The sequence below is a fragment of the Trachurus trachurus genome, assembly GCF_905171665.1.
Source record: "Trachurus trachurus genome assembly, chromosome: 4".
In the NCBI taxonomy this organism is placed as follows: domain Eukaryota; kingdom Metazoa; phylum Chordata; class Actinopteri; order Carangiformes; family Carangidae; genus Trachurus; species Trachurus trachurus.
In genome coordinates, this window is record NC_139898.1 from 15,844,728 (window position 1) to 15,985,286 (window position 140,559).

General features: G+C 41.9%; 12 protein-coding genes across 18 annotated transcripts in view; 6 read left to right on the forward strand and 6 right to left on the reverse strand.

Annotated features, from left to right (window-relative positions):
* Positions 1-12,000: 12,000 nt before the first annotated feature.
* Positions 12,001-13,257, reverse strand: LOC310984513 (C2 calcium-dependent domain-containing protein 4C; the record flags this gene model as incomplete). The annotated part of the gene is made up of 1 exon (XM_083969733.1): positions 12,001-13,257. The coding sequence occupies one exon, from the start codon at positions 13,255-13,257 to the stop codon at positions 12,001-12,003; it is 1,257 nt and encodes a 418-aa protein (XP_083825859.1).
* Positions 13,258-20,891: 7,634 nt separating this feature from the next.
* cdc34a (cell division cycle 34 homolog a) lies at positions 20,892-35,442 on the reverse strand. Its single transcript, XM_083970387.1, has 5 exons — positions 34,930-35,442; positions 25,895-25,981; positions 25,532-25,629; positions 24,202-24,336; positions 20,892-24,065 (listed from the first exon to the last, which is right to left on the reverse strand). Exons 1-5 carry the CDS (start codon positions 35,110-35,112, stop codon positions 23,843-23,845), a joined length of 726 nt encoding a protein of 241 aa, XP_083826513.1. The 5' UTR covers positions 35,113-35,442; the 3' UTR covers positions 20,892-23,842.
* Positions 35,443-36,236: 794 nt separating this feature from the next.
* Positions 36,237-61,773, reverse strand: ap3d1 (adaptor related protein complex 3 subunit delta 1). 5 transcript variants are annotated; one of them, XM_083970778.1, is made up of 35 exons: positions 61,410-61,773; positions 58,292-58,387; positions 57,325-57,405; positions 56,961-57,041; positions 56,762-56,869; positions 56,438-56,567; positions 55,024-55,163; positions 54,720-54,793; positions 54,559-54,608; positions 54,159-54,208; positions 53,735-53,783; positions 51,920-52,065; positions 51,361-51,509; positions 51,025-51,255; positions 49,673-49,904; positions 49,387-49,532; positions 49,031-49,172; positions 48,606-48,677; positions 48,386-48,461; positions 48,005-48,204; positions 47,560-47,633; positions 47,166-47,189; positions 45,500-45,668; positions 45,102-45,248; positions 44,602-44,655; positions 43,035-43,145; positions 42,610-42,765; positions 41,576-41,623; positions 41,236-41,256; positions 40,484-40,673; positions 40,210-40,298; positions 39,816-39,901; positions 39,595-39,716; positions 39,354-39,433; positions 36,237-39,222 (listed from the first exon to the last, which is right to left on the reverse strand). In XM_083970778.1, exons 1-35 carry the CDS (start codon positions 61,503-61,505, stop codon positions 39,127-39,129), a joined length of 3,816 nt encoding a protein of 1,271 aa, XP_083826904.1. In that variant the 5' UTR covers positions 61,506-61,773; the 3' UTR covers positions 36,237-39,126. The 5 variants fall into 5 exon arrangements, with proteins under 5 accessions (XP_083826904.1, XP_083826906.1, XP_083826907.1 ...); XM_083970780.1 differs by lacking the exon at positions 47,166-47,189; XM_083970781.1 differs by lacking the exon at positions 44,602-44,655.
* A 476-nt stretch (positions 61,774-62,249) lies between these two features.
* Positions 62,250-68,716, reverse strand: hdgfl2 (HDGF like 2). Its single transcript, XM_083970532.1, has 16 exons — positions 68,476-68,716; positions 67,899-67,975; positions 67,107-67,248; positions 66,559-66,759; positions 66,013-66,135; positions 65,857-65,925; positions 65,552-65,732; positions 65,333-65,417; positions 64,905-65,202; positions 64,672-64,805; positions 64,492-64,559; positions 64,275-64,345; positions 64,082-64,183; positions 63,737-63,893; positions 63,527-63,644; positions 62,250-63,364 (listed from the first exon to the last, which is right to left on the reverse strand). The coding sequence occupies exons 1-16, from the start codon at positions 68,545-68,547 to the stop codon at positions 63,265-63,267; spliced, it is 1,998 nt and encodes a 665-aa protein (XP_083826658.1). The 5' UTR covers positions 68,548-68,716; the 3' UTR covers positions 62,250-63,264.
* Positions 68,717-69,653: 937 nt separating this feature from the next.
* On the forward strand, positions 69,654-71,854 carry fh (fumarate hydratase). The gene has a single exon (XM_083969481.1). The coding sequence runs from the start codon at positions 69,705-69,707 to the stop codon at positions 71,202-71,204; it is 1,500 nt and encodes a 499-aa protein (XP_083825607.1). The 5' UTR covers positions 69,654-69,704; the 3' UTR covers positions 71,205-71,854.
* Positions 71,855-71,952: 98 nt separating this feature from the next.
* Positions 71,953-74,201, reverse strand: fam32a (family with sequence similarity 32 member A). Its single transcript, XM_083969737.1, has 4 exons — positions 74,009-74,201; positions 73,271-73,415; positions 72,324-72,377; positions 71,953-72,186 (listed from the first exon to the last, which is right to left on the reverse strand). Exons 1-4 carry the CDS (start codon positions 74,080-74,082, stop codon positions 72,118-72,120), a joined length of 342 nt encoding a protein of 113 aa, XP_083825863.1. The 5' UTR covers positions 74,083-74,201; the 3' UTR covers positions 71,953-72,117.
* Positions 74,202-75,409: 1,208 nt separating this feature from the next.
* mrpl54 (mitochondrial ribosomal protein L54) lies at positions 75,410-77,130 on the forward strand. The gene is made up of 3 exons (XM_083969512.1): positions 75,410-75,612; positions 75,923-76,076; positions 76,714-77,130. Exons 1-3 carry the CDS (start codon positions 75,486-75,488, stop codon positions 76,844-76,846), a joined length of 414 nt encoding a protein of 137 aa, XP_083825638.1. The 5' UTR covers positions 75,410-75,485; the 3' UTR covers positions 76,847-77,130.
* A 1,093-nt stretch (positions 77,131-78,223) lies between these two features.
* Positions 78,224-85,628, forward strand: malt2 (MALT paracaspase 2). Of its 2 annotated transcripts, none has more exons than XM_083969981.1 (17): positions 78,224-78,323; positions 78,899-79,069; positions 79,312-79,478; positions 80,129-80,259; positions 80,402-80,558; positions 80,657-80,844; positions 81,217-81,313; positions 81,519-81,563; positions 81,827-81,919; positions 82,008-82,211; positions 82,532-82,709; positions 82,819-82,893; positions 83,049-83,176; positions 84,025-84,174; positions 84,321-84,478; positions 84,559-84,696; positions 84,980-85,628. In XM_083969981.1, exons 2-17 carry the CDS (start codon positions 78,933-78,935, stop codon positions 85,415-85,417), a joined length of 2,484 nt encoding a protein of 827 aa, XP_083826107.1. In that variant the 5' UTR covers positions 78,224-78,323; positions 78,899-78,932; the 3' UTR covers positions 85,418-85,628. The 2 variants fall into 2 exon arrangements, with proteins under 2 accessions (XP_083826107.1, XP_083826106.1); XM_083969980.1 differs by having other exon boundaries at positions 78,269-78,431.
* Positions 85,629-85,816: 188 nt separating this feature from the next.
* Positions 85,817-93,795, forward strand: safb (scaffold attachment factor B). 2 transcript variants are annotated; one of them, XM_083969638.1, is made up of 21 exons: positions 85,817-86,074; positions 86,385-86,481; positions 86,970-87,034; positions 87,153-87,359; positions 87,453-87,515; positions 87,621-87,660; positions 88,477-88,885; positions 89,245-89,288; positions 89,373-89,482; positions 89,576-89,725; positions 90,127-90,215; positions 90,485-90,534; positions 90,637-90,716; positions 90,860-91,002; positions 91,282-91,393; positions 91,551-91,777; positions 91,866-92,043; positions 92,155-92,237; positions 92,359-92,417; positions 92,632-92,686; positions 92,800-93,795. In XM_083969638.1, exons 1-21 carry the CDS (start codon positions 85,922-85,924, stop codon positions 92,918-92,920), a joined length of 2,535 nt encoding a protein of 844 aa, XP_083825764.1. In that variant the 5' UTR covers positions 85,817-85,921; the 3' UTR covers positions 92,921-93,795. The 2 variants fall into 2 exon arrangements, with proteins under 2 accessions (XP_083825764.1, XP_083825765.1); XM_083969639.1 differs by having other exon boundaries at positions 91,581-91,777.
* Positions 93,796-102,791: 8,996 nt separating this feature from the next.
* lpla (lipoprotein lipase a) lies at positions 102,792-110,240 on the forward strand. The gene is made up of 10 exons (XM_083970268.1): positions 102,792-103,067; positions 104,005-104,192; positions 104,669-104,848; positions 105,358-105,469; positions 106,028-106,270; positions 106,943-107,185; positions 107,994-108,114; positions 108,339-108,521; positions 108,626-108,733; positions 108,846-110,240. Exons 1-10 carry the CDS (start codon positions 102,959-102,961, stop codon positions 108,895-108,897), a joined length of 1,539 nt encoding a protein of 512 aa, XP_083826394.1. The 5' UTR covers positions 102,792-102,958; the 3' UTR covers positions 108,898-110,240.
* A 4,977-nt stretch (positions 110,241-115,217) lies between these two features.
* lpl2a (lipoprotein lipase 2 a) lies at positions 115,218-120,820 on the forward strand. Its single transcript, XM_083969983.1, has 10 exons — positions 115,218-115,479; positions 116,351-116,547; positions 116,879-117,058; positions 117,261-117,372; positions 117,511-117,744; positions 118,309-118,551; positions 118,796-118,916; positions 119,109-119,327; positions 119,417-119,524; positions 119,620-120,820. The coding sequence occupies exons 1-10, from the start codon at positions 115,380-115,382 to the stop codon at positions 119,639-119,641; spliced, it is 1,536 nt and encodes a 511-aa protein (XP_083826109.1). The 5' UTR covers positions 115,218-115,379; the 3' UTR covers positions 119,642-120,820.
* Positions 120,821-121,906: 1,086 nt separating this feature from the next.
* The window catches only part of LOC310984493 (disintegrin and metalloproteinase domain-containing protein 10), a 31,501-nt gene continuing 12,848 nt past the window's right edge, over positions 121,907-140,559 (reverse strand). The window contains exons 6-15 of the mRNA XM_083969712.1: positions 139,918-140,040; positions 137,696-137,788; positions 137,219-137,387; positions 131,099-131,262; positions 127,037-127,208; positions 126,707-126,851; positions 126,354-126,537; positions 124,903-125,002; positions 124,355-124,575; positions 121,907-122,186 (exon numbers count right to left, since the gene is read on the reverse strand). Of these exons, the coding sequence (XP_083825838.1) occupies positions 122,082-122,186; positions 124,355-124,575; positions 124,903-125,002; positions 126,354-126,537; positions 126,707-126,851; positions 127,037-127,208; positions 131,099-131,262; positions 137,219-137,387; positions 137,696-137,788; positions 139,918-140,040 (1,476 nt within the window). The 3' untranslated portion in view covers positions 121,907-122,081. The remainder of the gene's footprint in view (positions 122,187-124,354; positions 124,576-124,902; positions 125,003-126,353; positions 126,538-126,706; positions 126,852-127,036; positions 127,209-131,098; positions 131,263-137,218; positions 137,388-137,695; positions 137,789-139,917; positions 140,041-140,559) is intronic.

Here is a 140,559-nt window from a genome sequence, read left to right on the forward strand (position 1 = left end):
TTTCGGCAACGCAATAGTGCTCTTTAGGGCCCGACCGATATGGATTTTTTGGGGCCGATGCCGATGCCGATTATTAGGGGGAAAAAAATCCGATAACCGATTAATCGGCCGATTTTTTTTTTTTTTATAAAGTTTTAAAATTTTATTAATTTAAGTAATATATCTACATTATATAATATATAAATCAGGGCTGCCAAAATTTCATTGGTCAATTGGTTGCAGGAAAAAACAACAACATTTGGAGCCCTGTCTTGTCAAAATTAAGTCAAAATCAATATGACTGAACTGTGAAAGGCTTTAGGGCTTTTAATTTGAAGGGCCAGATACAGGAAGTCATGACACGTGACATTTTTTTTGTTGTTGTTGTTTTTTACACCGCACGGCGGTCTCTCTCTGTCTCAATGTTGTTCCAGACGTTTCTGGTTTGTTGACTCCGACGTGGAGCCCGTATCACCGCTGTTTTCAACGATTAGCGGATGCTGCCGTGAGCCCCTGTCCCACAGCGCTCAGTGTGTCACGGAGCAGAGACATGATAGTCCCGCTGCAGTCAGAGACCCGCACCGCGATCTGAGAAGATCGCCCAACACTAGTGGAGTCTCCTCCAAACGATGCCCTAACCATTTGCACCTGATGTAGTGCACCTGAATCTAACTGTAGCATTTCAAGTAACAGTGAATTAATTTCTTTCGTTAAATTAGTTACATTTTGTTGTAATGCAATTGAATCACCCTCATCTATATCTAGAAGATCTAATGTGGAAAAGCTAATAAGGTAACAACTGCACGGGCATAAGTACTCCTACTCATAGTCATAAAATTGCCACCGATACCACAACATTGATACCAGTTTACTGCAGCACGCAGTTTACAGCACTTGACTGCAAGGCGGTCAGTCTCAGTGTCACGGAGCGGATCCATGATAGTCCCCGCTGCAGTCAGAGACCCGCACCCATAGACACATGTCTATGTCGTTTATGCCCGCACCGCTCCACGCGGATTAGTCGACTAATCGCCATAAGTGACGACTACTGGTCGACCAACAAAATCTTTGGTCGGGGGCAGCCCTAGGAAATATTTTCAGGTGAATGAGAGCGACAAAAACAAAGCAGAATGCAAATTACCATGTCCAGAAAAACTCTCGAAAGGAGGAACTAAATCTACAACACAAGCAACTTAAAAGAGGTACTAAGCAGGATTTCTCCCGTGGCTATGATACATTTAATTAAAAAGCTCCAGAGTAATTGTGATGGTTAACTACATGACTTGTGACTTGTTACAAGTGAGAATGGAGGCTCTCTGCCTTCCACCTGTTGTCACGGCTGAAAACCAACCTTCCATGTATTGATTTTTCGCCAGCTTCGTCGTAAACAAATGCACATGGCCATGTATTGATTTTTCGCTGGCTTCACTGTAAACAAATGCACACGGCCAGGCGGACGGCTATAGACCCTTTCAGAGAGTATAAACAAAGACAGGTGTTACCAAGGATACTAATTAAGGCTCCATTCAATTTAGTGTACCAGAGTGTTTTCTAATGAGCCACACCTGTCTTTGTTTATACTCTCTGAAAGGGTCTATAGCAAAACAGCGGAAAAGCGACCAGACTTGCATAGTTCCTCTTTGATTAAATATTGAAATCTCAGCACGACGCAGAATATAAGGAGTTCACTTTTGTTTTGTTAAATTTCAGAAAGTATGTGTGGCAGTGCGATGTTTATAAAAGCACTAATGTTGAATGTCAGTAGGCTGTATGACAATTTTCTTAAATTTGTGTTTGTACTGCAGTGAAACTTGTGACAGTCACCCACAAGAAACACATACTGAGGAATGTTGTTCAAATAACAGACGATAGGCTATCTGTGGAAAAATTAAAAAAAATTAAAAGTAACTTTATGTGCAATGGCGTAAGTACTCGGTATCGGTGAGTACTCAAATGTTGTACTCATACACTACTCGTTTTGGAAAAAAGTGGTGCATCCCTAGAACTAAGTATAAAGTACAGCACAGATTAGTAAACATCAAATGCCTAACCCATGAGATTTCAATTGTGTTTTTCAGGTTGACATTGAATGTAGCTGGATTATCGGGGCCTCTTGTTTGATAGTTTCTAGTGAAACATCTCTACGCTTAATAATCTGGCATACAAAACAATCTAATTTGTGATTGGACACACACATTGTAATCAATGTGAAGGGTGACCACTAATTAAAGATCTCACCAAATTTTGTCTTTTCTTTGAGGGTTAGCTTTGAAAGGAAAAACACAGCGTGTTACAATCACACTGGATGCCACTTTAAACAGCGATACTCAACCCCCCACTACACATACACACACTCATCTCATTCCTTCACTCGGAGAGCACTCTGCTCTGTGGTTGCCATAGTGATCCCAAAGCCAATAACAGCCCTAAACCTTTCCTCCCTGAAGTCAAGGAAGCCGGGGATGAAAATTGCCCCAATCAAATTTGCCCTCCAGAATAAAGGTTTAAACATTGTGGCCGCCACATCACACCCAGTCCCTGCACCCCTTCCCAGACCCCCCAGCCTCTAGCGTGTTTACCACCCCCTACCCTACTCAGGAGAAGACAGCTTTATAAATCAATTTACAAGCTGGGAGAGACATCCGACACAAGATGGAAATGAACAATGGCAGATGAAGGATATCGGAAAACATCTCACTGCTGCCACAGTGAACAGGGCGCAGGCAGTGGCACAACCTCATGTGCAGCTGGCACAAGAAACCCAATAGTCCTGTTGCAAGCACTCCTGTGTGTGTGGATGATGAATTAAGGACGTCAGGGGATGAACAGAGAGGATTACAGTGAGTCTGTTGCTTTTGTGGGATCCTGAATAATAAATGGTGGAAATGTTCAATCATAGCAGCCAAAGTTGTTTTAGGTAACTCATTTATTTCAAACCATCAGTCAGATGAGCCTGAGCTGTCATGACTGAGTATATAGATGTAGTGCTGTGGCCCCTGTACAGCCACCGAGCTGACTGACTTGGAGGCTATCACCTATTTTGACCACATAAAACTCAAAAGCTGAATTAATACATTAGTGAGTTTGTGTATAGGGTTTCAGGCTTGTTTCTGTTTTACAGGGTCAGACCTGTCTGTGAGCACCGTGACCTGACTTGAATATGAGCTTCAGTGGCATTGCCTGTGTAAAAGACTTTTTAAAGCCACACTTACAGAAAATATCTGCAGAATGGGGAAATGCCCATTGTTCTGCCTTAGAAGTGCTCTGGCATTACGCAAAGGTGGTAGGCAGCCCATTCCTAGTGTTGATAGATTATGTGTGTAATGGTCCAGATAAATAGTCAATCTCACTTAGTTCCGGCCAGACTCAAAGCCTCAGGTGTATTAGGCCTGCAAGAGGGAACGAACATGTTGCCCAGGTATTCACCAGAATAAAATAAATCACCAGACATCTGGTCCACACCCCCAGTGTCACAGAGGCTGACAGGTTGGAAACACAAACACACAGGAATCATTTAGGCTAACCATCAAGATTTGTGACCTCGGATGAAAATACTGTCACGGCACCAGATCAAAATAAAGCATCCAATAAAACAGCTGTGCCTTTCAGACAAAACCCACCGAAGCTGCTTGAGAGGGCACATTAAAAAAAACAAAAACAAACTCATACCGCTGTTTTCTGACGGCTTTTTAACAAATAAAAGTAAGTGCAGCCTTCCAGCAGTTAAGACATAGGCTAAGTGAAGAGAAACTTAACCTGTAATTAGCATACTTAGTTCAAGTTGTTTGTTTTGTACTGATGTGAGGTAAACCATTAAAGGACCATTTCAGGCAAATTCACCCTGGGGCTATAGCTAGTTTCCTAATATTTTAGGTCTAAAGAATGAATCTGAAGATTTTATTTTTAATTGCTCCTGTTCTGCAGTAGTTATTTCTGTCTCCACATTGACAAAGCATTTGACGTTGTCTGAGAAATAAAAAATTGGTTTTGTATGATATAGCCTAAATGCCTAAAGAGCAGATCCATCCGCTCCCATTATGCTGCTGATGCGGCGACAGACAGAACTACTGCAAGCAATTAAAAGAAAATCTTCAGATCAGAACGCTAAAAAAAATTGTAGCCCCAGGTTGAATTTGCCTGGAATTGTCCTTTAACATTGTTTTAGCACCAACTTCATTTTGTCCTCTTCACTTTAACCTCGACCGGAAGCTGTGAACCTGAAGCCAACTTCGGCCTGGTTTGAAACACACACTGCTAAAGTGTCAACTACCACCAGGCACGGGCAGCATCACTTTGTACAACACACAAAAACAATAAATTGTCCTATAAGTAAACATCTCCATCCTTACCGATTAGTAGGTCAACTTCGTCCTTTCCCAGCGTAGACCACATGAGGCAGTTGGCTACTCTCCCTCGCTCCCACCGATGGATCCAGAGCGGCTCCACCTCGATGCTCGGAGCTGCGGCGGGCTGGAGGTCCTCCTTCAGCCTCATAAAGTTCACACACTCTTCTGTAAATCCTCTCCAACTGTTGAAACGCTTCTGTAACTCAACTTTTGCAGGTTTGTTTGGTATTTCATGATCTATTACTGACCGCTACCTTGCTAACTCATTAATTAGGCTAATTTTTTGTTGTTGACGTAGCCTACTCTGATGTTTCCCAGCGCGCACTGCGCGGCGGCTCACGTTGCCAGATCTGGCGTTGTTCCGTCCAATTGGGCGGGCCAACTTAACACACAAGGACTTGATGATGCCTAATAAACCAAATTGTTCATAACAACTACATTGAAACGTTCTCCTATTCTTTCTTTCTTTCCTATTCAACTAATTCAGATGACCAGTTATCATAAAATACAGTAGGCCTAAGTCAATTGTTTTAATAGGCTATTCTGTTTGGTTTTCCACCAGCACTTGAAATAGGTATTTGCTGGTTTACTTTGGCTTGAACTTGTTTTTTTCTTTCTTTCTTTTTCAAAACAAAATAAGCTTGAAATCACTTAAACTTTGTGTTGAACTTGAAGGAACTGCAGCATCTATAATTCTCTGTGGGATATGCGCATCCAATTTCACGTAGTAATAGCCTATAGGCCTATTTGAGCTATTGTTTACATAACGTCAATAAGTAGCCTCAAGCTTTACATTTTCATATGAACATAATAGGAACATAACAGTAATGTGACATTGGCAGCAGTTATTAGAAATGCTTCCTTGGTGTGTTTCAGCTCCTGTGTCCCCCCACACACTTCCTCCCTAAACTGCAACTCCTGACTCCTTCCTGAGGCTAATGGTGATGCTGCAGTATTACCCAGCCAATTAGAGACAGCAAGGCAGAGTTGAAATGGTTATTGTTGATGTTTGCGCATGCTGTTAATTCATGTGAGACAGGGGGATAGGTGGTGAGAAGGAGAGGAGGCTTGAAAACTCGGCTGGATATGTGGCAGGACATCATTAACAAGACTGGGGGTTAGTCCAAGAGAGCAAGAGTGTCACATTACTGCCGTGAATAAAATAATTAAGACAGAAAGGACACAGGAACAGCAGGGAGGGGAAATTTACACGGAGGCACCAGCGAGTCTCACAAAAAGTGGATTTTGTCTTGTGCAACTCACAAGCACCAGATTAAAACAGATATGATATGTAAAAACAAAATAACCAGAACTGTGTTTGTTTTAAGTCGTTCTAACCTTTGGTTTCAAAGCATGGTGCAATAAGATAAAAGTCAGTTGTCAAATTTCTGTGAAGGAGGTCTTTGAGCCACACTTCACATAAATTGACATTGACATTTATGGCACTTATAGTGTTGATGACGACTCCAAGCACTTCACACTATTAGTTATATTCTTCACGGAGTGCTTTCTCACCATAAACACACATTCATGCACTATACATCAGGTAAGGGGGCAGTTTTGGTATCTTGCCCACAGACAATGTAACGTGTGAACCAAAGGAAGCGGGAATCGAGCTACCAACCCTCTGGTTAGTGGATGAGCCATGAAAGCAAATAGAAAAATAAAGAGTCATAATTTTCACCTCTTGAATAGCTGATTTCTATTGAGAAGAGCCTTTGTTGTTATCAGCAACATAATTCCTGCTCATTATTTCTTATGCTTTGATTAGGTTTTACCATTCGCTGTCTCTGTTTTACTGATAGTGTGTATATCAGTGTTTTTCCTCTCTCTCTTAAGGAGGGTTTTGATCTGTAAGGGTTTGGACAAAACTGAAAAGTCATTTGTTGAATGAAGGACGAAAAACAAAACTGAGCCAGTAGACAGAGACTAGCAGAGGCAGTTTCATCAAAACATGATTCACTGTAATGCAGATTTTATTTCACACCATTTTTGATTGGATCATATAGGCCTACTGTCGATTCATAGTTATGTGCTGTACTTGCCACAAAAGTTTTAAAAGCTACTCTCTTTTCTCTCTCAGAGCATCCTATAATTTACATGAGTTGCCCTTTTAAAGATAATGTTTGTGACATTTACGGTATACATTGTTAGACAGTTTCTTGTGGAGAGGTGGAAAATCTGAGGAAAGGAGGTAGACCAAGTGCAGCAATAAAAGCCAATATTTTTTATTTTTTACCAATGAAGTTGTTTTTTTGTTGTTGTTTTTTTAGGAGTACTTGGTTATACAATTTATTTACTGATACATATAGAAATAAACACCATTGTTAGGTGTTTTCTTGAAATCTTCATTTGAACAGTTTCCTTAATTTCAGTTTATACAATTACATAGCCTACTGTTTTTGCAAAGTTGGCGATGTCTGCTCCAGATTTTATCTTGTATTTGCAATTACAAATGCTTTTGGAAGTGTAAATAATAATTTTAATTTTTTTTGAAAACTAAACATGCAGGACTCTTACCAGACTTGTTGACTTATCTAAAATAATAATTCATAAGTGAATGAAAACATCCTCATTTATGTATTTGTGGCATTGCATTTTTCAAACTGTCAAGTTTTTAAATAGTTTATAGCCTATAGCATATTAGTAGGAGAATGATCTATAGGCTACCTGTAATACAATTCATAAAGCTTTAGTTCAAAAGATAAAAATGTAAAATGTGTTTTCATCTACTGGATAGCACAACAAATAAACAAAAGAATAATAATAATAAAAAAAAGAACAATATGGACCAATATATCAGATTTTATATTAGGTCCAAGATTTCTGTATCAGACTGGCTCTCCTTGTAATCAGCCCAGACCTTGAGCTCTGACCGCCTCAGTCTGTGTACACCACCAGTGGACGTGCAATCTTTATACCTTTTAATATTTAACTTCATCGGCACAAATTTCATAGACCTAAAATATAAGTGCGCTGATTAATTGTAAATCAATAATGACAATAATGCCAAAATGCTGTGGAACTTCTCCTTTAATTACAGTATTTCACACCCATTTACACAATAAGTACCCACAGAACAACTGTTAGTGGTTGTATCATGACAGTATAAAATGTATCTACCTGCACAGGCCAGAAACACACAAACGGCAACAGCACATGGAAATCCACCTCCATTGTTTTACCTAAGACTAGAGAGGAATTAAAAGATTTAATTGTCAAGTAACGGACTGGCACTTTTCAGTTTCATTTTTCAGAGAGAACCTGTCAAGACAGGAAGACTTGAGAGACACTTCAGCGTATACACAGTATATTAAAAAAAAAAAAAATTACAATATCCAACAGACCCACGCCCTTTCACATACACAGACACTGAAGCTCTCTTCAATGCTCATTTTAAATGTCATCAATCATACCATCCCACCCTGTCTAATTAAACAGATGCTGAGTGCATGACTGTAAGGATTGATTTTCACCAAAACAACAGGCTGGAATAAAGTTCATTCTGATAATTTCTCTGTGGATCAGAATAATAATAAAAATAAAAATAAATTAATTAGCATTCAAAACTGAAAAGTGGGAATACTCATGGGATTCAACATCTTGCTCTATAATGAATCTTGATTAAAAAAAATGTGTACACATTCATAAACCCTGATTACTTCATTTTATCTTAAACCACCAAAAACACAAAGTTTATACCTGTTGAACACTTCAGTTGCAAAAGTCTGAACACAAATAATCATCCCTTCTGGAAATACGTTTGGTCGATGAGCTGGTGACCAATAGTTACACCACCTAAATCCACAACTTGTTTAAAAAAACAAAAACAATTACAATGTGATGTAGTAATTAGTCTGCTTCAGGTAGCTGTTTCCCTCATTTTTCAGGCTCTGCACTAAGCTGCGCTAATCTCCTCCAGCTGCAGCTCAATATTTAGCGATCAAACAAGACAGAGGTATCAATCCTCTCATGTAGCTCTCATTGCTCTCCTAAAATAACAAACTCTCCCTTTTGGTCAATAATACAGTAATATACTAATGAGAGCTGGAGACTGAACAAGCTGTCCTATTAGAAAAAACAACAACCAGATATGTCATCTGTGCCAACAGGACCAATAGGACTGATATGACTGTTCAAATGTGTCCTTTCATTTTTAATCCTTCCAAATTATTTGACTCGACCTTATAAACAAACTGTATCCAGAATACTTCTGTCATAAACCCCTTGCACTATTGCCCACAATGAATTTCCCCCAGGGGACAATAATGTATATCTTATCTGGTCTTATCTTAAACCAACCTCCAGCTTTAAATGAGCTCAAATGGGAGCGAATAAAAAATGCACATGTCAAAAAACTCAATAAATCCCAAGCAAAAAGTGATGTAACTTTGTGCTCCCATTTTGTAAAACCAGGAATATGGTGGTATCTTTTCAGATATGGTGAAAAAGAAGAAAAACTATTTTTAAAAAAGTCAACAGTGAATCAATGATTTCTCATGTCTGATTAACTTAAGAGTAAAGAACAACTTTAAAAACAGAGTGGCATTTTATGTCTTCCAGCTGTGATATTTCTTCAGATAAGTTGTCCTGTCCAGATGTGACGACACAGGCAGAGGCGGCTCATTCTTCTCTGCCCTGCATTTCAGTTTAATTAAATGAAAACAGTCAAAACAATTAGCTATAAAAACAGGACTCCATCAGACAACGCCACCTCTATGCAAGGTGTATTGTTATAAACAATTGGGTCGGCAGCAAATCCTCAGCTAGAATAGGAGCACAAGGTGACCCACCACTGCACAATAAGAATCCACTTAAACGTTGCACTGACGCTACTGAAGTCATGCTAGAAGAAACCTCAGAGAAGGTCTGATAACAACAGGACTGAATACCACTGTGAGTAGGAAAATACAACAACTCTATGATCAGGCACTGTATGACTGCACACAAGTATGCAACGGGGATAACAACAGATCACTGACTTTCACACGAAGCCAACCAGCAGTGTCACTGTATATAAAGTTGTATAGAGCAGATATCAACAGCAGTGCTACAGGTGAGCTACAAACACAGAGAGTAGTCCTCCCAGAATTATTAGCATGAAGCTTTGGGGCAGTGTAAAGAAACCTCAGTCATTTGCATCACTCTGATGTCTCTGACTTCTGTAGTCGCTCCACTCTGCCGAGCACTCGAGGCTGCAATCACATGCAATTTCTTCTAATTCCTCAGAAGGACAGCAGAGAGCTGTCCGTGTCAAAGCGCAAACCATCGTTTTCTTTGTTGCCTTGTTTTTTTTGTTTTACGCATGTCTTTCTTCGACATCTCTGCTTGGCACCCGGGGCTTCATTAGAGTTGACAGACATAATTAAAATGCCTCTCATCAGCATCTCTCAGTCGCTGGTGCATAATTGGCACTTCACTGTCAGTAGTAGAAACTAGTATATATGTACCGTAGTTAGATAGTACAAACCCAACACGTGTTTACAGTCATTTCAACCATTCCAGGCATTTTTACAAAATACTACATAGAAAATGAACAACTTTGGACAAAATATCATGCTAGTCAGAAAACACGCCCCTCTTTTCTCTCTCTCTCTGTCTCTCTCTTACACACACACACACACACACACACACACACACACACACACACACACACACACACACAAGCAGTAAGGCTTTAGGGTTTCATCACGCTTTGAGCATGTCATGCAAACACCAGTGTGTTATTGACATATTCATGCAATGCAACTGGTATTCTGCACTTTGACTATGTGCTCTATTCTTCTTGTCAACATTTAATACATTTACATGCACACAGGTACTGTCTTTGTCCACTGCAAGTACTGTGACTAAGGCAATAGCCCGGTTGCATAAACTGCAGTGTTAATTTCTGTTTACATGACTGGTGTATTTCATTTGATTACACAGTAAAAAATAGTGACTTTTATTAACCTTGGTCCTTATTCAAAAGCAGTGAAAGCACTTTGGCACAGCTGCAGACTTGCTTACTTAAATTAAAATGATGCTTCAAAATAAGATGTTAAAAAGAATTTGACATGTTGGACTGAAGCATAATTTTCTTCATTTTTTTTTAGCCATCTTTTAAGCATTGAGGGAGTCAGTCATCCTGAGGGACTTCTGTGGACCAGAGTGGAAAGAAATGTTAAAATGTCACAAAGATCTTTCATGTGGCTGTGTTTCCGACTGCAAAATTGAATCCCCTCTGCTCCTGTATTCTCGGTGTTGAGCAACTCTGGGGTTATGCCAACTGGTCTGAATGCAGAGTGAAAATGTTGGCGCACCTATTTGGCAAGAGCCTGTTGCCTAGTTGCACAAGATTTAATCAAAGTGTATGAGGCATGCATGACAGGCTGCAGCTGGAAAGTCCACACAGATCCAGGAGATTTCATCAAATGTATAAAATATATGATGGAACTTCTTCACTCTTCTTGCAAACACATTTTGTCCTGCTTTCCTCTACTCTTATTAACGTTTCGTGCAGTCAATGACATAACAGGTGGTCATTTAAGACATAAAAATCCATGTATACCAAACTGCATCAAATCTCATCTTATTAAATCATTTCTGACTCTTCATGTAAGAAAATAAATCTACTTATAATTAATATTTCAACATGTTTGAAAGTTTGATCTGGTGATTACAGTAAAAGAAAAAACAATTAATGGTAAATTTAATGAATTTTACAACTAAATTGATTTGTTTTGAAAACAGGCTCAAAGTGGAGTTAGGGCCATGGAGCAGATGATCTCAACATGTTTGACCTCGTGGATACACATGTTGTGATGTGTGTTGTGATGGAGATTTGTAATCATAACTTTTGTTTGTCCACAAGGAAACCCAGCAGGGCACCTTCAGTTTTGACACACAACCTTTTTGCAGTGCATGTATGTTAATCAGCGTCACTTTCTTTCAACGGGAGCATAAGTACAACAACAGAATCAGATTATGGCAATCGTCGGCTTTAGTCATACTTGCAATTATCAATCACATTATACTTGTATTTTTTGATGTGTATGTAAATGTAATTATCGTGACTGATCTGTTTGCCCCCCCCCCCACTCCCACCCCACCCAGAGAAGGTGGGCCATGGCAACTGGGATCAAAGGGTCATTTGCACATCAGGATGTAGTGCCACTTCAAAGCTCGCACTGATTCACAAAGGCATCTTTGTGCCTAACGCACGGTGTCGCTCACGTAGGATCCCATCCACCGCTGCTGTGGATTTTTGTCACATTATACAAAACTACCACCGCCACCATGTGATGAAAACAGTACTACAGGTGTGACAGGCTGATGCGCAAGTGTCGTCCAACCTTTGAACCAGACCGGACTAAGGAAGTTGACACATGTCCAGAGAAAAAAAACAACTTTGATCTTTGAAATTCATCTGTTGCCGTTGAGTCCAGCTTGGTTTAATAAACAGGGAGAAGGAACCAGAAAAAACCTGAACCACCATTAATCCAGCAAGTCACTCTTCTTTCTAGAATCTACTTTCTAAAAATGCTTCAATTTCCCTCCCATTTCGTTGTTACGTTCACTGAATTTAATTAAAAAAAAAAGAGCAGGTTGTACAGAACCCAGTGCAAACATCTAATTTAAAGATTTATCAGTATCCTTGGTTTTTTGCCTCCTTTGACCTCCAGGTCGTGAGGCTTTAAAGCCCTGAGAGCAGCTTTGTGAGTGGCACCTCTCGCTCTCCCAGCAGCGTGTCCCTCTTGAGGCTGGTGCCTTTATTCACCACCTTGAACTTCACCGAGAGGTTCTTCACCTGAACAGAGCTTATTGAGTCGAAGAAGAAGTCCTCGTTGAAGACCGGATTGCGGCTGTTCTTGATGATGTTGCTCCTTTGCTTCTGCAGCTTGCCCGGGTTCAGGTAGACCGACACGCAGCAGTTGATGCTCTTGATGTCAAAGTGCTTGTCGTAAAGACTCTCCGCCGCCAGGACACGGATCAGCAGGCGCGAGGTGCCGGAGTCGTAGTTGGCGCTGATCCTCACCGTGCCGCCTTTGTGCAGGTTGATGGTGTGCTCTCTCTGGAGGCCGTGGTCAGATGCCCCAGCGCCGCCGTGGAAGGAGGGGACGTGGAGCCGGCGCTGGATGTTGGGGCTGGGCTCGGCCGAGCTGCACTCGTCGGTGGAGAGGGAGCTGTGGCGGGCGAACGTTCGCTTGGCTTTCACCACTTTGGCCTGTGTCTCATGGGTGAAGATCTTGAGCAGAGACGCCGAGCGGGAGAGCAGCGGAGAGCTGAAGGGGGAGGACTCGGCCGAGGAGCATGTGTCACTTTCCCCACCGCTGAAGTATCGATACGGGTTCATGTGAGAGGAGCTGAAGTCGGCTGGATTCAGATGGTTCCCTCCCTCGCTCTTTCCTGGGGTCTTCCTCTGGGTGTTTGGGGAGGTGATGGGACTGGTAAGTTCACAGTGGAACAGTGACTCTTTCCGGCGAGTGTGGGGGCTTTCCTTCAACGTTGCAAAGCCGTAAGATGTCTGAGTCTTGGGAACATAAGGCAGGGACATGGCCGTCTGTGACTGGGGGTCTGCATTCGTGTCTCCAGCCACGACGTCGTCAGCGCTCTCTATCTGTATGATGTGGCGGTTTGCTGCTCTCAGTAAGTTCTTAGTGTCTCCTGCGATCTTGGCCACCAGACGTGGACTTCTTGGGCTGCTGATCTTCTTCCCACAGCCGATGGTTTGCTCCGACGTGGATGGCTGCAGCCCCTCTTTGGGCTTCACATTAGAAGTCTCAGGCTCTGGGGGGCAACTGACCAGCTTTGGAGGAATGAAAAAGTCTGGGATCTTGTCAGGGGTGAGGACGTTGCTGTAGGCTGGAGTGACACCTTTTTTGTCTCCGTTTTCCCCCTGTCGCAGCACACCGGTCTCCACCGACCCACGGATCTTATCCAGAACCCACATGGTCCCACCAGTCAGTGGGAGGTGTGGGTGCGTGGACTGAGTGCAGTCAGGTGACTCTGCAGTTAATGAAACAAAAGAGGTGGAGACGTAAATGATCAGAGGAGGGAACAGGGAGGATAAAAATAACACCTGTGTGTTAGTGTTGCAGCTCTGAGCAGCAAACAGCCTATGATTAAACCTTGCGTGTCTAAAGGATCAACACTGAATAAACAAGAGGCACTACAGACACAACGGATGTTCTTTAAAGAACTGTGGTGAATTTACGCGGCTCACTACATGTTAAGAAAGAGGAAGGGACAGGTCTCAGCAGCATCAAGTGGTTAAACTGACTAATTTATATAAAATGTACCAGATACCAAGAAGTCAGCATCACAACATTTACAATAAATGATAATTAATGGTTTTTAGACTTCAGGCTTTATTGTTTGGTAGAGACGAGAGAATAGAGTTAGTGCAGGAATAGATAAAAGTGGATATGCTCTTAGAGAGATTTTAAAAGGGTAAATTTGAAGTTGCATTCTTTATTTTACAAATGATCCACATTGTATGTTCTTGAAAATGCTCCAACCTCTCTTAATGTAACTCAACATTTTATTCTTTAAACTACATTTTATTTCACTGAATATAGCGTCAGGAGGAAAAAACGTCTTACTGTTGGTTTTCTTTTAAATTGATAAATATAATATTTCTCGTGTAATTAATCTAACTTCTTAACAAGTGCATTTTTTAGTTTTACACGAAAACGTCGAGTAAAAATAATGGAGGATAAAAGTTACAAAGTGAAATTGACTCCAGCGGGTGCGAGCAGGCTTCCTGCTTTTTGCGCACCAATCCGCTCCCCAAAACCTCTAAAATGTAACGTCGCCTTAAAGCCTGAGACAACACACCGCACTTATCTACAGATATGCATTGATAATATACTTACCTTACAGTAAGAAAGCGACACACTTCTCTTTCTTCGTCTGTTTGCTCAGTAACAGGTGTTTTCTCCTCGGGTAAGCTCGTGCGCTCCGCGACGCAGCTCTGCGCCCTCAGACGGATCTCAGCTCCGGAGCTCCTGTCGTGCGCTTTATAGCCTGGCACACGGCTGCGGCTGACCAATAAGATCAAACTGTGCGTTTCCGTGTTCCCCAGCAGAACCAGCTAGAAACGCACTGGTTACATATCAGAGGAAGAGGGATCTTACAGGTGGCTTCACCCCTGTGAGTGTGGTACAGTCAGTCTGCACCACGCTGAGGAAATCTGATATTTTACGTTTGATTTGTATTTGTATTAGTGTTGAGTTTTCTTTTTTAATCAAAGATATAAGTATTGTGTTGTCATATCACATGGTTGTAAGAATAAATGCACCACAGTCACTACTTATGTTTGTCCTGTTTTTAAACTCAAATCAAACTTTCATCCAAGGATTTGAACATCATGACAATTAGAGAATATTAATACTCAATACATTATCACATTTTTTTATAGGCCTACAACATGGCACTTGCACCTCCATGTGCTGTGTGTCAGTAAATCATCACATCTAATAAGACTGTGCTCATTTGAATTTGACCAGGAGAAGCGCATGCAGGTGAGCAGACAATGCTCAATGGAGAACCTGCACCCGTGTGCATATTAAATTTACAGCAGCAGCTTTTTTTAATTTATTTTTTTATACAGTGCCTTCTTCTTTTTCTGTATGCCATTGCCTGTCTTTGGGGTTTCAACCGACCCCGGAAACTTTGCTATGGCAACAAATACATTTGTCTTTCTAAAATAGGAAGGGCCCCACTGACTTCATTGATCTGCCAGACAAAAAAGCACTTTGTTTGTCCAGATTGCCATGTATTGCCATGAAGTGCCATGTATCTCATGAACAGAGAGGGGGGAAACAGATGCTTTATCAGACACCAGAGCAACGCTGCATTGGCTTGACAAGAAGACATTTTGGAGACATTTGAGCTACTGTGAGAATCAATAAGTGGTGACAGTGAGTGAAAGTGGCAGCAACAGCTTTTACAAACAGCAGATTAACAAACATTTAGCGTGAATAGCCCTGGAATGGGTGTCAGCTCTGCCTGTCTCTGCCTCACTCGGATGGAAAATAAGATGAGCCTGATTGTTGTAGATGGAGTTGCCCTTCTTGTCACAGCTAATTGGGATCTTGCAGGGCAAAACAACCAGGGCATTATTGTACATGAGTTGTAGGATCAAATCCCTATTTTAATTCAAGCCTCTATTTAAAAAAAAAATAGTATGAGTAACATAAAGTAGTTTTTTTTTATGTCATGAACATTTTTTTTGACTCTTTGCTCAACAATCAAAGATAAAGTCAGTCCAGATAAACCTGCTTCAGTGTTGGCTTTTACATTTGTATAACACTGATATTTAGCAGAGGTGCCTGTTGGTATATAGAAGCACCTGTAGTGTCTCTACTCGCATATGCACACCACACATGACAAAAATGTGGATCCACACAGGAGGAGGGACTTGCTACACGGCATTCTTCACCCGGTGGTGGAGCTGGACCTGATAGTGACAGGGACGCTCAGGGGGACAGCCTCAGTGTGGCATGTAAACTGTGTGAGCTATTTGAGCTCTGAGTGGGGATAATTACACATTTTTGCAGGCTGAGGTCCTCCCAGAGGTCACGTTGTGATGTAATCAGCCAATGGAGAGAGCCACTTACCATATAGATTGCAGAGGCACATTTGAACCTTCACCCACTGCTGTCAAGCTCCGGCTCAGCCCCCTATAGACACTCGACCTACAATGCTCATCAAACATAACACATTTTTAAAGTTAAGCTGTTTATTGAGAAGCAAAACAATACGTTTTTTTATCAGCGAAAAGTGACAAATTTGGAGCATTGTTGCTTTAATATCTTTTTTACGTTATGTTCCTTTCTTTGCCCCAACCAAACCTCATGGAAAAATAAAATAAAAACAAAGCAGTAACCAAAAAGTAACACAACTTTAGGCCTTCAGCAGTAGAATTGGGTTTATTTGTTTTCTGGCTCCCCCTACAGTTGCAGAGTGTAGTTACCTTTTACAGCACTGTCGTGAGTACAGGTCGCGAACTCAGAGACAGTGGTACACCTGCATTTGTTGACAAGCTGGAAAAAACATAACCAGCAAATAAATTACCTATGAGTCCAGCAACAAGATGGCGAGTTTGACGTTTGTTGTAAAGTGATACGTGTTCTTGCGAGCTGACCCTGGGCAGGCCACCAATTTTATATAGTGCAATAAAAGGCCAACTGGGAGTGAGGTGTTCATGAATGGGCCATTCTTCCTGTTGCAAGTAAATGAAATGTTAAAAATTATTGAAACCTCATAAGGTAAAAATAGTCACACAGTGTTACTTTAGATGAGTTTCAAAACTGGTTATTGCTCTTATCAAGTCATTGATTAATCAATTCAACACTGCAGTTCACAGCTTCTCCCTTTTTAAGGGAAAAACAATATAGAGTCTACACCTAAATCCAACAAATTGGGTTATGTTTATCAAAATAAAGCAGAAACGATATCTCCTGTGCAGCATTTGATTGTCATAGCACTCTGCGAACAACTCCCAGGTCCGCACTGTTAACAGCTTCCTTTACAAAATAATGAGATCGATACACAAGCGTCTGAGAATCTCCAGTGTTGAGACAAAGATGGGCTGCAGCCTGGGAAAAGGTTAATGTGTCTGTTCTGCTCTCATTAAGGGGCTGGACCCTACATCTCTGTCCAAAAAAAAAAAAAAAAAGGAACACAGGTTCTCACAAACTCAAAAGTACAAACATTAGTGAACTTGGTCATTGACCAGCACAGATCTGACTCACTGCTTGCTTGTTCTCTCCTGTCATCTGGATAGATGGACCTACAGATAGCCAGTGATGGGGGGCAAATATGAATTATAAAACACAAAAACAAAAACAAAAACAAGCTGAAGGACTTGATTCACCACAGTGTCGTGACATCCTCCCTGTTGACGTCCAATTGGCTTCCTGGAAGGACAGGAAGGAGGAATAGAGACTGGTACGCAGAAACAAGGCCGCCAGTCTGAACAGCAGCTGCACAAAAGCTCTGCAGGACGTCTAGTGCTTCTCCAGGTTTGCTCATTGTGCCTTTACACTGTGTGTGTGTGTGTGTGTGTGTGTGTGTGTGTGTGTGTGTGTGTGTGTGTGTGTGTGTGTGTCTGCTTTGACTCCTAGCATGTACGGTCACTCATTATGATCGAGCAAGAGAAAAAGGAAGAAAAAAAAAAGGGAAGCGGCCTAACACGTCATAGGGTCCATTTTTACCCCACGGCCTCTTATTGTTGCCATCCATCTCTCTTTCTTCCTGCCAACCCGCTCCCACCTTCCACACAACTTCTGTTGCCTTGGAGACATCTCATATCCTGACATATGGATCAATCCTCCACCCCACCCTCCTTCATTAACCAACTCTCTCACATTTCTTCACCTCTCCGGTCTGTTACAGTTCACCCAGTCCGTTCGTTTCCTTTGCCAGTGCAGCTATCCCCGGGTCATCTACGGCTCTGACTCAGCTGGCCTCTACTTGCTTGAGTCTGAGAGGAGATCAGTGCTGAACTACCAGCTGGAGCAGAAGGACGCAGGGACGCATGTGACTCACGGTCACAGTGTGAAACACACCGAGGGAGGATCAGGGGTTGTAACATCTGGCTCTAATCCAGCAGTCGGGTTTATAACCTGCAGTTTAAGCAGAGTGTTATCCTTTCAGGACAAAAGAAAAACACAGCAGTGCCAAGTATGAAAGAAAACACAGAGGGAGAGGAGCAATTGTGCAAATGCCAGAACCATTTGAGTGTCTTGATTTTTCTGGTCTGCTGAACTGGCATTTGGATTGGACACACGCAGGGCAAAAGGTCAGACCTTTCACAGGAGACATATTTGATGGACTTGGTAGCAAAGGTGGTATATCTGTGTGTGTGTTATAGCCTGTGTGTGTGTGTGTGTGTGGGCGGCAGGTAAAAGGATGCAAGAAAACAACAAACAATTGATTGGAGAAAATTGCTGTCGGTGTTGACCTGACCTGATAATGTGAATCTTCCTCTGTGAAGTCTTGCAGATTGATTTCCGTCATTTTCAAGCGTCAGATAACAGGCAGCCGAAGGAGGCTCAACTTTAGCAGGAAGAAAGAATATTATGGGCACTTGTATGTGGGAAGGTAAATTCTATATATAATACCTGTATTACTCTTGTTTTTTTTTTTTTTTTACTGAAGATGGCAACAACCCCGACTGGAGGATAAAGGCAGGGAAACACGGCAGACTTCAGATTGTAGTGTTGATGCAGAATAACCAAAGTTTGAACTGAGAAAACTAAATAAACACACACTTTAACGAGCAACGGTTGACAAAAATACACCAATGTAGTTATGCCAGATACTTAGCTTTGATGCTTACATGTTTTTATCTCTCCTCTTTGTGCTCACTAGGGTACGAACCACTGTCAAACAGCTCCAGTGTAAACAGAGACAAGCTCTTGCTGCCACCTAGAGGTGTAAAGCATGAGGTTCATTATACATGTGTTAGTATGAATAGAGCCCAGGGAGAAAACCTATAGAAAAAATGGGTTTTTTTCAGAGTTGATGATGAACTTTAGTGCAAAAATGTGAACACGACATGACATGAGCTTGTTTGTCTCCACTAAGAAAAGCTTATTGCATTCTGGTGTTGGTGCATTTGCTGAAAAACAAAAAACAAACTCTCACCTGTATTTTCTTGCAGGATAATACACATGCCTTCAAAAAACCTGTAAGACAAGACACAGCGACAGCAACTTCATTACTTTCTTAAAACTGGCTGTTGTGTTGTGCAGGATCAAAACTCTGTCTACAGTAAAGCTGAGCAGACACAGGAGCTGTTCCACTCTGACAGGCTCTTTGAAACTTTAATGTCAACAGGTTTTAAGTGTGTTATGCTTGTTTCTGATTAGTTAGGAAACTTTACATGGGAAAAGTGAAAATGAAGATGGGCGGAAAAGGCAGCCAAATGAGAAAAGTGGAAGCAGAGTGTGAGAATCTCCACATCATCAGCCACCAGAGGATGAAGTGTTTTAAAAATGTCCCCACCAGCAGCATACTGTCAGTTCCCATTTTGTTCTTTTTTTCTTTTCTTAATGACTTGTTTGATTTTATTATTTGTTTTTTTCCCCTTATTCCATACTTGAGTGCTGTAAGTATATGCTTTATTTTTGATATGACTGTAAATGATACATGTATTAATTGTTTTTTTATTAACAAGGTATACTTTTTCTATTTTCAATATGGGAGGTTATATTATTGTTAAGATTTGTATTATGTCAAATGCAGCGCTGCTACATTACAATTTCCTGTGAGGGATTGATAAAGGATTTCTGTTTCTGATTTGACAAGACTTGCTGGAGAAGTAGCTAAAAAGTTCTCGGTAATATAACCTCCTTGGCACTGTGATCAATCAGTAAGATATGTATGGCTGTGTCCAACTCAGACACAAATTACACTTACTTCAGTCGTACCACTTCAAATTCTAGACACACCATCACATTTATGCTTTGTTATCCAGTAACGTTGAATAACCCTGGTTCAGGCTGTCACTGCAACAGAGCATTCTGCATTTACAGAGCAGTGAAGCAGAGCAGACACTTTACACTGTGTGGTGTCTTTTATTAAATCCTCCCTGCCTGCAGCCTTCCAGTTATCTGTCAGACTTTTTGTTGGTTCTGTTTTCACAGGCTGAGTTACACTCCAGGTGATGAGTAAACTCAACTGACTTGTAAACTCAGTGGCATGTCCACGAACAGCACATGAACTATCATAGTACAGATAGACAGTGCAAAGCAAAGCAAAGTGTAGCAACTGCAGGTTATTTTCATTATCGATTCATCTCTTGATTGATTTCGCAGCTCATCTTTTGGTCTATTATGATGTTGTGAAATTCACAAGTTCATACAATCCTGTTTAGTTGTCAGTACAAAACTCAAATCTACTCAGTTTATAACAAGATCAACTGATTGTTTCAGCACTAGTTGGACGGTTTGTAAATGTAGGATCCCATGCCATTTTTGACAGCATGCCAAAAAGGAGATGGCATTTACATCATGCAAAGCAGGACTACGACAGAGCTGACAAAACACACAGGAGATCTCTTACCAAAGTTTCTTGGTCTTCAGATTAGCTGAAGAACAACCAGGAAGGAAACAGGAGACAAGAAAAATAAAAACCAAGGACATTTAGATAAGGCTTTTCTTATACTTTTAACTGATAAAACACAGAAAGCCTCAGAAAATCCTTTAAAAGTCTCCACCACCCTCTGAATAGCAGGGTGACTACTGAGTACACATCTCATCATGCGCTTTCCTTTCAGCTTAACTCAGCCATCAAGTGAAAGTGAACAGAAGAGACATGAGTCTTACCTCTCAGAGCTAGCTCTGACTTTCACTCATTTCATTCACTCACGCCATTTCAGTGTCTATAAGAGAACACAGAAAAGGGAAAAGCCGGTGAGACTTTTTAATTTCTCACCAACGACCCAACCCCACAGTGAATCAAATCTAGGCGATATCTAATAAAGATCTTTATTTCAGATTTTAAATAGATTTACAAACCATAAGAAAAAAAGAAAATATAAACAAGAGAAAAAAAAAAAAAAAAAACGTCAAGTGATCGTCAAAATATCCACATGTGCATATCAAGGGATTGTAAACAGTCCTTTGAAGCCAAAAAGTGAGACTCCCCGGGGTCAGGTTCACTCAGCTGGAAAAGGATTTGTTTGTTTGTTGGTTGTTTCTTTTTATTTTTACCTGAGGTTGTTTTCTGTATTTAACTGCTGGGTTTTTTTTTCCCTCAGTGATGCTGCCACCAATCAGAGCTCGGAGAACTTAGGGGTGGGGAAGTAAAAATAACAGTGGTTTGACCAAAAAAAGAAAAAAGAAAATCCCATTCACCCTAAAAACATTGAAACTGAGGGGGGGGGGGGATCATTCATAGGCGGTGTAACGGACATCAGTCAATTGTTGAGTATTGATAAATTATTTGTGAGCATTCAGGGCTGAGAAAGGCTGGACAGAATTAATATATGGTGCGCTTTGTAAGTTTGGTTCGAGGTTACTTTTCTGTTTTGATTTCATGTAAATCACTTGGTACATTTGATAACTTGTCCGTGGACAGTCCTGTTTTTTTTTAACAATCAGATCAATATTCTTAGCACTTAATACATATCAGACAGAAAACATTGCAGCTCACACCACAATTTGGAAATTAAAAAAGAAAAAAAAAAAAGAAAAAAAAAAAGATTACATCAAAAACAGTCAAAAAAAGCCCAAAAATAAATGGACGACCCTCAGCCCATTCCCAATGCAATAGTTTTAGATAAAATTGAGAACCTTTGTCTCTGGACACAATCCTGACCCTTATAGCAGATCTAAAACCACAAACACGTCATTAACAGCATGCTAGTGAAGAACCACATTCTCCTGTTCATGCTCAAAGATCAACCTTACCCCCCCCCACCCCACCTACACACACACACACACACAATGCCTTTGCATTTTCTGCACTTCTTCTCCATGACATTTCAGCACATCTTATGAACGATCGGTGAATATTCAAACGCACACGCGCTCGCACACACACATACATACATACATACACACGGAAACATGGTTACAGCGATGTTGAGAGATTCACTGGAAATACTGCTGGATGGTGGTAATGTTGTCATTTTTGAGTGTGTGCAACAGAGTACTCCTGGCAGTTCAAAAAAAAAAAAAAAAAAAAAAAAATACAGACTGAACACAAAACCCCATCAGGCCATTTTTTATTCTTCTGACTCACTCACACTGCTACCTGGGTCCTTGATTCAGGTGAGTCAAGATGGCTGAGGCTCAGTGGAACATTTCAGAGCAAGAGGAAAAAAAATAGAAAAGGAAAAAACACTTGCTTGTACACGCAGCGCCCACTAGGGGGATGTGCTCTGTGGAGGCTGTTGTACAATCTCGCTCTTGTTTCTTCTGCTCTTGGAGAACTTGTGCTACTCTGGTTTAGATAAACAAACCACTGATAAAACAGACACAACTACACATTGTCCATCTGTAACCAGGGACACAGTCAGTCCAAAGGTTTAGGACAGGTGTGTAGCTGGCTTGTAAAAAAAAACAAACTCAAAGCTGAAGATCAGGTCAGACTGTTGAAAGGCTCAGCTTCACTGCCACGTTTAAAGCACTGCATAATAAGTGAGATCAAGCACTGACTGCATAGGTTTTTTTTTTTTTTTTTTTTTTTTAAATACAGTACATTGGATTTCATGAGCAGCAGCAGGCTCAGCTAGCTGTTTTAACGCATCCAGGCCACTAGTAGCACGTGCTTGTGTGATGAAGGCTGCGTGGCAGTCGGTAGAGGACGTCTGGTCTGTGGGATCCTGATTTACATTCCGCTCTCTCGCTCAGCTGCTGGATCTTTACCTTTCTCACTCGCAGCCCGGGAAAAATCTGACAGGTGCTGCTATTAATAACCTGTTCCATCAGGAGGGAGCTGTTTGTACAGTTATAACCCCCTCCTCCTCCTCATCCCCCTCCACCTGAGACCTTGTGAGTCTGAATATCTCCCGCTGCCACATTTTGTTTGTTTGTCTGGCTGCTCGGGGGTTTTTCTTTTTTGAGCTTTGAGCGGTCTGTCCCACGAGTCGTTCAGATCTGTGGTATCACGAAGCGAGGGGAAGGCACAAGGGAGTGTGAGCAGCTTCCCTGTACGGAGCAGCACAAGCCCTGGGGCTCCAGAAATGTCAGAGGTGAAGCATGGCAGGGCTTCAAAAAAAAACAGCCTGGTAACTGGAGGTCACACACACATGGCTCAGAGGCGCACACACGCAAGCACGCGCACACACAGACACACACACACACACACACACACAATGTATAATTTTTCTAAATGAGCTTCCTTTGTAAATGCTCTCTGCGTGTTTTACTCTGATCTGACCTGTGACGTTACATTCCTCCCTGCTGCTGATGATGTTAATAAAAGGCGCGACCATTCCTTGGCCAAAGTTATTAGAGAAAGAAAAAAAAAACAACCAAAAAACATAAATTGGCTTTGTTCCTCTCAAAGCCAGAGGAAGAAATTGGTGTTGGAGCTAAAAACACTTCTGTGGGAATTTAAACCAGGTACCAGTGCAGACAAGCAGAAGCAGATGAGGAAGTACTGTTGCTAGAAGTTCTCCTACCCTGTGTGTATCATGTGTGTAAACCTCTATTCCAAAAAAAAAAGAAGAAAAAAGATAGAAGGATAAAAGAAAACGTGAGAAACCAACAAAAACAACTCTGTAGCTTTCTTTTCTTCGATGCTTCAGGTTTTAGTGTGCATACAGTGACTGCACAAGTGACAGGAAGTGGACAGGGAGGCCTGTGCTAAGTGAGGATGATGAGGGGTTGAGGGAGGAAGAAGAAGAAGGGGTGGGGGGTGGGGGGCAGGGAATTAAAAGTTCAGTCCATGACAGAAGAGGGAGGTGTGTGTATGAGTGGGGAGTGGATTTTTTTTTTTTGAGGGGGGTGGGGGTGGGACTGGTGAAGGGTGGGAAGGAAAGTGGGGGGCGGAGTGACGTCATTGGGGCGGCGAGGTCAGGAATCCTCCGTGCCCGAGTCGTCCTCGTCATAACAACAGTCCTCGTTGTCGTCCTCGTCGTCGTCCTCCAGCTCCTCGTCGTCGTAGTAGTCGTCGTATAGGAGGTTGGAGCCGTCGTCTGTGGGTGGGACCTGGGTGCGGACGCAGTACTCGTCCAACGTGATGGGGACCTTGACGCCGTCCCGTTCCGCGTCGGCTTTGGTAGCCAGCACTTGCTTCCTGCGAGAGGAGAAAGAAGAAATAAAAAAGGAGGTCAAACAAGGTCAGGCAGACTCTTATTGATTGTGCTACTCGTACATCCTGAACTGTCAAAACTCTGAAGTGGGGGGAAGAGTGTCGTGTGTCCTCTAGGTACCTGATGATATCGATGTACTCTCTGTCCTTGCCCTTGCTGTCCCTCCATTTGCGGTACATGACGGACGCGTCCACATTGGCCGGGGAGAAGGTGTTGGGCTCGTTCAGCAGGGAGATCACGCTGAGCAGAATGGTCCTGAGAGGAGACAAAACAGGGGGGAATTAAAATAGAAGAGGAAGAGGAAAGCAATACAGGGTGGGAGGGAGGGGGGGGGGCAAAGACGGAGGTAAGACGAGAGTGTAGGACAAAGACGCCCACAGAGATGGAACAAAGAGACAGAGAGGGGCGACAGACAAGCAGCCTGCTAAACCTCCATTTGTCTCTCCTGTCATCTGTTGATTTGAGCTGCTGCCCAACACACAGCTCTGTCATAAGGATGAATCTACTAGTCGACCTAGTTGATCTGGCAAAGCCATCGATCACTATATAGGGGGAGTAAAAAAAAAAGCTCGCAAGTTCCTAAAACTGTGTCCACGCTGGTGATTTATCCACCAGTTCACTCAATGTTGTTTTTGGTTGCTGTTGTTTTTGGATCACCAGCTTGGGGGCTACAAAAGGACCCGTTATTGTGGTACACACACACACACCTCTATTCAGCTGAGAGAGTTTGTGCAAAAACCTAAAGCATAAAAGGAGAAGCTAGTGAAAGAGAGAGAGAGGGAATGTGGAAGCTGCAGGGGTTGAACGAATGTGTGTCTGGTAGAAATAAAGGGGTATGAATTATACATCATGTTTGTAAGTTTGCTGCATTTACACTGCAGCAAGATGGTTGGCAGTCGAGGAAAGATCTCGAACCGTTTACCTTCATGAACCGCCCCATGAGCACGAGTCAGAACTTGACTGTGACTCTTGTGAGTTCCTGATCAAACTAAGCTGGAAATTTCGTGTGTAACTTGACAGATTAGTCAGCTCGGAACAATAACAGCGGCACTTTAACAACCACAGTGCACATCCGCTACGCACGCACTTTATTAGTGCACAGTAACATAACTCGGCAGATCTAGCCGCCTTGACCGTCATACCATAACAAGGTGGTTCCAGGTGAATCAGGAATGTAGGAAACAATCTAGAAACTTATGGTTTAAAAAACCTGTAAGTTCAAACTATAATAAAGGGGTTAAACCTCCTATACACACACACACACACACACACTTCTTTGATGCATTCCAGTGTATTTCAAACTCATGTTGTGGAGCTCAGAGCCAGGAGGACAAAAAGATTTAGATAACAGATTGACAGATAATTCAAATGCTGGCATTTAAGGAGGCAGTTGTTCTGTTGATCTGGTTGTGAGTGTAGGACGAGACACGGGGCAACATCTTGTGTATACCTGACGTTCTGTGTGGGATTCCACCTCTCGGACGGCAGCTCGCCGCTCTGTGGGTCGTCCACTGGTGGGTGCAGGATAGAAATACACACATCCCCGTTCTAGGGACGCAAGAGAACAAACACCAAAAAGCTGAGGCACCAGTTTGATTACTGCTACATAGATTCAAGATGAAAATGTTCTACAGTTTTGCGAACACGCCTTATCATTTAATTAGTGCTTACAAAAAAAGAAAAGAAAGAAAAAATCAAAAGGATGTAGTGTTTCTCCTATTTTTAGTCTAAAGACGAAATGCACCGTTATATTATCAAAGCCTATGCGGCGCTATAGCAAGACGTAACCGACATTTACACCGGTCAAAGTTACCTCATAAATGTTGGGGTGCCACATTTTGGTGAGGAAGCGGAAAGCAGGTGGAGAGTACGGGTAGTCCACAGGAAACTTGATCCGAGCCTGAGGGTGAAAGAAGACACATAATAGCAATGTGAGAGGAGAGCGGTGCATCTAGGCTTCTGCCTTGCCAACAGACAAGTCATGACTACTTCCCTCTAAACTGTTAACACTTGGGGAGAAGCTCCTCAACCAAAGAGACCAGCAGAGACCTACTCAAAATATTCCTTTTCACAGTTGTGTATAATTGTTGGACACAGCCTCCCAGGGACAACTGAATTAAAGTGTGTACAATGCTGCAGATGAGAAACACAGACACACACACAGAAGCAGCTGCTGTGGAGACTGGAGAGAGAGGGGCTTCACTCTTGGGGCTTTTCTTCATTCAGATGTATGCTGTACAGCCCTGGTGTCTGTCAACAAGCAGCGGCTAAGTTAACATATTGATGATTGTGCCGATCAGCTTCAATAGTGACTTAAAGAAATCTATAAATAGCAGCTGTAGACTCAGGGCAAACCCTCCTGAAGTGGCTGAGTGTGGAGGAGCTAATGACAGTGTAATGTAATATGGAAGAGAGAGAGGGAGAGGGAGAGGGAGAGAGGTTTGCAGTGGCTTCAGCTGCTGTGTGCATGGAGCTTAAAGATGCACCAGTGGGTGGGGTGGGGTTGCTGTTTTTTTAAAAGACATTATTGTGGGGGGTTTGTCCTCTCTCCAGCTGTCATCGCAACCCAAGACAATCCGCTGCTCACACACACCCGTGTTCTGTTCAGCCATTATAGCTAGGTCCTCACGTCGAAACCACGCCCACAACACACACGCAATATATAAATCCTACTATGTGTAGAGAGGACCCCAACTCCACTGATTACACACACGCATGTCACTCACAGCATGAAACCTTCTGTTGACCCACCTCCCCTCCACCACACACACACACACACACAAGCTCACACTTGCTGATTCGGCATGGTCAGCTGGTCCTCGCCACAGTGAACCATTGAGTGGGATATGGGGTCGGGGGGCAGGGGGGGGGGGGTACCGGCTGCATGGGAACAGGGACGTGGTAGAGTGGTAGTGGGGTGGGGTGGTGGGGGGGGATTCCTCTTGGAATAAGGGGGGTTTTGCTCTATATAATGATATAAGCCCTCTTAGACTGCATTGTGGCATTTAAGCCAGGCTGTATGGAGCAGGAACATTTACTGCTGTATATTAATGCTCAGGCCAAAACGCTACATGTGATCCGTCTGTCAGCGCTGTATTTAAAGCTCAGTGGTCTTTAAAGTGTGTGTCAGGATGCCCCCCCCCCCCCCATCTACAGTGCAAGATCAGCGTTTGTCTTGTCTATGTCTATGTCTTGATCCTGATTTGCAACTAACAGAATAAACCTGGTCCTGACTCCATAAAAAAAACAGACTGGGAAGGAAACTCTGACTCAGCCTTGAGAGAGAGTGTGTGTGTGTGTGTGTGTGTGCAGGGGGGCAAAACAAAACAAAACAAAATCCCAGGGTATGACTGACCCTGCCAAAAAACTGGCAGCCCTTCAGAGTGCAGGGTTCAAGCCAACATTGTACACATTACAGGCTGGCAGGAGTGCAACACATAGCAGCCAGCCGGAGGGGGGGGGGTGTGTGTGCTTCAACAGTGCAAGAGCTCGGTTTTGTCTTCACAAACAATATAAAACATCAAGATCTTATCTGTCCACTGGCTGAGAACTGTGGCCCCCGAAGAAAGTCCTAGCTTTGTGCATTTGGGGAAAAGGCACTCTTCGCATCACGTCCAACTGACTGTCAAACGTCTGTTATGATCTACAATGCCAGGCCTGTTTTCTGTTGACCCCAATAAGAACGAGCTGACAGCTACAGCATCGGCCAGTGATGTTTTAAATACGCCACAGTGGCTTCCATCACTATCCATTCTGTGTTACTTTCAGAAACCATTTGGTCGAATTCAAATGGGAATGGAAATAGTACAAAAAAAAGGAACTTGAGGGCATTTGGCAGGGCTAAAACTTAAGGGGGCAAATTGGTTTATGTTTGTCTGTTTACTTGGAAAGAATACCTGGAAGACAGAGTGTGAATCAAAAGCTCTCCAGCAGCTTCGAATCTGAAAAAACAAAAAACTAAACAACAAAAAAAACACTCCACCAAAAATCAAAATCACTCATCCTTTGGCAAGGAGTTGTGTGTCTACGTACTTTCTTCCAAAACTCTCTGAGCTATCTTGGAAACAAAAAGGCGATCAGACATGGAGGAAAACCTACACTCGATTCCAACAGTGGAAAGTAAACCAGAGCCTCCCCATCTCATGATACACGCCCACAGCCATTCATTATATAGGAACAGTATATTTGAATTTAAAGCCATTCGCTGCAGCCTGTAGCTGGGAGATCTCTGCATCAACGCTTCCCATGAAATAGCTTCATTCTTTGTGATGCTGCAGGTCTGAATGCAAGTAAAGCAGGAAGGTGGGGATTGCATGAGCATTGATCCCTGTAAGGAAGTAATGCAGCTTATCAGGAGGCTTTCCTGGTGACACAATACCACAAACCGTACTATGAAATTATAAGTGGGGTTGGTGAAGAAGGGAACAAATTTAATTTGTCTCAATATTTTGGAGGCCATGGGTGTGTTTTAACATTGGGTTGAGAGTGAGACCACGAAACACAAAGGCTGCGATCCCTGATTCCGATTTGTTGCCTATATCTGATTTTATTGACTGTCTATTTACATGTTCAGAGGAAATAAAGATGGGAGATTTGTTAGGTCACATAATTCCATTATAATTTTAAACGAAGGTGAGTCTGGTGCTCAGAGTTTATATCCAATCAAGTGAACATCTAGTCTGTCCTTACAAAATGAAGTTAGTGAAGTACCTGCGTGGAGCGGAGCTGTTGTGAGATGAGCAGCTGACACTGACGGTGACAGTTGTGCCACTGTCCGATCCTCTGTTACTAACATAGTGAGGACGGGACAAATTTGGACAAATTTGTGTAGGTTGTTTGTTTTTTCTCCCTTGATTTCCAATCGGCTCGTTTCAGTTTCTGCCGGTAGGAAAACGTGAAATCTGGTTTTTCTTGCGCGTTTTTCTCCCTCGCTTGTCCTCGGTCCGAATAGAAATGAATGTTACTGTACGTGAAAGTAAGAACTAGTGAGGGGAAAAAAAAACAGATGCGCAGACACCACGAAAATGTAACACTGTAATAATTCCTGTGACAGTGACCATAGTAGTCCAGGTCAGCCCCACCTGTCAATCCTGAGCTACAGAGGTTCAGCAAAACATGTGGGCACGGGAATTAATATTATCATTGACGACATATGACACGCATTGCCAGGAAAGATCTGATCCGTCTGTTTAGACTGCAGACATATTGGCAGATATCCGATTTGTATGATCCAATTTATTTCCTCATATAACGGGGCCTGAATCTGATCTGACAATATCCGATTCCATGCATATTTGTCCTGTTTACATGTTCATGTTACATCTGATCTGTGCCACTTGAGAGGAAAGAATCATAATTGGGCCACCTGAACCATGCAGCCTAATAATGTGGTGAAAAACTTAACTGAGGCGAAGACTGGGGTGTTTTAAGTTTTGACCTGCACACCCAACAGCAAGCTGACACTTACGCCTTAGTGGAAGGAAGGATAGAGGGAGGAGAGGAGGATGGAAGGATGGATGGATGGTTTCAGAGAAGAGTGACAGAGCTGGCCTAAACACAGACAGGCTGCTTGGTTGGCTCATTTGCTCTGCAGCAGCGAGCAGCTTGTCTCCTCTCTCATCAGCACCGAGCAGACGGAAGTGAAGAACAGTGAGGAAGAGGAGGATGGAGAAAGGGGATAGTGCAGTATGGTCTTAGGAGGACAACCCCCCCCCCCCCCGATCAGTCTCTCTCTGTGAGTTCTGGTTAAATCTTAGCGTATTCTGCACAACGCTTTCAGGAACTGAACAGTAGCGGGTATCAAAAATGTGACTTTGCATCACACACACAGCAGCTCAACAGAGATCTCTGCCTGTAACAAAGTGCTAGCCACACCTAGCCTATGGTATATTTGTTGCAACATGCCACCGCTGGCTTGCCTGTCATGCCTCATAATTGGATGGGGCACAGACTTGACAGCATCCACGGTCAGAAGGTGATTTCACTCTGAAGAGCTCAGTTGAGCAGCAGACATGAAGTGCAGTCAATTTCCTGCCATGCACGCAAAAAAAAAAAGAAGAAAAAAGACAAACGAGGGGCTCGTTACTCAGAATACAGAATACTAGATCCATTTGCTCTTTCTACTAAACTCTCTCTTGGATTGTGACCTAAAAAGAAAAGTTGCCTTGAAACGATAATGGGAATGAGAATGAACGTGGCCCACCCTGTGGAAAATGACAGCAAGACGAAGTAAACCAGGTCAATCCAAAGACCCTGAACAGACAAGAAAATATCATTCTGTTCTCCCTGTGCACCTCATCGACCTTCTCCACAGACCTTCTCCTCTCCCCTCCCTTTCACACACACACACACACACACTCAAATGACAAGGAAAAAAAAAAGGTCCTTGTTTAGAGCAAATTCCGTGGCGTGCACAAACACAAATTCAAGTCTCAGAGATTATCATGTTTGAACCCGACAGAGCCCCCCCTCCAATCTCATTAAAGAAAGGGATCAAAAGCCGGGTTTGTGTTACAAACTGATTCCTCTGTGACTGTAACACGTGGAAAATTAAAACAAGTATTTGTAGCTATAGGTTTGAAAAGGTGCGATTACAACACTGGAGGAGGGGGCCCATACAGGAAGAGAGAAGACCACATGGCCAGGGCTTCAGGGGTTATAACCGTCTTCTGGGGCCTCGCTCTTACCTCTGCTCACAGCAGGCTCTCCTTTCAAAGGGGCACCACTGCAAGGAAGGCCTCTGCCTTGCTCTTGATCTGCCCGTTTCTGTATTCCCTCTTCTTTTTTCCCTCCTCTACCCTGCTCTCGTTTCTCTGTGACACAGCCAGAGGGGGGGGGAAACATGACTCCCAACAGCTCAGCCAGGCCCGGCCCGGCCCAGCCAAGCCCTCTGCGGCCCAGTTGGGTCCTCTTGCCTCGTACCCTCCCCTCCTCTGCTACTGCACACGGCTAACAGAAGTCTGTGCAAATCATGCAGCATGCATCCGAGGAGGAAGGAAAGCAAAGCGCAAACACAGAGTCAGCTGCTCGGCACAACTCCGGTCTGTCAAGAGGCTAAAAAAGAAAGAGAGGCCCAGGCCAAAAAACTGAAGGGCAACACCTCCCACTTTCACATTTTGCTATGAAGTGGTCCGTCACTCGATTACACCACTTGACTGCGCTACGGGAGGTTTTGTTTCACTACGTGTAGGTCAGAGTTACATGCGACAAAAAATTATTAACTAAAGCTATACCGAGTGCTGACACAGCAACACTTCAAACATGGTCATCCATCCAATTTCACAGGCACCTCCACAGCAGTGTGGTTCAGATTTGTGTCACCACCCACAGAGCACGATTTCTGCTGTATGTCGCCACCAGAAAAAGTCTCTGTTAAACACAACAAAGTCCTTGTTGTTTTATTAACCCAATAAGCTGTTGAAAATGGAGCACGCAGAACCATAGAAAATGTGGTGGGTTTTATGCTTATGTTAATAAACCATGGTAGTAGCAAGAATATAAAGTATTTATAGAAACAACCAATGCTGAAAACTTAAAGTTTAAACAAAAACAAGAAAGTTAATTATCTAATTAGTGCCAGCAAAAATTAAATTTGTAGGTTTTTATAGGTCAGTGTCCTTGACTTGTGTACATATTAAACTGCTGCTTGACAAAGTAAAGGGCACAAATAAGTAAATGAAAGCTTCAAACCAGCTAATGGAGATATGCTTCTGTACTTCACACCATGCAAGGTAAAGCTTGTTGTTGCAGTTACACTGTCTAGGCTCAGTGATTACTTTGGACTTGAAGAGTTTGATTTCAACTGTGGTCCTACCAACATTTCACAAACATTATAGTAAGCAGAAGAACTGCTGTGATTCACCAATACTCTTCCACTGCAATTCCACTAATCCAATGTGGATACTGGAACAAACTGCAAGAACCATTAATTGTGAGACTGCAAATTCCTAGACCAGAAAGTGCATCCATATCACAAATAAGAAGCTCTGCAGCCAGTAAGGATGTAGACAAGACCCAAATGTTAAAAAAACATCAACAACCAACCACAATAAGTCTTGAATACATGAGCGTGAGCCGTTGTGGTTGTGATCTTAACAGGAGTGTGAGTGTGTTGTTTAAATAAATTCTTAAAATAACAACATCTTAAAATGTTCCTGGGGCCAAGAAAATGTGCAAAGAAGATTAAAGAAAAGAGCGGAGAGACAGATAGAGAGTCAAACACTCATGAAACAAATATCTACTTGGAAAAAAATGTTGAGCTACTGTAGATTAAAACATAAAAAACTACAGCGGCCATTTTCTGTCATGATTATATGACACAATCAGCATAGAGTTAAAGCAAACCATGAAACTAGACAACCTCCCATTAATCTTCTGGTGGAGTTGGATAAAAAAAAAAATCTAATGGTGTCCCCATTTCAAGGTTTTTGTATTAAAGGCCCAGATTAACATTGCATTAGACTAAAGTAAAGATTAATCTCAGTCACTGTATCATTTGGACAGTCAAACTTAACTCGTACAGTAACAACACAGTCAATGTCCACAAACCCTTTCAATTAATTCTGGGGTAGTTTGCGTATTTCATATGTGACCCAGAACTGTGGCTGGCTATGGGACCAACTGGCCCTCAGACCCTGGAGGCTTACCTCACATGACAAGGCAGAATGTAATACACACTAAGGATCTTAAGCTTGAAAATGTCCCAGAGACCCAGTGAGTGTCAGCAGCATCGGGGCCCACTGCGAGACCTTTGGGTCAATGGTCAATATGTCACAATAATGTAATGTAGTGTTTGCTTGTGTATCCAGGACAGTTATCTAATGCCGACTAATTGACATTTCAACACGTCTCAATCGGCAGTGTTCCTGCAGTTGTGATGTAGCTATTCGTCATGGTGTGCGTCTATCAGAGCAACACCCATGTGAAATAAATACCTGACTCAGCCAGGTTTCATATGACGTCATTACCTGCCCAGTTTCTAATGATTTTTTTTGTTTTCTTTTCCTTTTTGTCAGAATATGGCAAACTGGTTGGATGGAAACCCAGCACAGAACAATGAGTCACAACCATGCGGTGGATTTCACAGCCAGGCTGTGCATTCCTGGCCGACAAAGGAATCCTGTACACAGCACCCACACGGATACACTGAGCACCGTCTACGGTAGCCTTGTCGGGGCCCTCTGCCTGTGCTCAAAGGCTTGAAAAAGACCAGAGGCAAAGTGAAGAGGCTCCTCAAGAACTGGACTCATAAAAACACTGAATGGCTTTAGTGATACAATACGCCGGATAGTCTGAACACAGTGGCAGACATTACTGATACATTTACAATTTAGTATAGTGAGGAGACAACTAATGTGGGACACAGCATTATGAAGCAATGACAAAAAGCCTTAGAATATGTTATTTTGCAATAATTTAAGTGTTGTTTTAAGGCTGTGACCTATATTTTCTTGTTTTCCAAAGGCAGGACTATTATACCGCCTTAATAAGAGCCCATTATCTTTTTTGTTATGTACAATAAATTAACTATGTAGGGCAAGCCTGAAGCAGATCTACCAGGTGTGTTGTTGACATTGCAAGACAAACCAATAAATCAAAATGGATTACTAGGGGAATACCCACAATAGTATAGGACTTGAAATTTGGGTGAAAAACAATCCTCTCAGTGTTTTGCAATATATGATTTTCACACAGTCATTTGGGTTTGAGACCAATTAACAACAGTCTCTGTGCTAACAAACCCAAAGGCTTCTCGGTATTTACAATGTAGGTGTGTGTAGCTCACAGTGGGACTTGAAGTGTGTCTGTTTCTGTGGCTTCAACCTTTGAGGCAAAAACAGTATGAACAGCCAGTAGTTAACAGGTCAAGGGTCACAGCCATGGGTGATATGTGAAAAAAAAGTAAAGCTGTTGTTCCAAACAGAGGCTTGAACTCTTGAAATAATTTGGCACATAACTGTTACCGTCCAAAATATATCTCTCTCCCTTTGTTTTTTTTTTATATCGTTATAGTATGTTTGTTTCATATTTAGCATATTTTTCTACTTTGTATGCTACAAATCTACTATAACAACCAAGTCTCCCATGTGAGAGATAAATAAACAGTCTTCTGTCTTATGTTATGTGCCCCAATTGCACAAAAGCTCTCAAAGGGGAACAAGATGTGTGAAACCAACACATCCTTCACTCTCAAGGGAGGAAGTTTGTCAGAAAACAAATTAAATGACAGATGAGTTTTGTCTAAGTTTCACACGATGGACGGCTCCACTTCAAAAAGCAATTCAACGCTTTTCATACACAAACAAAATGCTTGGGTCAAACCTGATGACTGCTGGTGATTTGTACTATAAAACCCCCACAAAGGCATTGTCGGGATTAGTTATTAGATAAGGTTTTCTAATCAAAGCAACGTTAATTAAAGCTTAAGACGGTTGTGCCAACAAACCTTTTGTTTCATGTTAACATGTTAAACGTGAACATGCGCTGACCGCCACCATAAGGACCTCGGTTAACTAGTGTTTTATTTATTTGAAACAAAAAAAATCGCGCAGCCAAAAAAGTTTTAGTTTCCAGTGGGCCGCTTCACTCCAGTCTAATAATGTTGATTGAGTGGAGTTGATGTAAAGTTGAACAAAGAAGGGGAGAGTGTTTTATCACAGTAAAAGGGAACAACTGTCAGGGTTTAGCCAAGTTAACGTTATTAACTGTTACCTGACGTTGGTGAAGACGGTTACCTAAAGGCTGAGGGTAACCGTCGGGCTGTCCTCCATCAGGAAATTACTTAAATGTAGGCTAAATCAAGCAGCTGAAGAACAATAGATCGACTGCTAGCTAACATTAGCTACTCACCTTAAAATAACCACCCTCGTAGTGAGTGTTTGGGGGTCCGAATATCGCTACTTCCCAGTTGTACATGTCCGACTCGTCCACCAAAGTTATTTTGAAGCCTTCGACCGGCTCATCTTGAAGACTTTTCATCTCCAGCATTAGTGCTTTTTGGGAACTGGCTACATGATGTCCATGCTGAGCCATATTCCACAACGATTTGTGTAAATATAACAGCAACACACACGCACACACACGCGCACACACCACCACTACCACCACCACCAGAGCTGTGACTACGAAGAAGGAGGACAAAGCTAGCTCGGTACAAACAATTGGGCTTTTCAGTGAAAACAACGAACGAAGCCCCGTCCGTCACACGCGTCCGTCGAACGCGTGAACGTTAGTTTCCGTTGGTGTGGTTCCGAGACAGGAGCTATAAAAAAAATCGCGTCTGTGCTTTATTTGGTCAGAGCTGGTGCGCTTTCCTCTGTTGTTGTGAACAATTCCTCGTAGCCTGCCTCTGTTAACAACCATCTGAACCCCACTGTTATCAAGCCACACGCTGACACATCTCCTCGACTTCCGGCTTTAGCTTTCGAAATTTTTATCCATTTTGTTCAACAGCGAAGAACTTCGGTCTGTTTATTTTTGAATTTCATAATTATATACGTCCCAAATTATTAAAGTACATTTTATTATAGTCAGTCTTGTTTTGAATGAACCGATACTTTGGCACCTATTGGTACTGGGTTTTTAGCTAGGCCCAAATGCTAACAGTCAATATTATATACCTGTTCTCAAAATCTGTGAAGAGCCGACATGTTTTAAGTGCTAAGTATTTTTTTTATTGCTTAGCCAGCGTGCTAATGGCCTTTTACGGCCCATTTCGTACAAGCTTTACAGAATACAGTTAAGCCGTTCAGCGAGGAATTTTATTTTGAAAGTGCACACAGGAAACTCAAACGTATCCTGGTTAGCTTTGCGGTCATGCTAAAGAAAGCTAGCCCGTCTCTTCTCTGGATGTCTTGCTATCTTAAGTAAATGTAAGTAGGCCAAGCGACCTTTAATTTCAAACAAACTAGTCATACAACAACAAAACAAAAACCAGTGGCTCTGTTGGTTGAACTTCACTCAACTCAGCTGCTCGCTGTCACTCAGTGGGGTCTCGATTTCCTCTGCTGTCATGCAAGGCTTTCTGGGAATTGAAGTTCAACGCCATAAATACATCAAAATGTCAATGAATCACCAACTGTCTCTCTATTAACAATAATTATACAAATAAATATGTACACACCTCCACACAAACTTTTTTTTCACTTGTTTCTCTTAATTTTGGCATACGTACGTGTTTATTGGTTCACTGTAACGCACACACACAAAAAAGACTACACCAGCCTCTTACAGCCTTTATTTTTAATCTGGGTGGATTTTGTTTAAAGGGAATGTAGATAATTTATGTTGCCCCCTTTAAAACATATATTACATTATACAGCTGGAGAACTGAGTATGGATAAATAAAAAGACAGGACCTTCAAAAACAGAGTCATATAGGAGTATATTCCAATGTCACAAGCCAAACTCGGTAAAATAACTCACTACAACTGAACCAATAGAGAATTAAGACAGAGTGGGTTACCTCTCAGTACACTGCTTTATGCGACCCGTTCTATTCAATTTATTATTCGGAGCCCTAAGCCCTGTGTGTCATGACAGCAAATAGAACCCCCTTCCTTCCCCTGTGTTTAATAATTTAAAACATTCAACAATATCACTTTTTTTTTTTAATTGTCTGATCTTAGAATAGATAAAAACACAATACCATCAAAAAGGAGAGAATGGTGAAGTAAACTTTAAAAAAAGACTATAAAGAAAAAGGACAAGATGGAATGACAAGTTTTTGTTGTGTAAGCATGTCCATGGAACAGAAAAAAAGGAAAATAAAAAGTGTACATTCCTAATCATGCAATACACAAATTTTAATCAAATATTATGCACAGGAACTTGAAGAATGATTAGAATTAGGACAATGTATGATTGGGGGTGTTGTTTTCTTCAGTTTTACTGATTTCAGTCAGTTCAGGAGCAGGGAATACATACATACTCATTTTCTATTGACATTCTTGATATACAGCTGATCACCTCTGTATTCAGACTACTACTGGACAGAAGATCTAATGGAATGGCTGACCTGATCTTCAGGTCACAGACATCATTATCATAGTTGTTATCTACAATAGCAGACAGATGTGAAGGGGTCTTATCAGTATATATGAGCAAAAGACACTACCATGTCAGTTTTTATCTTGCTAGTACTAGGTTAAGTCGTGCTGGACCAGGTAGTGACATGAATGACGCAAACTAAAACATCTCATACTTCAGAGTTTTAGGAGGCCATTTCTGCTTTTTAAAAAAAGGGCTTTTTATGTTCATCATTACATGTCGATGGACAAAAAAGTGGCAAGGCAATTTCCAAAAGGGAGAACAAACATTGGGGGTCCGTCTGGACGCACATCAGCTGGGTGTCAGTCAGCCTGGGTGCAGCTACTGTGATGGAAATGTTAAAAGTGGTGCACGTTCGCACATGAAGACGAAACTCCATTCTGCTGTTGACAGAATGTGGAAGCTACGCTGCCAAATACTGATCGAGAGGGAACCTAAAAATCATTGACCACTTCACAGTCTCTGCTTACAGAGAGAACAACTTCAGTAACCTGATATGCCAAGCAGCTGGTTTTAAAAACAGAGAAAGGCTGATAGTGTAACTTTGTTGTCCTTCAGCTAATCATAGTATGACGTCAGAAGAACAATGACGCAACATAAGCAGCTCTCTTCGTGTCAGGTTATTCTGTCTTTAATTTGACCATGTGGCGACACAAATGAGGGCCGTCAGCACCATAGCGGCTTCATTAGAATAACAGTATGTTTTCTGTATAATTACAACATAGCATCTTCTATACAACTAACAACTCCAGCCACGAGTTGACAAGCAGGCTGACAAAGATGGCGTTTGCCTGACAGCAAAATGTCCTGTGCTGAACCAGATATCTCACATTACCCCTTCTACTCTGGCAAAGAGTTTCGTCAAATCCATCAATGATTGGTGACAGGTATGATATGCTGGATGTTCATGTTTGGGAAATGGTGAGGACGGGGCTCAAGTGTGTGTGTATGGGGGGAGGGGGTGTTAAACTGCAGCTTATCACAGTTGGATCACGGAGCAAACATACTGGGGAGGGAGGTGGATCACTACGAGACGCATGAAGCGCTGGAGTAGGTTGGACTGCAGGGCTAAAGGCACAGAGCAAAACCACTGATCTTCTGTTCAAATCATCCGTACTGCCACACAGGGATTCTGCTAAACTAACACTAGCAGATCTGCTCTGAGCCTTGCCAAAAAGGCAAGTAGGGCAACAGCTCTTAAACTAGTTAAAGACCCTTGCCTTATATGTAGCTTTGGTTTCATCTCTGCACTATCCTCACTACAGAGTCCCAATTTTATTCCAGCTAGGATCAGTCTGAGAAAGAGTCAATCACATGGTTTTTCCAGGCCTATACAGATGAGCGGCACGCACACAGATGTTAAGTGAGCAGAAGGAAGGGGGCGAGACAAAGGCGCAGATAGGCTTTAGACAAAAAAAGAAGAAAAGAAAAATAGACAGATACAGCAAACGAAAACAAACCAAAGACAAAAAAAACTTCAAAACAGTAAAAACACAATTCAACCATCAACAGCAAAAGTCCAGTTGTCAACATTAACGTTACATGACTGTCATAGACTGAATTGCCGACAGAGTAGAGGGCGGAAAAGATACACAGGAAAGAGCAGAGGAGAGCCGAGCATCCAGAAACAGGAGCTCAGGACAGAGTCAGAGTCGGGGGTGGAAGAGGGTGGCTGTTAGGGTTCGAAAAACCGGGAGGTAAAAATGAAAGTGCGTTACAAAGAAGACGGAGCATGTGCACAGTGAGTCTGTAAAACAACATCAAGTGTTGGGGGAGTGACCACAGAGCTCCGAGTGCAGGAGAACAACAGAGTGTGGGAAACTGAAGAAGAAGGTAAGGGGACAGAAGAAGAAGAATCTTGCGAACCTCAGGACTAATAAATAGGGCCATAATTGAAGTGCCAGCCGCAGTGTTTCGTAACATGATTATGTTGTGTTACAGCGAGGGAGGGGTGGTGATGTGGCCTGGTGGGGGGCACCCTGGAGCTGTCAGACACAATCAGCACTGAGAGAAGGTCTGCTTGATCTCATCCAGCACATTCCCAAGCAGCGTCGGCTCGTCACATTTAGCGTCAATGGACACTGTCTGACCAGACTGGGAGAAAGAGAGCAGAAGAAAGGCCAGGCCAAGGTGACTATCAGGAAAAAAATCTTGGGCAACAACAATAATTTGGTTGTGAATATCTCCAAGTACTGTTGGACAGAGCATGAGGAAGATTCACTTACAGTTTTGACCAGCACACAGACATGGTGACCCTGGATAGACCTGCTGTACATGGAGGCACAGGAGTCGATCCTCTCCACAACTGGTCAAACGAAACAAACAAAAACGCATTAGTTAGCAATGCTCAGAGGAATTTCATGGGGCATTATATGCCAGAGAAAACTAAGAGGTGATGTGAACTCATGTTTTAAGACAAAAGGCTGTCGCTTGAGACAAATAGTACACGTCCCGATCAATACGAACCAGAGAAGTGGTGATGGAAGCAGATCCTGGCCAGTAGATGGTGGAAGGGCATGTTGACCCCCTCCAGTTTGACGGAGCTGCTTTTCAGGTCCCCTGATTCCAGCAGCTTTGCAAACGCATCACTAAACAAAGAGAAACGACCAGAAAAAATTGTTTTTATTAGATTTATCAGAGGACAAATCATGCAGTTTTACTGATTCAGTGACTTTGTAATCACCAACCTGTAGCAAGGAGTAGTGATTAGGTAGGAGGTGCAGGTAAAGTGCAGTTTAAAGTCCAGTTTCTCGTGAGTAGAGGAGTCCTCGTTCTGGAAAACAGCACAACAACAAATAAACAAACATTACCTGTGACAATTTCATGGTGCAGTGTCAGCAACCATGATGCTAACCTCCAACTAAATGGAAACAATTACATTTACACACCCAAGTCATTAAAATCCAACCCGACATAATAGATGGGTTGCAGCAAAATATTTAAAAAATGTATACAGTATGTGAGAGCAATTAAAAGGTAACAGCTGAACACAGCACTGTGGAAAAACCATGACCGGTATCAAACATGACCAAAATAACTAACAATGATCTGTCAATAATACTCATTTGGGTGCCACCTTACCTTGACTATGAAGGTGAGTGTTCCCTTCAGTTTCTGTGGCATCACAATGCTCTGCACGGTGAAGACAAATCGCGCCTCATTGGACACGCCTGTCCACAACAGAAATGCACAAAGTTACGTAATCAGACCGAACACTTGTGAAAGTAAGGTTTTAAATATGCACCACTATAGTTGATGCACTGACTCTACAAAAAGCACCAAAATCGGAATGATGCCATTTTGTACTGTTTTGGAAAACATCTTGTGTATTAAAAATGTGCATTCATTCACCGACCTGGTGGAAGTTGAAAGGGGACGGTGAGGCCATCATGTGGACCCGAGCCCTCTGGCCTCTGCAGCTTAGAGTTGAGAGAGTCCAGGACGTTGAACTCCATGGATTTGAGGAAGCTGTCACATTTGTTTTCAAATATGACAGACACTACAACCTGACTGCCATCCTGCAGGTTCCCCTGGATATCATACACCTGAGAGAGGGGGAGGAGAGAAAATGATTTTTATTTTAAAAATTGTCTCCAGGTAGAATTACTGCTGTGTAGTCTTTCTTTTTCTTTTCATTTTTTGTTTTAAGCCGGTGCATATTCTCATTTGCCCAGGTCATAGTATTTCAAAGGAGGTTAAATCGAAAGCAACTGTCTTCCTAGACAAATAACTAAGTCCAGTTTCCTAGACACAAATAACTAAGTCCAGTTGCTTTCGATTTAACCTCCTTTGAAACATTTTTTGTTTTAAAACACCAATAATTAATTAAGAGGACGTTCAGAAAACACAGCAAATCCAGTTAACCCAAGTCCATTAAGTCCATTAACCCAACACCAAAGCACACATCACTGTTTCCAAGAAACCAGTCTGATCACAAGGAGAAAATCAAGAAGGACAGAAACATTCTCAGACATTGATACGATAACGCTGCCCTGTGGACACATTAAGGTAGTTTGCCCCAGTCAGTCTGTGAAAAGCAGCAAGAACACACAGAAACACATCCAAGAGTTTGAATAATATTCTGTCCGACAGAACTTCAACCAATACCTGATCAGCATCTTCCATCATCTTTGAAGAGAGGGAGAGAAATTAGAGATCTGCTACTGTTGCCTAAGACAACTTTTGCATTAATATCAACGCCCTAAACATGAACATGAATTACGAATTTGTAAGTGACATTGTCATGGTTACAATGTCACCTAACCTGGATCTAATTATTAATTTTACTTAATTATATTATTATTTTACCTAATTATAGCAATCAAACCAACTGTTAATGCAAACTTCTTTACCATCCCTCACCCTCAGTACTAGTGAATTAAAGTGTATCAATATGACTAAATTAGGCAAATAAGCAATGTATGTGATCTGATCCACCATCACTCACCATCTTGATGTAGGAGTTCTCAGCCAGCAGGCAGTAATTGGACATGGGCTGAAAGGAGAGACAAGTTCAGGTCAGATCAGACATTCTCCGTCAGTCAAATGCTAACTAGGCAACAGTAAGCCGGTGCATATTCTCATTTGTCCAGGTCATAGTATTTCAAAGGAGGTTAAATCGAAAGCAACTGGACTTAGTTATTTGTCTAGGAAGACGTTTCACCTCTCATCCAAGAGGCTTCATCAGTTCATGTACGCAGCTGACCAGGCTGGGACTGGTCCAACTATCTGGTGTGGAGACTCACTATTTAACCTCTTGTGTGGGCGTTTCACAAGGGTGATGATGTCACTGGTTCCCTTTTCCCTTTTCTGTGACTCCAACGACTGTCGTTAGAACACAATAGGGCACTAACGAAGTCGAAACCAACTTCCCACCAACGACTGTCACTCCAACTACTGTCGTTGGCACTTGGAGCACAAAAGGGAACCAGTGACATCATCACCCTTGTGAAACGCCCACACAAGAGGTTAAATAGTGAGTCTCCACACCAGATAGTTGGACCAGTCCCAGCCTGGTCAGCTGCGTACATGAACTGATGAAGCCTCTTGGATGAGAGGTGAAACGTCTTCCTAGACAAATAACTAAGTCCAGTTGCTTTCGATTTAACCTCCTTTGAAATAGGCAACAGTAGCTTTGACCTGGCTGATGCAGTGTGTGTGTCTGCAGTGGTAAGTAGGTTTACACAGTAGGAGGTAGAAAGATCATGAAGCCTACGTATAGCATGAACTTAACTGTGGCTTTGAGGTGAGTGTCCTTTTTCTACCAAAGCAACAGAACAACATCTACTTTTTACCTCACTAATTCAGAAATTATTATTTCCTGCAATGATGAATCCACATGATGTAATCCTAATCCTAAAAAAATGACTCTTTACACTCAATGCAGCAGAAAAAAGAAACATTCAGAGTTATGTTCCGTTTCATTCATGCTGGAGGGGGTTAGAGGGTTAAATGCTAATAAAAATAAATAAATAAACTGACCGGCAGAGGCTCTTCCTCCTCCACAGTGCCATTTTGCACCGACTCCTCTCCACCGCCATCACTGTGGTGGTGATGGTGATGATGCTTCTTCTTCTTTTTCTTCTCCTTCTCCTCCTTCTCCTTTTTCTGCTTCTTCTTCTTGTGTTTGGAGGATTTCTTATCATGAAAACCCACAAGAAAGACAGAGACACTTTATAAGAAACTCTGGACACTGAAAACTGTGATAATGACACTTTGTTACTGGTATTTCCCCTTGAGACCACATTCAAAATGGCAGGCCACTGGTGCATCATTTACACAGACTTGTGAGAAGAAGAAGTGCTGCCAATGTGCTGCATCCTGTCAGGTCACTGTGAACTGGATTCTCTAGCACCACAGCCAAAACTTTCTACAGTGTAATTATCGCTTCATCAGTGGTGACTCACAGGCTCCTCCATTTCAGTGTCTTTGGATTCATCGGGCTCCGAGTTTGGCGCCGTGCCTGGGGCCACCTTGGGCTCAGGGGCTGCTTCTGCTGCTGCTACTGTAGCTGCTTCCTGTTCAAACAAAGACACACACACAAACACATACAGGCATTAGCAAGAGCCAATGTAGCATGTAACACCTACAGCAGTGTGCCACTTCTGTGTTCATAGAGGAACTGTAAGTGAAGTTAGTGAGTTCTCCCATTCATAAAAATGTCATTTATAATTAGTTGCAACCCAGTGTGCTCTGTGAGTCAAACACAAACCTGACTTTCTTAATTATAAGTGTTGCATGCAACAAAACTATCCAGCCAAACGAGCTAAACCATGGACTAAACCTGCCAGACACAACCAATATGTTTGTGCATGATTGATTGTATGACAAAACTGACTGCAAACAAGATGCTGAGGACCTGTAACCTCACTATATCTTATTTTTATGTGATTTCAGAGTGGCAGCCATATGAAAACAAGTCTTCCACATCGACATGTTGAGGCATGTCTTTAAAAAGTCCTGTTTCTAGGTTAGCTGTAACTCTGGGGCTAATGGCTGTCATGATTAAAAACACAACTCCTCACAACAAAATACCTGCAAGACCTGATTTTACTGGACTTGACCTAAATGTAAAGATAACACAATATTGGAGGTGCAAAGCCTGCAAAATCAGCGTGGTGCAGTTTAAACATGTTGAGTGCATTCCCATCCATGCAAAACATTAGCAAAGTCACATCTGTCAATATTTTCAGTGCTGAATTGTTAACATTCTTCTCTACTAGTGGCTCTCTTCCTCACTCTGTTGTTGGCACATCGGCCCATTTCCTGGTGCCTCATTGCAGCCATGTGTTGCGAGTGTGCATACGCCTCACAAACTCACTCATAAACTACTGCTTCAAAGAGGCCTTAACCTTGAGGTACCTTCACCTTGACCCGACTTCAAACAATGTTTTTCATTAATTTTCTGAAAGGAAGTTTTCTTTTTTTTTAATATATATGTGTACAACTGTGGGACTAAAAACGTCAACAAAAGGCAGGCACCATGGAGGAAGCAGTCGGAGCACACATGTGGTGACACAGTGGTGACGGTGACAAAACGGGAACTGACTCCAGGTCAGATTCCAGAAAACCTCAGACGACCCGCACTTACTTATCACCACCACCAACACACAACAACCACTTTGACTTCAAGACCGACATGACATCCAGCGAGCAAACAAAAGCTGAGGGAGAGAACCACTGGGCGTTGTGAGACAAACACACACACATGCTAGAAAACAGAGAGGCTGGAGAATGGGAGAGGAAAAGTGTTATGTGACCTGTGAAAGAGAGAGGAAGTCGTGTCAAAAAGCTGAGGTGTGAAAGATGGAAGAAAAAATAACTGACCGATACCAAGAGGCAATAGAGGGAGAATGCATGGCCAAAATGAACGTCTGAGGCACATTAATTTGATATTGAGTTATGAATGAGGGATGTGGTGACTGAGGAGATGGGGAGGAGGAGGAGGTGGGGGGGGGGGTGAGGTGACTCAACCTGGGTGTTAGAGGGCACTGGAGCGTTTGAGAGCCAGAAATCCAGATCCGAAACCTAGAAGAGGAAGGGAGGGAAAGGAATGCGAGGAGGTGAGAGGGTTGAGGGCCAAACAGGTTTCGTATCTTACTACTATTCATGAAAAAAGATACAGAGATTACACCGTTCTGTTTCATGAATAAATCAAGTATTTGGCAAGAGACTGCACATTTGGCTTTAAGGAAACTGATACTTGATCTCTAAAGCTGACTGAAAGAGAGGCTGGAAAGAGGCAATGGAAGTGCTGAGTCAATGAAAATGATCAAAAGGTATCTGTTTGCATGTAACCTTTTAGCAGAAAGTACAGACTATTTTTAATGTTATCTTTTGGTCATGTAGAATAATGAATTTTTTTAATCAAATTATTTGATTCAATTAGGTTTTTGCATTAAGTAAAACATTAGATACAAACTGTTGCTAGGAAGAAATCAGTCCCTGCTCCACCCTTTTATATAAGTGTATACCTCAGCACTGGTGGAAGTGGGCGGTGCCGCCACCTCACTAGTTTCTTCTGATTGGACCACAGGCTCATCGTCTGCCTGACCCCCGAGAAGATCCTCCTCCTTTTCTTCACGTTTGTGTTTTTTCTTCTTCTTCTCTTCTTTGCTCTTCTGCAAAAAAACAGGAGGTTGAACTCAGCTCTGCGTCACATTAAGGTTGAGAAACACAACCGCTGAGTCATCATGTCAAAGCGGTAGACAGCCCCTTGGTTGTTGTTCCCTCACTCGCCCCATAAATGTGATTTACTGGTTTTAAGGAGCTATTTCGTCAGCTAGACAGAATGAGGCAAGCGCGGTTTCCAGCAAGAAGGGGGATAATCCTTTAAGATTAAAAATAAATAAATAAAAAATGTCAACCTTACCTTCCTATCACCGTCTTTATCCTTCTTCTTATCCCTCTTTTCTTTGCTGCTCTTTTTCTTGGTCACCTGTGTAGCAGCGCTCTCAGCATCACCATCTTCTGCTGGGCTTTTTGGAGCCTCCGCTGCACGATGGGCCCTGACTGGTAGCTTCTCACTGTCTGCAAGAGGCCTAGACAAACAAAAGAGAACAGATGCACATTTGAACTTCGCCTGAATGTGGATCCGTGAGGTTATTACCGCCCATCTGGAGTTAGTGCTATCCTCTAAAAAAAAATAACTTCAGTCTTTAAGTGAGAGTTAATTTGTGAGAAGGTGAACAAGGCTTGTAGGGTGCAGCAACCCACAGTAATCAGGCACATATTCTGCATTGTGCGGTAGCCATGTTTCATTCAAAGCGCTGAGTTAAGCCATTCGTCCGGCAGAGCTGGAGGTCCTGGACATTCCCAGACAGCAACAAACTGCACTAATAAATTCCTCCATATTGAACTGATATGAGTTTAGTTTCCCCAAAGCCCGGCCCTTGCATGCTGTAAACAGATCCACTGCAGCCCCCTGCTGGCTCCACTCTATAAAAGGTATACTACTGCTCTGTCATTAGCCCTGGCTGTATAACATAACAATAACACATATTGTACATAGAATGCATGAAGCCGTTTCTGAGATTGTTCTTAAAATAGAGAGACATCAGAGACATGTCCCAGGGACTGACCGCAAAGGTTTACACTTACAGTAACAGAAAAATGTTGTAGTCATAAATGACAAAAGCCCAAGTCATTACTTCTGAGGCCAATTTTCAATAAAATAAAGTCACAGATGTGGATTTAAATGTAGGGCACATAGTCATCTCCTCCAGATGTTTCCAATTACTCCTGCACAATTGCTACTCTTCTTCATTGCTCTACAACTTGGGTTTAACTCAGTATTCTTACTCAGTACTTATTTTCAATAATTTACAATTACAGCACTGGTCTAAGGACACATGTGCTTGTCATTCCCACCAAGGGCAGACAAGGAGGATGTTTGTTTGAGAAAACAGCTGCTGAGAATTTGGAGGCATCACTACCCTAATACGCTCAACTGAGGAGGATCTGGGAACTTTGAGCAAAGGAATGATGGGACCTTACCCCATGGAAGGGTTATCTAAAAGCATGTTGACACAGATCTTTTCCTAGAAAAATAATTGCCAAAATGCTTTTAGAAGCCCATTCCAAGAGGACAGGTGGTGGAAGATTAAGTCCTGAGAAGATCAGCAGTTGCCATTTCAAAAAAATTGCCCTTTTCTATGAAACTATGTAAGTTTTATTAAAAAATATGTTTTGTTTGAATAAAACACATTTTATTTTGTCGGTAGAGCAATTAGAGTCATTTGTTTAGAGACTGCTGCTGATTTTGTCAAGCTTATACAAATTTAAAATAAAATGGAAGCGAAAAGGCATACTAGATAGTATACTTGGTCAAAAGCTACAATGAAACAATAGCTAGTGAAAATACAAGGAAAGAAGAGCAAGGGGAAGCAGGTACTGCAAAATTCCAAATGAGTAAAGAAAAGACGGCGATGTTAGCAAGAACAACAAGACATCTATTTGTAAAGAGAAGGAGAGAAAGGACAGAGACAGAGTCGATGTACATGTCGGAGCCCAGGTCCTGTGGCTGGAGTGCTACTCACCTGCGCCCAGCCGATTCCACCAAGCTACCCACACAGAGGGGCAGTAATGGGTGTGTGTAGGCATAGGAAAGAGGAAGCAGAAAGCAGAACGCCGTGAGAGGGAGTCAGAGGAGGGAAAGGGCCAAGGCACATCAGCTGTGATGCTTTGGCCGGGAAGCGCCAGAAATAATCAGGACTCGAAATCATTTAAGACGAAAACATCCAATTTATCCAAGCTCCAGTGTTGCTCAGCTTTTTCAGCTTTGGGGCTGAAAGTCAAAGTTTCAACGACTGGTTGATTGGCTTAGTTAAAGACATATTAATGACAACTTAATTATTCACTGGAATGAACTTTGAAATTGACACAAAACTCTGTGTATATGTAAAATTAGGATCTACAATAGTGTTGACTCACTTGTCCAGGTCGATGTCCAGGGCTTTGTGAGGGTCGTTGGGGTCTTTATCGTCATCATCACTAGGTAAGGCATTCTGTAGCAACAACAAAGTGGAATCAATTAAAGACTTAACATCTTTCTGAATCTAAAGACATATTGAGATACTGCCTTCTAGTGTCAGAGCTGAGGAACCAATACATGAAGCAGTTAGATCACAGTGGTGTAATCTTATTGTTTCAGCATTATCATTTAGGGAGGATTATTATTATTGATATATTAATCAATGTGGGAAAACTGATAAGTTGCTCAATATTTGAATCCATTTAATTAACAAACAAGAACTGGCAAGACAAAGAAAATAGTTTGCATCACTATTTCCAATTTTTTTGACTCATTCTGAGAACTTCAAGTGTGTCTGACTATTCATAACATTAATTCTAATGTTTTCTTATCGACTTATTGTACCTCTGGCATCTCCTCAGTAACTATGTCAACCATGTGCGCAGGCGTGATGTCCTCCTCGCTCTCAGGACCAGAATCATGCCTCTTCCCTCGTCCACTGCGCTTTTCTTTCCTCTTCTTCTTCTCTTTCTTCTTCTTCTCTGCCCTCTCTTTCTGCCGCCGTTCCTCCTCCAGTTTGACGTACTGGTCAGACATAGGTAGACCTGTGGGACAGTGACAAGCCATGGTTGTGTCATAAAAACAACAACTATATTTATAGTGATCCAAAAAGAAACAACACCCGAGATGGAACTATTGAAGAAGAAAACTAGTTGGGTAACCCTGAACAATTACAACACAGTGAGGTCATGAATGTGACATTAGTGTTTTGTAGTCGTGTCTAACCTGGGACTTTGAGAGGCACACTGAGGTCAATCTGCACGACTGGGATGTGCTCGACTCCTGGGTTGTCCTGGTAAACCTGCACCGGAGAAAAAAAAACAAAAAAAACATCGACAGCGTGCGTTCAGTTTTAAATCAACAAACGTCAGCCAAACTACAACAAACATCCAAGGTTTAAACAAACTAGGACACATGCAGAGTGTTTTAGAATACTACTAACTACCTTTTGAGATGATGGGGAGGCCTTGATGTAGAATGGGTTGTTGGCTTGCTCCTGCTTTCTGGCTTCTCTCCTCTGGGATTCAAGAAAAAACAGCAACATGGTTAAAATCAATAAAGACAAGTCTACATCAGTTATAGCGTGAGAGCGGAACCACATGGGAAACTAGATTAACTGACAGCAGAGCTCTGAGAAGGTCAAAATTGCTCATATGGTTTATTTTAGAGGAGGGATATGCATGGTTACAGCCACATTTTGTCTTAACTTGAGTGACACAATATTTGCAAGATTAAAATCAGAACAAAAAGAATTCAAAGTTTGAAATTAGCTTTTAAAAAAATAAACCACGCAGTAGTGTAGCTCTGAACTGCTCATAAAACAATAATCCTTATTGGGTTCTCCAAAACTACAATCACTAACGAGCTTACCCTTGCCAACTCCTTCTCGTCCACCTCTGTGTGACGGGGGCGGGAGTGTTTGGGCTCCTCCTTGGCAAAAATAGCCTTGGGCTGCTCATCCTCAGACTCGCTCTCAGATGGAGGCTCGTTGATCCAGGCATCCAGGTCCAGACTGGAGAAACAAACTCAGTTACTTCTCACGGATCAAGACTCATAACGAACAAAGATTTGTATCAATATTTCACTTGTTCTTGCTGGTACACCATAAAAAATGCCATGGATTGAACACTGAACATTGAACACAAGCTTTAAAATATAATCATGTGTCACCACAATATTGCACTTCTAATGCGTGACTGTGTTCCTCGTGTAAAGAGTAAACATACCCTTCAGGAACTGGCACTTTCTTCTGTGCCTTGGGGGCCACAGGGTTGAGTTCTCCAGCAAACAGAGCGTTGACCTCCTCCGATACCTCGACATCTTTCTGCTGCAGTTTCTGGATGTACTTGACAAGCTGCAGGATGCAAGATGCCTGCAGACAAGGACAGTATGTCGGGCATGTAAATTAGCACAGGTACTCATCAGATTTGTATGCAGACAGGAACCTTGCGGGGTACGGTTTAGGAAAAAGAACAATCAAACATGTGACTTGTGCTTCTCTTCCTCTCTTACCCTCTCTTGCACCTCCAGGTTGGCGCTCTGGACAAACAATGGTAACCTCTCTATCATCAGCTGGCTGGTTTCATGTGCGGCTGTGCTTTCCGTGTTTCCCTCCTGGCTCTTCAGCACGGTGGCAAATAGCTTGGCTGCGTTCTGCACATACACTGCCTGTATGTGGCCAGGTAGGGTGGCCACCTTTGGCCGTAGCATGGCCTCCAGGGTCTGCATTGGGTTCTCTAGGTGTCTAAGAAGAGGGGAAGGACATCCGTTATTCTCGATTTATTAATCACTAGACTCAGAAGCTTACAACCATACATAGCTTTAGTATAAATAGGACTATACAGTTGGGTTTGCTGTAGACCAAAGCTACAGCAAACAGTCCATTACTCTCTAGCTACAAGTGCATACCATGATATTCCAGGCATTTTTCACAAGGAAGGAATAAAAAAGGAATAAAATTTGAGGTCCAAGTTGTATGTGCAAAGACAATAGGTTGGGTTAAGGCGTCATGGCTTGGTTAGTTTGTACTAGGGATGCAACGATACTCGGTAAAATACCGAATACCGCGGCCTGCACGGTACAATACGCCCTCGGATCGCGTTTTTTTCAGATTCAGGCTGCATCAGTGCTTACTGCTTTACAGACTGCTGTGTGTGTGCCTGCCTGTCTGGGCAGGCGAAAACCCTCCCCCGTGAGTTGAGCGGTCAGAGACTGTGGCGGCCGCCAGCATAGTGATGGTCTTCCATGACGGCAATATAGCACGATCTCTGTTTGAAAGGGGCTTCAGAGTGTGCAGCACAGACTGAAAGACTAAAGGAGTGTGCAGAGGGAGGAGGGGCTGTTCACAGACAGATCAGTTGTCTATGTGTTTGTGTGTGAGAGACAGGAGAGCTCTACAAGGAGATACTACAAATAATAACAATATTAGAAATAATATAAATTTTAAATATTATTTTGGGAGAAAAAGAAATGTTCTCTGCACAAAACAGGTACCGAAACCGTACCGAGAACCGTGGCCAAAAAACCGAGGTACGGACCGTACCATGGGCTACTTGTACCATTGCACCCCTTGCTTGTACTAGTATGACAACACAGTTAGGAAAAACAAGAGTGGAAAGCACTGGGCATAGAATCTGAACAAAACTGTCAGTCATTTCCCTACAGACTCATTGTCACAGGCAACTGGGGTAATGGGAGATCTTATTACTGTCATTTTACACTCATGAAATCTTTATGCAGGTCTGCCGCTGTACTACTGTGTACAAAAGGAGAAATAACAGCCCTTAAGAGTAGTTTTAAAGTCTTGCTCAATTATATCATCTTGAACCAGTGTTGATGCATCCCAATGGGAGAAATCAACATACTCTGAGAACTCTCCACAGATCCAGGCCGCAGCGTACAACACTTCACAGATGCCGTTTCGTTGCATGTTGCCAGTCAGCAGGTGGGCGTTGTCCAGCAGAGTGGCCATCTGGGCAACAGCAAAGACTCGGATGGCTTTAACGCGAATGGCAACATCCAGCATCTGAGAGGCGATGAGATGGCCATGCCGCGTGCCCTCTAGTCGGGTGAGCTCCACCAGGATACTGATGTACCTGTCAAACAGACACAGATAGGTGCAGTTCAGTGACATGTACCCAAGTAGAAAATTGAAGGTGAACCAAGACAAAGTTGGACTTATTTGGAGCGACGAGACTTACCATTCAAAGTTGGTGATGTACTGGTAGTTGCTCTGGCTGCAGATGTCGATGATCTTGGTAAGAAGTTCATCTCTGTAAGTGGTTCCTTCCGCTTTGTCCACGTGCAGCATCAGCTTCTTAACAATCTCCATCAAGTTCTTTTTGGATACCTGGAGAGAGGAGACACCAGTTTCTAGTTTATCAGTGAGCATTAATGATCAATCCAGAAAAAGTCAGGCAAAAATAACTAAATAACCCAAGAACTCCATTTTGATATTGAACAGCATGGCTAGTTTAAGTAATTATTCATCACTTTAATTTGTCCATTGGTTTAACTGGCAAACAGGAGATGGTTGGTTTGTTTTGTTTCCATGTCTCTTTTGCTGGCTGCTGTGTCACCGCTTGGTCTGCATGTGACAGGCAACAGGCAGCAGCACCATTTATTTACTGCTACAGAGATATCGTATAAAAACTGACAAACAATCAAAAATAATGTGCCTCTAAATATATTTAACAATACAACTGAACATCAGCTAAACAAATAACAAGTGATGTGAAAGTTCAAACTTGGGTTCCATACCATGCCATAGAGCAGGTCCAGAGCTCTAAGGCGGATGGACTCATCCTTGTCGTCCAGACACTGAAGGATGAGGTCCTTATGAGACTGCACTGACTTGGGGTGGGTCTTCAGGATCTTTGACATGGCCAACAGGCCAAGGTACTTCACTACAAAGACACGTACACACACATCCTTAGCGTATTTAAAAACAGCTATATGCTTAGTTCTCTGTGTTCTACGAAAATAAGGTCAGTTTGTTTTTAACTTTAATCACCTGACATTATTCTCTGCATTAAGAACAAACTTGTTTTTTTTTAAAATTACTTTCTTATATTAGAAGCTATCATCTATATGTGACTCTTACCTGAATGTCATTGGAATACTTAGTCAAAAGTCTCACTTTATTTTTTTATCTATTTATATCTTGATAGTCTCAAAATAAGCCTTAGCTGGCTGTATATAGATATACATATAAATACAGTATGAACTAGTTACTCTTGTGTTACCCTCAAGTGATAATCTACTAAAAAATTATATGGAAATGACAAAAGGAAAGAAACACACAGAACAATGGAAAGGGACATACAAACACAAACACGCAGGACAACACACACACTTGACACAGTAGCTTTGTTTTGCTTTATCCTCCGTTTTATCTCTGGCAGATTTTCCTACTCACCCATAAGATGTTTAAAATTCAGAAATCTGCTGAATCATGGCACTCTGTCGATCATCTAATCTGGCTGAGACAAATGCCTCTCAGGTTCTCGGATCAATAAGTGCATGTGTGGTAGTGACCTTGGGGTGACGCAGGGCGAGGCTGGTCGCTGCAGTGAATACATCGCAGAAATGACCAGTGACATGGACTGCATGAAGCAGTTCAGAAAACCGTCTTGGGAAAAATCCAGACTGGGAGCAACTTTGTGTCAGTGACAAAGGCAGTGAAAAATATTTCAAATATCGTTAACTATGCTGCTGCTTTCAATCAATTCTCTGGGTTTTGCTCATTAAAAAAACCTTTGGACATAACTACAAAACATCAACAATAAGTCTAATGCTAATGTATCTGGTGTTTGCAGAAACCCTTAATGCATCCAAAACACTTGCAAGATAATGCATTTAGTGATTAGAGCATGATGCCGCAAGTATGCCAGTGCACTCTCTTTCAGCCATCTCAGTTAGACTTAAACATGTAATGGTTGTACTTTGACTCCAACGTGACCTCTTCTTTTGTTACTCAGGGGTATTTAAATGGGCTCTGACAACTATAAGTTTGTTACTTGACCTTTTTGACTTTATCGGTAAAATACGATCAAAACCCAGGGAACATCTGCTCTCATCATCATTCTCAAGGCATTTAAGTGGATAAAGAAAACGTTAAACCACAGGTTCAAAGTCTGTTCTATTAACACCAGACGTCTACATCTACTCCACACACAACTATCTATGTGTAGGGGTTCCAGATAACTCGAAATTACTGGATGCAACAAACCCAGCTAGCCAGCTGATAGTGGACAACCTATTTATAGAGCCAAACCTTAGGTATGACAAAAGCAAACTAGCAACTTTTACTCCTTTTTTTTTTAAGATTGTCAAACTGAGAAACAACTCCCGCTGTATGTTGTTGACTTTCACTGTCATACATAATTTTGGTGACTTAAGTGAAATGGTATTCCAAGTAGGCCGTCTAATTGAGAGTGGGAATGTGAAAATGTTCGAGTTATCCAGAGTCAGGGGGTCTAGTTTGTCGTCGTCTAAAAGGGTGGACTATTCCATAGTCAGAAACACGCAGACAATGAGAAAATGACACACTGCAGGCATTGACAGAGGGCTCACAGTTCTGGTCCGAGTCTTCTATCAGGATTCGCAGTTTCTGCACACAGAGCTGAGGGAGAGAGGGAGGGGGAGAGAGAGAGAGAGAGAGAGAGAGAAGGAAAAACAACAGAGGGGGAGAAGTTAACATCACTGTGAACCTTTCCACACCAGTTTCAGTCTCATTATAAGGGGTACAATTCAAAGAACATAAAAGAGACAAACAAAAGTGGGTGAAATGGAGCCTATATTTGATGGTGCAAAATGGCTTTTTCATGCATTTCTGAAAATGAAAACAGCTTTGCTTGCCTGTCTGACACTATGATAGGACAGATAGATGGGTGATCATGGAGGATCATGCATTGTGATTCAACTGGAGTGGAAAGGGTTAAAAATCAACATATAACCACATTAAACCGCAGATGGAGGTTTGGGACCTCAGGCTTACCTGGATACTAGCACTGTGGTTAGGCATCCCAGAGGACAAGGAAATCAACACTGTAATGCAGGGAAAAGATGACTTTAGATCTGAATGTGAACTGAACATTTTGTGAGATGAAAAAAGAAAACGTTTAAAGACAGGGATTTTTCTGTGTTTGTAGAAGTAAAAGTATCCCAGCCTAGTTTGAGGTAATTTATGTCGTGAATTATTAAATTGACTAAAAAAAACAGTTAATTTTATAAACCAAACAGCATTGGTTTAAATTTTTGTATAGGTTTGTATCTCATGAATTGAAAGAATTCCTAAGATCATTCCTAAACATAAACCAACTCATTTGAAAGAGTCATGTTTATACTGAGCACACACCAAGCTACCACTACCGGCGTAACAGATTAACAGCACTGACCTGCAATCACAGTGTTGACACATTCATACAGCAGAGACATGGCAGAGGTACTGCGTGATAGAAGGGTGAGGTAAGAAACAGAGAGAGAGAGAGCAGATTATTATCGCTGTATTCATCACATGGACAACTTTAACAATCTGTGGAAATGTTAAGAATCTCACCTGTGGATTAGGTTTGTCAGAGGTTCGATTAGCTTCTTCCCCAATCGTGGCTCAAGTGGCGTGAGGGCACCAAACTGCAAATTGCCATGACATTTAAATTAGTAACATCGGGGGAAAAAGAATAAACTGGTTACTTAAGTTGGTTCTTTTGACAACTACACTACAATTAGGTCTATAGAGGAGAGCACTGGTAGAGGAACTAGAATCAATTCCTCTTTTCTAATGGATTTATCCCTGGTTTTACAGTATTGATGCAATACTGTGAGTGTCAGCAACATTTGAACACTGTGTCCTGTTGACTAACCAGCTTGATGATCTTAATGAGAACCCAGTTATTAGTAGAGGAGGTCATGAGTTTGAAGAAGAGTGGGGCCAGAGACAAGTAGTTCTTGGGATTTCTTCGGGCGAGCTCACAGATAACGTTCACTGCTGCTGACTGGACGCCTTCAGAGAGGAAAGACATTAGACAGAAACAAAGATGATTAAAATCTGATACGTGTGTGTATTGGATTGTGGTAAATTAAGTATGGCAAGAAGACTGATAACACTGTACAAATTATTAAATGTGTGCAATTGCAAAACATTTCTAAACTATTCAAATGTATCACTCTTTTTCATGAATTTTTGAAGCCATTGTATGTTGTCACAACTGATGAACTTCTTCAGATTGAAAATAGTGGAGAGTAGGGATGGGCATGATTAATCGATGATCGATTATTGATCGTTAAGAATTTTATCGATCACGGAAATTTTTTTATCGATTTATTATAAGGGATCATGTAGAGGGCAGAGGTTGTCATGGAGAAATAAACCCCGGGTTTATTTTTTCATAACAACCAATAAACTCTATAAAAGTATTATTATACAGGCCTATCATTATTATTAGCCTACATGGTGTAAGAGTGAAATAATTCATTAAATATGACGGGACGCGCTTGTGTCGCGGACTCAGTGCAACAGAGACGAGAGCTGTGACCCCGCGGCTCCGCCCGCTCTGATCAGCAGGTTTGGTTGGCCAGGCAGCGCAACGGTGCTTTTTTTTTTTTTTTTTACTGTAAATGATGCCGGCACTGTCCCTACAGGTGAAGCACAAGCACACAGACGTCCGTGTACGTTGTTGTCTGACCTTCTTCCTTCACGGGGACTGCCCCGGATTACTGGCACACGCATTTTGTTTTTAATTTAATTTTCCCGAAGATCGATCAAAAAGATTTCTTCAAATGCCCATCCCTAGTGGAGAGGGTAGATTTGTTTTGACCTTACAAATTTTGACAATAGTTGAAGGCTACTTTTTTTAGATTCAGAATTTCAGACAAATAAAAACTGATTCACTAACAAAGAATATATATAAGACACCACTGGCATAGTTGTATAGAGTATAAAGAAATAAATCCAAATAACTGTCCTGTAAGATGTTTTTGGCTGTGCAACAAAAATAGTTCTGTGAACCTCTATTCCCAGACAGCCCTAACAGAATCACAAATGAGCTTCTTTCATCTTATATTCTTGGCTGCTGAATAATTCACAAGGTTCAGGTGACAGAGAACGCCCGTCACCAGCCGTGCCAGCAGTGTCTATGATTTAACTACATGGAAGGAGAAGACATTTATTTCACCCAAATCAAGGGGGGGGCCTAATAACGACTTTCTTTTCCTTCAGCGGTAACTTGTGGGGAAAAACCTTTGGGATTATGTATAATATGGTGCATTTCCTGATACCTGGGTCTGGATCCTCCAGTTTCTCCTTAAGTCTGGGAAAAGCAGGACGCAGGGACTCTGGGTACTTAAGAAACACCTTGTACATGATCAACACTGCTTTCTTTCTGATGTAAGGTTTGGTGTGGGACATCTAGGGTGGAAAAAGAGCAAAAACAGTAGAGACAGTTTCAACCAGTTCAAACAAGTGCAAAAATGAGTACCACCTCATCTCAACTGCAACACCCTAAAAAGGTAAATAAAGATGGAGTCTTCAGCTAGAAAAATGAAAACCCCAAAAGGGTAAAGTCTGAGGCTTAACCTCTTCACATAATCTCCATGACTCACCAATGTCATGATGTCATTGGCCAGGTCCCGAGCCAGGTCAGGGGTGACAAAACAGGAGAGGCCAGTGAGGGCAACACCTGTGTCATACTGGTTGGGACTGCTGAGATCCTGCATGTCCATAAAACAGAAGAGGTTGTCTAAGGGACGAATAACAGTGAAGGCATATTCATAGGGCAAACAAATCATGAGTATAACTGACCTTTCGGATCTGATTGGTTGTCAGCATGATGACGTCAGTGCTCTCATGAAAGCACTGTGAAGCCGCCAGGTAGCCTATTCTCTGCAGGAAAGACAGCAACCAGAGAGATTTATACTGTGCATCATTTTAACTATGTAACTGCATACTATAACAATAATGCTATTACTGACATTATATCCTATTATAGTGATTAACTTTACAGTGCAAAGAATTTACTGTGACTACTCCTTGTGTTATTTCTTTGAGATGGATTATGGACCTTCTTTGCTAAAGATCCTCAGTATCCCGACAGCAGCTTTCTGACATATCTACACTTTGGTGTGTTGTGATCAAATCTGTGACTAGTTTGGTATTTCAGTTGTACCTTGTATGTAAACTTTGAGGAGCTCATGACTTCAACGATGTTGAAAGCGGCCCAGCTGACATCGTAGCCGAGCATCTGAAGCTGTAATACAGGAAAGAGAAGAGGGTGAGTGAATAAAAGGAAGAGAGGGGCTCTAAGCTGTCCCCTAAATCATTTGGGACCAAAAGCTCTAAAAGACCACACTGATGCCAATCACAACAAGCCATCTAAACCTAAATGCAGGCCTAGGCTATAAATAGAAAGTACTTTCCATTTAACCACCAATTGCACACTATTCTCAATAAGTGCTGGCCTCTGGCTATGTGGCACTGTGGTGACTAATTTTGCCTATAAAACAAAACATTTACATGCAGCTCTGTACAGAATTTCTACAAATACATGAGGTGGTTTCTAACTAGTCCCTCCTTTAGCCCCAATGAAAGCCTGCTCCGAAACAAAAGGCTTTGATTCAGCATGACACCGTTTGAATAGAAAAGATAATTATTAATATACAAAGTCTGAAGTCTGTGTGTGGTTCCCCTTTCACAGTCGTCACAGCTTAACACAATTTTCCATTGTGTGTCGCAACACGCTATGCCACACCTGCAGAGTATAAAACAGTTCAACCATATTGGAACGCATGTTTATCAAAAATAAATGATTTGAATTAATGGTTTTTAAGACAGAAGTTCAAGAACATATTTCTTCACTACTACTTTAGTCTCAAATACCAAACCACATAATCATAAACTACATATGAATCAAACCTCATCTGTTTTGTTTGTTGTTCATCTTGGGTGCTGTGCATTGAACTGATTAGAACCTGCTAGTGCAATAGGAATATAGAGACTCCGGCATCATTTTATACCTCAAAGAGCACAGATGAGGTTACACCGAGAGCCACACACAGACTGTAAGTCAGAGGCTTTTCAGTGCCTGCTTGTGTACCAAGCAGAAAGAGTCAGTGAATCAGAGGAAGGTATCTTACATAGGTGAGCTTGCACACAGCATTGGCTTTGACAGCGATGTTGTCCTGCTTGAGCTCCTGTTTGATCTCGTCGATGCATGTGGAGATGTACTTGGCCTGAGGGCAGACAAAGAAAAGGACAAACAGCAGACATCAAATTAGATTATGTGGAGTGATATATACGGAGTTGGAGGCTGGTTACCAAGCACGACAGACCAGCTGGAAAAAAAAACAGGTTTGCCCTTTATTGCTACCGAAGTCTCATAGCATAGCACAGATTTCATTTCTTGATACGCATCCGAGCACTGGCCAAAATTGTTCCACTCTGTAGTTAGGGAAAGCACCAGGTTTTTAAGTCATAAGTAAAACTCAAGTCACAAGGTTAACGGCATTCAAAATGATGCCAAACCTATCCTGTTGACAAATACAGGACTTGTGTTAGAGTATGACCCACAGCTGTGCCACACAGTGTCACTGATAAAGTACATTATTTTTTTTCCTGGTCAAAGTTGAGATCTGGGATGTAGCTGTGAGTTGTAGACCACAAACATTTCCTCTCCTCAAAGCAATGACTGACAAACATAAAGCAGTAACACTTGTGTATGAGATTAATTGTGACCACACAATACACTTGAAACCCTTATACATTTACTCCAGCAGTTTCGATCTGAGAACCGACTGTCCATGCTTTCAATCCAACAAATATTACACAAGCTCTTGTGCTAAAAAAAATAATCTGTATCTCTTTAATTACACCGTAGCTAAACACTTGTTTTACGTGGGTCTAAAATGTAATGGGTGACTTAACAGTGCTCCCATCCACCAAAGCATTTTAACAAATGAGTGTTTTCCAGGAGCCTCGTGTCTGAATGAATGAGTGAAAAAAACAGCTGCTCTTTTAAACCTGTCCTATGCTATAATACACATGATTTCCAAAAATAGTGAAGGGAGGGGGGTAAATTTCACTTTAACAGCAGACATGCTCAGATAGTGCAATCAGTCAGCCATTGTTGAGGGAAGCACCCATGCAAACAAACACACACATATAGCTGTGTGGACTGCAAGAGTGTGCTGGTCATGTGTGTGCAGTCATGAGACATCACAGTGACAAGAGGGGGGGCTGAGTCCTGCTGCTCTGAGAGGAACTATGGCTAACAGGGCTGGAGGGCAGGCGGGGAGGGTTTCAACACACTATCACCAGACACACACGGTACTACTTCTCCATCTCACGCTTCTTCAATGACCAATTCAGAACCAATGGAAATAATTGAAATAGCTGTCATAGGGCTGCCACAAACAGCCTTTCTCCCTTAAAGGCAAGCTGAACTAGAGATGTACTGGAGGGCGTTTTCTTTCTAAGGCCGAGCAGACTCGGTGATAGCTGATGCTTACACTCTTACACAACAACGACTACAAGGAGGCCTACAATTCTTACAACTTAACTCATTGAATTACACTTTGGACATCCACAGCCTGTTTTTCTCGCCTTGTTGTTCCAAAGGTGTAGGAGAGAGTCAATGAATGAACTGTGCAAAAGCCCAGCACGTATGTGGAAAACAAATAGAGACTATGAGAAAATGTGGGCTGGCCTGGAAAAAGTCAACACACACTCAGGTGTAGACACACACGCACAGCGTATGAATATTTCAGCAAACTGTCCACTGTTGACTGGGCAACCAGCACCTTATCTATCCTGTGCGGGTTGGGTTACTACTGGGGAACTGCTTAGAGACCATGCTAAATCAAGAGATCAAGCACTGAAGGCTTGGTATAGAATAGCCTATCTGAAAACTTTTCTTTTATTATTATTATTACAACCAACACCATGGAGACACAACACAGATGACACCCCCATGGTAAAATCCATACATAACTAATTTTCCCTGCTGGTTTTATCCCTTGCACTTGAATTTCTTCCTTTATTAAAGGTGTGAAGCAGGGCAAATGTGTCACAAGAAAGAAATCACATCTAAAAGTTACCCTCGGGTTAGACACGCTACCTCTACATTTCACACCTGACCTACAGCATGAGACAGGTGTGCACAGCTCTGCAGCTCTGTGTAGCAAGCAACACCCCAGGGATCCTGCTCTAGTCTATACCCACCTTATGTTACTACCTGACATAGCATTTTTACAGCAGGAAGAGGGTTAGACACAGTCAACTCAAAAGCTTTTATTGGGTGGAGGCTGTTGTGAGAGATGGAAACGTGGCTGCCCCCCAAACAGTGCCCTCTAATGGCCCATCTCACCCGACTCCCACTCAGTCAGGTCTGGCTCTGTGATGGAGCCAGGAGCCTGTCCTCACCCACCAGGCAGAGCCATATGACAGGGATGACATCACCTTCAGTCACTGATGGGGTCGTTCAAAACGACATGCTTGCTGCTGACTCATTTCACATGATTTCCGTGTGTATGTAAGATACATATCTCATGCACATATCCGCATTTTGATAAAGCGAAACGATCCACAAGTTGAAGGCCTTTTTTTTTTTTTTTTTTTTTTTTAAACCACTCACTGTTATCAAGAGCATCACCTTAACCAACCACCAACACTCAAGTGACTCTGGTGTCCTCAATTTTAAAAAAAATGTCACTGACAAAGCGAATACCCTATCCCGCGCATGAAGCAGTCAATAAAAAAGCCAAGGAGCTGCACCATCAGGTGTGGTGATGATGGTGCGGGGGTTTAATCTCGTTTATCACAGTGGTAAACCAGCGAGCTCCTTCCTCTTAACGTTACTGCCTCTCACTTAGCTGCGTTAGCTAGCTTACTGCAAGCCCTGTTTATCTGCTTAAAAACATGACATGCAACGTTACCATTAAGTTAGTAATCGTGTGCATACATTAACCTGTTATTTGGCAAATGTTAAACCAGCTAGCAGTCGGCTCCACTAGCTGCGGGGCACGACTTTTGTGAGTAGCTGCGAGCGGCTAGCGGATGAAATGACTGAGCGGACGCTAACGTTAGCTGTTAACGTCAGTCTACGTTAGCCGTTAACGTTAGCTGGCTGGTCAACGGTAACGGTAACAGCGGTGTGTGTACACTGTCTGACTTGAAACCATTTATGAATGTGATGTTGAATGTCCGGGGTTGACAGCAAATAAATAATGCGCTTTCGTCTTCTTTTTTTCTTCTTACCTCATCTTCCTTGTGATTCCTAATGCCACGTACTAAATCCTGAAGATTTTTATCGAACATCCGATCGATGCTCCCTTTGACAATCTTCAGAGCCATGTCTGTCTGTGGCTTGTACCGCTTCTAGCTACGTGTCCTGCTGCTGCTGCTGCTGCTGCTGCTGCTGCTGCTGCCGCGGCCCAGCGCCTTGCAGAGGGTCCAGTGGGTGCCTGCCGACCGACCCGCTAGACTGTCTCTCATCCACCCGGGTACCGTGTACGCAGGGGTCCGCTGCTGCTTTTACCAAGCCCGGGCAGATGAAGCTGAGGCCAGACGGGGCGTCCCGTGCCGTGCGGTGCCGTGCAGAGACGCTGGCAATGGATCAGTGTAGGAAATGGCTGACAAAATGGCGTCTAAAGTCAGCTGACTTCAGTATTATGCGAGATTCTCATATGGGAATCAGGGGAATTAAAGGTCTAGTCCACCCCGGCCAAAGCGGCGAACTGTTGTACCTAACGGTTCATTTAGAGATACGGTAATAATAAACATAAAAAAAATAAATAAAAAACAAACAAACTTGCAGACAGTAAGGCAGGCAAGGCAACTACTTTGAATGAGCAATTAAATTTGTATTTGTCATTCACAAGCCTGAAGTAATGCAGTCGCCTGTATTCTGGCTATATTGCACACAAGCAGGCTGTCAACTACATTACAAAGAAAGCAACACCATCAACTATATATTGATGCTGTTGAAATAAAAGCACATTTTACACACCAAGAAATTAGATAGAAACAAAACCATGCTGAGATTTTTATTCAAGTCTCAACTAAGTGATAGAAATGCTTTACCAATTTACAGAGCACTAAAAACACCTGTTGTATGCATATGACGGGAAAATGTCAAAATAGGCTGCAGCTACATGAGATCTCAATTGCTTGTGAGGGCATTTTTCGATCTTTACATTTATTCAATTTATGATGCAATACTGAATGCAGACACTACAGGGAGATGAGAGTGCAAGGTGTGAAACTCCACAGCAATTATTAATTCAGACAAAATTGTAGATGCAAATATCTGAAAACAAGGCTATAAAAAAGTAGGTGGACCTCAGTTGGAAAACAGTTTTAAGTGACTCAACTCATTGCTTTATATGTCAGACTGTATTAACTGGATCAAAGCCAGATAATTAAAAAAATACTAAACATAAAAGACTCACAAATAGTACTTTACCACTCTCACAATGTCATACACACAGACAAGAGGCCTTTGTGATGTTTTGTAGTTTATATATATAAAAAAAAAAAAAAAAATTGAAGAAGCCAACAGGATGTGAGGGCTGCACAAAACCTTCAAAGCGAAAAATTAACAGCATGGCTCCATTTCCAGCCAGTTTTCCCCACAATAATCATTAAAGTTTGATCTCTTACTACTCCAGCCTAGACTCTGGTTAGAAGTGCTAAAATGTAATCATTTAATATACATATGGTGCAGAAAGACCAAAGTAAGAGTTCATGTGGTAGAAAGAACACGTAGCCGGGAACAGAGTTTTGGGTTGAGAATCCAGGACGGGCTGAGTGTTGTATAAAAGAAAAGGTACATTTCAGAAACAAAAGGGGTTCGCGCAGCGCCACAAACTATCACACTAATAAGCTTTCCTTTTTTGCTGGGATAAGTAATGGACCAAAGAGTGTGATCAACAGGGCCTTCTGGCTTGATATCTTTATAGTACAAAATGTCCAAAACGTCAAGTGATGTAACAGATACTGTAGGAAATGCTGGGTGTGTGTTGCAATGTTGCTGGGCGAGGAGCACTGTGTGATGTCAGAGAGGCCTCCATCTTTTAGTACTTGGTCCACTGCATTGGTGGTTAAGGGTCTTTTAGGTTTCAATAGCAGGTGGTTCCGCCTCTGCAGAGATGGAGTTGTCTGCTTCTTCATAGGTGTGTGTCTGTTGTTCAGCAGGACTTTCTGGGCTCCGTCTAAAGACAAACGTACAGTCAGTCACAACTACTGCTGTTCAGGGACAGGGAGGTTATTCACACAAGCTTTTTCTGCCGTCTTCATATTCTTTCAGCTGCACATGCCATGACAACTGAAAATAGAGCATAAATAATGCATATTGCTTCAAATGGGATGTTCACCTGTTTGGACTTGAAGGGGTATCGTCATTATTTTCCTCGTGGGCAGGGGATTTGGGGTTTTCCTCTGTCTCCATATCATCTTTCTTCTGCTCTGATTCCCCGTTCACTGGAGTGGAGTCTGGAAAAAGCATAATTTAGATCAATATAGGCATACAGGGCCAAACAAACCAAGCCTGATGGGGGGAAAAGGATACAAATGTGGCTTTTTACCTGTCTCTTGTGTTTCTTTTTCATCATCTTCTGGTTCCTTGTTCTCTGTTTGAGGTTTAGCTGCCACCTCTCCCTTGCCCACAAAGCGAAGTTTTAACTTGTTGTAAACGTCACTAGCTTTTTCCATGACTGCGTTGCTGGCCTTATACCGCCGGATCTAAATTGTTGGAACCAAATAACAAATAGGGATTAAAATGGGGAGGACAATTCAAATAAAAACCATGCCACATTAGGCAGTGTACAACAACCATTAACATCCAAGGAAACCCCTATTACAAACATGAATAACGTTATGTTTTGTTAGAGAAGTTTGCAAATATACAATGTAATGAAAGCCAAATGCACCTTCTTTAATGTGGCGATAACTTCAGCGTTCTTATGGAGGATCTGGCTGGTGACTGGCACAGCCTCAAGCTCTGCCAGGGCTTGTAAACACCGCTCTATGTCCTAGAAAACACATAAATACACCAACATTCAGTTTTCCAGTCAACATAAAACCGTATGATAAAACTGTATGATACCAAAACCACAGACTTACTGGGTTGTCCACTTTGAGTGCAAACTTTATATCTGTGTGGAGTTTCTGTAGCCTTTCCTCTGGTGATGGCTCTGCATGTGGACACACAATATAACAGTCAGTATACTGTGCTGAATTACTTTCTTTCCTCCCATTGAGTAACTAACATACCTGACTGTTCAGTCAGCTGCAGTAAACAAAAGTGGTATGTGAGAGTGTTAATGTCTGAGACACTGACCCTTTTTCTTTTCCACTTTCTTCTCAGGTGGCCTCTCTGGTTTGCGTTTGGGTTTTTCAGGCTTGGACCTAAGAGGAAGGAAGGAAGGAAAGAGACTCAGTGATCTGTGTATATTAAGTTTTAATGACATTATTCTAATGAGGTTCGCAAACTGTTGCCTGTTGTTCATGGTGCACTCACCTCGCTCTGGACTTTTCCTCTAACCGCCTGGCTTTCTTCTCTTTTAACTCCTTCTCCTTTCTTTCTTTTCTCTCCTTTTCTTTCTTTATTCTTGCTTTTTTCTGGTTATCTGGCTTTTTGGGTGGTTTCCTCGCCTGTGGATGAGAAAGGATAATGCCTAGTTAATAACATCAAGACTCATCTGCACTCATAATCCTAATTTAGATAATTAACATGCACTTTATTTCCAGTACCTCAGATGGTGGTGGAGAGTCAGAGTCTGAAGGTGCGGGGATCGGAGGTGGAGGGGGTTTCTTGGACTTCTTCAATGGGTGATCATCTACACCTTCGTCCGAGCTACTGCTACTGTCACTGTCGCTCCCTTTTTTACCCTTGTCTTTGTCTTTTTTCTTCTTCTCCTCTTCCTCTTTCTCTCTCTCACGTAGCCGACGTAGCTCGTCTGCTTCCTCCTTTTTCCGGCGCTCCTCTAGCTCTCGCCTGCGTTCCTCATCGCGTTTCTTCCATTCACTGATGCGGTCAGGTTCACTGTCACTGCGACAACACAGGGAAACATTTATGGTACCTTTTTCTGCTAAGCAGCTAAAATGCACATTAGCATTAATACTGGTGTAATAATCTGTTATGCATGAATGGACAGAGAGAACCCTGAAGGCATCCTGACCTGTCGCTGTCGGAGGATGACGAAGGTGCTCGTTTGGCCGGGGTGGGTTTAGGTTTCTTGGCACGAGGCTTAGGTGCAGGCTTCTCTGTGGAAGAGAAAAACATTGTACACATGAGGACAAAGGATGGCATTAAACCTTATCTTCAATATGAAATAAAATACATGTGTACAATTTTGCATGACATTCTAAACATAAATAAACCACACTGGAGGTTGTACCTTTCTTGCGTGCTTGTGGGCCCTTCCGAGGAGGCGGCTCTGAGTCCGATTCAGACTTTGAACCAGACTGCGATTCGGAGCCAGACAGAGCTGGTCGAGGCTTCTCATCCTCTGAGTCGCTGTCCGCTACTTTCTTCTCTGATCCTGAGCCCGAGTCTGAATCCGAGACTGATGAAGCCTTCTGCAACATCACAGAAAAAAGGGGATAGAGGAAGAGATGAGGCAAAGAACTCAAAAATGGTCAATGAAATAAAAATAAAAAGTATTTTAAATGCTTTTAGTATATAAGGGATCAAATGGTTTACTTTTTTCTTCCCTCTGCCTCCTGCTTTCTTTCCACCTTTTCCGCCTGCTTTCTTCTCTGGAGTGAAGTCCTATTCAACGATCAAATACAAGATGTTTTTAGTTTTGGTAGTTAAGTTTCACAGCACCCAAAACCATACCATGTTTAGTGTGTTTACCTGGTCGCTATTCTTCCCAGAGTCAGATTCTGAAGGTGTGGGTTCTGATTCAGAGGGGGAGCCACTCTCCTCTTCATCTCTGTCACTAGACGAACCTCGTGCCTTCTTTGGAGGAGGAGGCCGCTAAAACAGAAAACACAAGCAATAAAAATATATAATTAGACAAACTATATCATTGCTGTTATCTGTCTTTCTAGTCAGTTGTTTGCACTCGACGCATTCAAAATGAGTTCCATTAATCAAGGCTCATTATGTTTTTTCCTGCTATGACATCCCTTGATTTAAAAAAGGAAGCTAATTAGTGGTGTTTTTTGCTTGCATCCTTTTTCCATTCTTAAAAAAAGAAAGAGAAATTCTCAGTAAGTATCCAAGCACTGCTAATTGTTATGACAACACTGCCACGGCTGGTAGGATTCGGTGGTCCATTATGCAGAGTGAATCTCTGAAGTGCCATTAACCATGACCAAGGATGGCTTTTTCCTATTCACATGAATAACGCAGTTATATTGTCTTCAAAGGCATGAATATTAATTATGTCTGAACTACCTTAGCTGGAGCTGGTGGCTTTCGCTTCACTCCACCTCCCCTTCCACGGTCTTCACTCCCAGAATCTGAGTCAACCTCACTTCCTGAGTCCGCTTTCTGAGGAACTGCAGCCTCTTCATCATCCTCATCCTCATCACTTCCTCCTCCTCCTCCTCCTCCTCCTCCTGCATTGTTGCCTTCACTGTCAGATGAGCTGGCTGGCTGCAAATGCACCACAATAAGAAGATTAACACAATTTCAAGTGTTTTACAGAATAAATAGGACATTTTAGCTTTTACAACACAACATTATAAACGGTTGTACACTAGTATATACATGACTTTAACTGGAAGAAACTGATAAGATCCCATCAAGCAGTGACGAACAAACAATGCACTTAATGGTTTCTAGAGTTCACTGAAATTAGGATCACAAACAGTAAATAGTCGGAGTAAAAACTAAATGAGAGGCAGAGTAAGACACCTGCAGTTGAGTCAACATTGGAAGTATATTTTTGTGAACAAGGTACCAGCAAATTATCAATGCTTCAGAGTATAAATGTGACTTACAACAGGTGGGGCACTGTAGGAGGCATGTGGATTGTTTTGGATCTCCCATAAACCTTCATTGAATCCCTTCCTTTTGTTGGGCTTCCCGTAGCGCTCTCTGTACTTTTCATAGGCAAAAAGGTCCTTTGGTGCAAGGAATGCTCTGTGTCACAAAAATAAAAGAGAAAAGTTCACATTTCTATACTGAAACAAATCGGGTCAACTAAAACCGTACCAGTATTGTCTTGAAATTAAAGGTTGTACTCCTTACACTGTAGTTAAGCAAGTTTTACACTGTGGTGACACTCAAGACGGGTACACTCTGCCATCTAGTGACGGATTTATATACTGCAGGTGCCATCTTGTCAAACAGATGGTGTTTGATGCTGGATCAAACATATCAACACATCTCTGAGAAACATACTGCATACTGAATCTCACACAAGTTAATGCTCAACTGTGAACTGTCAGAAAAGAATAAAATTACCAAATGAGCCTAACACGCAGTTGCATGGCACAAAAGTAGTAATTTTTTGTTTCGACACAGACCATTACCACCATCTCACAAAGAGGGCATCAGGTTGAAAAACAGTGATTTGGGGCCTTAATCTAAAATTGGCAACACCGGTTCAACCATGCATGGCAAAAGGAGAAATGTACTACAGTTGATGGATTTATGCCATTTGTGTGATTTGATTCCCTCCCTTTCAGACAGATAAAAAAAAATCAATAGAAGTTATGCTAACTTTTTAACATCTCTGCAAGTGCAATGAAGTTTTACCTCTAAGTGAGTTATGACAGTGTTGTACTCACGTTTCATGTGTCCCAAAGAAAAATATTGGGATTTTATTAGGAGGTGGTTTCACAGCCCCATCAGCCACATCTTCAATCTGAAAACAACCACAAATCAAGTGTAAAACAAAAGCACACATTCCCCCTGGACACTGGGACTACACACTACGATGGTACCACGTATTTGTATTGGTTGGCTCTGCACAAAAACCCAGTATCGACTAATTTGGTTTTGTTTGGATAGATTAGCTATGCAATGCATAATCATCTTATTTAAACATGGAGAAGGGATCTCTCAGTCTGGGAAAATAAACGGTTGTCTCAAACGTCATTTCTTAAATAACACAGCGTTGGCTTTGTTGGTGTGCGTATCAAAATAGATAAGGCCGACAACATCTCATGCAAATTGTGCTTGTGGTGTACTGGCTGGGGGCCTCTAACGCAGCTCCACAGCCTGGTAAACATTAACTTATGCATTTGTATGATAGGTATCCATGTCAGACATAACCGAAGATACACAGAGAAGCTTCTCCAGCGTCCCATGCAGAGCAGCCCACCCCCTCCGCCCCTCCGGCTGCTGTTAACGTTACTTGCTTACCCTGGCTGGCCAGTGGGGGTATCCCTTCATTTTAGCGAAGACCAGGTCTCCGGGCTGGAAGTTGTGTGGCATCGCCCCGCTCCTTGTTGCAGCCTGGATTTAAACAATATTCAGCTGCGTAGCCTTTCTGTGTCTCTCTTCGTGTGCCGTTTTCAGGTCGACACGAAACCTGGAAACGATGGGGTTAGCTAGCAAGCTAACAGTGTACTAACGTTACCGCGAGAAGAGATGGCGTAGGGAAGATAGCAACAACGCTCCACACACTTCCGGTAAGAGCTCCTTCTCATGCTTCAAAATAAAGGCCCGTCTACCCGGAACCAAACTATTGTAATGAAATGAAAATCGTTTTTGCAAGTCAGTGCCGATGGAATAAAATGTTTTTTTTAGCAACAGCTATTGTCTAAAATACACTAAATTTATTAAACACTCCATCTGTATATCTTTTCAGTGCCTATGGGTGCAGCATCTTATGGCATGGATCAATAAAACAACTGCCATGCAAATACCAATCAATCTTAATTATCATTGATTTAAATTGTGTCTGAATTAAATAGACAGTGGGATTAAAAACACTGACATGTGTAGGCAAATCTTGCTGTGTGTCAGAGTTGAATTATAATTAGCTGCCTCTCTTCATTAAGAAGATCAACTTTCGGTGTCTGAATTATTTATACATTAAAAAAGGACACATTAATATAGACACCAAAAAAAGAAATGCTTACAGTGGTGTATGTTTGCTTTCTTTGTGACCGCGTACACTTAGGCCTATTGAATATAAAACTTGGCTTTTAAGACAGTAAAAAATTATCTGATAATCCTCACAATCTGATGTTGAACATCAGTCCAAATCCCACATTGATTGATCAGAGCTAGCCTGATGTCTCTGTACCGATATATAAGAAAATCCATGTTTGTTATTTGTTAGATATATCAAATTTGTGCATTTTTAGAATTGCAAAATTATGTAATGTTACTGAGTTTTATTCTACAGGGTAAATTTAGCTTGTTTGTCAAGGCGGAAATAGTATCGTGTAATGTAGTGAGACGCTTCACTGATCCGGATGTAGCAGCCTGGTGGTTTCCATCCGATAGGACGAGCCGAGCGGAAATCCCGCCTTTGGTGCTTCCCTATTGGCTGACTTGCGATCAATTTCCTCCTCATCCAATGACATATTACAATGTGGAAGGATGCACTGACCTCCCCCCGGATTCACCTCTAATGCGAAGCCATGTTTCGGTCTCTGTGCCGCGTTCCGCAGTTTAACTGCAACCTCCTGACTCTGCAAAGACTCAGCGTCAACTCCAAACTCCCCATCTGCACGTCCAGAATGGCCTGTTCAGAGTACAGGGTCGAGCGGGACACGTTTGGCGAGCTCAAGGTCCCAGCTGACAAGTACTACGGCGCCCAGACTGTCAGATCCACCATGAACTTCAAGATAGGGGGACCGAGTGAGAGAATGCCCATCCAAGTGATCAAGGCCTTCGGTATCCTGAAGAGAGCGGCCGCCGAGGTGAACAAGGACTACGGCCTCAACCCAAAGGTAGCAGATGCAATCATTCAGGCTGCGGATGAGGTGTCAGCAGGTAAACTGGATGATCATTTCCCTCTGGTGGTGTGGCAGACCGGATCAGGCACGCAGTCCAACATGAACGTGAATGAGGTGATAAGCAACAGAGCCATTGAGATAATGGGGGGGAAACTAGGGTCCAAAGATCCCGTCCACCCCAACGACCATGTCAACAAGAGTCAGAGCTCCAATGACACCTTCCCCACTGCCATGCACATTGCTGCGGCCACAGAGGTCCACCAGGTCCTGCTGCCCGGCCTGCAGACTCTGCACGATGCTCTGGCTGCTAAAGCTGAAGAGTTCAAAGACATCATCAAAATTGGGCGCACTCACACTCAGGATGCTGTGCCACTCTCACTTGGACAGGAGTTCAGTGGTTACGTCCAGCAGGTGAAGTACAGCATTGAGAGAATCAAGTCTGCCATGCCCAGGGTGTATGAGCTGGCAGCAGGAGGCACCGCAGTAGGAACAGGACTCAACACCCGCATTGGCTTTGCTGAGAAAGTAGCTTCCACCGTATCCTCTCTCACCGGCCTGCCATTTGTGACGGCTCCCAACAAGTTTGAAGCTCTGGCAGCCCACGATGCCCTGGTGGAGCTGAGCGGAGCGCTGAACACAGTGGCCGTCAGCATGATGAAGATCGCCAACGATATTCGCTTCTTGGGATCCGGGCCCAGGTCTGGCCTTGGGGAGCTCATCTTACCAGAGAACGAGCCGGGAAGCAGCATCATGCCAGGCAAGGTGAACCCCACCCAATGCGAGGCCATGACCATGGTTGCAGCCCAGGTGATGGGAAACCATGTGGCTGTCACCATTGGAGGCAGCAATGGACACTTTGAACTCAATGTGTTCAAACCTATGATGATCAAGAACGTCCTGAACTCTGCACAGCTACTGGGCGACGCATCTGTCTCCTTCACCAACAACTGTGTGGTGGGCATCGAGGCCAACACGGAGAGAATCAACAAGCTCATGAATGAGTCTCTCATGTTGGTCACTGCACTCAACCCACACATCGGTTATGACAAAGCTGCCCTCATCGCCAAGACCGCCCATAAGAAAGGCTCTACGCTGAAGGCCGTGGCTGTGGAGCTGGGCTTCCTGACCGAGGAGCAGTTCGACCAGTGGGTGAAACCAAGTGACATGCTGGGGCCAAAGTAAACTCTTGACAGCACAACAAACACTACAATGGAAAGAAAATGCATTCTCTACTGGAATAAAATTGTATTTCCGTTAAATCAGAGAATAACTGTACGAACAAAACTTCGTCCTGAACATCTCTTACCTCTTGAAAAAAAGCTTTGAGAATCCTTTCCTATTGTTTGATGCAGCCTCTTACTGATGTTATTATGGTAGAAAAAAATTGTCATGTCCAAATAACACCCAGATGATATCTAAATTTTAGTTTGGGGAAAGATTCACAAAAATGCTGATCATCAATACAACTGTAAATCCCACATTTGCGAATATTACTTAAACTGGGGTTGTCGCACATACACCTTTGTCTTAAATGTCTGTTTTATCAGGCAATGTAGTGTTGTCAGAAGATACACCTGTTGCTTAACATCATCAGTAAGAAGTTTCACCATCAATACAACTTTTTCTGAAGTAAAATGTTCATTTGTACACAAACTTGTTGGTTTTGGTTATCAAAGTCTTTCACACAATCTTTTGACTATGTTCAGGTTTTAGTTTGTACCTTCAGGTGCTCTGTACCTACTACACCTTGTGTATTCTGGTTTACAGCATGTGTGCCATTTGTGCAGCGTTTTGGTTATAATATATATTGATTAAAAAGCAAATATATTCTGGGTTTTGTGACATTTATTATTACACACACAGTTTAACTCTTTTTTATGCTCATCTGTCAAATTACATTAAGAATATACACCATTTAAGACAAAGACAATTTATTTTCACTCAACTCCTTTATTGTTTACACCAAGAACTACAACAAAAGATTAAATGAATGCCAGTTGAACCAATTTCAATTATGTATATAGATATAAAACAACAAAATAAGTAATGTGTGAGATTTAAAAACAAAGCAACAAAGTGAGTATTTGCTCCTCTTCTATTTGGTCCAGCTGACCTTGGGAATATCATAATGCTCTGTCAGGGTGTCCAGGTGGCGATTGAAATCCTGTAAACAATGTATGACGCATTAGTTTTTCCACAAATACAAGAGCACAAATGAATGCTTCACATTTAAAGTTTAAACCCACTGACCTGCTTGAATACAATTAGAAAGTGCTTTGCGAGCTTTGATACACAACTTACCTCAACTCTGTGCTTGTGTGTCTTTGAAGCTTTGTTCAATATCCTCTCCATTTTCTGTGAGAAAAGATACAGATGATAAATGTACACGATCAATGTAAGTTTAGGCAAACTAAACACATCACAACCAGTATAATACTGAATGACAACAAATAGAAAACAGGGGTACATATGCCATCTGTGACTCTCAGTGACCATTAAATGAAGAGACCATGTAACCATGTTCCCCTTACAATGCTGCACTACGTGTATTTTCGACAACACATTATGTTGCAATGCTGATGCTTTAAAAAATGAACTTTGTCCTAAACCATAAATAAACCAAGACTTAGAAACATTAACTGTGCTGCTGAACTAGAAGTTATTTTAGAACGGATTCACTCTGGGATGACTCTGCTATGGTTAGATTTATATTGAACACAGCAGATTTTCTTTCACTGGTATTTTCAACATAACTGACACTTTGGCAGCACAGGAGAGTTCAAGACAGCAAGTAATAATCTACTATTACTATATGCATAATCTGTTCCACTGCAGCATTATTGGTTGTTAAGATAAATGTGCAACCTATATTAAATATGACCGGAAGATATCCTATCTGAACAATTTGGGGGGATTTCTGTTTATGTGCTGTTTCAGACTTTTTTTTTTTTTTTTCGGTTTTACATAAACTATTTTATGTGCAACTGTCAAACAATACAAAATGTTTGCTTACTGCTAGGTTGTGTCCAAGTATGGACCTAATATGGCACTGAGGCTGAAGAGTTATGGTGGTTGTCACAAAGCAGTCACAAATAAGGTTTACTCACCTCTGCTAAATTTACATCTACATCATTAGGCAGGAGTAAAGTTACATGATTTGACCTCCATGGCCCCATTGCTACTTTCACACACAAGGCCTCTGATTTAAATTTAGACCAGTAATTGGAGGATGAGGAACAGTTACTTACCCTTTTCTCCTGCATCTTGTCAAAGGCCATTTGTGCTGGCGTCCTTTTGTCAATGTAAGCTTTCTTGGAATTCCCCTCCTCCTCGTTTTGACTCGTCGCGACCTGGTCCAAGCGATGCTTACTCTCTTTATCCTTCTTCTTCTTCCTAAAACAGACACATAGAAACAGTTGGACCATAAGTGGTGCAGAGTCGGACCCCAAGTCAACCACAACAAGACACAAAGAAACACCGATGTTTGTCGCTCGTGAATATTCTTAAAAAATCTTAATTATGTTATCGAGGATTCACTTTAAACGATTTATTGTGTGAAAATACTGTCTCAAGCCAACTTTATACTATGTATTTTGCTGTTAGTTTGGCATGTTGGGACCATGTTTATCTTCTTACCTTACTACGCAGTTTGTTATTTTATGTTGAGCGAAACTAGCTAATGTTTTCGGGACACTCCGTCGTTTATACGACGAACAATGCAGGTTATAAATAGGACCAGGGTTACCATTATAACAACAAACTATGATTTCCAGTGAATTGGGCCAGTATTTTTCCACTTTATTGGCGAAATCCAGTAAATGTTCAGGAAATATCGACATTTGTTTTGCTATTAGCAAACATGCTAACATTAGCATTGCCTGAATAGCAGGGGGTTTTAAACAGCCTTTAGAGGGTATCTCGGGTATTTTTTGGGGGCTATTTTTTGTCGTCTATCAAAATACAATACCAAATGCGACAACACTTACTTTTTCCCAGCTGAGATGCTTCCCAGGCCTTTGATTTTCAGCGCACTCTTCTGAGTTGCAGCGTACTCAGACATTTTCGAGAAGCTGGCTTCTTCTTCTTCTTCTCTTTTATTATTACACTAGCAGCCACTGGCTCGTGTAGGCCATGGATGTAGGCTGCCACCGGTCGGCCGGAAGTGGGAACGACACGAGCGCCTCGCGAATGAAGTGATGAAACCATTAAACCTTGGTCACATTCAGATCTGCATGAAATGAGATGATGAACCTTTTATGAAGTTTGGTTTATAAATAAAACATTTTGAAATGGGCAGAGACATGTTTATATGCAGTTATTTAGCCTACCTTTTGATTTTCCATAATAAAGCTGGGTCTAAAGAAAATACTCTTTGCTACAATAAAACCCAGACAGTTTAGTCCAGTATCCACCTGGAAAACAGTTCAAATTTACTGTTGTAAATATATGTTACCAATACTGAAAGTAAAGCGAACATCTCTACTCTGTTTTGCCATGCAATTTGAATGTAGAGACACCTCCTAAATCAGTCAAAAAAATATATCTGCGGCAGCCAGTAGGCCTATCCCCCATGTAATTCATAACACTGGTTACAGAGAACACACAAACCCCTTATTCTCAAAATCAAAAATACTGAAACTCACTGATCTGGTACACCTCCAAACAGCACAAATCATGTACAGGGCAACAAACGACATACTACCAGTAAATATTCAAGCATGTTGAGAGAAGATGGATATAATCTGAGGGGGGAACTGAATCATATGCACGCATAACTTTAAAAACCTTTTGCATTTCAATATGTGGAGTGAAATTGTGGAACAGACTATAGCGGAGGAGCTCAGACAATGTTCAACCATGAGCAAATTCAAACAGCGGTACAAACAGATGGTAGGCTATTTACAAGGTACAGGGAATAAGAGGGGTATGACAAACACTAGGGTTTTCACATTTTTGCCATACTTGTCATTTATTTTATTTATTTTGACACAAGCAGTTATGGTGTTGTTGTTTGTTGGTGATTGTTTGTTTTTGTTGAGAGTATAAAAAAAACAAAAAACAAAACAGGATACACAGGGAGTAAGATAACCTATAAGTGGCCAAGGGGTAGGGATTTATAAGATAATGCTTCTTCCTACTCCTTTTCAAACATACAATGGATTTTAGTGTTTCAAGTGTAATATATTATTCACATGTTTGAAATAAAGTATTCATTCATTTATATCCCATGATGGATCTATTATGAGTTTTAGATAGATCCATGGGATCCCCTCTCTGACAATGGCGAGACCGTGCAGTGATACCGACACCGGCCGGTGGGAGGCAGCAGTGTGCCGCAAGGGGCCTAGACCACCGGGCAATCCCCGGAAGAAGAAGAACAAAGCGGAAAGCGGAAGTCAAAGGGAGCCATGAATGTCAAACCATAGTATGGTGGACTATAGTTTTAATTAACCTAAAATAAAGATGTTGGGATACGGTTTATTTAGGATAGCGCCGTCAACAAAATGCATCACAGCCAACGTGTCAGCTGCGCTCTGCAGGACGAGCGTGTTGAACACAGTACAGACTCGTGGCTACGCGAAGAAAGTTGGTGAGTAACTTACAGACTGAGAGCATGTTTATAGTGTCACTCCACATCTCAGAGGTCTTTGGTGCCAGTTTTAAATTGGCTCTGGTGATGAAACACATGTGTCAGACGTAGTTGACATTTATTATCTTTTCACCTCTGTGCCGTCAACCAAAAATAACATTCCTGTGTCGGTAATAGCTGTTGCTGTCTAGCAATGGTATACATTTGTCAACATGCTTTCCTTAGTTCTCTGTTAGAGCTGGTTGGTTTGGTAAATTTGCAGTACATTATGTTATTGATGTTCACATGTGAGCACTTGTGTGTTTTCCAGCAACCAAAGGAAAAAAAGGCATGGTGAAAGAAGAACTGAAAGGTCCAGAAGTGTGTAAAGACGCCGCCAGACTTACCTCTTATGCTGTAGGGGTCAACATCTTCAAGCAAGGAGAAGACCCCAAACTGAAACCTCCAGAGGAATATCCAGAGTGGTGAGGAAATATTTCTTATGTTTTCTTTTGTACTTAGAACTAACTGTTCCTGTTTATCTAATTTCATTTCCTCCTTTCAAAAAAAAATCTGTTAAGAAAATTGTTTTTAGTTTTAGTAAGTTAATATTAAAAAAGGAAATCATTAATGTGTCCCTTTGCGATGAAGAAATCATATACTCCACATATTTACTTGGATCTACACATTTTCAAATATATAATATATTCCCTCTTACTATTTTCTTGGCTCTTTCCAAGTATTCATAGTGAATATACTTCAAGCATGTTCGATGGTAATCATTGTTGGAAGGCATACATGTCAGAAATGTCCATACAGAAACAGGTAGAGGCGAGTGCTTATAGAAAGTAGGTGATCCATCTATCCATTAGCTAGCTAGACCACTTATGTGTGCAGCTGACATAGGTGAGGGCAGGATACACTCTGGACAGGTCATATTCGGTTGATGATCCAGTGAAAGAAAATGATGTATACTATTCTTGGGACGGACCAAATATACAGACACATTTTAGTTTATTTCTTTTATTCTGTTATCTCTGTCTGCCCATTATAACTCAAAATTTCTGAACAGTGATATAAGTTTGTGTGTCATCAATGACCTGATTCTCATATCTTTCTCAGGTTGTTCCAGCTGAACCTGGGAGAGCCCCAAAAGCTGCATGAGCTGGAGTCAGACAGCTGGGAGTACTGGAAGCGTCTGAGGAAGGAAAACATATGGCGCTTCAACAGATTACATAAAGGGAAGAAGTTTTGAGCCATCACTGGACTGGCAGGGACATCTCCTAACTTGTGCAGCGATGTGCTCCAGACTGAATGAACTGAATTACCATCACACTGACATGTGCAGATCCCATTTCAAGAGTGAAACATTATCAGACCAACTCTACAACTCTATGTAACAGTATTTGGAAGCTTAAAGAAACTGTTCCTGATTAAGGCTTCTGAGCATAATATATGACTCCATTTATGTTGATTACAAGGGTAGAATATAGTTGAATTAAATACACCGTCAGTTTCATCAAACAGTGAACACAAGGAGCAGGAAAGTAAAATATAATGCCATTTAAACTCTCTCAGCAAAGCCCTCGTCATACAGTCATATGCTCCAAAAACGGCTAAGGTTCAGAGAGGCAGTACTTCCTCTATTTGACATTGTACTGGATTGAACGCCTAATGACCTGATGACATTTCTCTGAATCACTTTCACCTTTTCTTTTTGTTATAATAAATAAATATCCAACACAATATATCCTCTGTTCTTGCAGAATTGCAGGAGTTTTAATCCATTGTATGAATATAAATCTGGTTTCACTTCATAAAAGGTTTATAAACTGAAATTAACACCTCTCAGACAAAGCAGTCCTCTATTCCGAAGCAACATTTGTTGGAGGTTAAGACACAAAATTGGGGACTTTGAAAGATACTCGACAAAACACCTAGAGTTAAGACAGGTGACTGATTTTTGTGTGTGAATATTTCACTTTTTAGATTTTTAGATCCTTGAAATTTGATTGGATGATTTCTAGTGCCAAACAGCTCTTTAAATTGCAGGAGGAACTTGTGACAATGAGTTCCACATAGAGATATTGTATGGCACTCAGTAGAGCACCAAAGCCTAAACAACCCTACGTATTGAGGAAGGCGACAAAAGAAACTTTCACCCCTTTAACCAGATCTACAAAAAAGTGTAGTGTAAAAGTGTAAAAATAGGTCGGTACTTTCTGCTGACAGACATGGGTGAAAACCAGAGACTGTAAAAAATATAAAACACAATAGGTTATGGACTAATAATAGTAATGCAGTTGATTGAAGTCACAAATCCAGATGTACAAAATGTCAATAATAAGTAGATTTCTTAGGCAGCCTACAAGTAATTGAAAATAAGAAAAACCCTGTCTTTTATCTGACTTAAAGGTGGAAACAACTTCGCCTGTGACTTGATCAGTGAGCATTTGCAGCAGGGACTGGTCTTGACCTGCTTTGATTCTCACCATGGTAACTTGGGACTTGTTTTACTTTCAGGTTAAAACTTGAAACTTGCTTGTTGTTGTAGCTGTCACTCATTTCCCTTACACCCACCCCTGCTTGCCAGGTTGTAAATCTTAATACTTCTTTTCCCCTTTAGCTCTGATAGATTGGTTGCTGTGGCAACCCCTCATGCAAATGACCGAGCCTGTTGGCAGAAATGAGGAACCGAAATGAGAAGCAAATAATCTGGGGAACAAAATCATGTAAGAGTGGAAGAGTAATGGGTGTAAAATGCGTCACAGATCTCCTCTCAGTTAACAGCCTCTCTTTCTCTCTCTACTACCACTACTCCTGGTTCTGATCTGAGGGCGGTGAGTCTTTCGTGTTTTGTTTTTTTTAATAACTGATAGTTGCGGAAGTGTAAAAATTGCTTAGGGTTTCAATCGATCTCTACTTGTTTAGCTTAATCTGAATACAATTTATAGTTTCATTTTCAAGCTTGGCAGCTGCGTGAACTTGTTTCCTCAGCGGGGCTCATTGACCCGGGCCGTACGTGTGTGTGTGTGTGTGAGAGGGAGAGTGTGTGTACAGTTGACCACAAGCGGATTTTCCTCCTCCTGCAAGCATTTTCATCAAAGCTGACCACGGGAAAACCCGGAGCTGTGTTTATTTGTCGTCTACCAGCCGTGTGGGAGACCGAGAGGAAGATCCTTCCACCATTACAACAACTCACTGTCGCCGGTCACACCCTGAGGACACACGGGGTTCAGATCAGAGACAGGACGTGAAGTTATAAGTTTACAAAATAGTTTAATGTCCCCCGTTTGTCCGCCGGCAGCTCCCGGGGTTCGTTAGAGGGGACGAGAGAGAAGATGGACGAGTGGAAAATGGGCATCGGTACTCTGAGTGAAGAAGTCCTGAACAGGTTGGCGAAGATGCTGGACAACTCCACCTGCGGGTGGAGGCAGCTGGCCGGGTCGATGTCCAAGCATCCGGAATTCCACTGCAGGTGAGACATTGAAGGCATCACAGCAAGGAGGCAGCTATATGCATGAACACTCTTCCTATTTTTTTCTTTCTTTTTTTGACGCAATAACTTATTTTAACACTTGTCACATAGGCCTACTACAAAGGCTCTCTTGACATCATCGCCACCTATGCTCAAATATTACTGCGCATTTCCCCCCATGTTTGAGCCCTGGTAGCTACTGTCACCAGCTGCCCACTGACTCCCTCCCTCCCTCCCTGCAGTGAACCAGAGCTGACCAGCTGGAGCCTCCAGGTGCTGAGCGCTGCGGGCAGCCCAGCACGCACCCTGCTGGCTCGGCTGGCTGATCGCTCCTGCTCCCTGGACTTCCTGCTCCAATGCCTGAGGAAGGTGAACCACCAAGAAGCTGTGCAATACATCATCACCACAGGTAGAATAGAGGAGGAAATGTGCAAATGTGTGGAAATGTTAATCAGGAAATCCCTTTTTAAATCCTAAAATGGGTTTAACATAGGCTAACACTTTGGGCATCTTGATCTCAGCTGTTAATTCTGATCTCTTTTGAATTTGTCTGTAGAGCACAGTTTGTGGCAATCAACTTGGTGATAATGCCACCTGTGGATATAGGGACTAATAACATGCTAGGAATCATCTTTGTGGACCTTATTACGTTTTATAGCTGTATAATGGCATGTGTAATGACATAAATGAAGATGCCTCTGTCACATAAGACAAAAAGTCATAGGCCGCACACATATAGCATGATCTGGAACATTTGTTGAATTATTTTTTCTCAGACTTGTCACAAGGGCCACAATGCCAAACAAGGAAGTTAAACTCAATTTGAAATTTATTTTATACAGCTTCCCATATTTTCTATAAACATCATTTTAAAAAAAAGTCAAAGCAGAAGAAATACTATTAGAGGAAACAGTACTACATCCCTTCACAAGTTAGTGTCAATCAAAACTGTGGTAAACCTCACATCTAAATGGAAATACTTTTGCGGCTGACTGGGCATATTCATCTGGTTTATTCTTATTGTGTGTGTGTGTGTGTGTGTGTGTCTGTGTTTGATAGTGGAAAAGACAATTCGGATCACAATGCAACCACAGTCCCAGCCAGCCACAGGGGGGAGCAGGGTGGTACTGACCTGCAGCGCCACTGGCCCCCCTGGACTCAGCTACCAGTGGTTCAGAGGCAAAGAGGAGGTCTGTCCAACATCTTATCATTATTTGATTATAAAAAGAAAACCAAGATTTCAGGTCATTCACGAAGTTATATGGAGTTATATGGAGTTATATGGTTTATTTATGAAACTTTTCAAGTTGTCATATCATTTTTTTGTGTTAGGTTTTGGATGAGACAGGGTGTACGCCTGAGCTGGTTCTGTGTCCGTTAACCCCGGACCACCAGGGTTACTACATCTGTAGGATCAACCACGGAGAAACCTGCATCTTCTCTGCCTGGGCTCAAGTTCGCTTGGTTCACTCTGCAGGCTCCAGTCCAGGTGCCTCTTCTCCCTTCTTCCTCTTCTCCTTATTTCCATTCATATGTCTCTATCTCACAGCATGTGATGTAACGTTGTGGTAAATTTTGACATCTCAGACTGTAGCAGCAGTCTGTTTCCAGTGTCAGCGAGTGGGCTGTGCATCATCCACCAGCCTAAGTCCCAGACATTGTCTGAGGGTGACTCTCTGATCCTGGAGTGCAAAGCTGAGGCCAATCCTCCCGCCCAGTACGAATGGTACCACGACACGAAGCCCATGCCACAACACAAGACACGTTCGCTCAAAGTAAGTGTATTCACAATCTGCTGTGAACTGCTTATACTGCATGTGAGGGTCATCATTTCAAAAAACCTTTCCAGATTAAAACTTCAAATAAAAGTTTTCAATGAAGATAAGAACCATTAGTCTGTATTATAGTCATGAAAAGGGTATCAGAGATGAAAATGTTCTTAGTGACTTGGGGCATTCAAGGATTTGTTTTTGATTTGTATTTTAGAGACCAAATGTTAAAATTAAGTACAGTATATGTGCTTAAAATGCAAATTTTACAATTAGCTATCTGTATATGGGTCATCTGAAAGAAGAATTATTGAGCCTTCATCCAGTCTCTGTATCATTGTACCGTGTGTAGCTAGTGTTGTGTATTTCTGTCCATAGATCCCATGTGTGACCACTGCAAACAGAGGAGAGTACAAATGTAAGGTGTTCAATATCTATCATGAGGCGTGGAGCAACACAGCAACAGTCAGCATTGGTGAGACGCACAGGCATCATTTCAGTTTTATATATTCAGAATGCAAATGCATAGATGAGAAAAATCAAAAAGCAATCAAGTAAAATGCCTGTGAGCATGCGCAGACCAACAAAACATGAAGTCTGAAATTGCAAATCAGTGTCACACAGCAGCTAAACTGCAGGATTGTGCAGTGAATAACTTATTGTTTTGGATTTTTGTGTAGGTCCCGGCTCCGTTGCTGATGCATCCTGGGTAGAACTTGGTCGAGGTATTGTTTTGTTTTTGTCTTTTTGTCAGTGATTTGAAGGAAATAAAGGAAAGGTCATAACGAGCAGTATTTTAGTTCCTCTGTTATTTTCTGGAACTTTTCATTACCTGTTTTTTGTTTGCACACCTGTGTGTGTGTGTGTGTGTGTGTGTGTGTGTGTGTGTGTGTGTGTTTTTTTGTGTCAAAGCAGTTAAGCCAGTTAAGGGCTGTGTTACATGGTGATGTAATTTCAAACATTTTTTATTTTTATATTGTGTTACCAGACTCACAGGGTGGGACAAGGTCAACTTTTCACACAGGAATTAATCCGCTACAACACCAGACAGCACCACCCCCATTAGCCAAGGACTTTTATGGTGTGTATCTGTAGAATTAACTATACACAATGAATAAGTGCATGATATTAGGTTTGTCTTTCATTATGTTTTATCTTCCCCTCCACAGCAACAGACAAAGTAGCTCTGCTGATTGGCAACATGAACTACGTCTACCACACTCAGCTATGTGCTCCCATATCTGACGTCCACGAGCTGACCAATCTCCTCAGACAAATGGACTTCAAGGTGGTTTCCCTCCTCGACCTCAACTGGCAGGAGATGCACAGCGCAGTCACAGAGTTCCTTATGCTGCTTGACGAGGGAGTCTACGGTTTGTCTCATCTATCTAGAAATTCTCTTTGTCTATCATCTTCTATCAAAAAATGTTTTGTCTGTTCCTGCATTTTACCAATGAAATACTTTTTTCATCTTCTTAACATTGCTGAATATAATCTAATTTTTTCGCGTCATGAAATAAGTAAAGTAGCGTTGCCCAATTATAACACAGTACAAAAATGAATCTATAAAAACAGATAATTTAAGAATAAAAACAAATGAGGCTACTTTTAGTTTTAAGTGTTTGATTCGCTGTGACCATTGACACAGGGGATCAAGTTGTAATCAAACACCTCCTTGTCCCTCCTTCTGCAGGCTTGCTATACTTTGCTGGTCATGGTTATGAGAATTACGGCAACAGTTTTATGGTTCCCATCGATGCCCCATCCACCTACACATCAGAGCACTGCTTGTGTGTACAGAACATACTCACCAGGATGCAGCAGAAAAAGACTTGCCTCAACGTATTCCTGCTGGACATGTGTCGCAAAAGGTTTCAGCGTTTATTCAAAAATAATTAAATGATGTGCCAGTTTGTTTGTTTTTCTGTCATCAGACCATCTGCTGTATGTATTTTGCATCATATGTTTTCTTGTTTGCAGAAACCCATATGATGATGTCCGTGTAGAGCCAGGACTGCTCAGAGTCACAGCAAACATAGTGTATGGTTATGCCACGTAAGTTGCCCCTCCTCTGACACAATTGTTTCAAACTATATCGGTTCCTGTTGTCTTGAGTGAGAGTAGAGATGTATATTTAATACATGTATTATTTATGTAGTAGTCATTTTGCTTTACCTTGCAAGGTGTCATGTGTACTTGGTTGTGTTCAGATGTGTAGATGCAGAGGCATATGAAGTAAAGAGAGAAGACGTGTCCAATGGCATTTTCATAAACTTCCTCAAGAAACGAGTTTGTGACGATGAGAAGGTGACATTCATGCTCGACAAAGTAGCTGAAGGTACGTAGAGCCCAGCATGAGACCTCTGCTGTTGTCTTACAGCTGATTTGCACTGATTCCTTTGAGCCTTACTTCCTTTGACCTGAAGGTGGCTAACCTGCATCTCCTACATACAAATGTATTTGAATATAATATGTCTCCATTCGTGTTATTATGTATTGTACTGTCACGTCTCACATAATGCATGAGCATGACTTAAACAACTATTGTGATGTTCCTCTTAAGTCTTTCACTTTCAGGGCTTGTTATAATACTGTTGCATTCAATTTGCAGCAAATTAACAGCTTATTTCCTCTGGTGCATCAGAATCAGAAACCTTTATTGTTCCTTGCAAAAAGCAGTGGGAATTTGTCTTTGACATGCTCACAGATGTGCATAAAATAAAAAACACAAATTAACAACAACACAGAATAAATACAGTACATACAATACAGAATGAGGACATGACAAGATTTCATGGTGATGAATGCAATAAATAAAGAAATCTTATAAGATGTTTTCACATTGAATGCATCTCAAATGTTGTAGCTTCTGTGCTGGGACATTGTATAAACTTGGAGTATTGAAAACGTTGGTAGCATTCAAAAGAACACAGAGGGCAAAAAATGACTGCTGCATCCCTGTCAGCTGTGTCAGAAATGTGAACATGTTGCAGCTTTGGCTAGATGCCAGTCATGTCGTGTGCTGACAGCTGCTATGGCAGCCCTCTTGGCTTCTAGCCATATAGCGACACTCTTGAAAATCTAAACCCACCAGTTTCTTTTTTTCTTCTCAATAATTCAATGCTGAAGTATTCTTTAACACTTGCAGTGAGTGCACTGTCATTAAAAGTTCTTTACTCTCACCAGACATGGGCCGCTGTGTAATCACAAGAGGGAGGCAGGCTCTGGAGCTGCGCAGTAATCTGTCTGAACGACGCTCCCTCACCGACAGGATACAGTCTGCTGAATGTTCTGAGTCCCATTCAGCTCGCAACCTGCAGTGGGCCGTTGCTCACGGTACTTAGTTTCCATACAAACATTAACTGAAGTGATGACATGTAGCTTTATTTCTATGTCTGTAGGCTGCTATATTTAAATGTTGGCATGAAATCCTGATATTTTTAAATGAAGCGGCATACAATTAACACGGCTTCTCTTCACAGTCCTACCTAAGAGCCTTTACCTGCAGTTTGACTGTGGCGTGACAGTTCAGCTCGGCTTTGCTGCAGAGTTCTCCAACATCATGCTCATCTACACTCGGATACTTGATAAGCCCAAAGAAATTGTTTCCTGCTCTGCTCAGCTGACCGACTTCCCCCAGGTTTGTTGGGTTTCTTGTGGATACTTGAAGCACACAGAAATGTTAAATTTAACTGACTTTAACACTGTGTGTGTTTGCAGGACGTGGACATTGATCTGAAGAAGAGTAACCAGGAGACTCTGCTCGAAGCGGGCAGTTTGTTATTGATCAAGGAAGATCTTCCATCACCAGAGGTCCCCAGTCTCTACACCCGCATCAGCAGCCTTCAGAGACTCAGGGTCAGACACTGGTCATTGTTTTTTATCAATGCTTCTCTTATTTCTGTTCAAGGTAAACCTGTATGTGCCCCGGAAATGATTCATTCATACAGGGCAGGGTCAGAAATAAGGCTTAAACTTTCTTTATAGAGATTTTAGATTCATGTTGAAAACTGTTTGATTATGTCCATAACAAAGAGTTGTTTGTCTGTTATCATTATTATGTGAGAAACTTTATCGTCTTTTGTGGAGCAGGTTTTCTTGAATGCTAGATAACATGTTCTGCTCTTCTTTGTTTTAATAGAGAGAGCTCACATTCACTGTGTGTCTTCATTACACCTATTCCAACATGGATGAAGAAATACAGGAAAGGCAGCCAGTAACAGTTGGCAAACCCCTAGTCTCCAAACTCAACCTCCATGAACCACGGCAACCCTGTGCCAGCCCTGCGTCATCGTCCCTCAGCCCCGACCCCTTCAACGTCCCAGAGTGCTCCTACTATAGCGAGGATTTCACATCAGTCGAGTCAGCCTCAAGCGCAATGTTGTATGATGCACAAACTGGAAGAGGGTCTTCAACACCTACGACTTCCTCGAGGAGTGCAAATATACCAGAGGAGACCGAAAGTCCTGAATTATTTAATACCCCTGAACCTCTTGTTGCAAGCAAAAGCTTGCCCCACAGCCAAGTAAATGACACAAACTACAAATTTAGTGACATGTGCAATTTCCCCTCTTACTAGGCATTATGCTGTTATGATCCTTGATTTGACCATTATATTCTGATAACTCACAGTACACAGAAAAGAAAATGTTGGAAAAAACGTATAACATTGCCATTTGTCACTGTATGCGGTCATTGCATTAAGTTGTATAAAGTTTTTTATGTTTTATAAACACTTTTATTATAATGAGTACATTACACAGATTATTTTTTATGTAATAAAACATGGGTTTAACATGTTGTGTCACGTGTATGGTAGTGCAAATGTAAAAATAAATAAACAGTTTGTTTACATGTGTTTATCATTCTTTTCTTTTTTTAATCAAAGCCACTTTCCTGAATGGTGCTGCTCGTCTCTGCGCTAAATCCCCAACGCGCATGCGCCATCACGTCACGGGCTCGCAACTACCTCCATTTTGCAGTAGTTTTGCAAGCCGACTGCCTGCATCCGTCGCGCAGCTGTAGTAAATAAATAATAATCGTTAACACCGAGCAGGGGGATTATTTTCCACAAGGTGCAACGATGGCGGACCCATCAGCGGACGTGGAGGTTCAGGAGGGCGCGGAGGTTCGCAAACTGTCGGAGCTGAGAGTCATTGATCTGAAGGCCGAGCTGAAGAAACGAAACCTGGACACCACGGGCGTCAAGAGCGTGCTGTCTGAGCGTCTGAAAAAGGTCTTCCAGCTGCTTTCTGTTGAATTAAGATCGTGTTATGATAACCAAGGAAGCATGCGATTGATGCCTTTGAGGATTGCACTGTGCCATAATACTATGAAGGCTACGTCGGTTGACTGCTAGCCCCATTTACCTAACCCGTGTGCTAATGCTAACTAGCTGGCTACTGTTTGCGCCAAACAGCTGACAGCCAAATGTGTTTATTCCGTTGCATTGTACGTAGGCCATTAGATGTGTTTTTGTTTCTTTTTTTGTTCCTTGTTGTCTCATCTACTAAAGGCTTCATTATGGGTTTGTTTTGTATAATCAGGCCATCGAAGAGGAAGGAGGAAATCCTGACGAGATAATCGTGGCCACTGATTCAGCCCCAAAGAAAGCCAACGTTACACCTAAACGGGCTGCCAAAGGTAAAGTGTACACATGCTGCACACACCTAAACATAAACTTGTCTACAGGGTGACTCATGTGGCCATGTCTCGCCGGTTTCATTAAGAACGAAAAGAAACCGGAGAGTCGACTCGTCTGCATGCCAAATGATATATGATCCCTGGTCTCGTGGTGCTCGAGCACTGTGCACGTTGCGTTTAGAAGTAACTAAATATTTTAGTCTTTTGAGAGACCCATATCTGTCGTTTGCCGATTACATTCACCTCACATAATGTGTCAGATTAGGAAGCACACATAGTTTTAGAGTACCTACTCTCTCTACCTATAAAGACTTGCGGATATGTTGTGTGCAGCGCAGGCTGAATGACCAGATACTATGACCTCCTAACCGACCAGAATAACTCTCCAGAAAACAAACTAAACATTGTAATGTCAAAGTAGGGGGTTATAGTGAGTTATTAGACACCGAAGGAAGATGTGACCTAAATGGAGCTATTATTTTCTGTAGATACCAGACAAGAGAGTGATGAACCAGAGGACGGCACTATTGAGGAGGACTCCCATGATGGGCATGTAAGTTTATTTAAAAATGTATTTTTATACTATTTGTATCTGTTTTTGTACAATTGATACCTGTGTATGAAGCTCTGGATCATAATGTCATGATGTTATGGTTTTTTTTTTTTGCTAGGAGGATCTGCAGGATGAGAACATGCAGGAAATGGACATCCTTGACATGAACGTGCTGGATGAGACAGAGAATGACAACGGAATACCAGCTGAAGATTATGATGATGATGATGAAAACGAGAATTTCCCTGGAGAAGATGATGCAGAGCTGAACGAGGATCATGACAACAGGGATTTCGAGTCGGAAGATGAAGCAAAGCACCAAGAGGTGAGACGAGACAATACACTTATAACCTATCATCATTTTCATCTTATAATATGGCACATTTTAATGTTGCTGTACTTGTCTGTATTTTAACAGGTGGATGAGTCTGAGACCATGGAGGGGGATGAGTATATGACAGGCTCATCATCAGTCAATCCGGTATGTTCCCTCGTAAATATTTTTCATGTATGTAAAGCTTGTGACACTGGTAAATATAATTTGACACAATCAGTTTCATTAATACATCTATTTGTTTGTTTTTAGCCAGCGGACCCAGATGCAGACAACATGAAAGAAGAAACAGGTACTGTAGAAAGTGGCGTATAAAAAGGTGGAGGCAATCTTTTTACAGTGTTGAGCTTGGAATGCAAACACTTTGTTTAGGGAGAGAGACTGGAAGCCCAAAGGGAATTGCTGGGTTTGTGCATACATGCGGTTATCCATTATTAATAATTTCACCATCAAATATTGGTCAAGTTGCCGATAATGTTCTTGAAGCTGTAAAATGGCAGCGGTTAACCTTTGGATGCACACTGACAGCAATTACATGTCATGGTCAAGGAGGTTTGAGCTGTTGCAGGTGCTTGCAGTGTTTCTAGGTTGCCACATGAAGACTAAGAAGACCCATCAAGATCCATCCACCACTGCATCTTTTTAAGGACACTGACTCAGAAAACAGCTGGAAATGAATATGCTGGACTTGAGCTGAAGTTCTGTTTGATACAAATGGACACTTGGAAAATCTGAAAGAAGAAGACGGACTCCAGTGAGCCATCCCCACCCCCCACCGCTGCATTGCTGATCTTGTGGCTCTCTTCAGCACTGAAGTCTTTGTCTGCTTTGGATCAGGTGAACAGAGTGAAGTGGTTCAACTTGAGTATTGAGCCAAAGTGTTAGCCGCACTAGTTGCTTGGTTGTCTCCCCCACTCCCCCCCAAAGCCTTTGGGTTCTCTTCCAGTCTCTCGTTAGGGACTACTTCATCGTTTTAATACATAGTAGTAAGAGCACAGACCAGTGGTCATGACGTTCCTAATCCAGGCCTTGCCAGTTCCTCGTTAACCATTGCTGTGTTTCAGAAGTGATTAAACTCTGTGCCATTCTATTCCTGTTAAATCCGTAGAAAATGACAAAGTAGCCGGGTCTTGTTTATCTGAGCCGCTTAACGAAGAGCACCACCAGAGCCAGGAGACGAGCCCTGAAGAAGAGCAAGCTGCCACCGCCGGAGGGGAAGACAGTGTGTCTGAGAAAGCCGCCTCTGGAGATGTGGAGAGCGACAAGGATGTTGTTGAGACTGACTCCAAAGAGGTTGGGGACCCAGAGAACGTCCCAGAAGAGACATTTGACGCTGAAAACAAAAGCTCGCAGGCTGTTAGTGTAAGCGAAAAGGGCGCTGTGGGTGAAACCGTAGAATCAGAAACTGGGTCTAAGAAGGGTGAGGAGGATGAGAAGACAGAAGAGAAAGCCGCTGCGGACTCAGCTTCGACAGTGAAAGAGTCCTCTTCTGTAGAGGGCGATGATCTGAAAAAGAGGTTTGTTGCTTTCTGTCTACTAGAAACCAAAATGGCTATCTCTGTTGCATTGGCTCCTTTGTGCTAGAAAAAAAATTGGATGCTCTTTTGGAGGTAAAAACGTTCTGTGCATTTGTCCGTTTTCATTTGTCATTCCTGACACTCACCTATTGCCACGTTATAATCCATTAACGAGTAACGTATTGTGATTGTAATAGGGTATAATTCCATTTTTTTCACTGTTAAAGCACGGCACTATGGTACATGATGGGCTGATCACTGTCAACATTTTATCAAACACATAAATGGTCAATACATTTAGGTGAGATCACTGGTGTCCTCACTGCTGTATGCTTATGGCTTTTTTTCTTTGTCTTTAGCCCTGAGGAAACAGATGGCAAGACAGAGTCAAAAGACGAAAAGGGTGAGTGAATGACGTGTCGCCTCCCTATTCTCATTTTAACACTCAGCAGAAATATGCTTGTTAATCCATTTTGTGTATGTGTAGCCGCTGGAAGTGGTGCTGCAGCAAGCAGTAGCAGGAATCTGTGGGTCAGCGGCCTCTCTTCCACGACCAGAGCGACTGATCTGAAGACTCTCTTCAGCAAATATGGCAAAGTAAGTTTATGCAAGCTATTTCTCACCATTGTCAAAATGCATATCAATTTTATCGTTTCAGGGTCATCTTAAATCGACCAATTCTTTTTCCAGGTTGTCGGCGCAAAGGTGGTGACCAACGCCAAGAGCCCCGGAGCTCGTTGCTATGGTTTTGTCACCATGTCCTCCACAGAGGAGGCCACCAAGTGTATCAGTCACCTTCACAGGACCGAGCTGCACGGCAGGATGATCTCTGTGGAGCGGGTTAGTGTTGAAGGAAGACTTTTTCAGTCTCATATCTCCCAAGATAAACACCTAAAAGTTTCCAAGCACTTTGATTAAGATTAAGATTTGGGGATAGAAATGAAAGAAATTTTGTTGGGTTTATTTACATTTTAATGTGACTCAAGGGTTTTTATCAAAGTCAGTTTATGGCTTCACTGTATTGTAACATGCACCGTTAAGAGATCACAGGAGAAAACAATTTGTTTAAATCAAGAGATGGCTGTTCCACTGTCTTTCTGTTAAGACTGAAGTTTAACTTTTGAATCAAACAACATCAGAACAGAATTACCACCAGTAACCTGATACCTGGTAGTTTGGTATGATTAGCAAGTGAAACTGCCGCTCTTGTGAATAAACATGTTTCTGTTTAAACATTGAAGGCTAAAAACGAGCCAGCAGGGAAGAAGCCAGCAGACAAGAATGACACCAAGAAGCCTGGCGGCGACAGGAGACACTCCTCCGACTCCAAGTAAGACCTCTTACAAGCTGCCTTGTGTTTGCGTCATGTCTGTTACTTAAACTGACCTAGCAGCCTGGTATTTCGATGCGGTGTGCCTTTAAATATCACAGGTGCGTCTGTTTTTAGTCTTGATGACCCAGTGGTAACCTATAACCTCAGCAGTCGAGAGTTCCTGAGACAACTAACGGCCACCAGTTGTGTCCCCACTCACTGAATTGTTGTATAAATATAGCACTGATGGAGCTCACACTGATGATGATGATGATTTTTTTTTGTAGGTCTGATGGAAAAGATGAGAAATCAGAGGGAGAAGGAAAAGATGGCAAAGGTGAGAAAAGTCCAATCTTTCCCACCTTCAGTGTATCACGTTATGCTGGAAAAACATTATTTGCGTAATCATGACAATATAAACTGTATTTGATTTTCACAGGGCGAAATGAGAGGACTGTGGTCATGGACAAGTCCAAGGGAGAGCCTGTCATCAGTGTTAAAACCAAAAGCAAGGAGCGAGTATGTTAACATTCACCCCTGTCACTGTTACACTCGAGTCACTACACTAGATAGAACTTCTTATATATCTACATGTAATGTGTTTCGTTATTGTCCCTAAACATTGTCTCTCTTCTCTCTCTTTCACGCTGTTGTTTCCCCAGAGCTCAAAGAGTCGAGACCGGAAGTCACCGAGCAAAGAGAAGAAAGACATCCTGTCATTCGACCAGATCAAGGAGCAGAGAGAGAGGGAGAGGCAGAGACAACGAGAGAGGGAGATCAGAGAGGTGGAAAGACGCAGATACACGTAAGGATCATGCAAAGGGAGAACAAACAATAATCTACCATCATAATCAATTAATGAAATGAATCTTTTTCCTTAGACTCTATGGAGGTCTATGTGAAATAGCTATCTTTTTACAACATCTGATTCTCTTGCCACTTGTAGAGCTTTGTTACAGGCGGGAAGAATTAATTGTAGTATATTCTACACTGAGCACTATCTTACCTTTGTTCACCTGTAAAGATGCAGGAGGCATTAGGTGCTTGTCACTGAACAGAGTTTGATCCTTCCTTTCTCTTACAGTGACCGCGGCGAGCGTGATCGTGACAATCGCCCAGATCGTGAACGTGAGCGAATCCGTCTCTTCAGGGAGAGAGAAGAGACGAAACTGATGAAGAAGAGACGCTGGCTGGAGGTACAGTCAAAATGCTCTCTGTGATTCTCCCCACATTTTATTGCGTTTCACTAGTCTGCTAAAGTCATACAGTTTCCAATTAAAATGTAGCAAATATAAATATCTTGAGCTTCCAATACTCCATATAGCTGCTTGTCAACTTTCTGTACAAATATAGTGTAATATAGACTCGATGCATGGCATGCAGGCTGAGAAGCAGCGCCTCGATGCCGACCGTATGGAGCGTCAGTTCCTGGAGCGTGAAAGGCTACGTATAGAGTACGAGAGGCGGCGGGAGCAGGAAAGAATCCTGAGGGAGCGCGAGGAACTGAGACGGCAGCAGGAGCAGCTGCGTTATGAGCAAGACCGACGCCCTGTTAAGAGGCCCTATGACATGGATGGCAGGTAAATAATAGCTGAATGATCATGATCATATTAACCAGAGAGAGGCTCAGCAAGTTCAATTGATTGTGGTGTTTATTTTTTTTTTTAGGAAAGACGAGTGGCCTGAAAAGCGCATTGCCATGGATGACCGTTACAACCGTTCAGACTTCGGTCGTCAGGAACGTTATCAGGACTTTGACCACAGAGACCGGGGCCGTTACCAAGACGACATGATGATGGACAGGAGGGATAATACTCGTGGGATAACTGCGGACAGAGATGGGCAGGTAAGAGACTTTGATTCTCCTACCACAGCGTCATAAACTAGATTTGTGGCTGACACAATCGGCCTAAAAAAACTATAAAAACGCTTTTAACTGTCTCGTCTCCGCTTCCAGCACTTCTCAGACAGGTCAGAGAGGCATGGACGAGAGGGCCGAGAGACTTGGGGCGGAGGCTATGATAAGCGCATGAACCCAAGGTGAGCATCACTCTGAGCTTCTCCTGTTTCAGCTGCAAAAACTTAAACTACAAAACTTGAAATTTTTCTTGAAAGTGGGGAAAAGAATGTAAAACCATTATCTGTTTTTCTTTTTTTTTAGGGAAGGAAATCGAGAATGGGACTCTGGACGGAAGATCGAAGGAGACAGAACATGGCAAAGTATGAGAACTTTTGCAGTATTGGTTTTGTGTGTGTGTGTAATGGCAGCTAGTTACACTGACCACTTTTACAACACCAAAGTAGCTCTTCCTTTTAGGATTGGAAATGGTAGCAGGCTGAAGGAAAATGGTGCATGATGATTGCTCATTGGTAGCCTAGTGCGTTGACTTCTGTGGCTGGACTGTGTATCTGATGTTGTGCTTTTCAACTCCAGGTCGAGATGGTGCCATCCCTGGCCAGAGCCACATGACACGTGGAGGAATGACAGGGTACGTAGTGAAAATGAGCAGTGTTAAGTCTATTTGTCGATGTTTCCCCCTTTTTGAGACAAATTTTCGCTCAGAAGAGCAGCCAGTCATCATCTGTTTTTATCTTTTCTCAGAAGCCGTGGCGGCTACATGAACACGGGCACGTCTCAGTCCCTCTCTGGAGCTCTCAACAGACAGAACCAGTTGATGCAGGGCAGCGGACTTCAGGGTGGAGCTTTTGGTCGGCGCTACTGATGTCTGTCTATCCGAAGCCAATAGTGGGACTGTTACAGGAGGTCATGTCAGGAAAGATGTGGCCATCTTGTTTTTGTACATTTTTTAAAATCTCTTTTTTTTTTTGACACGATTCCAATCCATTCTTGATGGAAGCCTATTTTTCTTGTTACTTCATTTCCTTGTGACGTGATCGCCTGCCTGGTATTTATCATTCAGTCCGGCCTACAGTTTGTTAACCACGACTGTCTGCTCACAGGAATGTGTTGTGTACGTGGGTTGCCCTGTTTGCTGAGAGTCATGTCTGAGCTCTGTCGTAAATTCAGATGTTTTATTGACACCCAGGTTGATGGACCTAAACTCACCAGTCTCCCTTCTGTCTCCCAGTTTGTCTGAAACGTGTAGGAACATTTCCAAAAGCTTTTGTTTCAGTTAACTTGTTCTCAACTTGAGGTTCCTCGTTGACTTCATTCTTTTTAAAAACAGATGGTTGGTCACATTTCCCTCCTGAAGAACATGTTTTTAAATTAAATGTCACATTCTGATTATCCAAGATTGTTAGACTTTTTTTCTACATTTCAATCAGTGCTTTTTTTTTTTTTTGTAAATAGTATTGATTTGTGTGACTGTTGGGTAACAGTAGTAAACATGTTTGGAGAGTTTGTGTGCACAGATGTGATAAAATCTAAAAATTTAAGGTATGTTTCAGCCTTTGTCTTCTGTAACTCCAATGTGTTTTTAGTTTTTGCAGAAATGTGTCGTTTTGTTTACCCGTCTGTCTGTTGACAGTAATTGGTTTATTTTAATGCCATGCTCAGCTCAGCCACCGAGTGGAGCTCAGATGTAAGATGCACCGGGTGAAGTTGCCTACATGAATAAAAGATTTTTCATCTTTATGCAGTGGTGCTACTGAAACAAACACTTCCTGGCTCATACTGCCAGATCACATGGACAAAAATTAATTTATAGTTTCATGTTAAGCATAAAAAAAACCCTAAACTGAAGCTGTTTCTTGTGCAATCAGACTGTTACAGTGGTGCCTTGAGACTTTTGTAAAGGAAAGAGGGAGTGAAAATCAGTGTCCAATGAAAATTTGATTGATTACACAGCATGTCGACCTCCAGCCTAGACTGAAGAAATGAGGTGAGAAGCAAGTAGATGCAATGAAAAATCCTCTGGGTATCCTGGAGCAACTGGTCCAGCTATGCCATTTGTACACAGAACACCTTGCTACATTTCAGTACTTGTTATGTAATGTCATTGCAGAATGACACATTGTCCAGCTCATCCATGATTATGCATGTCTATTTATCTGCAGCAGGAAATGGTTTTGAGTGTAGGATGTGATTTTGACCTCTGTACTTCACACTCATAGGTCATGAGTACATGTACTGTCACAGAACTCTAGATATAGCTCCTTGAACTTTCTCCAAAAGGAAGAACCCCTGATTTCATTGAGTCTATAATTGGCTTCAAGTTCCCTTTATTGTTCTATTTTAAAAGACACTTTACTCCTCCAAACAATGATGTGTCATGAAGTGTTAAGGTGACACATTGTGAATATTTTTGTGGAAATACCCAACAACAGTCTGTGAAAGGTCACTCAAACATGGTAATGTCCACAAAATGACACAAAACTTAAACATATCTTACTTTCTTTACTATCTTACTTTATCACACCACACTATAAAACATATTGGTGTACTTAAAAACGCAGTTAACTTGTCCCTACCTTCTGCTGCATTTGTTTCTTCACTGTTCTGTCAAATATCTTAAATAAATTCATACATTAACCTGCTCATGTTGCACCCACTTCCCCCAACTATTATTCTTAATATTGTTTAATGCCACTGATGTCTCTCTCTCTCATTTTTCTCTCCTGTTTTTTTTTTAGTCCACTAGAGGGTGTCATATAATCACAAATACAAGCTGTTACTGCTCGTTTTATTTATTTGACAGACAGTAATGCCAATAACTGAGCTGTCACTGCATCCATTTCTCCTCTCTTGTATCCCTGCAGACAGAATGACAGGACACTGAAGACAAGAACATGGCATACAGGCCATGACTTGTGGGTGAGAGAGGATGTTGTTGGGATAAAAATCAGGGCATGTGTGAGGGTTCCTGTGGCTGCTTCACCTTTTTCCCCCTATCGCCCTGACTGACCGCTTCCTAACTACAACTAATCCACCAGATGTAGAGCCGACAGCTTAAATCAACACACATACACAAACACACTCTTAAAGGCAGGAAAAAATGTATATGGAAGCATCTGTTCACACACTCATACAGAGGTCAATATAAAAGGAATGCACTCACCCACACGCACGCACACACCACTGATCCTCTGTGTCACCCCCATGCTGTGCAATATCATTTACCCAGATTCCTGACCTTTGGAAAATCACTGCATTTATTTTTTCTGTTGTCTGCCCTGAGGAGCCGTCTCACTGAAGTGTCCCTCATGTCTGTGGGTCTGTAGCGTCTCTATCCCCCTTTTTTGGGGTAAATATCTATATCTCCATATCTAATATACAGTCTCCCGCAGGTGTTCAGCTGGGTTGAGATGCAGTGATCTAGTGAAGGCCATCTGATTCATAAGATTCCCATCATTTTCATTCCCATCAAACCATCCGTTTAATGGATGGGGGTATTATCGTCCTGTCTCCTCACTCACTTTCAGGTTTTTCCCTTAATTGTATTCACATGTCTTCATGTTTATTTGGTGCTTAAGTGATTCAGTATAAGAGATAAGCTCATGTTTAACTTGCAGAGATTGCAATGTAGTTGTGTGCTGTTGACGATCTCTTTTAATTGTTGGCTGGACTGTATCTTGTTGATGGGATATTTTCCACATAAATTTAATTATTTCACACAGTGACTTCATTGTATCCCATCAGTCTACTCTAAATAATCCATAGCGACAAAGTGAAAACATGCTTTTGCAAAGTCAAAGATGGGAGACTTTCACACAAGTATTCAAACCCCTTAATTCAGTGGTTCGTAGGGGCTCATTTGGCAGCAATTTCTGCCTTGAGTCATCTTGGACAGGCCTCTACAAGCTTTGCATACCTGGATTTGGGCAATTTATCCCATTGCTCCTGGCAGATCCTCTCAAGCTCCATCAGATTGGATGAGAAGCATCTGGGCCACCATCCTCAGGTCTGTGCACAGCTGTTATGAGATGTAAGTCTGGACTCATCGGTGTTGACTCAGCTCTGTGCCTCAGGTCATGGTGTTCTGCCTCAGGTCATGCTCCAGTCTTGAGTCACATGCACTCTGGAGCAGATTTTCTTCAAGGACCTTTCTGTTATTGACTGCAAAACAAAGAGGATGCACCTGGCCAAAGTTAAGAGCGCCACAAAGATAGATTCTGTTGAAATGAAATGGAAAATAAATAAATAAATCGATGAGAAAAATAATAATGTTATGTTTTCTCAGTCTGTTGATTGTTGCATAGCTTGATCGTCAATCATTTTAATTTTGTTCTTTTAAAATAAAATCCGGTGAGTTCAACTATCTGCATCTTTGTGGAGGTATATAAACCTTTGAGCAGTGAGTTGATGGCATTTTTGTATTGTCCAAACAAGGGTCTCTCTCCTTTAGTGATCATATAGCAGGTCATTTGACAGCAGGGGCCAGGGCCACACCTCTGTCCTGCACATAAGACACAGACAAACACAGTGGAATTCACATCATATCACACAGCAGGTTGTCAGTAAGACCTTCTACCAAGTTTCATCACCTTCCTTGGTCTCTCAATCAGTGGCATTGCATGAGAGTGTGAGACAGTGCAGCAGGGGAGCTGAGGCAGAGACACATGTGTCTGCTTCATGTTTCATTTGATGAGACATTCATGTGCAAAAGCTCTTCACGTGTGGGTCTGCTAGGCTGCAAACCTGACACCACCACAGGTGGATCCACCAGGAGCTTCCTTGGACAGCTGAGAGAGAAAGCAAAGCTGAGACAATATCTTTTTTATGTTTCAACAGAAGTGAAGCTCATACATGACCTCTTTCTCTCCCCTGCAGGTCAACAAACAGAGTCCTGCAGAAAAAAGAGGTGTATAGGGACACAAATGTAACAGTCTGCTGTGCCTCTGGCCACACATGTGTGTTGTGACAGCACAGGCTAATAGCCTCAATTAAGAACTCAAAACAAGACAACACATTTCATTTGTTCATTTCCAATCCAAATCACACTAGCACCCAAGACCTGTGATATTCTCTTTAAATGTACATCACGTTTTATGTGAGAGACACTTCTTTCAAAAATACCCTTAGAGTCATGGACAAGCAAAGTATTTCAACTGTGAGGGCTTTCATGAATTTATGAAAATGCTATTGTAATACTTAAAAGATTTTGTTTCAGGATTTTTTAAGGGATTTGGGCAAAACCACAGACCCCCCCAGCGCTGAAACAATAGGCCTCTTACAGTCAGTGTGTAAGTGCAGAACACTCAGACTTCACGCCGGGCTGCAGGGCGGCAGCATGACAAGAATGAAGCAAGGCCCTGTTGGCCAAAAACATCAAGTTCTGACAGCAGCCAGACTGATGAAAAGAGAGCAAAGAACAGACCTGGGCCAAGCTGGGACATCACGCTCCAAAACTTTTGTAGGAAAAGTCAAAAATGAGACTTCTGTCACTCAGGGCTATAAATGAGATGTTTAACATTTTTAAATGAATTTCATCACTTGATGGATGGATGTTTTGTATCTACTGTCAGGTTGCACAGGCAGTAAAATAACTCAATGAACTGCCTCATAATTTCATTTACACATTACCCACTCCTATATAAACTTAGTTTTATTATGAAATTTAGATTGTAAGAGGTATATGCACAGTATCGCACGTGCAACCACCAGCACATCCAGACACTGGCATCTCTTGGAGCAGCTGCAATCAGATAGTTATGAAACCTCTTCTTTCTCCTGCATTGGGACATCAGTGAGTTGAGAAAGTGCAGTCAGACCAGACTGGTGCTGCCTGCTACACACACACACACACACACACACACACACACACACACACACACACACACACACACACACACACACACACACACACACACACACACACACACACACACACACACACACACACACACACACACACACACACACACACACACACACACACACACACACACAGTAACCCAAGTCTCCCTTTAGCCACACCAACAAAGACCAGCTGCCGTCATGGACTGCACATTGGACTCATTCAGGCTCCTGGTCCGTTGCATTCCTCTCATAACATATAGAGAAACCACCGAAACATATGTGCTTATGTAATGTAGAAATTGGGTCTTTCAGCGAGCGAGAGAGAGAGAACCTGCACAAAACTGTACTGATCAGACACAGCCGCTGGAGAGTGTGTGTCTTTGTGTGTGCACATCTACACATAGTACATAATATGCATGCTTACATTATACTGTTGCTGGGCCTCTGACGACAAACATCTGTGATAAATGTGTGCAGTGGACAAAATTTGAGCAGAGGACACACAGAAACAGATGCACCATCTCCAACCCATTTTCTGTATTCTTGTGAGTATGTTTTGTGAAATGTGGTTCATTTCTGTGTGTAGAGTGAGCAATGTACAGCACACACACACACACACACACACACACACACACACACACACACACACACACACACACACACACACACACACACACACACACACACACACACTGTTGCTGTGTGAGAATGCTACTTTAGTACATATTTCACATATGTATAGATCACCTAACCACACATGTGGTTCTTATATAGCTAATGGTATATTGTAATACATGCTTCCCACTGGGGGGGGGGGGGGGGGGGGGGGCATAGAGGTGATTTTATCTGCTTTTTCACCTGAAAAGCAATTGAGGTTCAGGGATGTGCAATAAAACAATAACTAATGGTTAATTTGGAAACAAAATGCATGAGCTCTATAGGTGCAACAGAAGTGAAATGTAGACACATTTACCTTCCAAGAATTTGTAGGTTACACGCTGCCTGACTGACTGAAAAGTGAGGACTGAAAGGTTCATGAGTCTTCACAGCGGATGCAAACAAGAGACACGCTCAGTGCACAAATTTTATGTACTTACACACAATACGCACATCAATTAGTTTCCTCTTTAAACTGCCAGCACAAGTGTGTAACACAACCTCATCATGTCACCCTTGAATAGAGGAATAAAATACTGCCTTCCTCACACAAACACACGTCTCCTCCTTTGCGGCCCTTTCATGACCTCACCACGTCTTTACTAAGAGACTCATAAAAGCCTCACTCCCGCAGAGGTGCCTTTCATTCTCTCTGCGCTGCGATTTTTTTTTTTTCCCTCCGAGGGATTTCTGCATGGGAAATTACAGCTAAGATCAAGTGTAGTGTCGGATCTGGCTGTCACACCATACGTGAAAATCTTTTGACCGTGATTCATGAGATTTTCTTTGACATGATTTACACCAGCTGGCTTCAAGGTTTCAAGCAGAGCTTTCCCGAAGGTCTTCAGATCTCCTGTTTGGACAGAGATGGCAATGAGAGATGGTGGAAACAGTCAGATAAAGGAGAACACAGCGTGACTTGTGTCACTGAAGTAGTAAAAAACAACAAAATGGATGGCCTTGCTCAGTCAGCAACATGCACAGTACAAGACAGTACTTACTGCACAATACAGTTTCAGGATCAGAGAAGAGCAAGTAAAGTTAGATTTAGAAGTAACCAGAAAACACCCCACAACATGAAAATCATCTGCCACATCTCCCGTCTGCTGGTTGTGGATTAAACGCTCTCTTTAGTGCGCGAGCCACATTCTATACACATATGCTCAAACACAGAGGGCCTCTGAATATTCGCTTGCCAAGAATATTTATGCTGTATCGTTCTGTGAAACCAAACCCCTGCTCTGGTTTTCCTAGAATCAGGCCTCTCAGTCAGTAATCAGAAACAACATTTATATTGAGGATTTCACCATTTGGCCTGTATGAGAGTGTATGTTTGTGTGACTGCTCAAACACGTGCTTCTAAGGTAGCCTATATGTCTCACTTTCAGGAATCTGTGTGTGCATGGTTGACTGTATGTTGTGGGCTTGAAGTTACACTTACAGCTTCACCTGCAGAGTGCAAGTGTTTGATACGGTGGTTCGCCCTTCTAGACCATGTAAACATACGTAAATTCTGGAGGCAGGAAGTGACACGGATGGAGAAACAGTCGGGTTGTGTTTATTGCCAGTTTAAATATTTGCAATTAGTCGTAGCACCACATGGACCAAAAACATCCATTAGATTGGTAAAGCAGTCTGCTCCGCTCTGGGCTGCTCCGCTCAGGCTCCAGCATACATGATGATCTGCCAGATATGCAAACAGAGAAATGTAAAACAAATGTGCAGCTTTTTTAAGTTTGCGTGGCTCAAAGAAGAAGAAGAAGAAGAAGAAGAAGAAGAAGAAGAAGAAGAAAAAACAGGAAAAGTGAAGGAATTCCTCCCCAGCAGGAAATCTATGTCCTCTCTGCAGTGATCTTTTAATTTCCTCAGCAGGTTCTCGGGGTCAGAAGCTAAACTAAACTAACTGGACCACGTCACATCTGTGTTCAGCCACAGAAATCACAAAACATATACAAACTACAACAAAAAACCCTAATTTTTCCACAAGGCTAGACATAATCTGAATGGTGTTGCCTGGGTGTGTCTCATACAGGATATTCAACAGTCATGCTTAAACATCTCTGCCTTGTCGTTTATCACCGTGCTTCCCCCTCGGGGTCAAACACCGAGATCGGAACTGAGATCACAGGCTTGGAGTTAGGCGTTGTCTCTCTGTCTAATCACTGGGATGGGCCTGCTGGTCAGACCATAAGCATCACTTTCCTAACACGTGTAGATGCACGTAAATATACATACTGTACAGTCAAATGTATAAGATGAAAAGAGGGTAAATATAGAGCAGCGGCTGATTACTGAGGGAAAGGGTTCAGTCATGCAGGGAACATCAGTTTCTCATGAAGGAAGTGAACCAGCTACTTCCAGGTTTTTTTTTCATTTGTCCAATATTTGAATTGACTTAATGTTTTGTCAGTGGGCCCTTGAGACCATGGGCCCTCCAGAATAGCTCAATTATAACAGTTAACATTATGATACTTTATGGCTGGTCTTGATTTCACAAAAACAGCTTAAAATCAGCAGTTAGAAGAGATGCAATTGAAACCTGGAACAGTCTGTTTAAAGGAGTAACATGATGTCATAAGTTGTAGGATAACATCTGTTTGTCTGTGAATTACGTTTTGACAAACAAGGGAGGTATTCTCTATATTCATTCATGCAAAGCCCATATGACATAAAATGTGAAAAATTTCCTAAATTGGTGTAGCAAATCTTTGTGGTCATTTCTGTATTTTGCCACCGTCATCAAATGTTTGTGGCTTCTCTCTCATGCCTGTTCTTCACCCCTTCATGTGTGGAGTTTTTGTTTAATGTCCTCACAAAATACTGTAGGTTTAATATGTGTCACCATAAAGTATGTTATACGTGTCTGAACATCTTGTTTTTGTTTTAAGGGGCATGAAATGGTCCTGGAATGTGTTTTGCTCTCTGTCTAAGCTTTCATGTCTTCATGTGATTTGGAGGCAGGGGACATGAAACTGTGGTCATATTTTTGTGCTTTGTCATGGTTTCTGGGGTATAGACCATTCCACCATTGACTGTATATAGGGCTCCACCAATGAGAGTGGGGGGCTCTGTAACACACCCACTGTCTCTAAGATATACTGGATCCCCTGCATGCCATGAGCAGCAGCTTCCTCTGTCAGGGCTTTTCAGGCCACACCATCAATATAATCAGGTCTGACGTCATGTACAGTTATAATAAGCAACAGTGATAGATGACCTCATAATGATTTAATATCTTGTTTTTATTTTCATTTCCTTTTTTGATTTCACTTCCTCGTAAAGCACTTTGATACTGAGTTGAGAGCAGGGCTACACATAAGAAGTGTATTATCACTGTAATAGGCTTTTAAGAGGGACAAGAAATTAAAAACAAGAAAGTCTGACCCTGGCAAGAGATGGATGGCTCAAAGATAAAAGGACTGGTCATAAAAAAAATCTGCCGGTCAGCCTGTTTCAAACTAGCCCCACCATGTGAGCGGGAAGAACAACCACTGCCGGGGGCTTTCAGTCTGAAGACAGACGAGAGGGGAAAAGAAAATATTAACATAGAAATCTGATTATTTCAAAACAGAATAAAATCACAATATTTTCATTGCTATAGTAAAAGAAAATACAGGGCTTGGTATTTAATTAAAAAGAATCAACATGTCATTTCTTCACATAAAACATTCAGATTTTAGATGACCACATCTTGATTTGTATATGTTCATATGGCTGCAAAACTGGGCTCCCTGAAAGAAAGTTTAGCAGTGAATGTGGTTTCAATCATTCAACTGAACTCTTCATAAAAGGTTTGCCTATCAATATGACAAATTCCTTCAAATTTATATTAAATTTGTTCCATTAAATCCTATAAAATCTCTCTTTTTTTTTACACCATGGTAACATAAGTCATGAAATAACTTATCCTAAGTAGGCTATAGCTAAATTAATTTTCACCCTCAAAAAATGTCTAAAGTCTGATGCAACTTTCTTGTGTAGTATTGATCCAACAACCAAACTGATAGCTGATAATCAATAGTGATAATCGTGTTGACGTTAGACTGTAGATGCTGGGGGCTGTGGAGCACCAGCCCCCCTGTGGGCAAGGTGGTGAATGATTCCTCCTCGCTGATTCAGAGCAGGGACAAAGGTTAAACTCCGCCCACTAAACTGCAGCCAATCATGAGTGAATATTCAAATGAGCCACCCATAAAGATGACTTGGAGCGGCAACGGTGACAGACCACAAGAAGAAACTTCACTCCTTAACCACAGCTCCATACAACGCTGTGACCCGTGGCTCTCTGTCTTATAAAATACGATTGGATACAACAAAACTTTTCGGCCAGCATCCAGAGATTTTTTTTTAATTCAGGATTTTATTTTTTTAAGAAAAAAAAAGGGGAAAAAGTCTCAATAATATGGGAAAGGAAAATATCAGTTTTTTGACTGTTTGGATAATTTTGGGAAACATATTTGTAACTTTTTCTTCTGACCCTGAAGCCGCCACCAGCAGCAGCATTGAGTTTGGTAAGACCCAGCTAACGTTGCATTGTGTTAGGATGTTGTTACCGCAGATTTAATGAAGTCAACATATGCAGTGTAGCCTACCTAATTAATGCATCCCGTTCGGCGTTGACCGAGAATAACCCCGGGAAAAGTTTCTCTGCAGGTCTGCATCCCATTTTAATAGCATTCAGACTCATGTGAGCAGGATGAAAATCCGCTGCAAGGGGCCTTTTGTCTGAGGGGAGACAAGAGGGAGGAAGAAAACATACACAACACAATTTATCATTATTTTTCTGCAACAGAATAAAATTGCATCATTTTTATTGTTGAAATAGAAAAAAAAATACAATTTCCACTGAAAGCCATTTAGACCTTTTTTTTTCTCTCTCTCCCCCCACTTTTTCTTTATTATTATTATGTTATTTTTACATTTCTTGTCACTAAAGTGGACTCCCTGGAAGAATGGGATTGGTCCACATCTGTTTTCCATTTTCAGTGTGTGTATCTGAAGTTTAACAAACCCAGGTATTACTAACGGTGTTTTCAGTAAGAGCGCTGTCCTACACTGGTGAAAATGCAGAGCAAACAAAAGGGGGCGACACTGCCATGCTCTATGTCTCAGTGTTTTTGCTGCTTGCCTGAGTCACGCTGGTGAGATTAGTGCTCATTTAGTTTAATTGACTGGGGCAAGTTTTCATAATTTGCGTGAGTCAGTTGTTTGTTGAAGGCTGTTTAATTTATGTTTTCCTCTCCAAAACGTCATTCTTTACAATGACTGCAAGATTATTGTATTATTACAAATAATTAGGTTGTGAAATGGAAATGTTATCAATAAAAAATACTGTCAAATTTACCTATCTGACCACAGTTATCTTAATTTCTATCATGCCACAATCATTTAATAATATAATCTAATAATGTATGTGATCTGTCTATGTGTGTGTGTGTGTTGTAACAGCAAACACCACAGAAACCAATGCTGAATGGATCACAGACTACACTGGCATTGTGTCCAAGTTCTCCCTGCGTACGGCAGACATCCCTGAGGATGACATGTGCTACATCGAGCCCGGCAGGCCCGAAACCATCAGAGAGTGCGAATTCAACCCAGAAACACAGACCTTCATTATCATACATGGCTGGACGGTGAGTCACGTACACAGGTAGCTTATGTCAACAGCTTTTATCAGTATTTCATGTAAAGGATGAACTTTACGGGAAAAAAAAACTCAAACAGATAAAACAGTGTGTTGCACAAACATAAAATAGGAGTTGTGTTGATATAACATTGAGACAACCGACTGACTGATCATAAACACTGGACCAAGTCCAAACAGATTAACCTGACACTGTAAACTGAAAGTTTTGAATCAGCCAACTTCATGTAACATCATATTTCCTCAGAATTAACTTACACAAGCTGAGAGTGGTGAGGTAACAGTGCAAGCACTCCATGCATCTGCTCCTATAATGTGATTTAGAGTCAGTCAAGCTACAAAATGTGAACCTGATGACACCCTGGCTTCTTTCCAACCACATGGCACAGAATGAATAAATCACGCCATACCGCTGCTGACCTTACAAACGTATGTGACCAAATGTGTGTGTGTTTCGCTATACAGGTAACAGGGATGTTTGAGAGCTGGGTGCCCAAGCTGGTGTCTGCACTTTACGAGCGTGAACCTACTGCTAATGTGATTGTGGTGGACTGGCTGACCCGGGCCAACCAGCACTACCCGACCTCTGCAGCCTACACCAAGCTAGTGGGCCGCGATGTCGCCAAGTTCGTTACCTGGCTACAGGTGAGTGTTTTCCAAGCTAATTGACAGCTATTTCCCACATCCTTGACCTACTGTCTGTCTGATGTTAGCAGCTGGTGAATCTATAGCTGGTGATGTCACAGTTTTGTACCTAGCGGATATGTTTTCTAACTGGTTATGATTTTAAAAGCTCCATAAAGGCGTTTTATGGCCATGTCTGTGGCTCACAACAGCCTCTCATTACCAGACACAGTAAGAAGTGGAGCGCAGTCTTTATATGAACAACTTTAAGGCGCATTGGCATCCTCTGTTTACGTGACTTCCAAGTTTAAAGCTCGCAAGGTTTTGGCAAAGCATAAAATAACACAGATTAATCCTTACCCTGGATAGTTTCCCAGACTCTATTAAGACTTGAACAGAGTCCTGCAGAGTTTATCCACGTTCAGCTCAATGTTGGTTTGAACTCCTACAGCAAGTCTTTAAAGCATTTTTGCGGCATGTCAGCATGTCAGGCTTTTTGACACATCTTGTTCATCTCTTCCTTTTTCCAGAAAGAGCTGCAGTTGCCCTGGGGCAGGATTCACCTGCTGGGTTACAGTCTGGGAGCACATGTGGCTGGAATCGCCGGAGACCTCACTGGTCATAAAATCAGCAGGATCACAGGTGTGAACTTTCACCTAATTTAATGGATCGTCATCTGCTTACATTACACTGCAAGCGTAGATAGCACAAATTCATCTATTTATGAATTTTACCTCTTTACAAAGGAAACACAACCACATGTACTGTGTATAAGCATTATGGCCTATTTGAGAGAAACTTTAAATGCTAGTGAAAGTATGTACGCAAGCTTGCTGTACTGTACCATAATGTACGAGCACTTTTTGTTCCAGCTCAGCTCTTGAAAACGGCACAGCACACTAGTGAAATATAATCTGTAGCCCGTTACATTCCAGGCCTGTATTGCATGTGTGCATTTAGTCAGTTAGTAGGTCCGGCCCATCCATTTGTCACTGTGAAGTTTATCCAGCTTTGAAGTCTCTCTGACCTGCTTTGAATAATGGTGTGTTTGCTGTGAGAGCAATGGCCTGCTTCACACTGGCCTGAGCTGCAGTGACCTGTGCAGGGCAGAAAGAGGCTCAATGCGACTCATGCTCATGTTTTGATAAACAGCATACATCATTTTTAATCCACACTCTCCACTTTCCTCTTCCCACACAGGTCTAGATCCAGCTGGTCCCACTTTTGAGCACGCAGATAACCAGAACACCCTGTCCCGAGATGATGCCGAGTTTGTGGACGTCCTGCACACCAACACCAGGGGCTCTCCGGACCGCAGCATCGGCATCCAGAGGCCTGTGGGCCACATCGACATTTACCCCAACGGAGGCACCTTCCAGCCGGGCTGCGACATCCAGAATACCTTGATGGGGATTGCACTGGAAGGGATCAAGGGACTTCAAAGTATGTACCACAAACCCTCCCTGCTGTTTGTAATTAAATGTAGCTGCTTTGCTAAGGTATTAATTTATAAATGCTGTGGTTTGTTAGCACACACTCACGTTGGCAGGATCAGTATGAAGTCCACACACTCCACCTCTATGCTGGCAGGCATCTGCCCTTATTATTAAAGTGTCACCATGCGATAAAAGTTAAATTTAGGGAGACCATGTTACTCCAGCTGCTCAAAGCCGGTGGCACCAATCCTCTGTGTGACACACTGATTAAAGCCAACAATTTGTAACAAAGGTCTTGTCAAGCATCAGGACAAGTTCACTTTAGTTTACAGACACTTTGACTCTATAAAACTGTTCAGGGGCTTCAATTACTGTACAATACGCTTGCCTCTAGTCATAACAGCTACAGACTCACAGTATGTCACAGACATGTTCTTTTATACGCAGAGATGAAAGCCTTGCGTGCTGGTTTGCTAGCTCACTGCTTTAGCTGTTACTAAGTGCTCTAATGTAGCGAGGCAGAACTGAGTGAGAAATGTCGTCTGGGTCAGCGTTTAGTTGAGACTGACATGTGAAGGGTCACAAAAAGTCACACATAAGGAAGACATTTTCCCTGCTTAGCATCATCTCTGAATAGATAAAGAGCGCTCATAGTTCCTTTGCTCTTTGTGTGCCGCAGACATGGACCAGCTCGTCAAATGCTCCCACGAGCGCTCCATCCACCTGTTTATCGACTCTCTGCTGAACACCCAGCAGCAGAGCATGGCCTATCGCTGCAACTCCAAGGAGGCCTTCAACAAGGGAATGTGCCTCAACTGCAGGAAGAATCGCTGCAACAAGCTCGGCTACAACATCAAGAAGGTCCGGACGGCCCGCAGCACCAGGATGTTCCTCAAGACTCGTGACATGATGCCATACAAAGGTAAACGCTAAGAAAAAAAGGACTTGCGCATAAAAGGAATACAGTATTTGTCAGGTAAAGGGAAATTGGCAATTTCTGTGCTCTGTGCAATATGAAGGAAGAGAAGAAACACATTTAATTACTGTAGTAAAATCTGGCTTAAGTCATGTACTTAGCTAAGGATTAGTGGAGTTAAGGTAATGAATGCACATACATTACGGTGAGTAATCCAGCGTGTGCGTGCTACCGTTGTTGAATGTGATTAGTTTGGTTGTGACTCGGAGATGGAATTAATATTACTGTAGTTAGTGTTGTTACAATTAGAACGCACACAATTTGTGCTCAGAGAAACTCTGACACTTAAAGCAAGCACATGTGTACAAGTAGCAAGCACTCAGAAGGTCACAGGATGAGGAGGTCATGGGTATTTTAGTGGTTGGGGGTGTGCTCAGGTAATGCAATACTGCTATATGTGATGGCAATGGAAAAGTTTCTGTAAGTCAGCAGTATTATTGTTTGACAGCTAAATTATGTTAATTTAGAGATGCAAGTGTGTTGAATGCTTTGATTTGTACATTTGTAAACAAAGCTAGGCGAATGAAAACTATAAGGATTTTGCATTAATTCCCGGTTGTGTTTCAACACGTATGGCGAGTGTCACATGAGGATAGAAAGAGCACGGTTACATAACAGCTTTCCCAGCGTTAAAGTAACTTTAAGTCATGTTATGAGAAACATGGACCAGTAGCTGACACCTTGTCAAATTATTATCGTATCTAAAGTATAAAATTGACCCTCAGCTAAGCGTCTGTTTCCTTCCCTCTCACAGTTTTCCATTACCAAGTGAAGGTTCATTTCTTCAGTAAGGACCGTCTGAGCTTCACCGAGCAGCCATTGAAGATTTCTCTGTACGGAACCCATGGAGAGAAGGAGGACATCTCCACTGTGCTGTACGTACATCAAACCGTGTCAACATCTACCACACGGACATCAGAAACACACACATCATGCATGTTTAAAATAGAAGGTTCTTCCAACATGCTGACCCTGAAGCAACCACAAAGACGCTCATGCTGCATACGTCATGAACACATAATGCTGACACACACATGCCAAGGATGCCTTTAATCCTAGCAGCTGACCTTTAAACGTCACATTTCCTTCCACCCTCCAGGCCAGCCCTGAACGGTAACACCACTTTGTCCTTCCTCATCACCACTGACGTCGACATAGGAGACTTGATGATTGTGAAGCTAGGCTGGGAGAAGGACGCCATTTTCAGCTGGTCCAACTGGTGGGGCAGCAACACGTTCCACATCCGGAAAATGCGCATCAAGTCTGGGGAGGCCCAGTCAAAGTAAGCTGTCAGCAACACCAGAGTAGACGTGGTGACATATGTGTTTCTCGTGGTGTTAAAAAAAAAAAGACATTCAAAACAATTATTTTCCTGTGTACCTCCAGGGTGATCTTCAGTCCTAAGGAAGGAGAGTTTGCCTATCTTACCAGGGGTGGAGAAGAGGCAGTTTTTGTTAGGTCAAAAGAAGACAACAGGAACCGTAAAGAGAAATTGTAAGTTAAGAAACACTTGGATGGGCCACCTAAACACTGACCCTTGCTATGCATCTTCAGAAGCAGAAGTTCTTCTGTTAATTTCTGTTCATTGTTGTCTTTTTTTCCCCAGGATGCACAAGCTGAAAACACAGGGCAGTCTTTTTGGGCAGAACGACGCTTGAAGTTGCACTTGACCACACAACCACATCATGCACATTATTCATCTCCACACACACCTACCCAAAGATGGACAGCACACACAGCAACACTGGGAAGGCCTCTGCAAGTAACTGTGTGTGTGTATCTATATAGATCTATATACACACACACGCTTACACATGCACACATATATATATACTGCTGCGTTTTTTCTCTCTGTTTTTCCTCAACTCCCAGTGCAACCAACGCAACCTCATCAACAGTTCTGGAAATCAGTCTGTTCATAAGCTCTCTCCTGTCTCTGAACGCTCTCTCTGCTGCTGAAAAGTATTTCAGGTTTCTTCGTGATGATGTGCTCATAGTTCCTGCAGTTTCAGTTTCAGTTGTTTTTTCTGCATATCTTTGTAATCATTTCTTTATGCTTTTGTAGCCTACGTGTACTGTTTATACTGATTTTAATGTAATTTGAAACCCTGGACTGGTGTGTTTTCTTTACTTACGTGATCTTGGATTATTGTTAATGTAAAAAAAATAATGATTCAGAGTGACAGGCATAGTTTAGGCACATCATTTTGTTTTGTTTTTGTTTGTTTCTTAAATGTGCTAAATGATCACTTTGTCCCTAATGTTTGTCCTTACCTAACCACTAATTGCCAACAATCAACAGGGACCAAAGAAATATTTACTATCTACTGAGCGGAGAATCACAGTGATCATTGTATATATCTTTTGTAATCAATATTATATATATTTTTCTGAATATGAGTTCTGTGTTAATATCTGATCTCTTGAAGCCTTGCTTGTTCTTTGATTGCATCTTGGTTATTGTGTCACTGGTCACTTTAAAAAAGCTCTTTGTCCCCTGCAGCCATAGTAGATGTTTAGGTCATTGAGAGCACTCATTCGTTTTGGTAATTTTTTTTTTTTTTTGCATGATACAGGAAAGGCTGAATTTGCCTGAAAACTTTATTAATGGGTCAATAGTTTCTCACCTGAAACAGTTTACCTCATTGACTAAGCTCAGACATGCCCTTATTTCGAAAGGTCAAATGTTACAAAAATGCTAAAAGAAATAAAAATGCAAGCCTTTTAAATTTGTGATGAACTGGCCTACATGATAGCCATAATACATCTCAAGAATACTTCATTTTGTATTTATTGAATGTACATTTATATATTTGTATATTAAGCTGTAATATATTTTGCTAGGCTTACATGGTCGTCTGTATTTTTTTTTATATATATAAATGAAGCGTTTTTGTGATTTTATGCAAAAGGCTTTGGATTGATCGATCAAATTGGTCTCCATGCCAGCTGTTGAGTGCATTTGTATGTGTATAGAAAGAGCCCAGGTTGGTTTAATAAAGAGATAAACCACACATTTAAATCTTCCTGACTGCTCAAGTTGCTTTTACATAGTAATTAAATAAATAACTCGTCAAAAAGATTGTGGACCCGGTGTTGAAATTCAAGTTGTCAATAGATTAGAAACTGTCTTGGCCAAGAACATTTTTCTGTCACATAACAGCATAATCTGACTAAAAACAAACAAACTTGTAGATGCATGCAGCTCATTTATTCTGAAAGCACCTGAAAATACAAGTGATGACGATGGATGATCAATATGGAGGTCAATCTGATCAATCCTCCATCCATCCTAATAATAATTTAAAAAAAAAAACACAAAATGAATTTAACGTGTAAACTTTTGAAGTATCAAATACAATACCAACAATAGTCTTTTTTAGATTTTATGTACTTTAATGCAAAAACTTGCTTTGTGCAAATTCTTATAGTCTAATACCATATACGTAGATACATGTAGTACAGTATATAGTGGTTCACTGATGCTGGAACATTTCCCATGTTTGATTACGAAGCTAAGTAAACATAGATTTTCAAACTAGTGAAAATCTAAGTCCCGCTCTAAAATGAGATTTACAGTAATATCACCTAGCAAAACATTCATTCAGTAAAACTGTCTACACAGGCAGCTCATATTTCACTCACACTTGACGCATACAGTATACTGTAGCTGCAACATGAAACATTTTTAAATCCTCTCTTGAAGTCTGTTTTCTTCTTGGTACCGGGTTCTGTCTCACTTTGTACAGCACCTGACCACGTCCTGTTTAGATGCTGATGGAGGCCTAACCCACTGCTGCTGTGCTGCTCTCACTGCACAGCCAATTGATCTGCCCCAACAAAACAGGGACCCTGCTCAGGAAAACATGGCTCTGCAGTGCCACCGATGGTCAGAAACCCCACAGTGTGTCTTTGAGTAGGTTGTTATTGATACTGGACTTGTCCCTCGTGGTTTACAACTGTGTTAACGTGAACGTCATCGTAGATCAGCCAACATCTGAAGCCACTTAGACCTATAACATCCAACATGCTTTAATAATAGCAGATTAAAATTGGTTGTTGTTGCTAAGCCAGCTTTGCTAAGAATTCAAAACATATTGCACAACACAGAACTGATCCAAAGTATGACTGAGAAAAAAAACCCCATATAGCTCTGATTCCTTGAGTTTGTGGATTAGTTCCTCTGATCCCCACTGGACTGTGGGAAGGCGAGAGAGGCAATGAATTCAGTGAGGGGAGAAAGTATATGAAGAGTAACTCCTGCTTCAACTCCTTTTTCTTTGGATTATTAGTAAACACTCGAAGGAACAATCAGCCCTTTAGCTGTTCTGATATGAATGTATCAAATCAAATCATAAAAAAATGTTCACTAGTCTGTAACCTCCCATCATCATCCCATTGTATAGCTGCCATTCGTGCCATATACAAATCAGCATCCCGTGGTCTTCAGGAAATGCCATTGGTTCGCTCTGGTTGACAGAATGGAGATTTTCCAGCACTGGGTGGCATATTTGCAGGAAGTGTTATCATTCTTCACTGAGAATAAATTTTCTGAAAAGATCAAGGTCTACGTGACCTCACCCATAGTGTATCACAGATATATCCCTTATATGTTTACATTTCTAGAACAACAGGCGATAAGGGTGAATGCAAACATCGGTATCATTGTGCCCTGAGAGAAAAAGCTATAATCAGAGCTAATGAAACTATTTCATTCTTGCACAGTAATTAAATAAAACATCATGTGGGTATCAACCTTATTGCTCTCACTGTGGTCATGGTAATGGACAATTTTCATTCTTAGGTCTATGCTGATTCCTAAAAATAAATCAAAGAAGAAAATCAAGAACTTATTCAAGCTGGTAAAAGAGGGGACTGCTGCTCAACAAAGTTTAATTGTATTTTTTTTATGTGCAATGACAAATGAAGATATCCGGTATTCTTCAAATGTATATACTGCATCTGTCAGTGACAGCGAAGACATTACGATCTGCTATCAGTCTTCCTACAGTCAGTACAGTATTGGTCCACTGCACCAACAGGGCCATAGTGATTCCTCAGACTTGTATTTGTGAAACTGAACATGTGCAGTATTATGTGGCATTCCTAGAAACCTTCTTGGAAAATAAATCTTGGAAGTACAGAAAATCGGAGACATTTTGTTGTTTCCAAACTTTGTGGAGGAGTTATTGCTGGTCCACTTGCTCTCGTCCGCCTCCAACACCTCCGCTGTGGAGGTCTGACTCCCTCTGCTCTTTATTATATCGTCATCACAAGGGCAGAGGCTTTACCCGGTGAAGACGAGGATGCCTGAACCAGAACCACTGTGGCAGTATGTGGGAAAAACAAATGCAGTCACGACTTTTCAAGGAAAATGTTGTCACATTCATGGAAGAGTAAAAGCTCATGGAGCCAGATGGCCTGCTGTGGGAGCACTGTGTGTGTGTGAGGAAGAGAGGAAGAGGAAGCGCAACACTGAATTAAACAACCTTTATTGAACAGCTTTCCTGCTGTTGTTTGCAGACAAGCAACGTGCCTCTGAGTCTTCTGACAACCACAGGTTAGATTTGGATGAATGTGAAGACTTGTCCTCACATGTAGAAAGCTGGACAGTGATTGGCTAAAAGGACAGCTCCTCTTATTCAAATCAGAGAGGTTTTTCAGATGCTGCAAATCTGTCTGACTGAAGTGAGTTGTTAGTTAAAATAACAGGAAAGGATGCATGTTTTAAAAATGCAAAACATCAACATGTCTGTTTTTCTGTGAGGCTGTTAAGATAAACTAAATACGTTTATTTAAGGGTGAATTAAATATTTTCTCTTTTGAAGCCAACTCAACATTCAAAAACCACCTGGACATCATCATTATCATCGTCGTCATGAGAAAAGGCTGAGAAAACAGGACTGTTCTTCTCGGCACGTAAAAAGCTGTTTGTAAGATCCATTCACAGCAGAGGAAAAATCGTAGGCTACTTTAACAACAAGACTGTTATTTTTAGTGCTGCTCTGTAAACAGACTGTATTCTTCGAGTTAAGTTACCAAGTCAACTGTAGCTGTTATTACACTGGAATCCACAGCTGATAATTGGTTAAGGCTTCAGTGGTTTGTCGGAACAAGTGTCAACATGCCTGTGAACACCACTGTTAAATTGACCCTCAGAGCAACAAGCTTGTAACTCTTCAACCATCAGCTAATCGGCCTCCTGCCCAGTAAATCTTGGCATCTCGTGCCACGGTTTTGGGCAACAAGTCAATCAGAGGAGGTCTACCACTCTTGCTCGTATATTAGCACACAATCTCAAGCTGGCACCGAACAGCATTTTTTCACCCAGTGAAATGCTGTGTGCAATAGGTCAGAGGTCAAAGTTTTTATGTAATGGAAACTAAGAACATGATATAATAGCAATTTTAAGAACAGTGAGTACTGATTCTTACACTTTGTCCAAATGGGCGCGAGGTTCGTTGATCAGCCCCGTCAGGAGCCTGACAACAGTAACTTGACACCAGGTAGGTGACTTTACCTGAATATGTTTTAAATATGCGATTTCTCAGCCTTGAGGGAATTTCTTCTAATTTGGCACAAATGTTCACCTGGAATGACAGAAGGAGGAAATGACTAGATGTTGATGGTTGGAGGTCATGATGGTTTTTTGGTCTTGCAAGCACAATATCTCAGGAACTTGTCAAGGATGAGCTCAAGGATGAACTGAATGAATGAATTGATTGTGTTGGTCAAAGGTCAAGGCCAGTGTGACTTCACAAAACACTTTTTTAAAAACCCAGAGCTCAAGAAAATATTGACAAAATTTCACACATTTAGTAGATATTTTATGTTATTCTGCAAACAGGCATACCTAAAACTGGACTGATACAACATGGTGTGATAACCGTGGTTGGATTCTTTAAATGTTTATACATAATGTAAACTCTTTAGAAAGAAAAAACTGAACAGCCTAAGTACAAAATAACAATCACACCATTTTTAAATAAAAGTGAAATGCTAGAAACCTGCTTGATGCATGCAGGTTTATCGTGTCTTCTCTCTGACGCCATGACAACAGCAGTGCATATGGGCCCCCAAAACATCCTCAAGAGGCCTCTTTTTGTCCAGACTATAGCCGCCTGCATCCAGGAATGTGAAGGGGAGTCAGCCATGTAGGTGACCGGTGACACACGCTGTATACAGCTAGTGTGTTTGCCACTGCGCACAAAAGCAGCAGCTTCTGTCAAAAAACACTCGAGACCTGCTCCTGCAGCCCACATGAGCAAACAGAGTGTGAATAGTGAAAACAGAATGAACCATGGGACGCAGAGTTAGTGTAAATGCAGTGTAACCCTGATCCCAATCCTTTGCAGGGAAATAAAGAAAACTTGAAGGTCATACTTGCAAACTTGCTTTGAACATGAATTTTCTATCATATTTCATACTCTAAAATAATCCATAATTGTTGTCCTTTGTCTCTGTTGCTGTTTTTCTTTTCCTGTATTTGCACATTTTCTGGGTGCATTGCATCTTTTTGTTTGAAATTAATGTAACATTATTGTTACTGAACTTATTTGCAAGACAGAGCATTGACAAAGGGTGTATGAAACACATGCTATTAGTATATTTAGATTTTTGCAAAACCTTAATTATATTTACACTTGTACATTTCAAGCCTAATTTCACTGGTTTAAAACTCTGCAACATCTTGAGAAAAGGCAGAAAAAATCTATTATTTAATCACTTAGGGTGTAGGGGGTTAGATAATATAAGCTAAAATCCATTCCTCGTGTTGGCTTTATTATGTGGTAGAAACATTTGAAAAACATGCATAATGCATTTTAGTGGCTTTAATGAGAAGCTATGCTGCCAACCGGTGCTGTGAGCCCTCTCATAAAGCAGTCTAATGATTGACTTTACACATATTTTTCCATTCCCCGCCCGGGGGTCAGCAGCCAATGGCTTGTCAGAGTTACTATTTAAGACGCGGCATGTTTAAGGTGGTTCAGATATCAGCGCTCTGCGCGCAACAGGACGCACAGGATTATTCTGACTGAGAGGGAATATACTACCACACACACTCCTCCGCTGCTGCATCTTAACGGAGAGAAGTCGCTGTTCAAGATACTTTCTCCAACGGGAATAAGCTGTAAGAGAAATGAGAGCGTGGCGGGTTCGGTTTCTGTACTTTCTGGTGTTGAATGCAGCTGTGCAGTATGTGACGTCCCTGGAAGAGGAGCTCGCCGATTCTATTTTTGGTGAGTTGCCAGTTAAACCTCATCCATGCTAACTCTCATCAACAGACTTTGCTACAGCACGAAGACTTTGGGCTTTTATACCGACGCCAATAATCGTGTCGCATGAAGGAAATTAGCGCAGAGAATTTATATGAGCAGGGTGTGTTGTCATAAACGAGATACTATGAATCACGTGTCTATTTACTAAACTTGTCTTTGTGCTTCTTGCCAAATACTCAACTTCCACCGGCTATTGATGTCTATGAAAGATAAGAGTCTGTTTTGCAAAGGGCAGCAGTGGACACGAGAAGAACAATGCACTGAAAACATTTAATGATTTGAGCAGGAACTGCTTTATCCAAGTGCTGTATGATCATTTATGTTTAACAACATGGCCCCTATACTGCCTCAAGCTTAGGCAGTGTAAGTCTTGTAAATGTCGCTGTGGTTCCTGCATCCACCACCCCACCCCCCACTCTGAAATCCAGCACAACCCCCAGTTGAGTTGAGTTGAGTCAGCTGACTGTGTCAGGACCACTGAAACTTGCACACATTATAGTCGGTGAGGTGGCAGGAACAAAGCTGTGGGGGGGAAAAAAACTCTTGGTAGTTTCTATGGAGCTCGGTCTGACCAAGTGAACCCCTGTAACCCCTGAGGACTGAATTTGTCTAAGGTAGAAGCTCATTTACTGAGGGGCCCTGAGGGGCTGGGCTTATTGGAGCCAGTCACTCCGTTAGCTAGTCAGGCGTCTCGGACCTCCCAGCCAGAACATTAGATCAGATTTACACATCTGACAAAAACACAGGGAAGTTTCTTCCTCTCTTGTCTTCTCCTTTGTTCAAGAGAAAAAAACAAAACGTCCTCATGAGTCAAACCTTTCTTCTCTTTCAGGTAACATCCTCGAACCACTGAGTGACCTGTTTGACCACAAAGATGACGGAAATCAAACTGTCGCCAAATTCTCCCTCCGCAAACCATCCGACCCCGATGATGACCTGTGTTACATCATTCCTGGAAAACCGAACTCCCTGACCGCCTGCAACTTCAACAGCACTTCCAAAACCTTCCTTGTGATCCACGGGTGGACGGTGAGTGGAAATGCTTCAACCTGTTGTGACCTGCCCCAGTCTGAAGTCTGCCAGTGGGCTTTGTTCACTTGACTCTGTTTTTGGTTTAGTGATAAAGTGACTGGTTGTGTGTCATTATCTCACTCAATTCTGGTGGCAGGACGTCATGCAACAACATGTTGTAGTTAATACCAAAGAAGGCCTGGAGGTGGCTTAGGTTTGACAATATATGGACATTATACAGGCCGATTCTCCCTGAACGTCCAGGAACTTTAATGTTATCAGCACCAGTGACCTTGTTGTAATGCTGTGTCACATGGTAAGTTTGGTGTTTTATCTGTCCTTTCCACAGTTGAGTGGTATGTTTGAAAGCTGGGTGGCAAAGCTGGTGTCAGCGCTGTATGAGAGAGAGCAGACGGCCAATGTGATCGTGGTGGACTGGCTCACCTCGGCTCAGAACCACTATGTGGTTGCGGCTCAGAACACCAAAGCGGTGGGGTGGGAGATCGCTCGCTTCATCGACTGGATCGAGGTCAGTGGGAGCAAAATGTCACAGGTGTCATTCACGTGTGACGTCTGTCAAAATCCATAACGAGGAGTAGATGATGTGTCAATGTGTGTTAATCAAAAAGAAAACTTCTGCTAAAATCATCTCTTTGTCACGAGATGACATTCAGTAGTAACTTAAAAACGATAACCCTGCACATATTTTCATGAACCTTTTTTTTTCAAAGGAAACCACCAACATGCCTCTTGAGAACCTTCACCTGATTGGTTACAGCCTTGGGGCTCACGTGGCAGGATTTGCTGGCAGCCATGCAACCAATAAAGTCGGCAGAATAACCGGTAGGCCTAAACACAACAGGAACGTATGTTCTGAAACGTAACATTCAAATGCACGTCTTGCGATCTTGCATTTTGATCTGGTCAAAAGATCTATTAGTTGTGAGTGGATTGGTTTATTTCTTTGTCGTCTTTCTGCAGGTCTGGACCCAGCTGGTCCTGACTTTGAGGGGGAGCACGCCCACAGACGCCTCTCTCCAGATGACGCTTACTTCGTGGACGTCTTGCACACCTTCACGCGGGGCTCCCTGGGTCTCAGCATTGGGATCCAGCAGCCTGTCGGCCATGTGGACATTTACCCCAATGGAGGCAGCTTCCAGCCGGGCTGCAACCTCAGAGGGGCCCTGGAGAAGATTGCTAACTTTGGGCTATTCGGTAAGGACACGTTCAAATTCATCTGTAAACTGCACTTCACTGCACACAGAATATGGTTTGTTGACAGAAGTTGGACTTGTTAAGTTCTGGTAATGTTCCTTAGTGTTTTCATTTCACACAGCTATAGCAGTTTCTATGCCCATGTTGCTTTTACATGCATTTTGAACACAGAGTTCTGTTGTGGTTTTACACAATAATGCATTATTCATTATTTCCTCTAAGTAATTAAAACCTTCAGTGGCCACTAAAACAATGATGCATCTGTTATGAACAGCTTACAATTCACATTTTTGTGATCATTAGTCTACACACAGTCCACTGCATCTACTTGCTGCTAGTTATTAATCTGTCTTAGCAGTGAACATTGTTGCTGTCAGTTTGCACAATGCCCCCATTCGCACCACTGAAAAAAACAAAAGACAGATGGCCCTGAACATGGCAGAGGAAAGGTCAGAGACAATATTAGTCATCCTGGCTGAGTAGGTTGATGGGTAAACTTTATTTGGTGCTGTGTGGTCAGTAAAGGAATAGAAATGTAAATACACTCTCCTCTCTTCTCCTCAGCCATCACCGATGCAATCAAGTGTGAACACGAGCGCTCGGTCCACCTCTTCATCGACTCTCTTCTGAACGAGCAGGAGGCAGCCAAGGCCTACAGATGCGGCAGCAACGACATGTTCAACCGCGGCATGTGCCTCAGCTGCCGCAAAGGCCGCTGCAACACGGTGGGCTACAGCATCAGCAAGGTCCGCAAGGCACGCAACATTCAGATGTACACCAATACGCGAGCCTCGATGCCTTTCAGAGGTCAGTGGACTTAAACAACTCATCACTGCTTTCACTTAAAGAGTAAATAAATTTGCAAACTCAAGGTCAGCTGGCTAAATCGTAGAAGTTTTAAGAAGTCTTTAAAAGGGAATCCTGATTGTTATGGCTGTGACGGTCTGCTCTGTGTCTTAGTTTTCCCTAAACCAACGAAAATGGAGCAGCTTAGAGTTACAGTCGTGTACATGCATGTTTTAAGTTTTCCACTTTGTCTCTCACTCTGCAGTTTACCACTACCAGCTGAAGATGCATTTCTCCAGTAAGGTGAACCGCTCAGAGATGGAGCCCTCCATCACTGTGTCGCTGTTCGGAACAAAAGGAGAAGCTGATAACCTGCAGCTTAAACTGTAAGTGGGCCCTTTAAAACCATTATAAAAGAGCATTACAGCACCGTGACTTGCATCTTAAAACTTATATGTAACAGTTGCACAGTAGCCCAAGAAAACAGAATGAGGTTGTAGAAACCATAAACAGTGATATAAAATGGTTATATCACTGGTTTGGAGCAGACCACTAACATTTCTCTCTGCGTCTGGTAGGAAGGAGAAGATAGCCACAAACAGGACACATTCATTCCTGCTGGTGACGGAGGAGGATATCGGTGACCTGTTGATGTTGACCTTTAAATGGGAGGAGACGAACGGGTGGTCGGCCTCTAACATGCTGAAGATGGTTTCCTCGTGGTGGTCGGGCGACTCCGACGGCGCTAACATGGAGGTTCACAAAATCCGCATCCGAGCCGGCGAGACCCAGCAAAAGTAAGTTGTGTTTTCCTGGGACAAATAGCTTTAAAGAGAAACCTCTTTTACTTTAATGCTGATCAACTATGTGTTCATTTTCTTTGCAGGATGGTGTTCTGCGTTAAAGACCCTGAAGTTCAGAACTTAAAACAGGAGGTCACTTTTGTTAAATGTAAGGATTCATGGAGGACAAATGGAAAACAAACTCAAAAAAGGTGAGGAAGACTGTTCACTGTCCGTTAGGGTTATTACTTCTAATATTGCTGCTATAATGCTGATCAATAACAATAAACTTTGCCTATGTTCATAGAGTGACTCTGGAGAATCACTGACTTGGAAGAAAAGACCCAACTGTTGAAAGTCCTCTGGTCCATTTCAGCACTTAGTATATAATTTATACATCTGTAACTTATTTTATTTTTCAAATTATACAAAACTGTCACTGCTTTGTACATATCCACAAATGTTTGTTTCTTATTTAAAACAATATGTATGTAAATTACTGTGTAATATTTTGTAAAAAAAAAAAAAAAAAAAAAAGTTTTTATGACACATAACTGTAACGTCATTTTGTACAAAAGGTAAATGCCATTGTCTTTGGTAGAGATGGACGCTATTCAGTCACATGCACATTATATATTTATAGCACTGTGAAGAATAATGTCTGATGACTTCTCAAGGTGTTTTACGCAATATGGCACAGTTGTATTACCTCTATATATTACCCAACTAATGCATAACCTGACAGCATTCACCACTGTGGCTCTCAGCACTGTATGTGACTGTGGGACCTGTATCAGTGTGCCTTACTTTAAACGGTCGCTAGAAGTAAGCTGTTGCAAAATGAAATTGTTGTAACTTAGCGCTTTGTTGCTGTTTTTTTTGTTCTGTTTTTTCCACCGGAGTATTTACTGTCATGATTGTCATTACTTTGAACTTTTGTTTTTGTGTTTACCTTTTCTGAACCTAAACATTCAGAACATTTTTTTAATGGTGCTCATGTTACTCTGAAGCTGTTACCTCAAAGAAATGCCTGACATCTTGTCTACCATTTTTGTAAATGTCTAACCTTTATTATGAGGTATGTGGTGATCAGTGTGAGGTAGAAGGCACAGGCAATCTTAGTGATTCCACTTTGTTGTCTCTCTGTTTCCTCTCTGCTTGAGACTTTTTTAAAAAGTTCATAAAAACATTTCCAGTCGTATGAACACTATCTTAGCCTGGGCTCTTTAGAGATCGGTACTGTAATCATTGTGACTTCATTTCTACCTATGTTTCACCTTTGCACTGAAAACAGGGGATGACATTGCTAAACAAAGGTTCTTGTACAGTAGATTTAATGTAAATACCATAAAACTGATGATAGGTTTTGTTGCAAGAAACACTGTTAGTTATATACTTTTACCTCTGGATGAACTTAATCTGTAAAATATGGATTTCTATAATCTTTTGTACATATTTGTAAATATTCACTGTGCTGTATAAATTCCTTAATAAACCAAAAGTGCCATCCGTAATGTCATTCAATTTGTATCTGTGATAGTGAAATGATAAGATTTGTTTTATCCTGACCTTAATCGTTCAACAGACAGAGTTTGTTATTAGTTTTGAATGTATTATCAAAGAAAAAATATGTGTTTGATGCAAACATTTTGACAAAAGAAACTCTCTCTAGTCTATTGATATAAAAAGTAAAGGAATTGTTAAACTCTGCGGTTGCCTCATGTCCTTGTAGTTGTGAAGCCATTGTGTTTGTATGACTGTGTCAAGGTGACCCAGATGACTGTGTAAAATGCCTGCTTCCTTAACCAGTAAGTGCAACAACCACTAAAAGCACAGCAGTACAGTTCGTAAAATGTATTTGTATCAAATGTAGATCTAATCCCTATAACCTCATTTAGATCAGTCCAGTTTTTTGGGACTTTTATTAAATAATCATTGTTTTGGGGAGTATTGGACAACTTCGCTGCTTTTGATATGAAAAATACAACAAAAGAAACTACACAGCTATAATGCAAATTACTTCATGTAATCTCTGAATATTAACCCAAAGAGCTGTCAAATAAAGGGTTAGGGTTATGGGTCATGGGTGTATTTGTTAATTGTACAGAAGATTAAATGACTACTCAGAGAGATTATACGTGTATTTACTGTCACTTTATTATTAAATTAAACATCAGCATCTTTGTCAGACATGCAAAACAAGTGGCAAAGGTTCTGTCCCACCAGTTTACAATTGGTACCTCACCCTCCAGTGACAGTGTAACAGTTACAATGCAATGGACATGATGTTTTTAGGCTGAAATTAGAACTGAGGATCAAACACAATAGCAAGGACACTGCAGGGTCAAAACCCCACTGGTCTTTGCAGAGGACAGATGGTTTTAAATCACTGTAGATGCACTGCTACAGTATGTGGCCTCTGTCTGACTGACCCACAGCACCAACAATGTTTTCCACAACACATACATCATGTTGCAGGACACTCTCTCCACTTGCTGAAATGTAAACAGACAAGTCACACAAGGAAAATAAATGACAGATGTATAATGACGTAGAAAAATATCAGTCTACAAAAAGGCACAAGAGGCTTTGAGCAGGTGTGTCCTCACAAATCAAGGTTCACGGTTGGAGATGTGGGACAAAGTTTAAAAAAAGGAATCTCCTCAGTCTCCTCGACATTTAAAAAGCCCTGATAAATAAATCCAAATCAATTTGTGCGTCATTGTGAGGATAGTTCCCAGAAGGTGACAGAGTTCAAAAGTTGAGAGGTTAGTTCAAAACAGAGGTGTCGAGGCTGCGGCCACAGAGGCAGATGGTGCAGCCCATCACTCCAGACACGGTGAGGATAGCCAGCAGGATCGCCCACCAGTGAGCCTGCAGGGATAGACAAATGAAACAACTGTTGAACAACTGTTGCACAAACCAGTCTCCAGTCTTAGGTTTCTTACATTACTTCAGTCTGGATTACTGTTGACTGTATTTCTTAGCCAGATTTTTGGCAAAAGTTATTTGGAGAAGTTTCCATCAACGAATCTTCCATTGACTGGAGCTGCATCTGGAACTGATAACAAATGCAACCAATGACCTTTAGCTCATCACTTCAGCTCTAAACATCTGTTTTCGTGCAGTAAAGTTATACTACCATTAACCTGCACAATGTTAATTAAATATATTATATTTGGGGTTGTTTAGCTCACTGGGTAGAGCCTCATATGCAGAGGCTATTGTCCTTGCCATAGCGACCCTGGTTTGACTCCACTGGTGGCCCCTTGCTGAATTTCATGCACTCTCTGTTTCCCCATTTCCTGTCTCTCTAACGTCTCTAACATTCCTATCAATTAAAGGCCTAAAAGCCGCAAATGTTCATATACAGTATAAATATACTGTATATCAAGGCTTAAACGTGATATACTGCGTTAGGCGGCAGATTTGATAAAATATTTATATAGAAATTGATAAGATGATTTTGAAATGTATACTGGAAACACACTAACTAAAGGGCATGTCCATTACTTGCATCTTTATAAAAGATTGCTTGATTATCAGGATCACTAGTCAGTTGTTTCATGCACTGAGCAACACAGGTATGGAGAAAAAACACAATGGTTCCTCCGGCGAGGGGTAATTTTCCTGCCTCCATTGAAATGGATGGCTGATTCTTGTGGTGCTCTTAAACCCAAATGGGCATTCCTGATTCTCCATGCTGTCATGAGAAGCTGAACCTCAAAGGCAGCTACAACTTTAACACAGTTGCGCACCCTGACATGAAGTTTAACAAACATACAGAGCTGAGCTGAAGATGCAAACATCTGCTGCTTCCTCACAAACACTATTCTTTCAGTTATAGCATAAGTTAAGGGTTCAACACAATAAACAACTTCAGTCAGAGCTGATGGCTAATAACCATTTTTTCAGGTCATTTGTGTCAGTGTGAATGAAAACATTAAACATTTTACGTCATCAAATTATCACTCTAAAGAACTACACAACTACAGAAGAACCACAAATTACTCAGTGACTCTTATTTTGAAAAGGCCAATTAAAAAGAAAGTGAAATAAACCTTAAGATTTAGGGTGGGATTTTTTAAAAACTGTTTGGCAACTCAAACACTGATTCATACAGTATGTGTAGCTTCTTTTGGTCAAAAACAGATTTATTTACATTCACAATATATGTCTTTTGTGGCTCGTAAACATGTTTAGAGTTTTTATAGGCACATTTTTCTCTTGTGAATGCATTATCACCAGCAGATGTTGTCGCCCTTTGCACCCAGCACAATACATAAACCCACTCAACGTTGCTCTACAGAGCCACTAAAACTCTGCACAATGCCTATAACTTGAAATTATGTAACCTTTGCTTAACAACAGACAATGTGGCCACATGTTGCAATGACTACATTATTTCAAATGCTTTATTATTTCATAGGCAAGGCGACATTTTAAAGACTGATTGTAACACAATGGTGCAACATGGCTGTACCATTTTTAAGGTTTTTTTTCAAATGCAGCTCTTTTCCTCAGCTTCATGAGATCCAACTGGAGGATCCTGCATGGTCAACATCTCAACAGTGAATGTGGCTGTGGCTGAGACTGTCGTCATGTAACGTAAATAACAGAGATGAATATTCCTGCAAATCTGCATCTTGGCTTTGTGTGGCGTCAAGTGATACATGTAATATCAGATAATTGTCAGGTGGAGATTGACCTAATCCATGTGGTTGGATAGGTCAGTGGGTAAAGCTGTTGACTTAGAAAAAGAGGCTGTGGGTTCAAATCCCACACATGGCTGAGGTGACCAGCTCTTTTGCTTTATGTCGGACTGCACAGCATTTTCATCTCTTGTCCCATGTCATGCATGTTGAGACGATGTCCCCGCATTTTAGCTCTATGTTCGTTAGATAGATAGATAGATAGATAGATAGATAGATAGATAGATAGATAGATAGATAGATAGATAGATAGATAGATAGATAGATAGATAGATAGATAGATAGATGAAATCTGAACATGTTACCAGACTAATCACTGAAAAGCTTCACCTTCATCCACTCTGCTACATCATTGAAGTCATCAAAATGGAGAATAGAGTTCTTCAGTCGTGCGATGGGACCGTCAGCGTCCAGCAGGCGACACACATGGAATTTATCACAGTAACCTCTGTTTCCAGAGCATGGGGCGCCGCCGACCAGCGGCATCGCTTTTCTCTGAAAGTGTCGAGACAGCACTGAGGAGGCGGTGCTGGCACATGTCTCGGGCTTATCTAAGAAAAAATTGTGAAAACACAAAAGAAAATATATTTGTGTTGAACTGGAAAATGTCTGTCAATGATACCCCCTGGTGGTTTTATCATTTCTTAAAATAATGCAATTTTTCCCCTCAAAATTTAAGTACTGTATCCCATACTACATGTCATGTTATTTCACATACATAACCATCACATCAGATGGCTTCCTCTGTGGTGCTTATGACGCTGTGTAATGGAAAACAGTAATGTAACCTCCATATAAATTGACACAGGCTGTTTTTTTTGGGCCACAAAGTGTAAACACATTCCTCAGTATTAGAGCAAACATGGGGCCATGGTTACCGGGCTGCTGGCAGCACATGTGGCATTTCTCCTTCATGGAGTCTCCTGGACAGTCACACTGCTGCAGGCCATGCTTCACACACAGGGACTCAGCACAGACCTGCAGAGAGAGACAGACACACAGATGAACTGTTAAAATATATTAAGTGTGAGCTGCATTTAGAATATAGTACCATATGATAATTAAAAAATGATTTGTAGATAAATCTTGTGCTGCTGCTCTGATGTGGCGGTTTGCCTCAGGGTGTTTCTGTACGCTGTGACATCACCGGTGGGTGTGGTTACAGGTGAAATAAAATCACACCCAGGTGAAACAGACTTAAAACTCTGGACCAGAGTGTTTAAGTTACTCTTCAACACAGTGACGAGACAAAAATGCCTCACAAAAATGTAACAAAAAAATATGTTTATGTTTATTTCACAACATATTTGGGATTGATAAATGAGATCTCGGTTTTTCTGAGTTAACTTTGTTCACATTTGTTTACCCAGACTTTTGGGAAATTAGGGCAGTTTAATCTCGGGCAAACACATGGAAATCTGCATCACATATGTGGTTTCAGAAGTCGTTTGTCAAGTCTGTTTTCCTGTTTTCGATTCACTCATTTGATTCCCGCGGCTTTAACATTCAGTAAACTATGTCATTTGAAATAATTTAACATCAATTCGGATGTTAAACACAAAACACCACTTCCACTTGTAGATCTGTTTCCTTGGATTAGTCCACTACATTCACACATCCCCACATCCCCACAGAAGCTTTTTTTTTCCAGTTATGTTCCCTGTTCATGCATCAGGTCATGAGAGGCTAGCACACATTGCTCCTTCTTCCACAGAATAACATTATGTGATGAAGAAACATTCACAGCTGGAGTGAATTTCTCCTCAGAGGACAGTTTATCATCTGTAACTAACAAGGGTGTCACACACTGTTGTCTTATATCAGATATTTTCTCAGTAAGGCTGTGTTGTAATGGTTCAGTGGTGATCGAGAACACGCACACTGGATGGTGAGACTGCCTGTTTAAACCAGATTTTCAGCTTCAGAATTCATGATGACTCTGAATTAGTTTTGCAAAGTAATGATGATAAGAAAACAGTCCGGAAAAAATACTGTGAAATGTCCAACTCTTGGTGGCATGACTTTCAAAATGGGCGAGTACATGTAAATCCACTGGTATGCTCCTTTACATAAAGCTTTAAATTCCCTTTAGAAGACTTTACATGTGATAGAACTAAAAGCTCTAGTACAGAAACTAAATTGCCCTTACTGTGCTACTCTTTCGCTGCCTGTTGTTTCCAAGTAAAAGAATGATCTGACGCACACCATAAAACATCTTTTTTTTTTTCAGGACAAGCTTTGCAACATTGCTGGATACTTTTCCTTGTTGTTGGGCAACGGCATTGACCAATATTGTCACACTGTGGTGCAGCAGATGTGGTTGCCTCACCCCGTTGAAGCAGACGCGTGTGCCCTGACTGCAGACAGTGAAGTTTTCCTTGGCGCCCGGTTCGGGACAGAGCGGGGAGAGGCCTGAACACACGCTCTCTCTCAGACAGTCGGTCTCCTCATCACAGGTCTGACCGAGTGGCTTAAACGCACAGTCCTGACTGCAGCACAGGCCCTGACTGGGACTGACGGATGGACATTGTATACACACAGTGAGGGTGTCAAATACATATGAAAGCCACATACAGACAAAGTAGAAAAACATGATCAATATTAGAAGAGATCTGGATGCAGATGTAGCATCTAATTTCATTTTGAAAGGTGTGCATAATGTGTATGTGTCCAGTAGCCTACCTGCAGGCTTTACCAGACTTGAGGCGACACTGGACTCCTACAGTCTCTTTAGCGCTGAAGCAGCAGGGGTCTGTGTCGTTGTGACCGACATCACACTCCTCATCTTTCTCTACAATCTGGTTTCCACAGATGGGCAGATTGCTGACTGGCCAGAAAAACAAACCCAGACAAGCAGATAAACACACACGAGTAAAGATACACACACATACCCTGAAAGTCAAGACAAATTATAATTATTTACAGTGACTCATGTAAACACTGGGCCCGTATCTGCAAAGGAGCTCAGCAGACAACATGCAGGTGCACAAGGTCGTGTGTTCTTCTCCCCACCTACAAAGCAGTCATCCTTCTTCAACTTGAGGATCTTGCTGATGTGCTCGATGCTGCAGTGGGAGAATTTTTCATTGTTTTCACGCACTTCATCTGTGGCATGAGGGAACATCAGGTACCTGCCTTTACCACCGGTGGAACCGAGATTGCCACAGTTAGAGCCCTCGTCATGCTGAAATACAAACAAAATATTGGAAATTAAAAGTCAAACTTGATGTGTTTCTCAAAATATTATGTATCTTGACACAGAATAGAAATGGAAATAGAGTAAACAGTAGTCTGTACAGTCATAGTCAACCATATTCATACAGCACTTCTGTACCATATATTATAGCACAGTTCTAACCAACCACTTGCACATACACAGATGATACATTGGCAGCAATTGTGGGTTTAGTGTCTTCCCAAGCAAAGACTGGAGGAACCAGGGATCAAACCACCAACCCTCTGATTAGCTGATGACCTGCTCTACCTCCTGAACCACAGCTGCCCACACTGATGATCTAACTCCTAGCCTAATCACAGATGGTGTAATTCACTCCATTGACTCCAGGCAGTCAAAATGGTTTTAGTTATGTCCCTGACTCCCTGTGCAGTGGAAGACGGTGCCTGTAACAGCAGTTACACTACAGACCCTTGCTGACTTTTAAAGTTATCTTTGTTATAGTTTCCAACCCAAAACGCATTTAGACAGTCAAAAGATTTCCCAGGAATCTGATGGCCCTGACAGAGCCGAGGAATGTCGTGTTCCACACATGTGGAACATCAGGGACAGAACAAAGCTCCTCCTCTCTTAACTCAGATGTACATTGGTGAAACATTTCCTTGAATGCCTCCTCTCTGCGTGTCAGCACACATGATGGCACGATGGTTTTATCAGTGGAACTTGTGAATGTCACACTCGCTGGTGAGTTGAGACGCTGAAGTGTAGACACGAAGTTGACATGAACATGTGCTGAGGGAACATGTTTGGATGTGGCTGTCTCTGCATCTGTCCTCAGTCCTTAGTCTGATGGATGAAATGGGTGCTACTTTTACAGCGCTCACTATGTTCGTCAATATCTGCGGTTCTGGGTTTGTCAGAGCACTTTACCACGGCTGTGCAGATGTTGGTGCAGTGAGCATAGTGAACCTATTTTTATATATTGATGTCATTTGTTAACTTGTGACATTTTTAGCTACATATTATTAAGTCTTGAATTACTGGAGGTTTCCACTGTAATGTCCTGCTCAGCCATGCTGTGGTAATGCAGCAAAAAACTCGGCAGACTTTAAACTAGAATTGATGAACTGCACCGTTCACCACTAGTGTACCCTGCACTGCTACGGTTAGTGAGAAGCACTGGGAAAAGGAAGAACAGCAAAGTATGGGTATTAGCATTTTACTTTACAGTTTACAGATCCCCTACTCTTCCTGTTTACCTCTTGAACACTTGTAGCAATTTCATTTAATTTTATTTATGTTTGTTTCAAAAGTCAAAGATGCACTGACAACCTGGAAACTATTATGATTATCAATGTTAGAGTAACAGACTTTACCCAATTAACTTTTTTTCAAAATTCAGTGAATTTCACCTCTGGGTCTACTTGGCCTATTCTCTGTGCGTGCGCTGCTTTGCAACACAGTCAAAAGGGAAACAAGTCACCCAACATATCCCAGCAACAGACAATCGTGCTTGAGCACAGGACAAGGGAAAAAAGAAGAGAAGAGTGGAGATGGGGGCATACAGTAGATCTGGCATATGCCAACAGATATCAGTCTACCTGAAAGCCCAGTGCTAACAAAATAGCAACGTGACAGCTGTGTGATTATGGAGTTAACTCCACAACGTAATCACATTCTCACAAAGGAGAAACGGCTGAGTAACAGCCAAGGATGAGACAGTCAAAGGCACATGAACATTAGTGAGGACTGCTCAAGATGCTTTATGGATGTTTTGACGGTCACAAACGATCAAACCAACTAATCTTTGTCTAGTTTTCACTCCATTATTGATGTACATGCCTTTGTTTAATCACATATTATATTATTAAGTCTGTTATGGTTCAGGTATGAGATGTGTCAATTTCAACACAAAGGAAGACCCTCTGTGTTGTTGCTGTTGTTTTGAAGGAGCCCTGAAGGGAGAGGTGTATATGTTTACCTGTGTTTTTACTCCATCTTTAATTTACAGTTTTATCATTCAACTGTTTATTTATCAATTAACTGTTGGTGTAGTTTTGAAACTAAATACCTTATCTCATTCCAGCCACTCCTACATGAAAATCAGATGCTTTTATTGCCATATATGATCCTAAACAGAGCATGAATATAGATTTTTGACTGCTGGTCACCATACCTTCTATGAATCCCAGGTGAAGCCCAGTCTAAGATCTATTCATGTGCTTCTTCCATCCTGCCTGAAAACAATATGACATGCCTTTCACAGGCGCCTGGACACCAGGCCAGAGCAGATCTCATGGTTGTTATAAAAAGCCTGCGGGGTCTGACATAGCAGAACTAATCTGCTCAGGAACGCCTCAGAGGACTCTTTGGTCTGTGCAAGTGTGAATAACAGAAGCCAGGGTGAAAAGAGATGGAAGAGCACGGCTGGCATTTCGTGCAGTGGGACAAAGGTTGCAGGTGACTGCAGCTGTCACAGACGGAAAGAGGTGCGTGCAGTTGTGTGTATATACACAAGCTGTATGTTGATATAGAAGTAGAGAAGTTTGTATTGGGCTTGTTCGTGAGAATATTACCAGAAAATATCTGTGGCAAGAGAGATAAATCAGAGATCCCCCTGTTCCTTTACTTCAGTGATAGTGAGCCAAAGGTCCATGTAGGACAAACCAGGCATCAAAGGCCAAGGCCTCTAATGCCCACACAAGTGAATCATTCACAGGCACTATGGTGCAGTGCAAGCAGTCATGTTTGTAAGAATATTTGAAGTTATGTTTAAAATCTGAATCACAGATTCGTCTTGTTGAATTATCATTCAGTACACAACCCATACGCTCTCATTCGGGACTAATGTGTGCTTGAACTTCTGTTCACTGAGGCCCTAAAGGGGTCTTGGGGTATAGGCAAAGTTTAACATACGTACATCCAAAATACTACACTGAGCTGAATATACAAATCAGGTAGTGGCTATTTTGCAATGTTGACATCATCTTTCTCTCTTTTTTTGATACTTATGTTGATGTAATTGTGATGGTAGTTTAATGATGTTTTTCATTGTTGCTATTTCCTCTGTGCTGTATAAAAAAAGGGCACCATGTGCTGACAATCTGTTTTCACAGTGTTAACTGTTTCAGCCCTGACCAAGAGCTGGTGATGTTGAAATCAGGTGTTGTTTCAACCAATAGGCCTGGATAAAGGCTTTTCATTTAGTCTTTTTTTTTTTTTTTTTCATGTATCAAATATTTGGGGAAAAAAAGAAAAAAAGTAAATAATTGTCTTTTGGCACCGAGTTGCTGCAAAGACATAATGTGAAGTAGTGAGATGTTTTTGTAATTTATCCCATACCACTGGCCCACTGTTAAAATGTCCACTTTGAAAAAGACCTGCAGCTGCACTGAACATAGGCTATTACAATACCAGTGGTGTGTCAAAAAGACGCCTCTTAATCCACAGTAACCTATCTAGACCTGTAAAATAACCACAGCTCTCCCTATAAACTTCATTCTGAGCCTCAGAGTTGGTGTTTTATATTCCACCCGAATGTAGGACAGGACATGTGGTCATATCCCAATGAATCATGACTGCGGTTGTGTTGTCCCTGAATTGTTCCATTATTCACTGTCTTAGAAACAGGGTCAGGATTTGTCTTTGGATGACCTCACCATATGCACAGATTAAAGGGACAGTTTGGGTTCTTTGACAACCTGACAACCCGTTGGTTTACAAACCTGAAATAATAACCTACAACATGTGCTTTCTAGGTGGAATTTGTGGAGCAGACTTAACATGATTATTTAATTGCTTGTATTTTTAATACCGAATTGATTTTGTGCTCCGAGTGGATTCCTTGGAATCAGGCAGATGAAGTAGAAGAGAGTCAAGTATAAAAAAAGGCGACTAACCGGAGATCCCAAGCTGTGGCCAAGCTCATGAGCAAAGGTTAGCTGGACGAGTCGAGCGGGGAGGAACTGTCCGAAGTTCTGAATCGTCACCAGGCCGGTGTTCAGGGTGGAGACTTTCCCGTTACGCATGGTGGTTTCTTTTGAACATATTCCTCCCCAGTTACCTGAATAACACAGAGATGACAGGATAAACATGGAGATGCCTGGTGCTGCTGCCAACAATTAAATTCCTGCATTTTCCAATTTAGTAAATGATGAGTGAAATAGATTAATTGTCAGTAAAATGTCAATGTTGCTTTTTAAAAACACGTCAATCAGGTTTGTAAAAGATTGAAGGAAAAAACTCGATGAGTGGGGGTTCATCTTGCCTCCTCAGAAGCTGAGGTTTATTTGTTTGTTTATTTATTACCTCAGGTTTGTGACGTACAAAACTCTTTGTGTCTCTGTCATTGTTCCAAGGTGACGGTCATAAGTATCTCTTCCTCATTTCGGGTAAAAAACAATTGGAGAAGGTAACAGGGTTTAGATCTTTTCAGTTGGTGACATAGTCGTCTTAATTTAAACACTGTGAGTGTGTGTGTGTGTGTGTGTGTGTGTGTGTGTGTGTGTGTGTGTGTGTGTGTGTGTGTGTGTGTGTGTGTGTCGGTATTACCCCCATAATAATATACAATATTTAATTCCAATCATCTCATGATAAAAATCTAAATCCAAGCATCCTTTACACAGTCTACAGTTTGTTGTTTATGTATTTTACTGTATATAGTTCACAACAGATATAACACAGCAAGAAGGTGAAACAAATATGACCTTTGACCCCGACTACAAAGCTAAAAGCTCATGAATGTATGATGTTTGCACTTAATTCCTGCTGCAACAAAAGTATTAAATTGCAGGCCCAACAGGCCCAACAGTAAGACCTGATGAAAACATACCCACTTGTCACCTTGCTGGACAGTGTAATTACATAACTGCATGTGTGTGCCACTGGAAATACCTTAAACCAACAATGTTTTGCTGCTGAAGTGTTATCGACCTCTGAGGCCCCGGGGACAGGGAGGTGCAGACAGACACTGCAGCACTGAACACGTCTAGTTTCACATGAAAGCCTGCACAGGCGTTCGGCCTCTAGTGGCCTCCATTGCCTTTGGGTTTATGTAATATCCCTGAAAGCTATTCCCGCAATTACAAACACCTGGCCACATTCACATGGATGGACAGCTGGGTTGTGACATCATGTTTCAGCCGACCAGCCAGAGGACGAGATCTACAGAAACCAGTCCCATTGGTCAAACTGAGTGCCTATGCTGTAGACTGGTCCTATTTGAGTAACATAGATGAGCTGTTCGTATAAGACTTAACTTTAAACCAGTTTTACAGAACCAGTTCTTAAAGTTGTGACAGTTCTTGCTGCTATTATCGCCTTCAGTCCTTGACTCAACAAAGTGGGGGACAAAAACATCTAACCAATGAACCTTAAAGAATAATGACCTCCTATATCTTTAGTGTAAGTTCAATGTTACAAAGCTCCCCCTTATCAGGTTCTCAACACTCATTGCCGCCGCCATTTCAACTCAACCTGCTGCCGTGGGTGTAATTTCCATGTGCCCATCCTGTCTCTTCATTGGCTGGCTCTATTTGTATCCGTGTGTTTTTCAGGTTGGGGGTCTCGGCAGTTCACATGCAGTCACGTGAATTTTATGTAACATTTCTTACACAATCTAGTCAGCAGCACCAACATTTTGGTGGGCAAGGCTTGCGAGGTGCACGTCTGTTACATACATTCAGCGCCGTTTCAGAGAAATCTGAGTTCACTGGATGTCACAGAGGACTGTGGGAACCAGTCGTGGGCATCTGGATCTCCCTTTGGCATGTTTTTGTTACAAAGGGGGCGTAAGTGTGACGTGTAGGAACGGTGAGGGACAGTTGGAGGTCAAAAAACAAAAACACGAGTGCCCCCTATCTCTGCTGTTGTAGAAACAATGAGGGGTCTGTAAGAGGTAGAAGCAAAGGCAAGACGGTCACACTACCATCAGATGTCAGGTGAAGGAGGCTGGGAGAGAGATGTTGCAGTAACCTGACATTATTTTATCCCTCTGTATTGATCTCATGAGATGACTCGTGCCTGGAATGCAATTGCACTTAGGCAGTGTCATTATTAATAGTGCTCCTCACCACCATAAGCCAAAAGATATATCCACAAGCTGCCAAGCAAGTCTCTCCCGCCTTGTTAATCAAGAATTCTGGACGCATTTCTTTAGCATTCTCTGCTTTTGACCTAAAATGGCCCCCCTGATGGGCCATTCAAGGAGCTGGGTTTCCTAGAAAGAGCATTACTTTGGAGGCCGGGGACTGTGTTTTTTGGCAGTGTGAGCAGAGAGAGGGGGCTACGACTTTGACCCCTCCTCCTTCTCGCCTTCGCCACAGAAAGGAGCCGCAATGAAAGACTCCTTTTATTGGCTTAGCTGATAAACACAGTCCGGAGAAACAAACAATCCCGTGGATCACTTGCAGCGAATGCACACACACGGAGATGCACATAAACAGAAACAAGAAGCATATAGTCAGCAACATCCGCTGAAATATTAACATTATAGATAAACACATACAGGAACCTGCATGCAAACACACACACTTGTAAGCAAAGAATGATACACATGGTTTATGAACAATCAAACAATAGTAAAGGGGCGGTCTTTCCCTCGATAAACACACACAGGGAGTCTGCGTATCCTAATATCACCTCAAACAACAAAAACAGACACGAGTCAGAGTTCTCAGAAAACTACAGTAACTGCTCTGGGAGTCAGCCAGAAGTACTGTAAATAATGTAACAGCATCCGGTGACTTCCCATCACTGCTCGCTTTGTTTCCAAAGTATCCAGTGTGAGGGCAGTGACCTGAACTGTATTGTGAGACTTATTTGACCTTCGGTGTAAACAAAAGACTTAACGTGTCTGGAATGCAGCACTGGTCTGATTCAACCTGGCTCTGTCTCTTTGCGTGTTTCTGATGAATGGTTGTACTCCGCCAGATTTCACTGATAAAATCTGGCGGCGACTTCACAAGCAATAAGAATTATAAGTTGATTAGAGAAGTGAATAACAATTGTCCAACTTTATGGCCATGTGGGAACGGCTTGCCTCAAAATGAAACAAAAAAAAAAAAAAAAAACTGTGACCTAGAGGCTCTGTATTGTTGACAAAGGAAGTAACATTGTAAAAATGTAATTTGCAACAGATTTGTAAATGATTTACAAGATACTTTATGGTGATTTGCAATTTGCTGTGGATTTATTGCATTATTGAGCTTCCATGCAGACTGCTTTGAAGGCAGACATGGTTTCGGTTGTAAACTCAGCAGTGCATTATAAACACTTTTTTGTTAATCCTTCTTTCAAAGCTTAGAGCAGAGATGTAACGTTAAAAGGGCGATATGAACAGAACTTATATATACACACACATATATACACACACACAGTGTATATATGCGTGTGTGTGTATGTATAAGTTTTGTGTATATATACATATATATATATATATGGTGTACACCACAATATACTGTATGGTGGTAACATTCTCCACCAACACTGCAAGGCTTCCATTCTCAACAACACAAAACATACAATGTGGAAAATTACTATCTGTTGCTCATTTAGTCTCGTGAAGATGGAATTTTACTAGTAGAAAACGCTTCAGACATTTTGACCCCAACCCCCCAACCCTCCGCTGACGTATGAACACACAACATGGAGAGGTTAGAGGAGGAGTCTGCTGTGATTGATAGAGGGGTTTTGTGCGTGTCTACATGTGTGTGCACGGTGCACTCGGCTAATAGCTGCAGGGGCATCGGGGTCTTTGGGTTTATGGTCCTGTGATGGAAAGCCCTCTATTACCCAAGACCACTGATAAAGTGGTGGAAGTAGGTGATGGAGACGCTGGAGTTGAGCATATCTGTTTCTGGAGGTCAAACATTATCCATGTTTAATGCTCTGCTCTTTCTCTGGGGCAGTCACATGAGACTGAGAAGTCACAACAATGTCACTGCTACTATGAGTATACAACGTGTGTGTGTGTGTGTGCGCGCCTCACGTGAGCTGTCCCCATGGAGATCATGCTGTGGAATGCAGCCACCTCACTAAGACGTCTGGGAGTGGTGTGTGTGTGTGTGTGTGTGTGTGTGTGTGTGTGTGTGTGTGTGTGTGTGTGTGAGAGTGTCAAAGGTTCACTGCTTCCTAATCACATGTCATTGTGGTGGTCTGCTCTCACGCCCCTTAGTTTAGCCAATCAAAAGCTGCATATGAGACAATGTCATACAGACAAGCAGGAAGATCCTCCCACCTTGACGATTCCCACATAAGTGTCCAACTTCCTCCACCACAACACTACACACTACACACTACACTACACACAGTTGGTCACCAGACCTGTCATTTGGAAAAACATGTTGCCATCATTAACAGCTGATAACAAAAATCAAATATTTCATATTTTCATGTTTCTCAACTGGGTCAAACATGAATTGCAATAAATGTAGAAACAGGAAAGTTCTCAATGGCAAAATACTATTTTTTCTTTTAGGCAAGGAACAAAACCGACATAAAAGGAATTAAACATGTTTGTAGTGTTGTCTTTTCATAGCCTTTCCTGCTGATCTGAGCCAAACAGCAGAATGAATAAAGAGCCAGATTTATATGCAAATCACTGAGGATTGTTCATTAAGGAGTTCACTCATGTTTTGCTTTTGGTCTCTCAAACCAAAACAGTGCTTCTATAACAGGCCTGCGATAACATCAACAGATCAAGAAAAGCTAAGGGCGGCCTACATTTGCAGTTTCAAGAAGATGACTTATAGGGCACATTTGCAGAAGATACTTGAGTGTGCATATTTGTTTTTGTTTTTCTATGTGCAATACTGAAATAAGGCATTACCCTGGATCCCTCCTTCATTGGCCAAATGATTCACACTGATGTGGAAAGTGGGAGTGTTTAATGTAGACACATGGTGTCACAGATGAAGGCCAGGCAGGCAGTCCTGGGAGCCAGAGAAGGAGCTGAGCTTTGACAGCTGTGATTCACACAGAGATTAAGACTGAGAGACAAAGCAGGACAAAACATTATTTCACTTTTGAAGTCCCATCCTTTAAGAAGGACTCGACATGACATGTGTTCCTTACACAGCCTGTTAAATTTGTCTCTCAAATTACAAGTTTATATATTTAGTCAATATATTATTATATATATTATATATATTTTAATTAATAAAGGTGCCGATGAGTGAGAGTATACTGTGGAATCATTAGATGTCTATATGAAGATGTTCATTAATTTAAAAGTAAGCACACTATTTTTCTTAATAAAGGACATTTCTATTTTTACAGAATGACACATTAATGAAATAAAGGACATTTCCAACACAACTTGAAAACTTTAAAAAGCTTAAAGGGACAGTATGTAGCTTATTTGCCTTTTTATTAGCAAATATTTAAAAAAAAAATCAAATATTGCTTTCATAAATACGTATTTACCGAAGTCTAATCACAGCCGCATACAAATGAAAGCTGTCTTGTAGCTTAGAATGAGTTGTTTACAAATACATAGGTGGCGGTCTTTGAATACGGTACGCAAAAGCGGACAAACTTGGCTCAAACACTCTCACTGACAACGGGTGCCTCCAGTGTTATGCTGTAACGGTAGGAGGGCCGTTGTGGTGAGCTGGGAAGCGGGCTTGAGTTAGCATCGAGCTGGCATCCGCTGCTAACACTCACTAGCATCCGGGACTTTCACCTGTCATTGGCTGGAGAGAAAACACGACTCTCCACCCAGAAGCGTGCCCGTGCATCAAAACAAAGCAAAATACCAAAATACTGGCAGGGGGAGGGGGCTCCGCAGACACAGTCACCACCACATGAGTAAAAGCCCATAGGTGATGTGTAAACTGGATTTCATAGTGTTCATTTTTGAGCAAAAACCTCAATTCTACCTCAGACTCTACCTTTAAACCTGTGGTGCTGCAAAACAACTGCGCAAACTACAGTGTGGTATGCTTGTTTGTCTCATGTGTGAATCCATTGTTGTATTATGGGTTGTGCAGGCGGACACAAACACTGTGACAGTGACTCACCGGCCTTGCCCTCCCAGGCGAGCCCCAGCACTCCGCTGTAGTCTCTGTTGGTGAGCAGGTAGGACAGACAGAAGTTGCCCCAATTTTTCTCAGAGTACAGACTCAACAGTGTTTCAGGTCCGATATACAAAGGATTCAGACGATCATTTTTATCCTCCTCAGTCATCACCTGAAGACAGAGGGGCACACTGAAATCAAATATCTACGACGGATACAAACAATAACACAACGGCACAGTGCTGAGAAAGTACGACTACTATTTCAGTCTTCAGTTTGGGGCTGAGAGTTGTTCCTAGTTTGATTCTCAGTGGTAGGAGAAGACATACAGGCACCACCACTGATAATTATCTTAATCAGTGTCTATTTCTGTTAAGTGCATGAGTGACTGTCAGGATTAGTGGCTGTATGGAGCTATCATTGACGTGCATCTGAAATGTGGGACAATAGTGTCGTTGTTCGGGTGCAGGAGGATCTTACACTGAGGGATTTGACTCTGAAGTTGATGAGCTTGATCCCATCAAAGTCCACCTTGTCATAGATGTCATTCACAGCCCGCATGTAGGAGCTCACCTGAGGGTTGAAATGAGAAAAAAAGATTCATCATCATCGGTAACGTCTCCTGTTTCTGATCATTTACTGGTAACTCGGGGTTGGCAACACAATGAACACAATGCCTGGCAGACGGGTTTGACAGTAGATTTATCATTTGTCTTGACTCTCATTGAACTGCTAATCCTGTCCTGCCCAAACGTCAGGTAATCTGTGCAACAAGGTTATCCATCAAGTGTTTCAACTGCGAGTGGCACGGCCAGACAGGCACGTGCAGACCAGTCACATGCCGGGGCCTGAGAGGAGATATACGGGAGAGCCTCCTGGGAAGTTTCCACAAATGTAAATATACCTTGGACTTGTGAGTCCTTAAAACCAGGTCAGCCGTGACTGACACCAGCATTTTGTCTATTTACACTCAAAGATCACATCACGGCATCACTTACACCATATTTTCTCACCCGGTGCAACAATTATCTGGCACTGAACCAGGGACAACAGCAAGTGTGCGTGTTTGTGATGGAAAGAATCCGAGGAGAGTGAGAGGAGGTGATGAGAGGACGGATGTCAGGAGGAGAGCTGGATAGAAACAACAGTGTGGGTAACATCTAAGGACGGACTTACTCACTCATTAACTGACCTTGCTTCGACCACTTTAAGGAATGCAATTAAAAAACACACATGCAAAACAGATTTCATGACAGAAAACACAGCGACCAAAGCTCAACTTGTCCTCAATTGAACTTGGCTCAGATCGGGGGAGGATGAATCTGAAATAATAAGAGAAGAACATCTGTGCGCTGATAACTTTGTATTGGATAAAGAGAGCAATAACAAGCAGTTACTTGGTTTTCATTTGGAGGGAATTAAAATGGCAATTATATTCTCATCATTATCTGTATAAACTCTGCCAGGACAACATCTCATCCAATGTTCAGGCCCAATTACAAAAGCTTTGTTCCATCACTGTTATGTAGCTTAATGGTCTGAATTAATACACCTTCACCACAGGTCAGCTGACACTCAAACCAAGATCAAGCTAAACCGTAACCTGCTCAGAATTTGTAAATTAACATTCCTCTGAAAATTGCACAGGTTGCATTACACTGCTGCAGTCATTTTGCTGCCCCAAAAAGCTCAAAGGTCAAGAGCAGAGGACCAAAGGTTAAAAATGTTTGACATGTTAAATGTCATATGCCACCTCACAGAGTGTCCAGAGTCCACAGAGTGAATTAAATACCAGAGGGAGGTCACTAAATCTTCTAAAACAGTTGGGTTTTATTTCTTTCAATTTTGTATAAACTCTCTAGGAGTCTCCATCAGTGTATCAGGCTCCAACTTGGCCTGAGTGATAGTTTTACAGCTGCTGCTTCGGACTGGGCCGAAGGGAAGAACAGGAGGTGTTTGTGGCTTTGTGTCAGGCCTTTACACCTGGCACAAAACCTTATGGCCAAATCTGCCACCATATTCTTATAGAACAAGAAGATTCTCAGCCTTGTCTGTCTGCAGTACCGTGACAGCTGTGTGCATCTGCACAGGGCCTGCAACCGGCCCTGTATTCATCTCACAGTAGTAGTAACAACTTCATCCTTTATGTAGCATTCAGCAATTCCCCTAAATTGCTTTTAGCCTTCAATATGACTGAATTAATGTTGAGCCCAAACCTTGGAATTACACCAAGTAACCTTTGATTGCAGCACCATGTTCCCTGAATCCAGGACACTACATTCAGGGTCAGGTTTGCAAACACTGCTCAACTACCAGCCGAGGACATTGTGCTGTGCGCTGAAGCTTCTGCTGAATTTTCCATTACAGTAAAGTGCTCCGGTGTACGCTGCATTCTTTGAGGCTTTGATACCAGCTCAGGTATCAGCAGCATCTAAGTGCCGCATTCTGGTAGGGGGTGGCACACCTGCTTGGACCTTTTCTTTGTGTCAAAGAAGAATCTGAACTTCAGAAGAAAGGTCAGAAAGGTTATGTTTTTAGCCAAAACACATGCTGTAAGATTGTGTGTCTTTATCTTGTTGACAACTTGAGTAGGGTAAATGCTGAAATTAAAAATGAAATCATGGTTAAAGTGCACATCATATTTGAAATATCTCGTCTCATCAAAGTGAAACAAAGGTAGATGTTGTTTGAGGACTTATCACCTGAGCCACAACAGCTTCCACAGACTTGAACTTCTTGTAGTAGAGGTGGTCAACATGGAGATGGAGCAGGCAGCTGGTCTTGGTCTCATCAACCGTCCTTCTGGACCGGCTCGCTGCTGCCTCCTGTGGATGACAGTTGCAGGGACATGAAGAGGGAGTGTGTATGTTGTTGTTGACACAGTGCGGATACAAGCGCTCCTACAGGAGAGGAGGGACTGTGACAGGAACACAACTTGGACGCTCCACTGGGAACAACATCTGTTGTTGCTGTTCAGCCAATTTTATGGTCAAACAGTGGAAATGATCTCCACTGGCAGGTATGTAGTTAAAAATGGCAACCACTGTACAGACATCCACATTTGACAACAATGGACACTGGGACCTCCACCTTGTTGGTCAAATGTTAGCAACAAACAAAGCACCCAAGGGAGCGATTAGCTGAATAGATTTGACAGATGTTTATTCCATGATAACTGATTTTATAATTTCTTTACAACAAACTCAAGGTCGGTGTCAGTATAGATACTTACTCTTAGGTCTTAACTCACTGTGCTATGTTATTTGTATTTTACACAATACTCTGTCTGTGTTTTTGCATTCATGTCATTGCTGTTGCTGACTCGACAGGGTAAATAAAAGTGA

Bases quoted from the DNA above. Each gene is read 5' to 3' on its own strand.
- mrpl54 (XM_083969512.1), top strand. From the start codon at position 75,486: ATGTTGGGATACGGTTTATTTAGGATAGCGCCGTCAACAAAATGCATC. The intron at 75,613-75,922 runs GTGAGTAACTTA...TGTGTTTTCCAG, and splicing joins TGGCTACGCGAAGAAAGTTG to CAACCAAAGGAAAAAAAGGC. The intron at 76,077-76,713 runs GTGAGGAAATAT...TATCTTTCTCAG, and splicing joins CCAGAGGAATATCCAGAGTG to GTTGTTCCAGCTGAACCTGG.
- fh (XM_083969481.1), top strand. From the start codon at position 69,705: ATGTTTCGGTCTCTGTGCCGCGTTCCGCAGTTTAACTGCAACCTCCTG.
- cdc34a (XM_083970387.1), bottom strand. From the start codon at position 35,112: ATGGCTCAGCATGGACATCATGTAGCCAGTTCCCAAAAAGCACTAATG. The intron at 25,630-25,894 runs GTAACTTTGACC...TTGCGTCCCTAG, and splicing joins GGCACCCCAACATTTATGAG to AACGGGGATGTGTGTATTTC. The intron at 24,337-25,531 runs GTATACACAAGA...GTCTCCTCTCAG, and splicing joins AATCCCACACAGAACGTCAG to GACCATTCTGCTCAGCGTGA.
- hdgfl2 (XM_083970532.1), bottom strand. From the start codon at position 68,547: ATGCCACACAACTTCCAGCCCGGAGACCTGGTCTTCGCTAAAATGAAG. The intron at 66,136-66,558 runs GTAGTTCAGACA...TTTCTGTTTTAG, and splicing joins AGCCACCAGCTCCAGCTAAG to CGGCCTCCTCCTCCAAAGAA. The intron at 63,894-64,081 runs GTGCATTTGGCT...CCAACAATTTAG, and splicing joins TTATCGCCACATTAAAGAAG to ATCCGGCGGTATAAGGCCAG.
- ap3d1 (XM_083970778.1), bottom strand. From the start codon at position 61,505: ATGGCTCTGAAGATTGTCAAAGGGAGCATCGATCGGATGTTCGATAAA. The intron at 54,209-54,558 runs GTCAGTGCTGTT...CCTGCATTACAG, and splicing joins TGTCAACACTGTGATTGCAG to TGTTGATTTCCTTGTCCTCT. The intron at 49,533-49,672 runs GTAAGAGAGGAA...CCTTGTCTGCAG, and splicing joins ACCTGGAGGTGCAAGAGAGG to GCATCTTGCATCCTGCAGCT.
- lpla (XM_083970268.1), top strand. From the start codon at position 102,959: ATGGGAAAGGAAAATATCAGTTTTTTGACTGTTTGGATAATTTTGGGA. The intron at 108,115-108,338 runs GTACGTACATCA...TCCACCCTCCAG, and splicing joins GAGGACATCTCCACTGTGCT to GCCAGCCCTGAACGGTAACA. The intron at 108,522-108,625 runs GTAAGCTGTCAG...GTGTACCTCCAG, and splicing joins TCTGGGGAGGCCCAGTCAAA to GGTGATCTTCAGTCCTAAGG.
- safb (XM_083969638.1), top strand. From the start codon at position 85,922: ATGGCGGACCCATCAGCGGACGTGGAGGTTCAGGAGGGCGCGGAGGTT. The intron at 87,661-88,476 runs GTACTGTAGAAA...TTAAATCCGTAG, and splicing joins CAACATGAAAGAAGAAACAG to AAAATGACAAAGTAGCCGGG. The intron at 92,687-92,799 runs GTACGTAGTGAA...ATCTTTTCTCAG, and splicing joins ACACGTGGAGGAATGACAGG to AAGCCGTGGCGGCTACATGA.
- fam32a (XM_083969737.1), bottom strand. From the start codon at position 74,082: ATGTCTGAGTACGCTGCAACTCAGAAGAGTGCGCTGAAAATCAAAGGC. The intron at 72,378-73,270 runs GTAAGTAACTGT...CTTTTCTCACAG, and splicing joins ACAAGATGCAGGAGAAAAGG to AAAATGGAGAGGATATTGAA. The intron at 72,187-72,323 runs GTAAGTTGTGTA...CATTGTTTACAG, and splicing joins CACACAAGCACAGAGTTGAG to GATTTCAATCGCCACCTGGA.
- malt2 (XM_083969981.1), top strand. From the start codon at position 78,933: ATGGACGAGTGGAAAATGGGCATCGGTACTCTGAGTGAAGAAGTCCTG. The intron at 80,260-80,401 runs GTCTGTCCAACA...TTTTTGTGTTAG, and splicing joins GGTTCAGAGGCAAAGAGGAG to GTTTTGGATGAGACAGGGTG. The intron at 82,894-83,048 runs GTAAGTTGCCCC...GGTTGTGTTCAG, and splicing joins ATAGTGTATGGTTATGCCAC to ATGTGTAGATGCAGAGGCAT.
- lpl2a (XM_083969983.1), top strand. From the start codon at position 115,380: ATGAGAGCGTGGCGGGTTCGGTTTCTGTACTTTCTGGTGTTGAATGCA. The intron at 116,548-116,878 runs GTGAGTGGAAAT...TCCTTTCCACAG, and splicing joins TTGTGATCCACGGGTGGACG to TTGAGTGGTATGTTTGAAAG. The intron at 117,059-117,260 runs GTCAGTGGGAGC...TTTTTTTCAAAG, and splicing joins GCTTCATCGACTGGATCGAG to GAAACCACCAACATGCCTCT.